Source organism: Sphaeramia orbicularis, chromosome 12 (assembly GCF_902148855.1).
Source record: "Sphaeramia orbicularis chromosome 12, fSphaOr1.1, whole genome shotgun sequence".
Lineage (NCBI taxonomy): Eukaryota > Metazoa > Chordata > Actinopteri > Kurtiformes > Apogonidae > Sphaeramia > Sphaeramia orbicularis.
In genome coordinates this window covers 752,900-882,270 of record NC_043968.1, presented here as the reverse complement: position 1 = coordinate 882,270, position 129,371 = coordinate 752,900, and the positions used below count along the sequence as shown (strand labels likewise).

The 129,371-nt window shown below is 38.4% G+C and overlaps 2 protein-coding genes and 2 pseudogenes across 2 annotated transcripts in view; 3 read left to right on the top strand and 1 right to left on the bottom strand.

Moving 5' to 3' along the window:
- Positions 1 to 12,405: 12,405 nt before the first annotated feature.
- vldlr (very low density lipoprotein receptor) lies at positions 12,406 to 87,039 on the top strand. The gene is made up of 21 exons (XM_030149781.1): positions 12,406 to 12,490; positions 19,382 to 19,501; positions 27,066 to 27,188; positions 39,849 to 39,971; positions 41,961 to 42,169; positions 43,866 to 44,028; positions 45,257 to 45,379; positions 46,891 to 47,013; positions 50,180 to 50,299; positions 56,477 to 56,602; positions 57,861 to 58,032; positions 58,387 to 58,620; positions 59,519 to 59,637; positions 61,214 to 61,353; positions 67,127 to 67,268; positions 71,539 to 71,688; positions 76,294 to 76,461; positions 82,711 to 82,770; positions 84,657 to 84,734; positions 85,238 to 85,407; positions 86,810 to 87,039. The coding sequence occupies exons 1-21, from the start codon at positions 12,406 to 12,408 to the stop codon at positions 86,843 to 86,845; spliced, it is 2,784 nt and encodes a 927-aa protein (XP_030005641.1). The 3' UTR covers positions 86,846 to 87,039.
- Positions 87,040 to 92,485: 5,446 nt separating this feature from the next.
- LOC115429039 (potassium voltage-gated channel subfamily V member 2-like) lies at positions 92,486 to 102,582 on the top strand (annotated as a pseudogene).
- A 4,901-nt stretch (positions 102,583 to 107,483) lies between these two features.
- On the bottom strand, positions 107,484 to 119,512 carry LOC115429942 (pumilio homolog 3-like; annotated as a pseudogene).
- The window catches only part of LOC115429941 (cilia- and flagella-associated protein 44-like), a 14,167-nt gene continuing 4,306 nt past the window's right edge, over positions 119,511 to 129,371 (top strand). The window contains 11 exon segments of the mRNA XM_030149774.1: positions 119,511 to 119,593; positions 121,307 to 121,469; positions 123,043 to 123,145; positions 124,530 to 124,746; positions 125,747 to 125,861; positions 126,027 to 126,191; positions 127,110 to 127,271; positions 128,141 to 128,188; positions 128,274 to 128,372; positions 129,125 to 129,215; positions 129,330 to 129,371. The exon segment at positions 129,330 to 129,371 is cut by the window's right edge and continues 167 nt beyond it. Coding sequence (XP_030005634.1) covers positions 119,511 to 119,593; positions 121,307 to 121,469; positions 123,043 to 123,145; positions 124,530 to 124,746; positions 125,747 to 125,861; positions 126,027 to 126,191; positions 127,110 to 127,271; positions 128,141 to 128,188; positions 128,274 to 128,372; positions 129,125 to 129,215; positions 129,330 to 129,371 — 1,288 coding nt within the window.

The following is a 129,371-nucleotide window of genomic DNA, read 5'->3' as shown; positions in this document are numbered from 1 at the left end:
AGCAGGACCGGACCCGGTTTGGATCCAAACCGACCGGCGTTAATTCAGTTTCACTCTGTAATTAATGCATCGGTTCATAATGAGGTCACGTGGTCGGATCACTGCCCCCAAAACCCAAACCCAGTTCAACCTGAGCAGAGTCACTGATTCCAGTCAGAGTTCTGCCTCCAAACCAGTCTGTACCAGGGTTTATGTACTGGGTCAGAAGAGCTGGGCTCCACATCCGACAAGATTTGTCTAAAAACTACTCATTTTCACAGAACTTTCACTTTTGAATCCGTTTTCCTAAGTTAATGGAAGGTTTAGAGTAGAATGGTTCTTTATTGTCACAGAACAATGAAAATCTGAGCAGCTCAGTTCTATTAGCAGCACAAACAGGACTGCATAAAAAATATCACACAAATGTTAAGAAAATGTAAGCATGCGTTTAGGTGAGGGGTTTGGGGGACATTGCAAGAATATTTCAAAACTTTCAATTTAAAAAAATCCATAATTTAAAATGATTATTCTGCTATTATTACATTATCTGGGTAAAACACTTGGAAAATAACCGAAAGCTTGTTCCTAATACTCATGAGCTCCACTGATTTGACATAAATTTAGCTTCAGGTTCTTCCACAGCTTCACAACATGCAACACAAAACCTAAACTAAGAACAATACTATCAGCTAAATGTAGGTTAAATACTAAAAATAAAGCCATTGTTCAGTAAAACGTCCCCTTTCGATGCAGACGTGACTTTACAAACTACTGATATTTGCATTCTTGTCCAAATCTGTTGCGCATTTTCACCAGATTTGCAGAAAATGTTGATAATAAAATGCATGTTTATGTGAGTTTTCATCCACTACAGAGTGAGTTCATGGTTTATCAGCTGGATGTTTCAGGAACGTTGAAGCAGATTTTGTCAAAAACCTGAGTCTGCTTTTAGTTTGTGGTTGATCCTCTGGTCCATTTTGTTTCTATAGTTCCTCGTGTGTTGTTGCTGTTAATGCCATATTTGTTTCTTGTATTAATTCAGTAAACATTACAAACTCTTTGACTCCACATATGTAAATATCCTGTAAATCTGTTTCCATTGTGTTTAAGTTTTTCAAACCAACTCCTCTGAATGGTTAAACAAATATCTCAGGTTTTAATATTTGCTGTTTGTACTCTGGAGGTTTTTAATCTGAAAATGCAAATAAAAGCAGTGCAATAGAAAATACTCCTGTAAGACGTTAAACAAGGCAGGCGTGGAGTTGCAAAAAAATACTTGAACTAGATTTAGAACAACTGCATTAAATAATCAACAAATTGAATAAAAATGAACAGAATAATCAACAAATCAAACAAAGGGGCTATAGATATTCTCCTGTAAGAAGTTAAACGGGGAAAGAAAGGTAATTTAGTTATAAAAAATACTAACAGAATTTAAAGCATCTTTATTAAAAATAGATGTATAAAAAGTCACATGGCCAAAACAATCAGTTTATTATTATTAGAAAACTGTATTGGAATTAAATTTGCAAAACACTGATATATGTAACTGTTTCTAAAAGTGTCCTGTCTTTGTCAGTTTTGTAAAGATCAACTTGTACAATTTTGACTAAAATGTAAAAATTTTTTTCACCTTTTTATAAGTGAAGAGAAGCCGATGGTTTAGATTAAAATAAAAGTAAATTAAAAGTCATTATTTTCCTGCTCAGAACTGTCTGTTTCAGTGGAGAGAGTAAAAAAGTAATTAAAGTACTTGTAACACTGTGCAACTATAAATGTAGTTCAACTACAAAATACAGTTAAAAATTAGTTCAGTGTATTTGACAAAACTATAAAGATGAATGTACAATCTTTAAGCTTTAACCCATGTTTTTCCTCCTGTGTTTGAGTCAGTTTGTGAAATTATGCTAAATGTTTCAGTCAAATGTGATGAAATGACTTAAACTGAGGAAAACTTGCTCAAATCCACTGACTGAATCCCTGTTGTTCATGTTCATTTCTTATGGTTTCACTGGTTATTTTTCAGTTTGTTGAAGTGTGGTGTTTAATTCATCACCTGTTGACCCGTGTTTGTGTGGGAAACGTGTTTGAAGTTGTAGATAAGATCTGTTTTTCCTAAATATGCCTTAAATCCTGATGGCTTTGTCTCTTTAATAATTGACTTGTAGTTCAATTGTTACCAGCAGATAACTGCAGTAATCTGATTATAATAAATCAGATTAACACACCTGGATTTGTCCCCAGTACTCCCATGTCTTCATGCATGTGTACAGGTTAATCTGATTTATTTCATTCTGTTACATCTGAACATGTGAACAAAAATTATAGAAAACAGAAGTGATGTAGTTAAACATGAATGGAGACGATAAGATTGATTCTAGCGTCACTATGTACGAATGTACTCCGAAAGAAAAACCAATTGTCTGAAGCCTCTAAACCAGGGTTTATGGATTATTGTATTTCTGAAGTACCTGTAAACACATCAGATCTAATCATTACAATTATCTGATTACAGAGACATGTAAATAATCAACAAATTGAACAAAAATGAACAAAATGGTCAAAAAATAAGCACCAAAATGAAAAAACATCAACAAATTGAACAAAATACTAAAAATTCTAAGAAAAAAAAAATCAACAAATCTATCAAAATAATCACCAAATTGAACAAAAATGGGCAAAATAATCAGGTTTGATTCAACACATGTCGGATGTTTCTATTATTTTTTGCTGCCTCTTGTCGTGGGGTCAGAGGTCAAACTAAATTGTGACTTTAACCTTTAAAACATTTGTTCAGTTTTTTTGTCTCTTGAGACTGTTGACAAATTTGCTGTATGTGAAGAAAAGAGAACAAGAAATAACATGTGTGAACATTTCAACCCTGAAAAACAGTGTTCTTTGTTTTGATATAATAACCTTTAAATTTACTCAGTTTTAATGAACATCTGCATCAGGGGTGTCCAATCCTAGTCCTGGAGAGCTACTGTCCTGCATGTTTTAGATGTATCCCTCTTCCAAGACATCTGATTCAAGTGATAAGCCTATCATCCAGCTCTGCAGAAGGCTGATAACAACCGTCAGGTGTACTAGAAGAGGGAAACATCTAAAACATGCAGGATAGTAGATCTCCAGGAACAGGATTGAACACTCCTGACGTACAAGATCAGTGAATTAAATATATGCCTGATTTTAACCCAAAAACTATGATAATTATATTAAAATAAAATGAAGACAAGTCACTTGGGAATTATTAAATGTGGAGGAAAAATTCATTTGCAAATCACACAAATAATGATTTAAGGATCAATGAGTTGTTGGTTGATGAGCAACTGATTTGACAAGAGGTCGGTGTTGGAAGGTCTGTTGGCGTTGGAGCATCAATTAGTGTTGTTGGCCGGTCTGTGGGCAGCGTCGTTGGAGTGTCCGGTGGCAGCGTTGGATGGTCAATCAGCTGCGTTGCTGGATGGTCTGTTGGTGTTTTTGGGGTCCACTGGCGCCGTTGTTGGATGATCAGTTGAAAGGTCCATTGGTAGCATTGTTGGAGCCACCCAGCAGGTTTTTGGACGCTGTCCTTGGATGATCTGTTGGACGGTCAGTTGGATGGTCCCTTGGTGGCATTGTTGGACAGTCAGTTGGATGGTTGGTCGGCGGCGTTGTTGGACGGTCAGTTGGATGGTCGGTCGGTGGCGTTGTTGGACGGTCAGTTGGATGGTCCGTCGGCAGCGTTGTTGGATGGTCAGTTGGATAGTCTCTCGGTGACATTGTTGGATGGTCAGTTGGATGGTCCATCAGCGGCGTTGTTGGACGGTCAGTTGGATGGTCTGTTGGTGGCATTGTTGGGCGGTTTGTTGGTGTTGTTGGATGGTGTGTTGGTGTTGTTGGACATTGGTGGTGGTGTTGGACGCGGGCTGGTGTTGTTGGACAGTTGCTGGTTGTTGGACATGGGCTGGTGCTGTTGGACAGTGCTTTGGTGGTGGCGTTGCACACCGGCTGGTTGTTGGTGTTGTTGGACAGTTGCTGGTTGCTGGACGTGGGCTGGTTGCAGAGTTGCTGAAGGCTCCTCTGTGTCCACAGGTGCATGAAATGTGTCATAACTTATTCATGCGTTCACGTATTAATCATCCATTCGCTGGTTTGCAGTCAGGTGGTGGTTCAGAGCAGATCTCAGATTGGAGCCCCCACCCACTGTGGACAGCATCCATGGGGGGGGGGGGCAGTGCATCTAAACCGATGGTTGTAATGTGCACACACCTCCTCCTCCTCCACCTCGGTGTGAGCCCCAAACCCAAACATAATGCTTTCACACAGACCGAGACGTTCAGAGGCTGTTGGAAAAAACGTCACGCAAATTAGACGGCAGCGAACGCAGCAGCAGCAGCAGCGAGCCTTGGCCTGATTAAAATGGATGTATTTTCTTTTTCTCCACGGTTACTGTGATACCACGCTAGACCCAGATCCTCAGCTACATGGGGGGGGGTTCTCAGAGTGGGTGGGGCTATAGACTAGGAGGAGGGGGAGGAGCTGTGTGTGTTTCTGTTACTAGGGTGAATTGCTTTACCATGACCTCCAGTGTGACAGCGTTTATTCAAAGCACAATGATCTGTTTGAGGAGGGGGGGGTCGCTCCAGGAACAAACCCACTGCAGGCGCAGAATCATCATCAGGTCCGATAATGGTCATAATTTCACACCCACGCTCTGAAATCACAGCTGGATCAAGATAACGGCCTCTTGAAGTTAACGTGGAGCTCGTTTAAATCATGTTCATTCATTACAGCAGCAGGAGATTCATGAGACGAGCGCAGCGTAAACACAGGAGGAGGATATTCTACAGCAGGATGAGATAATCGAATTAACAAAATATGGGTTTAATGGAATAAATGCACATAAATACGGTTCTGCAGTCTATGTCACAGATTGCTCCTATAATAAATATTTAATGTCTAAATCGTTCGTTAATTCATCTGTAAATGAAGCTCTATACGGGTCAAACCGACAGAACCAGACCAGTAACTAGAACATTTAGGGTTTCATTCTCAAAATCTGGCACAAAACTCTGACTTTTAAGCCGTTCCTTTTAGTATGGACTCATTACTTGCTTATAATTTAAAATGTGTGATTTAAGGGTTGTACTGATGTATAGAAAATTAAAACAAAACAAACAAAAGTCACTACAGCTGTAAAAATGTAAGTATATGATCTGGACGACAGGTTCATAAAGTGTTAAAAGCTTTAATTTTCTGTCAGAGGTTTAACCTTCACTGCAGAATAATATTGAACTATTCAACTGTTTTCACACTTAACACTTCAAGTTGTTTAAGGTCATGTTATTTTTCACAATTTGTTTTAGGTCAGAATTCAGTTTATCTTTACGTGATTTTTAAAATTCTGATCCATCCACTAAAACCATCCCATAATAAACAGTGTTAAATTCCTACACTATCACCCTTCTACCAAGTGAGTATAAAATACATACTGACACATTTAACATTTGACCTGGAACCAAAAATAATAATGTATATGAACCAATGTTGGTGTTAATCACTGACATATGACAGGAGGAAAAAATAAAAACTAATTCAATTTTTATATATGATACTGAAAGGGGAAAAAAACAAACTTTTTTTTTTTTTTTTTGCATCAAAATATGGTTTGTTTACATCAGAAACATGGCATTTAAAGGGTTAAAAATAGTATTTTTGTCTATGCAGGGTGCCTCCTGGATCTTAAAGTCTTGAATTTACAAATCTGCATTTAATACCCTAAAAAGTAATTTAAAAAGTATTAAATTTGATGTGGTAGGTCTTAAGTTACATTGCCATAAATTTGTTCTCTGTATTGTGTTTAAATGCGTCTGTTAAATGTCCAATCTGCAAGAAAGTAATGTTGGTCTACTCTGTTCCACCCGACAATTTATATTGAAATTAGGAACCAGTTATGGCTAACTTTGCAGCCCCCGGTGAGAAATGACTCAGCATAGTGGGAAATCAAGGTGTTTGAGTAAATAAACACTTTTTCCTAAATTTGAGGAGTGACCAAGGTTTGCCAGTGTGACTGTGAAATATGCATTAAATGCTGTTCTTAGTTCTTAAAAAGGTCTTAAAAAGTCTTAAATTAAACTTGTAGAAACCTGTTATGGCTCAAGTTGACAAAAAAATGTAAAACTGACTAGGGCTGGGTGTCATGGCCAATTTCCGTCATCGATTCGATTTTGATTCATAAGGTTCTGAATTGATTAATCACTATTCAATTTCGGTTCAGTATTAATTGATTGATTCAGATTTTTAGTGATACCGAAGTACAATTTTGGGCTGTAATCTGATTGTTTGACTACTGCAGCCATGCGACACAGAATCAATATTAACACTAGAAGGAAATAAATCTGACATTTCATCAGTAAATAGTTGAATCTGCTCTGAAATAATGAACAGGACACAAACAGGACCATGTTTCTACAGTGGCTCAGAACAGACTTCTTCGTCAACTTTGTTCTGTTTTATGGCTGGTGGTTTCTAGCATAACAACTAGGGGTGTGACCATATGAAAATTACATCTCAGTTATTGTGACCAAAATTATCATTATTATCGTGGTATTATTGAAATTGTGCTTAAATGTTCAAAAAGTACTGATATACACACTGAAATAATTTAACCAAATTGTATTTTGGAAAAAAACAACAGCAAAAAAAAAAAAAATAGGCACAATGTACCTTCTGTTGCAGAAACATTCAGATATTAACCCTTAGTGCTCTGAGCCTATTTTGTCTGTTTTTCAGTCCTTTTGATTTTGCCTTCATATACTATAAAACAAATGTGTACTATACCCATGTTTGGGATCTTTGTTTTTCAGCACAACTTCATCTATGTCATCTGTTATTTTTTCCACTTTAACCTACTATAAAAACAAAAGGACAAAAAACACAAAAAATATAAAATCTAATTTTAAAAATTTAAATCATTTATTGCATAGATAACACATAGATGCTTAACGAACCTTTCCAAAGACTTTAAAAGTGATTATTGGTTCCAAATATCAGGTATATAAATTAAAATTGTAATAAATTAAAACTATACTCAATATTTGACATAAAAGCAGATCTTTACATAGGGTTTTTTCCCCTAAAAGTGCGGTAATCAAACACAGTTATCATGATAATTGGAATTTAAATGGTAATACTAACCGTCTGCAATTTTACCACGGTTTATCGTTATACTGGTAATCGTTACATCCCTAATAACAACAGAATCATGTTGGCCCCTTGGTACAAGAAACTCACAGGAGGGGGAGGGTGGGCGGAGCTTCGGGATCACCACTTTACTATTCCTCTAAGTCCGCACTCAGCCATAGGTGATCAGAGTTAATATTTCTAGAATGACCGGCTTCCACAACCTGCCTCCGCCAGCCAGTTCATCCAGTTTGAGGCCGGGAGGACCTCCCGCGGAGGGGGTTTCCCCACCCTTCCTCCGCGTCCCTCCCATGCCAGAACTGTCGCCGGCGAGACCAAGACCCCAAGGGGTTGGCGAGACGGAGCACCTCCGCGTTGGCAGTATCTGGGTCAGGTACTCGCAGTCCTGCTTTGAAAAATTGATCTTATCTACTATTAATCAATTGCACAAAATTAAAATGAAATCGATCTAAAATCTTTTTTTTTACCCAGCCCTAAAACTGAATAATATTTGACATTTCTACTGTCCTGTGCAGATTATCGGCTCTAGATGGTTTGATGGACCTGTGCAGGTGGATACCAGGAGGTTAATCAGACCCAATGATGGAATAAACACCCCAAACTCAGTGTTTTATTTATTTATTTTTATTAGGGTCCCCATTAGCTGATGCAGGGCATCAGCTACTCTTCCTGGAGTCCTCCCATTCCAAACAGACATACAGTATCCATTTACAAGCATAACAATGTGATTCACCCTTCTATCTCCTTCTTAAGAACACTCAACAGTCAAACAAAACAATGTTAACAGTAATAACAAGAAAAGCACTTGGAGAGCACAGACCTCTGCCAAGACAGCCCCCTCCCCATCTGATCACCACCAAAATTTTATCATTTCTTCCTTGTGCCAGTATCAACATTTCCTGAAAATTTCATGAAAATCCGTCCATAACTTTTGAGTTATCTTGCTAACAAACACACAAACAAACAAACATGCAAGCAAACACACAAAGCAAAGCGATCACAATACCTGCTGATGGTAACAGTACTGCAAGATCAGCATTAAAAGCAGAAAAAAAACCAAACAAAAAAACGAAGTAATAATATTCAATAAATAACCTAATTATTAGTGTAGTTAATCTACTCCATGATTTCCTGAACTATATGACATTTCTGAGGTTTTAAACAAACCCCTGCAGCTCCAAAACACTCAGTCCTTTATTATATGTACTGTAGTGTCCGTAATTAAAAACACCAGGTTGAATTTGGCAGCGGTTGCAGTGACGGCCTCGTTAGTCGTCTTTTTTTTCACTTCAGGGTTTTAAGAGTGGTCCTCTGCAGACAAAGTGGAATAAACCTGGTGTGGGTTTGGCTGTTGGAGGTGAATATTGAAGTGTTCGGATCCAAACTGTGGCATGTGCACTTTTCAACCCCAGAGAAAACGGCAGAGTGGAAACACTGCAGCGTGGCCCTTCTGCACCACCACCAAACCATCAATAATGAACGCAGTCACTGGTGGTCCAGTGAACTCTGTAAAGATTTGGAATGTGGTGTGTTCAGACTATTGTACGTGTGATTTTTGAGCTGTGTTTTTACGTCTGTATTCATATTAAATCAGCGTCCACATTAATTTCACTAGTTGTGTTTTAATGTAACTACAATGCAGTGTGTGTTCAGAGCCCTGGTGGGTTTCACTGTTAGTTGGAGGTTTTGATGGAAGTGTAGCTGTTGCAGATTTTGTGGCTCTTCAACACTTGTCCGTAGCTGATTTTACACAGACAATAATTCTAATGTCTAGGATGAAGAAAAATGTCGATCCTCATATCATGACGCTATTATTTTTACCATTGGGAGCTTTGCCTTGTTGATTTAAGGAACTAAAACCCATGATTTCAAAGAAGTTTTTTTATGCACAAACTGTTGTAGAATGGAGAGGAAATGCTGTAACATTTTGTGCAACATTTATGAACAATGTCCTCCATCTGCATTCAGAATAAAAGCTCCTAAGACACAATTACTTTTACTACACTTTTAAAGCAGCGAACGATTTCATCACAAAGCATCACAGCAATGAACCTGTGTCCAGTACTGGGTCAGAAGGAATGGAAGTCTACTGTCATCTTATAATACCTTGCAAGCATATTCAGGCATGGGCGGGCCCTTAGCGCTCACCTCCCTTCTTACAGTAAAATAATAGTTAATCAATCAATTAAAGGTTTATTTATATAGCACTTTAACAAACATAACGAAGCCCAAAGTGCTTTACATCTAAAGCCATGATTAAATTATAAGTTAAAAAAACAGGTTAATCAAGTACCATAAATATGCAATTAAAACAATAGGACACAACACACATAATAAAAGAGGACCACAGATTGGAAACCTAATAGCGTCTCAGTGCTAAGGGTTAAAAGCCAGTCTAAACAGGTGAGTCTTTAACCTGGACGCAAGTCAGGAGGCAACGAGTTCCACAGTTTTGGAGCAAGCAACAGTAAATGAACGATCACCCCATTGTTTATATCGAGACCCTGGGGACATCCAAAACCATCTGGAGGACGATTGGAGGGCTCTGCTGGGGTGGTGAACTGTTAAGTCTCAGACAAACGGGGAGGAGCTAAACCATTTAAAGCTTTAAAAACAAACATGAAATTTTAAAGTAGTTTAAATAAACTAGAAAAGCACTCAGAGGAGCACAGACCTCCGCCAAGGCAGATCAGCCCCCCCCCCCCCCCCGAGCACCACCAAAATTGAATTATTTGTTCCTTGTGCCAGTATCAACATTTCCTGAAAATTTCATCAAAATCCTTCAATAACTTTTTGAGTTATCTTGTGAACAGACAAACAAACCCTGATTGAAAACATAACCTCCTTGGTGGAGGTTAAATTTAAATTACATGACTCTGGTACTGTGCAGATGACACATTTTGGAGTTTAGAAGGAGCTCTGGGGTGGATACCAGAGGGATAATCATATCTAATCAATCAGTTTATTTAGTACCTTGAACTGGACACACATTAAAACTGTCTCTGGTTATGGCCACACACAATAAGGTATAATTTTAGTCTAAACTACACTTCATGTATTATTTAATCCTAGGTCTGTCATGAAAACATTTCTTACTAAAACCTTCAGTTCAGTTTTTTTACACCTCGGCCAACTTCTGGCTGAAGGGGTTTTGTAATCATTTTGCCTGTCTGTCTGTTCATTCAAAGACTAATGTCTTTGTCTATAGAATGCATTGACATATCTGCATAGGGGTGTAGAAATATCGATTCTGCAAATATATCGTGATATTTCATTTCACAATACTGTATTGATATTAAAAAGTACTGTATCAATATTTTTAGGTATTTATTCAACTGCAGATATTGTGGAGGTTCATTTTGTTTTTTCTTTTTTGTTCTATTTTATTAGTAACACTATTTTATTAAATAATGTTAGTTCCTTTATTGGGATTGAACTAAATAATGTTCTGACGTTAGTTCTGAATTAATAGAATATGAACATTTGAACAGGATCTTAAACTGTAATGTCTGTAAAACATCATTTCAGTTTGAACACAGGGACATTTTGTGATGTAACATTTAATCCTGTAGTGATCAAATAAAATGTGTTTAGTATTTGTGCAGAATTCTGGTGTAATCAATTCTGCAAGGAAATAATCATTTTTTAAAAAAGAAAAAACAAACAAATTGCCTTTTTAACAGTATCAGGATACATCATCATATATCGTAGTTGACCCTAGTATTGTGATTTGTATCGTATCACTACATTCTACTAATACACAGCCCCTATATCTGCACCACATTTATACAGTAGAATGGATGCATCTTGTCATGGAGCAGAAGAATATTGAAAACAGGTGACCCTTGACCTACTTTTTTCAGGTCCTTGTCCTTGTGCAGTTCTAATATCTGAGTACTTTCACGTATAAATCTGTATGTAATAGTTTTACACAAAAACAGTCTAATCTAAATTGTAGGGGCAGTAATTTTCAACAGTATCTGACACTATATAGGGCGAGGGGATTAAAAGTACACTGCAGGTTATGTTATTATTCTACGTTCTGCCATGTTTGTCTTTTATTTCACCATTAAACCAAAACTAATGTCGGGTTAAAGAAACAGTTGTATGAAACAAACACTTGTCTATAACTCATCATGTCTTTCATCATTCCTTCGTCTTTCTATTCTGCTTTTCTTTGGCAGAAACAGTATGAGTCATAACTGTAACCACAGCCTCCCATTGGTCTGTTTACAGTGTTTGCACATTTTCAGCGTTTGCTTTATTGACTGAAGACAGTTACTGAAACTGACACATTTTCAGTCAGTTGATGAATGTTTAGTCGTTAAACTGTTGGTCTTCAGTCCGTCGGGGGGGTGGGTATTGAACCTGTTTGGTTTGTTTTGTTTTAACCTCAGCTGATTTGTCCTGTTGGTGTTTTCTTCTATGTACGGTCCACGTGGTCTGGTCATTCCGTGGCTTGTTTTTTTTTTTTTTTTTTTCATTTTATTGCACAAAAGTAAAATTACTTGATGAAAATATTTCTATTTACAAACTACAGAGAAAAATAGTGGAATTTTAACTATACCGTATTTCAGCTTCTCCTTTATGAGCATTACAACTTATATATTGTCGGCTTCCTGATAAAACCTGATATGTGACTTAAAAACTGTTACTGTTACGTAAAAACTGTTTATATAACAGGAAACTGTGAAATATGTTAAAAAAAAAAAATCTGTTCCTTTAATGTTGGTACTTATGATGGAATGGAAACAACTTTCACAGGAGACAGAAATTTGGAGCTATAATAGGGGAGATAGCAGGTTTTTATTCCCAACCAAAATGTCACTTACCAGGTTTTATCAGGAAGCCGACAATATGACAGTGGATCTACAAATACACAACACTTTTTAAAAAATATATATATATTTATTTATTTTTATTAGTGATAGTTAACAAGACAATGTGGACAGAAAAACAACAACAACACATAAAGAAAGGGAAAATCAAACAAACAAACCAAAAACAACAACAATGACAGAGTATTGACAAACAATGACAACATCATATTACAATGAAAAAGATCATAAATGTAAAGAGCAACTAAACAATGTAGCTTGGTTAGGGGAGATGGGGGAAAAGGGGAAGAGGGGAGTGTGAATGAAAGTGAGAGAGAGAGAGGGAGGAGTGAGGGAGAAAATAATTGTTGTAATGGTACAAAATTATATAATAATACTAATACTAGTATTCTAATTTGCTCGTATGATTGTGGCGGCGGTAGCCATGGTCATTCCGTGGCTGATCTGTGTTTGGACTGAAAACCCTCGGTCTGGGGCTCAGTACGATGGTTTGTTTTTAATTCGCAGGAGTTCTGACTCGATCCTCCGTCAGCGTTTAACCCACGTCAGCAGGTCAGTGCAATGTGATGAGTCGGGACTTTTCCAGTCGACGTGAACGTTTCCTCCGTGAAATAACTCATGATGATGATTAGTCTGGGCTTTACTGCTGGCCTCCTCTGTTTTGGTTTTGTGCTCCGAGGGGTAAAAATACTTTGGTTTCCACTGATGTTCAGAGGTTTTCTCAGCAGAATTCTGTAAACACTAATAGATAAGTTTTTAACTCACCGGTGTTTGGACGTGAGCTGTGGAGAAGGAGCTGGACTGATCATGGGCCATGTTTCATGGTTTATAACATGTAAATGGCTACAGATATCAATGTAGTTACTATTGATCACTGATAGGAAGTCATATATGGACTTTAATTTGGTTCTGTGACCTTTGACCTTGAAGGGCCAAACTCAAGGTCACCAACGTGTAGAATGAAACAATCTTCTTCTCTGAAACTACAGGTTGGTTTCCTTGGGATAATGTCTCCAGACTAGGGATGTAATGATTACTGGTATAACGATAACCGACGGTTAGTATTACCGTTTTTAAATTCTAATTATCATGTTAACCGTGTTGATTACTGCACTTTTCCGGAGAAAATGCCCTATGTAAAGATCTGCTTTTATGTCAAATATTTGAGTATAGTTTAATTTTGTTACAATTTTAATTTTCTATACCTAATATTTGGAACCAATATTAACTTTTAAAGTCTTTGAAAAGGTTCATTAAGCATCTGTGTGTTATTTATGCAATAAATTATATACATTTTTCAAATCAGATTTTATATATTTTTTTTGTGTTTTCTGGCTTTTTATGTTTTTATACTAGGTTAAAGTGAAAAAAAAAAAATTAGCAGATATAGATTGAAGTTGTGCTGAAATAAGATACCTGGGGTATAGTAAACATTTGTTTCTATAGTATATAAAGGCAAAATTAAAAGGACTGAAAAACAGACAAAATAGGCTCAGACCACTAAGGGTTAATATTTGAATGTTTCTGCAACAGAAGGTACATTGTACCAATTATTTTGTGGTTTGTTTGTTTGTTTTTTTAAAATACAACTTGGTTAAATTATCTCAGTGTGTGTATTAGTACTACTTGAACATTTTTAACACAATTTCAACAATACCGCGATAATGATAACGTGATAATTTTGGTCACAATAACCGTGATATGAAATTTTCATATTGTTACATCCCTACTCCAAATACTGTAAAAAGTTTTTGGAAATTTAGATTTTTACATGTTTGGCGAATTTTTGAAATATTAATTACTAGTGCGTTGACCTGTGTGGGTCCAGAGGTTCTAGGTGTGGTCGTTCTTATGCTGGTGTGTATTCGTGCATGCTGTACCGCATTTGTCCAGCAGGCACCGCCAAAGCGTTCTGGGCATAGCAATGTGATTGTAAGGATATTGTATTCAAAAGTTACTAATATCCTCCCAAACTATTGGTCCCATCAACTTACTGTTTTCACTGGACTGTTTCTTGACCAAAAATCCTTAAGTATGACAAACTGCAGCAGTCAGCTGTGTACGGATTAGTGTGATTCCAGATGCATGCGTACACACACACACACACACACACACACAGGCCACTTGGCTTTTATAACACAGATTTTATTTTATTATTATTATCATTATTATTATTATTGTTACTATTATTGTTCTCCTTATCAGTGGTTTCCAAACTTTTTTTGGGCTCTTGACCCCATTTTAACATCCCAAATTTCTGGTGACCCAGACATTCAGAACGGAATTTTTTTTTTTGGCTAAAATTAATTAGATTTTGATCATGTAATAGTTTGCTATACTATGTTTCAAATAAAGGTTAATTTTAGAGGACATTTAGTCTATATAATGTATATTATTCTGGACGGAGCAGTGAATCCAGGTGTAGATACTGCACAAAGGGAGAATGTGATTTTCCTTGGTCAGGATATGTACAGTCAGTCCAGCTGTGATTTACAAGGAGGACAATTAATACTGAACAAACAAGAACTGAAACTATGAATTATGAAAGAGCTGCAGCATCTGAAACTGACCACAATGAACATTTGACAGATGAACAGAACCACAGTGCTGCAGTTTCACAACCACAGTTTGTTATGGATTGGAATCGTCTCTGTCAACTCACCATAAATTTTTTTTATTAGAATGTTTTTAATCAATTACTAGAAATTTCAGGGACCCCACGTGGGGTCCCGACCTCAAGGTTGAAAAACACTGGTCCATATTTGATGGTTTATACATGTGAATGGTTAAAAATATCACTCTAGTTCCTATTGATCACTGATAGAGGTCATATATGGACTGTGATTGAAGTAACTGAGTCCAGTGAAAGTCCCACGCACTTCTACAGTTAGATTGATGTGCATCCAGACCGCAGGACTGGAACACAGAACAGAACCAGGACTGGAACATAGAACAGAACCAGGACTGGAACACAGAACAGAACCAGGACTGGAACACAGAACAGAACCAGGACTGGAACACAGAACAGAACCTGACAACCTCACACATTCAGCTGGTTCTGATCCACATAGAACAGACTCTGACTTACAGGGACACTGGAGACTGTTTTTATTTGTAGATTATTGAGTTTAAGATCATCAGGTTTTTCCTGTGACACAAAGAATGATTCATTCTTTAGTTTCAATCCACAGTCAGTCCTCTGTTCACTCAGTGTGCACATTAAATACACAGGCATTTCTGCTTAACTCAACTAAAGGCCATCTTATCCCTCAGAGCTCCGAGGGTATGTTCTCAGTTTTTACATACTTGGTTTAATTCACCTTTGTAAGGTACCTGTAAATAACACAATATCCAGCTATTTTATACTAAAATGTTCAGGACAGTCTCTGTAAACTAAGGCCAGTTTTTGTCCTAAAACACTGTCGAGAGTAGGGGTGTTAGAAAATATTGGTTCTGCAATATATCACGATATTTCTTTTCACAATACGGTATTGATATTAAAAAGTACTGTATGGATATTTTTAGGTATTTATTCAAATGCAGATATGACGGAGGTTCATTTTTTGTTTTTCTTATTGTTCATATTTTATTTATTATTTAACACTATTTTATTAAATAATGGTTATTTGAAGCATCCTAAAAGCACTTTTTACTTTCTGAGACGTAGATGGTAGTTCCTTTTGTTGGGATTGAACTAAAATAATGTTATGATGTTAGTTATGAACTAATAGAATATGAAAATTGAGCAGAATTGAAATGTAATGTCTGTAAAACATGATTTAAGTTTTAACAGAGGAAAATTTTGTGACATGGCATCGGATCCTGTTCTGATCAAATAAAAATGTGTTTAGTATTTGTGCATAATTCGGGTGTAATCCAGTTCTTCAAGGAAATAGTCATTTGAAAAAAAGAAACAAACAAATTGCCTTTTCAACAGTATCATGATATATGTATCATGATCCTAGTATTGTGATTTGTATCGAATTGCCAGATTCTTGCCAATACACAGCCCTACTAATGTTCATATTGAGAAGGGTATTTGGAAGTAGAAGGGATGTGCTCCACATCCAGCTCGAGTCGGACTTCACCACGTCCGTCTCCAGCCAATGACAGTAGAATTCTTTAAGGCAGTCGTCTTCCAATATAACCGCGAGTTATCCGGAAATGTCATTTGAAAATGACAAATGAGCCGTACTGTGGTACACGCTCATACCGAACTGTGAGGGACATGTACTGTTGCACCCCTAGTTCTAAGTAGTCTTAAAGAGGTCTGAAAAAGTCTTAAATTCTACTTGTAGAAACCAAGGTTCTAATAGTTTTGGATTTTTCATTATAGTTTAGTTTCATTTAGTTTTGACTCTTTTTTTTTTTTTTTTTTTTTTTTTTTTTTTCTCTAATTCAGTTAGTTTTAATTGGTCTTTAGAGCAGGTTTGATAGTTTTTATTGGTTTTCATTTTTTTCTAAATGCTTAGTTTTAGTTTAGTTTTAGTATTAATTTTAGTTTAGTCGTCTCTTTTCTCTTCTTCTCTGTCGTCATATTCAAATAAATCCCAGACAGGACTCTGCTGCTTTCTCCCAACTTTAGTCTCCATGTTTCCAGGTAAAGTGGGGACCAGAAGATGACTGGAAACCACAAATGAACACAAGTGACAGACTGTTAAATATCATATGGTGCCGCTAGCTAAAATTGCTAGAGTGAAATAAATTGCTTTCGTATCAATCCAATGTAGACAAAGATGAAAACGAAGGGAATTTTATCCAGAATTTTTATCCGTTTTAGTTAGTTTTGTAAACACACAATACAGTTTCAGTTAGTTATCGTTTTTTCTTTTAATTATAGTTTTTATTTATTTCAGTTAATGAAAGTGTTTTTTCAATTCTAGTTTGGGTCATTTCGTTAGTTTTCGTTAACGATGGTAACCTTGGTAGAAACCTGTAGGAACCCTGACGTATCTGGGATTTCTGATGAATCGGACAGGTCAGAGTTGACGTAATGTCATTGAATCAGCTGTTGGCAGTGGTTTCTTGGTTGAACATGGGTGGTGTTTTGCGTCCTTCCCTTAAGCAGCTGTTGACCCACTTTAAACCCTGTCCTTGGTAAATCCAGTGTAACATGTTAAACACCGGTGTGCGACGTTTCAGCGCAGGTTTAACTGTCGACCTTTGAGAGCGGCGGGGCTCTGCTGTACATTTCGATCATGTTTGCTCCACTTGCCTCGTGAGTAGAGTCGGTCCAGACTAAAGTGAGCTTCAAGGTCAGCCAGTGTTATTTTGGGATGGAACAGGCCGCTCACAGCGCTGCCACACAACTATGTTCACTGCAGATGTTGCAAGATTTAACAGAACAAATGTTGTGGTGGTTGTTTCAGAACTGCACGCTCTGTCAAGTAATGAGATTTTCTGGTGTTGGGAGGATGTTTCCCAGATCAGAAATGTGGAAACATCTGCTCCTCAGATAAAGGAGGTGATTTTGTGAATGGAAGTCCTTGTTTTTTTAATACTAAAATATGAAGGCGTACTATGGTTACATCATGGGAACATTTGTAGTTGTAGTGTTGGGAGATTAACGTCATTTGTGTATTTTTGTATTTCTTTGTAGGTTTGTACGTTTTCAGTGTATATTTTTGTGTGATAGTTATATATACAGTCTTCTTACACTTCAATCTGCTACTAAACCTATTCTCATTGTTCTTGTGACACTGAAAATAAAGATGTATTCATTGTTTTTCCTGAATCTGGTGCATAAAGTTTATTATGAAACTTATAAAAAATCGTAAGTAATAAAATATTTAAACAGCCAGAAATATAGTGGGTGTCCAGTGACATTTAGATGGAAAATTGCAGTAAAAAACATTTGTTAACAAACCTTGCTCTTCAAACAATGACATATAGCCCAGGGGTGTCAAACTCATTTTAGTTCAGTTCCACATTCACCCCAATATGATCTGAAGTGGGCTGGACCAGTAAAAGAATACCAGTGAAAAAAGTAAAATTACATTAAGATAATGTTTACATCTACATCATTTCCTTAACAATCTGGATAACGTGAACAACTTGAAATGTCTTAAGAAAAACAAGTGCAATTTTAACAATATTCTGCCTCAGTTTATCAGTTTATCATTTACACATGGGCATTATAGCTTACATTACAATTACAAATACACATAATATTGATAAAATTGCATTTACTTTTCTCAAGATATTTCACCTTGTTCATATTTCTTCAGGTTATTCACATTTTTTGTGAAAGGATACTTTGTTAATGTAAACATTTTCATGTAATTTTACTTTTATTTTACATTAAAACAAAGATAAAATCTGCAGTTGTCATTTATAGGATATTATGACAGTATTTTTCTGGTCTGACCCAATGGAGATCTAATTGGTTTATATGTGTATGTATGGAACCTGAAATAAAATGATTTTTACAGTGTTGATTGTTAATTTCTTCAGTGTAATTTTTGCACTTCACAAATTCATCCTAGGGGCCAGATTGGAGCCTTTGGCGGGCCGGATTTGGCACTCGGGCCGCATGTTTGACACCTGTGACATAGCCTATACTGAAATCGAAAAAAACAAATGTTTGTAATAATATGGAGACCTTTCATTGATTATGTCCAAAAACTAAACACAAACTTGCAGATGATGAAGGATGTTTGTGGACCATGTACTAGTTACCACATGTGTAATTTATTTGTTTGTTTGTTTTTTTTTTGTTTTTTTTTGTTTTTTTTAATTCATTTTGTCAATGTCATTCCTTAATTGAAAATTTTGATATTTTATTTCATTCTGTGCAATGCCTTCTTTGTAATAGATGATCTATTGTTTTTATATTTACATAAGAGAAGCTGTTTTTTTTTTTTTTTTAATTATTATTTTTCTACCTTAATTTGAATGAAAAATATTGTGCTACACTTGTTGAGTCATACGATTGGATTCAACAGGTATTTGGCAGTTGTACATGAAAATGATTTGCTCTTTTGTAAATATCAAACGTGTACAGTTGATAAACAAAGCATATTAGAATCTGTCCCCTCGGTGATGATTAGGGCTTGAATTAAAATTTTCCCTGTGGCTGTTGTTTTTTTTTTTTTTTAGTGTTACTTCATTTGTCTATAAATATGAAAATACTCACTTGTAACATCTGGCAGTTGAGCGAAAATAGAAAAAAAAAAAAAAAAAACAGGTGTAGTACGATGCCAAATCTACGGTTTTGGTGCTGATCCAACCTGCTCATTCAGCTAAAAACGATTTTATACTGGAATTACAGCACAATGGGGACAAAACAGGAAGGAAATGGCACCTAAACAAAGACTAACCGGTGATTAGGAAGGCGGAGGGATTGGACTCATGCCCTGTGTTGTGTTTTTTCTGTGCAGGTACGAAGACAGAATGTGAAACCAGCCAGTTTCAGTGTGGAAACGGTCGCTGCATCCCGTCCGTCTGGCAGTGCGACGGCGACGAGGACTGCACCGACGGCAGCGATGAGAACTCCTGCGGTAAGACGTTCAGCTCTTTTAAGACCCTGTGTGTCACCGGTGACTAGGGCTGTGTATCGGCAAGAGTCTGGTGATACAATACAAATCACAATACTAGGATCACAATACGATATATATCGCAATATATCATGATACTGTTAAAAAGGCGATTGTTTTGTTTTTTTCTTTTTTAAATGATTATTTCCTTTGAAGAATTTAATTAAGCCAGAAATATGTACAAATACTAAACACATTTTTATTTGATCAGAACAGGGTCTAATGTTATATCACATATGTTTCTGTGTTAAAACCTAAATTATGTTTTACAGACATTACAGTTTAAGATCATGTTCATGTTCAGAACTAACATCAGAACAGTATTTTAGTTCAATCCCAACAAAGGAACAAACATTATTGAATAAAAGAGTGTTAAATAAAATATAAACAAAAATTTAAAAGTGAACATCTATAATATCTGCATTTGAATAAATACCTAAAAATATCGATACAGTACTTTTTAATGTCAATACAGTATTGTGAAATGAAATATCACGATATATTGCAGAACCGATATTTTCTTACACCCCTACCAGTGACACTTTTCTGCATTTGACACCATTCAAATGATGTAACTCTTGAACCGTTGACACTATCGACTAAAACCAAACGTCATCTTTTTTCTGAGGTTGGGTTCTTTCTGTTGGTCTATAACACTTTAGAGTAGAGGTCTGCATCGGCTAAGGGAGAGGGGTGGAAGTGGGCGGAGCAGAGAGCAGCAGAGTGCAGTCTGTGAGGGAGAGGTAGAAGACTTTTTTACTTTTAGCAGCATTTTAGCGGTGTTTTTGACTGTAATTATTAATATTGTAACACCATGAATATACATGCAGTTTCCATCATGATGCAAAGTGTAGACTTTCTCATCAAATATGGCAGCCCAAGCCATCAGAAACCAGAGTAAACCTGTTGTTGTAACTGCTTAAATGTTATAGAAGCGAAAAAAATTAATCAGACCATGATCATTCTTCAAAAGGTCATGAAATATCTCTTAACCACATTGACCAGACCGTCTCCTACTCCACATCTGTGTATTGGAGGTTTGTTCAGCAAAGAAAAGCATTAAACTCATCGTAAGTCACTTTTCCATTGACCCTCAAATTGCGCGAATATAACCTGTGTATTAAAGTTTACCTAATGGGAAACAACAGTTTTGCCAAAACTGTCATTTTTCGATAAAAAGTTTTTGCACTGGCAAGAGGTGTTTTTTGTTTTTTTTTTTTGGGGGGGGCGCAAATGGTATATCATGCAAAGCTGCAATGGAAAGACCTTTTTGTGCAACTAGTCATGTGAATAAAAAAATGAAAATAAAAAAAAGATGTTGACGGATGTTACAACAAGCGAAGAGTGTTAAAAGAAACATGGTGCAGTATATGTGGACACACCAGGAAACCCAATCATTTTTTAATTTAGTTCAAATTAGAAGGGTAATGAATAATAATAATTATAATAATGATAATAATGAATATATCTGTAAATCAACACAATATTTATGTTCATCACCATGTGTATGTAATGACTTCTCAAGCCATCTCATGATAATAAACAAATCATCACATTTGTAATTTAATGGAAAACCCAGCATTACGCACTTCTGGTTTTTTTTTTTTGTTTGTTTTTTTTTTACATTTAGTAAATATCGGTAAAGTTTTGCGCAGATGTCCAACGGAAAAGCAACTTGTGTTTCTCAGTTTCAGCTTCAGGGTAAAGCTGAGAGAGGCTAATAGTTAGCATGAGGACTTAGAAATAACAGGCGACAGCTGCTGTTGAGAGAAGGTCATGTGATCTCCATCACCATTCACTTCTCTGCTGTTAAACATTAGTTCCACTGTTGTGTTTCACACGGACACTTATTGTGATGCACACAGAAGCTTCAATTCAGGAAAACTGCAATAGAATATTTCCCGTCAATCAATTTAAGTCGATTAATCGAATCGTGAATTTTTGCATTGGCTTCAAGCACCTAATTAATTAATCGTTTCAGCTCTAAAATGAATCTGGGCATCCTGTTTATAATGCTAGTCCTTATAGGGTTAACACAGGTATCCTGAGGTGGTCCAGGTCTTACTTGCTCAGGACGTCAGAACTTTTTCTTAGATCCGTCACATGAAGCTGCGTTCATTTGTAAAACTGTAGAATACTGACTTATGTAAATGGAATCTGTGGAGTCGAGTGAATAGTCAGAGCTGAAAACTGAGACAAAGAAAGTGTTATAGTTGACATCTTGTGACTCGCTCTTGTCGGAGCAGCTCTATTAGTTTCCCACAATCCTCTGGGATGGATGTGACCTGGTGATGGGAAGGAGCAGAGCTAAATATGGAGTTATAAGCGTGTATACGTGTCCAATATCTCAGATCTTTCCTTTTTCTTTTGTCCCTCGTCTTATCTGGGTCAGATGCGACCAGAGGGAGGGAGGGAGGGATGAGGAAGAGGAGGAGAGGGAGGGACGACGACGACGATGATGATGATGATATCACTGCAGGCCAATGGGGACACACAAATCCTGATAAAGACCCAATTTAGAGGATCCTGCCCTAAAAGGATGGAACAGATTAATATGTACATTTATTAATGTGAGAGAGGAAATATTTACACCCAACGGTTCTATGATGCTGCACATTCTGACTGAGCTTTAGGTCTGATTCTGTTGAGGTTCAGAAGGTTTTATTTAGCCCTGAATCTGCCTTTTCAGTCTGAATTCTTTTATTATTGATACACTGATCAGCCATAATATTGTGACGCTGACAGAAGTGTTGATATTATTTTGTTAAAATGGGTCCAGATGATACAAGAAGTCATTCTATAAACATGGTGCCAAACGTAAATATTGTGTTGATTTACAGATATTATTATTATTATTATTATTATTATTATTATATATTACCCCTCTATCTCCTACTAAATTAACCCTTTCATGCATTGTGGTCACTACAGTGGACAATTATTCTACTGCTGTTCTCTTGTATATTAATGGATTTTATTGTTTTAGTTCTATATCGGCCAACACAGTGTACAGTTATGTATCATCCCATACACTGTAATTCATAGCATCGCTGTAACTTTGCTGTACTTGATAAACTTGATCTGCAGTAACATGTTTTAGTGTAAATCAATTCCTTGTTATTGTTATGAGACTGTAATTAACAGGGGTTTTTTTTAAAGAAAAGATTTTTTTTTTTTTGCATATCATCTCCATAATATGAGTAATAACTAATATTAGAGTATGTTAAATGTGACAGAACATCAGATTAGCAGCAATAAAAAATGTATTTCATAGTTTTCACACAATATATCAGTAAATGCATGTTTCTTTGCTTCAAAAATCCAACTCATGGTGTCCAGCTGAGTGGATATTTTTGCAGTTCCATGAAAAATAGGTTGATAAAAATAAATAAATAAAAAAATAAATCGCTGTTTTTTTCATGCCTAAAGAGGAATAATAACAGTCGGCGAAAAAAATCTTGATTATGGTTCTCAAAATTCAGGCATGAAAGGGTTAAAAAATGATGTGGTTTCCTAGTGTGTCCACACAGAACGCACCATGTTTCTTGTAAAACTCTTCTTCTTCTCTTGTTGTAACATCCGTCAATGAATTGAATGTCATAAAATACAAAATGTGTCACAGGAGATGCATGTAGTCTTAAAGGGTTCAAATATGACCAGTAAAGCATCAGTAGACCTTGACCTCCAACGATGGAGGTCACATGACTGTCTCTCAACAGCAGCTGTCTCCTGTTATTTCTAAGTCCTCATGCTAACTCTATTAGCCTCTCTCAGCTTTACCCTAAAGCTGAAACCGTGAAACACGATCACTTTTCCATTGGACATCTGCGCAAAACTGTACCGATATTTAGTAAATGTTGAAAAAACAGAAGTACGTAATGTGGGTTTTTCCATTAAATCACAAGTGCAATGATTTGTTTATTTATTATCACGAGATGACACGAGACATCATTCCATAAACATGGTGCCAAACGTAAATATGGTGTTGATTTACAGATATATTCATTATTATTATTATTATTATTATTATTATTATTATTATTATTATTATTATTATTATTATTATTATTATTATTATTATATATTACCCGTCTATCTCCTACTAAGTTAAAAAATGACCGGGCTTCATGGTGTGTCCACACATACTGCACCATGTTTCTTTTAAAACTCTTCTTCTCTTGCTGTAGCGTCCATCAACATCCGTATTTTTTGTTCATGTGACTCTAGTTGCACAAAAAGGTCTTCCCATTGCAGTTTTGTGTGATATACCAATTTCGCTACACCCAAAAAAATACCTCTTGCTAGCGCAAAAACTTTTAATGGAAAAACGAGAGTTGTGGAAGTGAGAATTGTTTTTTTCCATCAGGTAAATTTTTATATGAAGTTAGATTCATGCAATTTGAGGATCAGTGGAAAAGCAGCTATTGTCAGAATGTTATATCTGACTGGTGTATATCTTGGTTTCTGTGTTTGATCTGTTTGACTTGTAATATGTCAGAATATGTTAAACTATCCTCGTTCCCAGTGTCTTGTTTTCAGTTTACCGTTAGGGCTGTGTATCGGCAAGAATCTCGCGACACGATTCAAATCACAGTACTAGGATCATGATACAATATATCATGACACTGTCAAAAAAGGCAATTTTTTATTTGTTTCTTTTTTTTAAGTGATCATTTCCTTGAAGAATTGAATTACACCAGAAATCTGCACAAATACTAAACACATTTTTATTTGATCAGAAAAGGATCTAATGTTATACCACAAAATGTTCCTGTGTTTAAACTGAAATTCTGTTTTAGAGACATTCCAGTTTCAGATCCTGTTCAAACGTTCATATTCTATTAGTTCAGAACTAACATCAGAACAGTATTTTAGTTCAATCCCAACAAATGAACTACCATCTGCCGCTCAGACAGTAAAACGTGCTTTTAGGATGCTTCAAATAACTATTATTTAGTAAAACAGTGTTAAATAATAATAAATAAGATATAAAGAAAAAGAAAAATGAACCTTCGCCATCTCTGCATTTGAATAAATACCTAAAAATATTGATACAGTACTTTTTAATATCGATACAGTATTGTGAAATGAAATATTGCGATATATTGCGGAATGGATATTTTCTAACACCCTTTTTACTGTGGGACATAAAAATGATTTTGCAAAAGGAGACACTTAGAACCATACATGTCATGTGGTGGGAGCTTAAATAGCACCAGAAAAATGCATTTGATACACATATAAAACATGAGTATTCAATGTGTAATAGTCTAAACTTCTGTTTTATGGACGTCAGGTAAAAAAGAGGTTTAAAAAAAAAAAAAAAAAAAAAAAAAAAGAGAGACAAAAGCATGAAAACGATAACACTTTCAGAACCTTTTTTAAACCAAAACATCTTGTCATTAGACCCCATGTATTAGAAACTGGAATGCTGTGGATCTAAACTGACACTTAACCAGTTCACAGGAGGATACAGCTGTAATTTACTTCAGGTTGGGTCCAGGATCCTTTGACCTTTTTCCTGTTTTCTAATGAAGCTGAATGATCAGTCACGCCTCAGGTATCACAAAGATGATGATCGACTCAATCCAGGGTTTTTAGACTCACAGGAAGAGGAAAGATAAAACTATAATTGTGACAGATCCTCTGGAATATGAGTGAGTTTATCCACCGTCAGCGCTCCATATTCAACGCCTGAGTGGCTTTGACTGTCATCACCATGTTCAGATGAATTCTTATGCGTTGTACGGCAGTTTGAGCCTCATTTTAAAGCTCAGCCTTGGCACTGTTCAATAGTCTGGGAGAAAAAAACGGTGTAAAATATAGAAGCAGAATTCATACCTGTGAGAACGCTGACTGGCAAACTGTACAAGGTCAGGGTTTAGTGCTTTAATTAGTATGTGTGAGTTATTATGTCACTGGACGGAGGAAGCCACAGGGTTTAGATGATCTTTTTTAAGTCTATCAGTTTTTATTAGCTCACCGATAGGTCATGAGTTATTGTGACCGGCGGCGTCCTCCTTCAAACACCTTCTTCTCTGAAACTACTGGTTGGATTCAGTTCTATTTTTATATGCATCTTCTTTGGGACAAGATCCACAAAGTTTGTTTTGACAAATTTAGATTTTTGCTTTTTTTTCTATGTTAAAAATGGTCTCTTCCTTCTAATGGTCCATATGTTGATGATTTATGACATGTAAATGGTTACAGATATCAATATAGCTTCTATTGATCACTGATAAAGTCACTTTAATTGAATTAGTTTTGTGTGTGTCTTTCATATCCACATCCTGAAGTCCATGGGATGTTCTAAATCTGGCCCCACGCTGGAGGTTAAATATCCAGATTTTGGGCCTGATTCTTTCCAGACAATTCAAGGCCGGTTTGGTCGATGTTCAGCCCAGATTATCTGTAAAGTTTAAACCGGTTCATAGATCGAGTCTGGACTTGAAACACTTCGACTGATCAGGACCTAAAATTCTCGGATTGCATCTTCGTTGGTTGAACATTCTTGGTTTCTCTTCTCCTCTGAGGGTAAACTTAATGTTTTGGTAATGGATCAGACAGTTATTTTGGGCTTTGGCAAACACTTAGACCAGTGTTTATCAACCGTGGGGTCGCCTGGAATCCAAATGGGGTTACCTGAAATTTCTAGTAATGGATAAAAATAAAAAAATTACTAATAAAAAATATATGTTGAGTTGACAGAGACAATCCCAATCCATAGCAGACAAACTGTGGTTGTGAAACTGCAGCACTGTGGTTCTGTTTCTGTGTCAAATGTTCATTGTGGTCAGTTTCAGATGCTGCAGCTCTTCCATAATTCATAGTTTGAGTTCTTGTTTGTTCAGTATTAATTGTCCTCCTTGTAAATCACAGCTGGACTGACTGGACAGATCCTGACAAAGGAAAATCCAATTCTCCCTTTGTGCAGTAATCTACACCTGGATTTTCTGTGTCCATCCACAATAATATACATTATATAGACTAAATTCCATATAAAATTAACGATTATTTGCAACATTGCATAGCAAACTATTACATGATCGAAAACAAATTAATTTTAACAAAAAAATTTCTCTCCATTTTGAATGTCTGGGGTCACCAGAAATTTGTGACATTAAAATGGGGTCATGAGCCAAAAAAGGTTGGAACCAGTGACTTAGACCATTTTATTGAGTGAATAACTGTTAATCAACAGTAAAAGCATCAGTCGTCGAACCTGAATAAAATCATTGGAATAGTTCTTTAAAAGCACCTTCACCTGTTGTCTCTGTCTTCAACTCCAAGTTCAAATAACTGAGTTCTCCACAGGGAAGTTGTGACTTTGTTTTCAGGCTGTTCTTGGTTTAATCAGGACGCAGCTCGATGCAAAGCCGTGACCTTTTCACCACAGAAAGAAGAAATGTTCAGAGCTGTATTTCATATTCATGAGCTGAGTTAACATGGCCCTGTTCTTTATGTGACATGGTTTATTAATGGACATGAAGCTGCGTTTCCTCACGTAATGATCCGTGTCTTTCTGCAGTGAAAAAGACGTGTGCGGAGGTGGACTTCGTGTGTCGTAATGGACAGTGTGTCCCCAAGAGGTGGCACTGCGACGGCGAACCCGACTGCGAGGACGGATCCGACGAGAGCATGGAGATCTGCCGTGAGTAAACGCCAAAATAAAGTCAAGAAGGAACAAAACAAGAACCAAAGTGAACAGATAATCAGCAAAATAATCCATGATAAGGACAAAAATTAACAAAATAAGCACCAAAATCAACAAAATTCCATGTTAAATGGGAGAATAATGAACAAAATATAGATGCAGTGACAAAATTGGTAACAAAATACGCAAAATAATCTATGAAAAGGACAAAATAAGCACTAAAATCAAAAAAATACCATGTTAAATGGGAGAATAATGAACAAAATATAGATGCAGTGACAAAATATGTAACAAAATGTGTAAAATAATTCATGAAAAGACAAAAATGGACAAAACAAGCACCAAAATCAACAAAATACCATGTTAAATGGGAGGATAATGAACAAAATATTGATGCAGTGACAAAATATGTAACAAAAGGTGCAAAATAATTCATGAAAAGGACAAAAATGGAAAATAACAAGAACCAAAATCAACAAAATGCCATGTTAAATGGGAGAATAATGAACATAATCTAGATGAGGTTACAAAATGAATAACAAAATGTGTGAAATAATTCATGAAAAAGACAAAAATGAACAAAACAAACGCCAAAATCAACAAAATACCACGTTAAATGGGAGAATAATGAACAAAATATAGATGCAGTGACAAAATGAGTCTCAAAATATGTGAAATAATTCATGAAAAGAACAAAAATAAACAAAACAAACACCAAAATCAACAAAATAGCATATTGGATGAAGGATTAATGATCAAAATAAATAATGAAAATTCTCTAAATTAAATAAAGAATGAACAAAATGCTACAGTTGCAATAAAACAAGCAAATTAATCTATACAGTGGCAACATAAATGACAAAATTAATAACAAAATAATAAATTAAAAGAACAAAAGTGAACAAAACAAGCACCAATATTAACAGAACAGCGTATTAAATGGAAGAATAATGAACCAAATATCTATGCAATGACAAAATAAGTAACAAAATAATCCATGAAAAGGATAAAATGAACAAAAAAAGCACCAAATGAAACAAAATCGCATTTTAAATGAAGGATTAATGAATGAAATGAACTAATTGAAATAGTGAACAAAACTCTACAACATTAGCATCAAAATGAACTAAAAATGGGTAAAAGAATGAACAGTGTGTACAGTTCATTCTGTTCAGTTTGTCAGGAAATAAACATTTGAGACATTTTGGGCAAAAGTGTTGATTTCATCCCCTGCAGAACAAGTAGAACACATACTGTACATGTAGAGTTTTACTTTCAGGGCTGTGACCTTTAACAGTTTTACATTTTTGTTTCCTGACAATGAGTTCAATGTTTGCACAGAAACTTAACTCCAGAAACATTTAGACTGATGTGTTTTTCTGAAAAATGCAAGGTTTCTCTGGTTTTGATGTAAAAACTGTTGAATTTACTTTAAGCTTAAGTGAACATCTACAGGATCAGTGAATTAAATATAGAAAATTAGATGATTTATGCTGAAAAATGGAAAAAATGCAGTGGATAATATTGTAATGAATGGTGATAAATCACATTTAAAGGTAGAGAAAAAATAATTTGAAAGTTGTCACAATAAATAAAATGGACAAATTAATGGACAAACAAAATTATCAGCAAAATAAACTAAATTATCAACAAAATAAACCAAAGAATGAACATAAAATTATCTAAGTAATAAATTAAGTAAGAAGATGAACAAAATATAGATGCAGTGACAAAATGAGTAACAAAATGTGTAAAATAATTCATGAAAAGGACAAAAGTGAACAAAACAAACACCAAAATCAACAAAATACCATGTTAAATGAGAGAATAATGAACAAAATATAGATGCAGTGACAAACATTAATATAATATTGTAATAAATGGTGATAAATTCACATTAAAGGTAGAGAAAAAATGATTTTGAAGTTGTCACAATAAATAAAGTGGACAAATTAATGGACAAATACAATTATCAACAAAATAAACTAAATTATCAACAAAATGAACCAAAGAATGAACATAAAATAATCTAAATAATAAATTAAAGTAAGAAGATGAACACAATAATGCACAAAACTAACAAAAAACTGATCAAATTTACACAGAAAAATGTATAAAACACAGGATAATGTTAGAATAAATGGTGATAAATCACTTATAAAAGGTTTAATGTAGAGAAAAAATAATTTGGAAGCCACTGCAAAATAGTTGTTGGCATGACGGTGGTTGGAAACGATTGATTTATGTTCAGTTAATGATTTACATTTTTAGTCAAGTCACTTTTCTCTATTCTGATTTAAGATACACAATATGGACAAAAGTATGTGGACATGTTGAATCCAGGTGTTTCTTTTCCAACTGGGGTCTGGGATACAAAACAATAAGGACTAATGTCAGAATATAGTTTTATATTATGGGATAAATATCAGTGCCTTCATTAGTTTGGTTTAAATTATTACCTTTGTTTCCAAAACGACTCAGAGATGGTTTTGATTGAATTTATATCAACATTGATCTTTATATATTTATTTATTTTTTATCCACGACTGATTTTGAATGTTCGTCCTCTAAACTTCTAAAATATTTTTCCTGCTCTGGCCGTCAATAATAATTCTCTACCAGAACTAACCATCTACTTTGATCACATCTGACTGAGGAAGAAAAATCTACCATTAAACTGTAAGGAAATATTGATGTTTATAAACTATATGCACATAAATATTGGGACACATCAGCTGTCAGATGTTCCTGTTCATGATGATTTGAAATAAAAACATCAATATTTCCTTAAAGTTTAATGGTAGATTTTTCTTCCTCAGTGAGCTGTGAAGAAAGTAGATGGTTAGATGTGAAAGAAAATTATTTTGTCAGAGCAAGAAAAACATTTTAGAAATTCAAAAATTTAACTTTGACCTACTTTTCCCAAAATGTAACCACATCTATTCTGGGTCACTGGTAATCTATAAACCCAATCTGGTATGTATTTAACCAGTAGTTTTGCTGCTGAAGTGTTAACAAACAAAGAAACCGAACCAAAATCAGTACCTCTTGCCTCCCCTTCAGGGGGCGGGGTCATAATTAAAACCAGATGAACCAATGCTTTGAGAGTTATCCCATAATATAAAACTATATTCTGACACTAATCATTATTGTTTTGTATCCCAGACCCCTGTTAGAAAAGAAACACATAAATTCAACGTGTCCATATAGATCACAGGTGTCAAACATGCGGCCCGAGAGCCAAAATCATGCCCACCAAAGGGTCCAGTCCGGCCCTGGGGATGAATTTGTGAAATGCGAAAATAACACTAAGATATTAATTATCCTTTTAGTTCAGGTTCCACATTCAGACCAATTCAATCTCAAGTGGGTCAGACCAGTAAAATACTATCATAATAATCTATAAATAATGACAACTCCAAATGTTTCTTTTTGTAAATGTAAATATTTTCATGTATTTACACTGAAATAAAGTATAATTTTGCAAAAAATGCGAATAACCTGAAATGTCTTAAGAGAAGTAAGTACAGTTTTAACAGTATTCTGTCTGTTATTAAATGTTTTGTGTATTTGTAGATCCACTGTGATCTGTAAGTTATAATGAACATGTGTAAATGATAAAATGAGGCAGAATATTGTTAAAATTGCACTTATTTTTTTCAGTTTCTTCATGTTATTCACATTGTTTAAAAGGATAGTTTGTAGATATAAACCTTTTTATAATGTACAGTTACTTTTTCGCTCTAAAACAGAGAAAAGTTTGGAGTTGGCATTATTTATATATTATTATATTATTGTGTTATTATTTTACTAGTTCGGCCCACTTCAGATCAAATTTAGGTGAATCTGGCCCCTGAACTAAAATGAGTTTGACACCCCTGACATACAGGGTGGGGAAGCAAAATGTACAATATTTTGAGGCAGGGATTGAAAGACAGTGTATGACCAATTAGTTTATTGAAAGTCATGAGAATTTATTTGCCACAAGAAAATGTCCATAATAGAAAATGTTTTTATTCTATGTGTCCTCCTTCTTTCTCAATAACTGCCTTCACACGCTTCCTGAAACTTGCGCAAGTGTTCCTCAAATATTGGGGTGACAACTTCTCCCATTCTTCTTTAATAGTATCTTCCAGACTTTCTGGTAATAGTTTTGCTCATAGTCATTCTCTTCTTTCCATTATAAACAGTCTTTATGGACACTCCAACTATTTTTGAATTCTCCTTTGGTGTGACGAGTGCATTCAGCAAATCACACACTCTTTGACGTTTGCTTTCCTGATTACTCATATGGGCAAAAGTTTCTGAAAAGGTATGGATAATAGTGTTAGGTGTGATTATGACATCAATATGTGTTTGGTTTCGAAACAATTGACGTAGTGCCTGCTGAGAAAAAACAAATGTTCATTGTAAATTTTGCTTCCCCACCCTGTAGAGAATAATAATCTTTGAATTTACATGATCAGTGAATTAAATAAAGGAAAATACTGGTGACTCACTGAAAAGTGTGGATAAAATAATAAATGGTGATAAATCCCTTCAGACAAATGAATGTGGAGGTCGTGTCAATAATAGTTCTAGGTCTTCAGGAGTTAATGAAAGTGTAAAATAAAAACGGGAAGGGCTGTTCGTGGAGGTCAACGGTCCTGGAGTCTTTCCGTTTGCGTCAGTTTTCCAGTCGTAGTGAATCCGTGGCCGTCGGCGTGTTTTTATATCCGTATTTGATGCTGATGCAGAGACACTTAAAAGCATCGCAGGGCCGTCCCCTGTGGGCGTCGCTGTCAAATCAATAACAGACTGAAACGGGACTAAAGGAAGACGCTGAGCTCAGACTGGTGGAAGTCGACAAGGTGCCTCTGAATCAAACACACCAAGGGCTTTCATCCTAAAGTCGCTTTTTTAATGAGACAAACCCGTCCTCTGCGCCGTCGGGAAGACAAACGGACTGTGGCGTCTCCTCAGGTGGAGACGAACATCAGAGCGACGACGAAGGCGTGTCCTCAAACACTGACTGGTGCCGAAAGATTTTTAAGTGGACTGACACTCAGTACACGCTGTAACCAAACTGTCAATCCACAGAAGTTTATTATAGTTTCTATGGAAGTCAATCTGTCTCATCAGATTTTGAATTATAATAGCCATTGAATTTCTTGTGCTGAATGTTTTTGCACTGAAATTAAGTATCTGAATTTTTTGTCTCTAAATTCAACTATGTTCATAAATTTAGAATTTAAAAAAATTCTGATGCAAAAAATTCTGAAGCAAAAAATTCAGATCGCTCATCCGGGACACCAAGGACAAGCAATCGATTCTATCTCAAGTCGAACTGACAGCCAGCCAATCGAGTTATGTTCGGGTGGTCATGTGACACCGATGCAGGAAGATGGTCAGCACGGATGTGTGATCTGAATTTTTTTGCTTTTGAAGGCTTTGCATCTGATTTTTTGGCATCTGATTTTTTTTTTTTTTTTTTTGTCTTTTTTTGCTTTCGAATTTTTTGCTTTTGAATGTTTTGCATCTGATTTTTTTGCATCTGAATTTTTTTTAATTCTAAATTTATGAACATAGTTGAATTCAGAGACAAAAAATCTGGTAATTTCAGTGCAAAAAACAAATTCAGATACTTAATTTCAGTGCATCTGGATTTTTTTGCTTTTGAATTTTTTGCATCTGAATTTTTTGCTTTTGAATGTTTTGCATCTGAATTTTTTTTGCTCTAAATTTATGAACATAGTTGAATTCAGAGACAAAAAATCAGATAATTTCAGTGCAAAAAAAATTTCAGACACTTAATTTCAGTGCAAAAAAATAAAATAAAAAAATTCGAATGGTAATACTAACCATTAGCAATTTTACCGCGGTTTATCGTTATACCGGTAATCGTTACATCCCTACTTGAGCCATAAACAAAAAATACCAAATACTCATTAACTCATTAAATGCTGTGTTTGTGATTGTAAACAAACCATATATTTTATATAAACTTTTTTCTTCAATATTCTACATAAAAATTGGATTTCTTACGTTTTTTTTTATGTTTACCTCCACCAAGGAGGTTATGTTTTTGCCAGGGTTTGTTTGTTTGTCTGTTTGTTTGTTTTTTGTTTGTTTGTTTGTTTGTCTGTCCGTTAGTGTGCAACATAACTCAAAAAGTTATGGACAGATTTGGATGAAATTTTCAGGGTTTGTTGGAAATGGGATAAGGAAGAAATGATTAAATTTTGGTGGTGATCGGGGGTGGGGGGGCCCATGGGGGGGGGGACTGATCAGCCTTGGCGGAGGTCTGCGCTCTCCGAGTGCTTCTAGTTTAATTCTGGCATCTGTCAGTGATTAACACTAACATTGGTTCATATCTGTTATTATTTTTGATTCTAGGTCCAATGTTAAATATTAAATGTTTCAGTGTGTATTTTGTACTCACTTGGTAGAAGGGTGTTAGTGTAGGAATTTAACACTGTTTATTATGGGATGGTTGTAGTGGATGGATCAGAATAAAAAAAAAACTTACAAAAAATGAACACCTTTTGAATTCTGACCTAAGACAAATTGTGTGGAATATGATTTTTTTTTTTTTTTTTTGATAACCTGAAGTGCTAGTGTGCATAATGCGCACACCTGGATACTGGAAGGTTATAGTAAATGTCAGTGTGTAAATATGTGGCTGTAAATGTGATGCAGTTGGAGTTTCCATGTGAACTTGGACTGGAGCGGTCACCTGAAGGTCTCCACGTCCACTCGTTGCGTTGCCGTCTTGGCTGCTGGAGCGTACATGCCGTCCGTCTCGGCCTGTATCTGTTACGTCACTGCTGTGTTTGACCAGCTGTTACACATGACTTGGCAGCCGCAGTGGAATTTAAAGTGCGTGTGTGTGGACACGTATGGAACGGCCACTGTTAATCTGCTTTAAGGACAGAATGCAAGTGTTTTATCATGTGAACTGGATGTTTGGAGTTGAGTTAAGGTTTTGTGGGTTCAAGCGTCCACACTCTTTCATTTATTTATTTATTTATTTATTTTTTTAATGTTTGGGTCTGTTTTGGTTGAGCCTCAGTCTGGTCGGTCCAGATGACACATTCTTCAGTTTATTCTCCTTAAATCCAGGCTTTAACTCAACCATCTGTGGTTTGTTTACATGGATCAGGTGATGGTCAGTGGTCACTCTCAGCTGTTTATTGACCATGAAACCATCTGTGGAGCAAAACTGACCAATGTATGCATCAAACCTAGTGAATCCCACAAGGACGTGAGGGTACACTTTAATCCTCCATAATGAAGGAAATCTCGGCTTGTCATTAGGGCTGTGTACTGGCAAGAATCTGGCAATACGATACAAATCACAATACCGGGATCACCATTAAGAGTGTTAGAAAATGTCGGTTCTGCAATATATTGCGATATTTCAATTCACAATATTGTATTGATATTTTTAGGTATTTATTCAAATGCAGATATTGTTGTGGTTCATTTTTGTTTTTTGGATTTCTTTTTGTGTATACCTTATTATTATTTAACACTGTTTTATTAAATAATGGTTATTTGAAGCATCCTAAAATCACTTTGTACTGTCTGAGAGGCAGATGGTAGTTCCTTTGGAAACTAGGAGAATTAGAAAAATTTTGTGATATAGCATTAGATCCTGTTGTGATCAAATAAAAATGTGTTTAGTATTTGTACATATTTCTGGTGTAATTAAATTCTTCCAGGAAATAATCTTTAAAAAAAAAAAAAAAGAAACAAACATTCTTGCCAATACTCACCCCAAATCACCATACGTTTTATCACGATACTGTTAAAAAGGCCATTTTTATTAGTTTTGTTTCTTTTTTAAATGATTATTTCCTTGAAGAATTGAATTACACCAGAAATCTGCACAAATACTAAACACATTTTTATTTGATCACAACAGGATCTAATGCTGTATCACAAAATGTTCCTGTGTTTGAACTGAAATGATGTTTTACAGACATTACAGTTTCAGATCCTGTTCAAATGTTCATATTCTATTAGTTCAGAACTAACATCAGAACAGTATTTTAGTTCAATCTCAACAAAGGAACGAACATTACTGAATAAAACAGTGTATCTGCATTTCAATAAATACCTAAAAATATCGATACAGTCCTTTTTAATATCGATACAGTATTGTGAAACGAAATATTGCAATATATAGTAGAACCGATATTTTCTTACATCCCTACTCATCATTCATTTTGTGGTTCATAAATGTTTGATTATTTTTACTTTGAGTTCAGTGTGCTCTTTTAGTTGTTATGTTTGGGAAACTGTTTTGTTTCATTTTGTTTTGTTTTGTTTTTTTCAGCGTAGCCTAAATATTGGGGCTGATATTTTAGAGAATGCTGACAGACAGAAGCTCGGCTGTACGGAAGATAAAATTTGCTTGAATATCGTGTAGAATAATTGTGAGTAACAGAGGACAACATAAAGAAATTCTGAAAAACTTTGGGAAGAATACTGTGCCAGTATCAACATTTCCTGAAAATGTAATGAAAATCTGTCCATAACTTTTTGAGTTATCTTGCTAACAAACAAACAAACAAACACGCACGCACGCAAACACACAAAGCAAAGTGATCACAATACCTCCTGGCGGAGGTAATAAGCAACAAAAATGAGTAAAAATAACCAAAATAATAAACAAAATTAACAAAAATTAACTAACAAACTGTGGATGATGATCAAAAATGAGCAGTGATCAACAAAATGACCAAAATAATCAGGTTTTATTCAACATCTGTCAGATGTTTGTTTGTGCTACTTCTTCTCATGGGGTCAGAGGTCAAACTTAATGGTGATTTATTTATTTTTTTAACCTGTAAAATCCATGAATTGATTGTCACGTATGAAGGATAACAGCCGTGTTGGAGTTTTGAGGATTAACCCTATGAGTATAAATAAATAAATATATTATATATTCAGAAGGATGACGATGATCCAAACCCTGAGGGAAACCTCAGAGCAGCGATGCAGTAAACTGGATTAAGAGTAATGGTCTGTCAGTGAATAATTCACATCTATAGGAGCTTCTTTTCACTCCGGCTTTATCTGCAGTCGCCAACGCCTCGTTATCTGGTCCAGGCTGAAGATGGTGAGGATAAGAGTGTGCATAATGAAAACCCTCTGCTCAGGGTCATGTTTGAGATGACGCTGCACAAACTTCCACCGGATATTAGACTTAAAACACAGACGGGCTGGTTTATTCAATGAGAATTTACCAAATAGAAGCAGATTCCAGCTTCTCAATTCATCTGGTCTTTTGTGATCACCAGTGGAATATTGATTTTTGCATTTTAATGATACAGGATCTGTATCATTTTGGTTTTTCCTTTAGTAGGTTTGGTTATATATGGTCCAGATCCAGCAGAACCACAGGGACACATGTCCTGTTCAGTAGTGTCTGTGTTTAAACTAAATAACTGATCTACGTGTTTAATACATGTATGAACAGGTGTGAGTAAGTACTGTCACATGACACATGGTGCAATTGACAGAAATTAAATATGGGCTAAAAATACTTAAATTTCTGCTGCGTGACATAGGGACTGAAAATGTACATCATTTTATTGACTTTATCCAAATGTCCAAAACATGCAGTTCTCATCATAAATGGATCGAAATGAAACATAGGGCTTTAGCTCTGATTAAAGTTAATTGTCCATTTACATATGAGTCTGAACAAATATTATTAAAGTGAATAGTGCATTTACATACATGAGTCTAGAACAAATATTATTATTAAATAGTGCATTTACATATGAGTCTCAACAAATATTATTAAAGTAAATGGTGTATTTGCATATATGTCAGAAGTATAACTTTACATAATCAGTTATATCTTCTTTTTCTACAAGTGATACAGAACTTTTGTAAACAGTTCCATAAAACAGAGTTCTGAAGCTAAAAAATGAGCCTATTTGAGAAATGACAGGAGAAACTGTAATTTATGACACTGACGGTCCCTTTGGCTGGATCTGGTCCATATGGAATTCACTTGAAGTGTCAAGTGTAGTAGTTTCCCATTGTTTACAGTGTGCTGTTTTTAGTGGATGAGTCAGAATTTTAAAAATCACGCAAAAATAAACGTTTGAATTTTGACCAAATATAAATTGTGAAAAATAAAAATATGACCTTTTCTAATATTAAGTGCAAAGTGTGTATAATCTGCTCACACAGATACTGGAAGGCTAATAAAAACAGATTTTAGCTCAAAGCAAATAAAATGAGGAGTAAAGAAATAAATTCCTTGTCTTTCTGTTGGAGGGAGGTTTTTCTGGTTTTTTTTAATTTATTTATTTATTTTTATTTTTATTTTTTTTTGGGTTGTTGGGAGTTTGATGTTTGTTTCCTCTATTAAAAAACATTGTCTTCAGTTGAACTAGTATTGTATATTTTCCTTCACACCAGAAAAATCAATAAATATTTTAGATTAAAAAAAAAAAAATGCTTTCATAAAACAAATACAGAACAAATGGTTCTGGATACAACAAACCCCGCTCCTCGCACGTGTTGTAGCTTATTTGGCATTGATCCAGCTGATGTCATCATATCAATTGCCTCACATATGTGCCAAGTTTGAAGTAAATTGAAACAAAATTGATCTTTTTATAGACATTTGAAATTTTGCCCATTATAAGTAAATGAGAGAAAAAAAGATTTTAAGAATTCATTTAAAAAAAACTGAACTTTGACCTAATTTTCCCAATATGTAATGAGATCTATTTTTTAATTTAATTAAATTTAATTAAATTTAATGTTGTGTCACTTGCAATCTATAAACCCAATTTGGTATGAATTCAACTTATAGCTTTGCTGCTAAAGTGTAAACAAAGTGAACCAAAAACAATAGCCCTTGCCTCCCCTTCGGGGGGGGGGGGGGGGGGGGTAATAATGCAGAAGCTGATTACCATCAGTAATAGGAGTGTGTATCGGCAAGAATCTGGCAATATGATACACATCACAATATTAGGATCACGATTCGATGTATCATGATTCTGTTAAAAAGGCAATTTTTTTGTTTGTTTTTTTTTAAAGATTATTTCCTGGAATAATTGAATTACACCAGAAATATGTACAAATACTAAATACATTTATATTTGATCAGAACAGGATCTAATGTTATATCATAAAATTTTTCTAATTCTTCTAGTTTCCAAAGGAACTACCATCTGCTTCTCAGACAGTAAAAAGGGGCTTTTAGGATGATTCAAATAACCAATATTTAATAAAACAGCATTAATTAATAATAAGTAAGATATAAATGATAAAGAAAAACAAAAATGAAAATCTGCCATATCTGCATTTGAATAAATACCTAAAATGTCGTTATAGTACTTTTTAATATCCATACAGTATTGTGAAAGGAAATATCGTGATATATCGTAGAACCAATATTTTCGAACACCCTTGGTCAGTAATGATTAAAATGATGGTCACTATATGTCAGAAAATAGAAATAAAGTCCATGTTTACAGTTAAAATAGCACATTTAATCCAACTGGTCAGATAAAATGTTGACCATATTCGGTTTATTTTCTGTGCATCTATAAAGCTCTGGTTTGTGTCATTGAACTCCTTTAGTCGTCAATAACTGTTTTTCTGGCTCTTGTGGTATTTTCAGATTTATCTCACGTCTCTTAGGGTTGAATTAAAACCTTTTATGAGTCCAGAATCACATTAAAACCTGAACAGTGGAGCCTGTTTTCTGTGTGAATAAAACATTTGCAGAGCTCAGCTGTTGGTTACGTAACGGCTCTGCAGACTGGGCTTGAACAGGACGGAGGTCGCATCACACCTCCAGAAAACACACAGTTTAGGGAAATGAGTCTGACTTCAGCTGTTCACCATGTTCGGCTTTATTCAGCCCTGTGGTGTTTGGGGAAAAGGCCTCCGAAGGCGCAAACAGACGGCTTCACAACGGCCTTTAAACCTGAAAAAAGTCAGAAAAACATAAATGCAGCTTCATCAGACCTACACATGAACCGGTTCTGCATTTACTGGCTAATGTGTGGTTTAGCATATATTTCTGTGCATTTTAGTGTATTTTTGCTTACTTTTGTATCGTTTAGTGCAGCTTATGTATTTTAGCATATTTTTTGTATAGTTTAGTGTATTTTTTGTGTATCTTTGTGTATTTTTTGTGCATGTTACTTCCATCCATCCATCCATTATCTGCCACTTATCCGGGGGCAGGTCGCAGGGGCAACAGTATAAGCAGGGATGATATTTTTTGTATACTTTAGTGTATTTTTTGCATATCTTTGTTTATTTTTTGTGCATCTTATGTATTTTAGCGTATTTTTGTATACTTTCGTGTATTTTTTGTGCATCTTGTATGTTTTAGCATATTTTTTGTATACTTAAGTGTATTTTTTGTGTATCTTAGTGTATTTTTTATGCCGCTTATGTATTTTAGCATATTTTTTTGTATACTTTAGTGTATTTTTTGCATATCTTAGTGTATTTTTTGTGCATCTTGTATGTTTTAGCATATTCTTGTATACTTTAGTGTATTTGTTGTGTATCTTAGTGTATTTTTGTGCATCTTCTATGTTTTAGCATATTTTTTGTAATATAAATAATGTTAAGGATTGTATAAACATGTTAAGGATTGTGTTAATGTTTGTGTGTTTTGGGCTGCAGACATGAGGACGTGTCGTATGAATGAGTTCAGCTGTGGCGCCGGCTCCACCCAGTGCATCCCCGTTTTCTGGAAATGCGACGGAGAAAAGGACTGCGACAGCGGCGAAGACGAGCTCAACTGTGGTAGGTGGACGCTGGGGGGGCGGGGCCAGTATTGGACCATTTTCATCAGATCAGACTCTAATCAGTGGTTGAATTTGTTCCAACAAGCGTAAACTTGAATGGTTGTGTGTCAGATTCATTGTGTCGTGTTTGTGCTGTTTTGGTCACTTATCCATCTGTAAACTCAAGATTCCCCTGGTCGTCTCCATCCATGATAACATCTGTTAGGCTTATGTAGAGATCCATACCCACATCGGCCTTTAACCCCTTCCACTCGTGTCATGGATCCATGCTGCAGGTGCATCATGGGTAAACTGCTGTGGGAATAATATCCAACTCCTTATATGGACATCCTGGGGGTGTGTTTATAGGTCACAGCTTCAGGTTTTACACATTTTTCATCTTTAAACCTGAGATTTGTTTGTTTTAGAAACCCTCTAAGGCACAGGTGTCACACATGCGGCCCGGGGGCCAAACCTGGCCCGCTAGAGGGTTCAGTCTGGCCCCTGGGATGAATTTGTGAAATGCAAAAATTTCACTGAAGATATTAACAATCAAGGATGTTAAAATCATTTTAATTCAGGTTCCACATACAGACCAATTAGATCTCAGTTGGGTCAGAACAGTAAAATACTATCATAATAACCTATAAATAATGACAACTGCAGAGTTCATCTTTGTTTTAGTGTAAAAAAGTACAATTACATTAAAATGTTTATATCAACAAACTATCCTTTTACAAAAAAATGTGAATAACCTGAACAAATATGAACAACCTGAAAGTCTTAAAAGAAGTAAATGCAATTTTACCAATATTCTGCCTGTTATTAAATGTTTTTTGTATTTGTAATTGTAATATCAGTTGTAATGCACATGTGTAAATGATAAACTGAGGCAGAATATTGTTAAAATTGCACTTGTTTTTCTTAAGACATTTCAAGTTGTTCATGTTATTCAGATTTTTAAGGAAACGTTGTAGATATAAACATTATCATAATGTCCTTTTTCTTTTTTCTCTGTTATTCTTTTACTGGTCCGGCCCACCTTAGATCATATTGGGGTGAGTGTGGCCCCTGAACTAAAATGAGTTTGACAGCCCTGCTCTAAGGCCTGTTTACAACATGTTTTTTTTTAATTTTCATATATTTCACTACTTTTGGGACATTCAGTCGTTGTTAAACCTGTTTTAACGCCAAAACACTTCGTCCACATTAGTGTTTTTATCAGAGACTTCAACAGTTTCACAAATCCAACTTCAAATGTTCAGCATTTGGGCTGAATTATCTGTTTCTACAGTGATCTAGGACAAAAATGGGTCTCAGTTACATAAAGCTGAGATTGTCCTGAAAATTTTGATATAAAACGTTTGGGGTTTGTGTTATTTACAAGTACTTTAACCCTCAGACGGATAGGTGGGTCAAAATGACCCCGTGAGGTCGTTTTATTCCAATGTCTTTGTAGTGAGAAGTTATTATTTCATACTCCAGGTATTCCTCAAAAACATGTTACTGACATCATGACGTTTACATTTTTAACTTACATTTTATAGATGTTTATGCAATTGTAGTTTTTGTTTGACTACCCCAAGCTTCCATATTGGGGTCAAAATGACCTGTATTTATTTACAATGAAATTCCATCTGAACCTTTGATTCATTCAACAGTAAAACTAAAGGACTCACTCACCAAATGGATGTTGACATTGTTCAGTTGATGTTAAATATTATATACTATATATACACTTTCCTTTTCAAATTTTCCAAATATTAAAAAAAATATTTTAACATTGTTAAATGTTTGAAATATTTTATATTTTTCTTTTTTTTTTTTTTTTAAGAGGAAATCATTCTTTTGTGAACCGAAATATAATCAAATTATTATTTTAACATGACAAAATGAGAAGTGTCTCTTTTATGTTAGAGCGGAGGGTCCAGACACTCATACGTCAAAGGCTTAAATAAAGTTGTGCTTTGTTTTCGCTCTGCATGTTAACCATCTTCTTCCATTTAAGGTAACATCACATGTGCTCCCAATGAGTTCACGTGCGCCAGCGGCCGTTGCATCTCCCGTAACTTCGTGTGTAACGGCGAGGACGACTGCGGTGACGGTTCTGATGAAGTGGAGTGTGCGCCGTCGTCCTGCGGTCCCAGCGAGTTCCAGTGTGGAAACTCCACCTGCATCCCAGCCAGCTGGGTGTGTGACGACGACGTGGACTGTCAGGTAAAAGAACACAACAAATAACCCCTGTCTTTTTTTTAGTGTGTTGGTGTGTCTGTGTGTCACAGTGGGTCCAGATCCTTAACTTTGGGCAAATGTGAGACACACAAACGTTGACGCTGAACTGATAGAACAGCTGGTGTTGAGTCACAGTGTGTCCGGGCTCTGGTTCTGTGTCTGCCTTCAGGACCAGGTCTTCATGGACCTGGGTTAGTCAGCCCCAGTGTGTTTCCAGTCCAGTGGCACCCCGGCTGACTCAGCTGTGTCTGATAATTGCTGTTGTGGTTATCGGTGGAACGGCCCGGTGGCGTTGTGACCCACACTTTCACACACTCCGTTAATCCACTCCCATGTGACGCACTGAATTTCAGATGATGAAAGTCTGTGAAATGAGTCGACTTAAAGTTTCAGCGGGTGTTTCAGCGTCAGTCAGAGCAGAGGTTTGGTTTTACTGTTGGTGTTTGAAAGCACAGTTTAGACTTTAGATTTTTATTTATGGTTTACTAGTCATCCTCATTAGCAATTTTTTCAAACATATTTACTTTACTACACTTACTTTTTGATTGAATCAGGTTCTGCTTTGAGATGTTTTTAAGGAACATTGTTGTTTAGGGCTGTTACAAAATATCGGTTCTGCAATATATCGTGATATCTCATTTCACAAACTGTATCGCTATTAAAAAGTACTGAATCAATATTTTTAGGTTTTTATTCAAATGCAGATATTGTGGAGGTTCATTTTTGTTCATCTTTATTGTTTATATCTTATTATTATTATTATTATTATTTAACACTGTTTTATTACCTCCGTCAGGAGGTATTGTGATCACTTTGCTTTGTGTGTGTGCGTGCGTGTCTGTTCCTTTTTGTGCAAGATAACTCAAAAAGTTATGGACGGATTTTCATGAAATTTTCAGGAAATGTTGATACTGGCACAAGGAGGAAATGATTAAATTTCGGTGGTGTTCGGGGGTGGGGGGCACGGGGGCCCACTGATCTGCCTTGGCGGAGGTCTTCGCTCTGAGTGCTTTTCTTGTTAAATAATGTTTATTTGAATCATCCTAAAAGCACTTTTCACTGTCTGAGAGGCAGATGGGAGTTCCTTTGGAAACTAGGAGAGTTAGAAAAATGTTGTGATATGACATTAGATCCTGTTCTGATCAAATGAAAATGTGTTTAGTATTTGTGCAGATTTCTGGTGTAATTACATTCTTCCAGGAAATAATCTTTTTTTTTTTTTTTTTTTTTTTTTTTAAAGAAACAAACAAAAAATTGCCTTTTTAACAGTATCATGATATATCGTATCGTGATCCTAGTATTGTGATTTGTATCGTAGCACCAGACTCTTGCCAATACACACCCCTATTGTTATACTTTTCATACCTTTTGACATAATGGTGACGTTTTATATGTATGTTCTTATTTTAGTGTTTTATGTGTGGTTTTAGTACTGATTTTTAATGTGTTTTATGTATATTTTTAGTGTGGAGGTTTGGCTGTGATTTCTATTTTGTGTAACTTCTGCTGCTGTCTGAGCCAAAACACTCTGGAAAAAAGAGATTTTTAATCTCAATGAGCTAATTTCTGCTTAAATTAAGGTTGTAATAATAATAATAATAATAATAGTAATAATAATATATGAACTACAGTCCACAGTGACACATTAAACCTCTTAAACCCCTCCCCCACGTCTTTCCAGGACCAATCAGATGAGTCTCCGTCTCGTTGCGGCCGCCACCCGACACCACCGGCTAAATGTTCGTCCAGTGAGATGCAGTGTCTGTCAGGAGAATGTATTCACAAGAAGTGGAGATGTGACGGAGACCCTGACTGTAAGGACGGCAGCGACGAAGCCAACTGTCGTAAGTCAAACACAGACCCGTGAACGACGGGGTTTTAATCTGGGATTAGAAACATTGTGATGCAAAATGTACAAATCTTTTTTTTTTCAATACACTACGAAAAAATTGGATTAGCATATATCAGTGGTTAATGGCAACATTAGTTAATGAATGTTAAATGGTAAAATGTGTCAGTGTGCATTTTTACTCACTTCGGAGAAGGGTGTTAGTTTGGTTTCTATTGTTGACCTAGTTGTTAATTTTACTGTGTGTATATATTATTTGATTACCTGTATATATTCTTATTTATTACATATTATCTGTAGTATAGTTGGCTTTTTGTATATTTTAGTATTATTTGTCTATTTAATATTTTATCTCTGTAGTTTTTGTATATTGCCAATATTTATCAGTATATTGTGATTAATTTTTCTTTTTTTTTTTTTTTTTTTTTTCACAGTCGTTTTTGCACTTTTAAGTGTTTGCTGCTAAATGGATTTTCACTGTTCCTGTAACAATAGTCTCTTTTCCACTGGACATCTGCGCAAAACTTTACCAATATTTACTAAATGTCAAAAAACAGTAGTGCGTAATGTCGGTTTTTCCATTAAATCACAAATGCAATGATTTGTTTATTTATTATCACGAGATGACACGAAAAATCATTCCATAAACATGACGAACATAAATATGGTGTTGATTTACAGATATATTCATTTTTATTTTTATATTACCCCTCTATCGAGTACTAAATTCTAAAATGATGTGGTTTCCTGGTGTGTCCACACATTCTGCACCATGTTTCTTTTAAAACTCTTCTTCTCTTGTTGTAACGTCCGCCAACATAGTTTTTTTCTTATTCATGTGACTCTAGTTGCAGAAAAAGGTCTTTCCCTTACAGTTTTGTGTGATATACCATTTGCGCAAAGCCTGAAAAACCACCTCTTGCCAGTGCAAAAACTTTTCATCGAAAAACAAGAGTTTTGGTGAAATTGTCATTTTTCCATTGGGTAAATTTTTATGTGCAAGTTATATATAGTTATTCACACAATTTGAGGATCAATGGAAAAGTAACTAATTACTATATAGTTCTATTCTACTTTGGGTCAGAATTTGAAAAATCATTCAAGAATGAACAACTGTTGAATTCTGATCTAAAATAATAAGACCTTTTTTAACATGAAGTGTAAATAATATGCTGACCTGGATACTGGGGGGTTCATTGGCGGTGTGCGTTTGTTTTCCTCAGCTGTTCGTACCTGTGGACCGGACCAGTTTAAGTGTGAAGATGGAAACTGTATCCTGGGCAGCAGACAGTGCAACGGCATCCGAGACTGCACCGACGGCTCCGACGAAGTCAACTGTAAAAACTGTACGAGCTCAGAGCGCAGTGGTGGTGGTTGGGTCGAAGATGGAGGAAGTCTGTGGGGAATTAAGGATTTAGAGCTGAAACGATTAATCAATTAGGTGCTTGAAGCGAATGCAAAAATTCCTGATTCGATTAATCGACTCAAATTGATTGAAGGGAAATATTCTGTTGCAGTTTTCCTGAATTGAAGCTTCTTTGTGCGTCACAATAAGCGTCTGTGTGAAATACAACAGTGGAACCAATGTTTAACAGCAGAGAAATGAAGGATAATGTCGTGTAAAATTTATGACCGCAAGTGGGAGAGCATCTCTGGTCTCTTTGACGGTCTTCCTCAGTTGTATTTATGTCTCTGTACTCCCATCTATGTAGTGGAACTTTGTCCAGTAACAGTCACACAGAGCCAAAGACAAACTCAGAGATCGAGCAGAATTCGAGCCGCATAAAGTGTTTATTCATACACAAAATAAACACTGAGTCGACATCTGCAGAAACAACTGACTTTTCGCTCTGGGAGACCGCTTTTATTGGATCAAAAGTAGGTTGGGTTTTAGGTATAAACCATCCCCCTACATTCCCTTTTCATCATATTTTGAACATTATCTAGTCATGTCAGAAGCCCTCCTTTTTTAGCTTGTCTCTGATAAGGTAAGGTCTTAATGGTGTCTGTCAGGATTGGTCAGAACATATACATATGCAACTAATTTCCAGTATTTGATTATCATATATAAATATGTAACTTTTTCCCGGAAAATGTAAGGTACTTCCCAAAATGTTCAAAAATTTCCACTTGCATGCACTTCTTTTGTACACCACGTTTTCCGGAACTTTCCATGAGCTCACATGTTCTTTCTGCCTGCCCCGTTTGTAACTTCGCATAAATTCATGTATTCTTTCGATGGCTACACCTGTTCATTCTTTCCTGGGTCTTCCAGGAAAAAAAGTCAACTACTCTGTTACAACCATCACATTACACTGAAATTAACTTCTGGCATGCAAATGAATACTTTTGAATATAAAAAGAATACTTTTGATTATAAAATTATTACTTAGATTAAAATACTGGTTTCTAATGCTTTTGATTAAAATACTGATTTCTGACACCACAAAACTAAGCTTTGATTCAGGAGAATTGTGGTTGAATGATTTTTTTTTTTTTTTTTTTTTTTTTGGATGACTTTGAGTTGATTATTCATTTCAGCTCTAAAATGATTAATTAATTTGTTGTAATCAGGGTGTGAAGGGGATTTTAAGCAATATAGTAAAAAATGCTCCAGGAAAACATCTCCTACCCCACCTTTAAGTTGTTTTTAAGTTGCACAACAAATTATTCAAACAAAAGCAAAAAGAAAGGTTTGTAATATTGATGTTTCTTTGATTTGGGGGGGAGGCTTATTGATGCCTCCACTGACGTCTTTCAACCCGTTGCTTCCTGTTATGGGTGTGCAGGGGTTAATGGAGTGGATCTGGTTCTGTAGAAGTGTTGTCTAAGGGCAGTGCTGTGGTTGTGTCTGCAGTGACCCAGTGTAACGGACCAGACAAGTTCAAGTGTCGCAGCGGGGAATGCATCGAGATGAGCAAAGTGTGCAACAAGGCCCGGGACTGTCCCGACTGGAGCGACGAGCCCATCAAGGAATGCAGTGAGTGTTGGCCCGCTTCATGGAGACAAGGACTGTCAGATCCAGTTTAGTCCGGGGGGGGGGGGCACATGTTACCCACTGTGATCTAAAGTGGACTGGACTGGTAAAATAATCTGAGGCAAAATAACAGAGAAATAATCATCCATTTTTCTTTAAGTGTGAAAAAAAGTAAAATTACGTTATGAAAATGTAAATAATGTGAATAACAGTGGTCATGTACCTGAAATGTATTATGAAAAATGAGTTTAATTTCAACAATATTTTGGCTCAGCATAGTACTAATTCAATATCCAGATCACAGTGGATCTAAAACACAAAACATTTAATAACAGGCAGAATATTGGTACAATTACACTGATTTATATTAAGACATTTCAGGTTGTTAATATTTCTCCATGTTCACATTTTATTGTGAAAAGACAGTTTTTAAATGCAAATATTTTCATAATATAATTTTATTTTTCCTCCACTTTAAACCAAGTACAACATTTGGAGTCTTTATTTGTAGGTTATAGTGATATTGTTTTACTTGAGATCATATTGAACTAATGAACTAAAACCAGTTTAACACCATTGATTGTTAATTGCCTTCAGTGGAATACTTACATTTCACATTCACATGCTGGGCCAGACTGGACCCTCTGGGGGGGCCGGTTTTGGCCCACAGGCCTTATGTTTGACACCCCTGATTAGGGGTGTAAGAAAATATCGATTCTGCTATATATCGCAATATTTTATTTGACAGTACTGTATCGATATTAAAAAGTACTGTAACGATATTTTTAGGTGTTTATTCAAATGCAGATATGGTGGGGGTTCCTTTTTTTTTAATTTTTGTTTTTCTTTTATGTATTATTTAACACTCTTTTATTAAATAATGTTCGTTCCTTTGTTGGGATTGAACTAAAATACTGTTCTGATGTTAGTTGTGAACTAATAGAATATGAACATTTGAACAGGATCTTAAACTGTAATGTCTGTAAAACAGAATTTCAGTTGTAACACAGAAACATTTTGTGATATAGCATTAGATCCTGTTCTGATCAAATAAAAATGTGTTTAGTATTTGTGCAGATTTCTTCTGTGATTCAATTCTTCCAGGAAATAATCTTTAAAAAAAAACAAACAAAGAATTGCCTTTTTAACAGTGTCATGATATATCGTATTGTGATCCTAGTATTGTGATTTGTATCGTATCGTCAGATTCTTGCCAATAAACAGCCCTACCCCTGATGTAGACCATAGTGGGACTTTCAGATGAACCCATAAAGACCCAGGGTGACTTCTGTGGCAGTTCCCAAATTATTTTTTCTCTTGATTTAACCTTTCCTCAGTGATTTATCACCATTTCTTCTAATATTATCCTCTGAATTTAGCATTTTTCCAGTAAAAATCATTTATTTTCTTATGTTTAATTGACTGATCATGAAGCTGTTCATAAACGCTCAGCGTAAAGGCAAAGGTTATTGCATCAAAACAGAAAAAAATTGAAGGAAAAGGTGACTTTTTCTGTAAAATATAGCATTAACTGAACAAAGCCTTGAAATGCAACTGTTATTCTATCAGAACAGCGAAAACTGAAGAAAAAGGGACTTTTTTTTTCCCCAGCAAAATATATCTATTTTTTCTACATGAATTCTTTCCTAAGTGATTGATTGCAGTTTATTATTTTATCCTCCACATTTTCAGTGAAAATCATGTGTTTTCCTATAGTTAATTCAATGATCATATACATGTTGATAAAAGCTCGAAGTAAATTCAAAAGTTATTCTATCAAAAAGTGAAGAAAGTCACTTTTTCAGTAAAATCTCTCATTAACTGAACATAAACCCAGTGTGTCCATCCACTGTCACTGATCCAACTCCATGGGTTTTACTGGTGAATCAATGTTGGAGAAGATAACGGTGTTTCCACGGTAACTACGGAGCCTCTGAGCATCCAAATATGGTCATATCTGATGACCATGAAAAGATGAAGAACTGTATTTTACACCAGTTATTTAAATTATTTAAAGTGTTTTTGGTATTTTTTCCCCCTCATTTTACATTTCTGTTTCGTTTTCTATGTTCTGTTGTGAAAAAAACATGCGACCATGAAAAGATGAAGAACTGTATTTTACACCAGTTATTTAAATTATTTAAAGTGTTTTTGGTATTTTTTCCCCCTCATTTTACATTTCTGTTTCGTTTTCTATGTTCTGTTGTGAAAAAAACATGCGACCATGAAAAGATGAAGAACTGTATTTTACACCAGTTATTTAAATTATTTAAAGTGTTTTTGGTATTTTTTCCCCCTCATTTTACATTTCTGTTTCAACATGTTTTCTGTGTTCTGTTGTGAAAAAAACATGCGACCATGAAAAGATGAAGAACTGTATTTTACACCAGTTATTGACATAGCTCGATTAGGATTAGTGGATCAACAGGTATTAAACAGTTTAGATCAGTAGATGGTTTTGGTTGATCCTCCTGAGACTCAGGAAAGTCAAAGTTGTGACTTTTTTAATTAAATAGTTGACAGGATTAGTGGATTAACAGGTATTTTTAGTTCAGTCAGTGACTAAACGCAGGTTCTGAATGTTGTGAAATGAATTCTGCTCATTTTTTCGAGTGTATTATTCATTTTATCCTCATTTTAAAAGTATTTGTTTTTTCTACCAAATTTTAAGTTTTTTTGGTAATTTTCTTTCCTCATTTTACATTTCTGTTTCAACATGTTCTCTATGTTCTGTTGTGAATAAAACGTGACCATGAGAAGATGAATAACTGTATTTTACACCAGTTATTTACATGTATTAATAGGATTATTGGATCAATAGGTATTAAACAGTTTAGATCAGTAGATGGTTTAGGTTGATGTTGATCCTCCTGAGACCCAGAAAAGTCAAAGTTGTGGCTTTTTTAAATTAAATAATAGTCTTGATTGGAAACGGCCCAATGCAACAGTTTTATTAGATACATTTAATTTTTTTATGGATTGTCTTTAACAGTGGTCAGGTTTTTTTGTTTTGTTTTTTGTTTTTTTAAACCCCTCCAGTGAATTGAAATGCTGGGTCTGAGGTTAAATAATAAACAGGTGATGTGTCAGAGGTGGTTCTTAGTCCATTTACCTCCAGCGCTGTGACGTGAACACCAGTCTCTTCATCTGTGTCCTCCATTCTCCTCAGATCTGAACGAGTGTTTGCTGAACAACGGCGGCTGCTCCCACATCTGCAGAGACATGGTGATCGGCTTCGAGTGCGACTGTACGCCTGGTCTGCAGCTCATCGACCACAAGACCTGTGGAGGTAAAACACCACAGCCTTTACCCACAAAACCTGGACATGACTCCATTGGGTTCAGTCTGTGACCCACATAGTGACCCAGATCACCACAGGCCTGGTCTGGAAACCCTGAATGAACACACAGTAGGACATCACAGTACCAGTGCACCATCCTAACAGTCATTTTCTGTACCAGCCGCGGTTTGTGAGTGTTTTTTTTTTCTTGAAATAAGAGTGTAAATCTACTGTATGAATGAGCTTCAGTCTAGAGAAAACGCCAGAAACTGTTTTAATGAACGGAGATTCTAATTCCGAACAAGTGTTCAGAGAACACAAACCTCCGCCAAGCACACTGAACAGTATGCATGTGTGGATCCACTATTTCTGTTTAAATTCAACAGTTTCCAGGTTGTTCCATACAGCAGAAAAAGTTGAAGCTTGGTATCAGTCATCTGTATGTCAAATGAGGTTCAATTCACATCAATATTTGTTGAGTTCTAATTTTAAATGTGTGTTAAATGGGATTTTCAATGTTAAATGTAAATGTCCACAGAGTCCACATTCCAGTGGATGTGGACAATTTAGTTCCAGATACAAGATATTGTTCTAAGCTACAGGTGGATCAAATTGGAGGCTAATCGGAGTCATTTTGAATTTTTAATGTATTTTCGAAAATTGCTCAAGTTGTGACCTTGCTGTGACCTTGAACTTTGGCCTACTTGGCCCAAAATTTAATGGGTTGGTCCCAGGGCCTAGGCCTATCTGTGGGGAAGATTTGGGAAAGATGAGTGGAAGAGTTTTCCCGTAAAGTTGCTAACAAACTAACAAACACACAAAGCAAAGTAATCACAGTACCTCCTGGCGGAGGTAAAAATAATTTTCCTCTTCCTCGCTCCACCTTCGTCATCTTCCTCACACACATTGTTTTTTTTCCACTGTTTTTCTCTGTATTTTTGTGGTTATTTTAGTAGTTTTGAGCAGGGGGGGAAGTTGAAGAGATTTATCAAAAAAATGCAAGATAAAATATTTTTTATCGTAGTTTTTTGTGAGTGTACATTTTTGTCCACGAGGGTCACCAGAGGGTGCAAAAGGCATCATGGGAAAATAAAGCACATCTAAGAGTAAAAGACCCTGGATTTCGAAAATATAACTAAATAGAAACATTTCTGCCAAATTTCATGTCAAAAGCTGCAACACAGCCAAAATGATGAAGAAATGGGAAGAAAAAAAAAAAACACAGAAAACTGGACATAAATGCCCGAGGGGGGCTTAAGGGTCAAGGGACAGACATTGAAAGTCAAGGTCTTCCTGAAAAAAGGTGCAAAAGAATTAGCAAAAAAGACGAGTGACAAAGACATCTTGGTGGCCTATTGTAATGGTTAAAATTAAAATGGTGAAAAGAGATGGGGAGGGGGTCTGCAAGGCTCAACAAAAAACACAGCAAAACATGTTAGTAGAACACTGTCAAACAGCACTATCACTGTTGGACTGTCCTGCACCAACACCTGGCCAGGGACAGCAGTTGGTTAACTCGTGTCCAATAAACCACCCGGACGACAAGTTCCAGTCCACTCTTTATGGTGACTGAAGTAAGGTAAAACTGGGAAATGAAAACACCATTCCATTCAGAACACAGTTTCACAGAAGGCCTAGCTTAGAAGCTAAATTAGCTTAGCCAGCTCATTAACATACATAGGTATGGTCTTGTACTGTAGCTTCAAAGCTGTAGGGTACAAGAATTCAAGTTAAACTCATATAGTCACATTCATTACTATATCATTATGTAAACATACCGACTAGGGCTGCTCAATTATAGAAAAAAACAATCATGATATTTTATCAATAATTCAAATCACGATTATTAAACGACTATTTGTTAACCTTAAAAGTTGTTTATTTTTTTCTTGCAAAACAAAGTAAAATACTCTTTAAACATAAATAAAGCTTTTAAACACTAAAACAAAGTATATTCACTTTTGTACAAAACAAAAAATATCTTTGAATGCAAATAAGTACACTGTAAATTCAAGTATGTTTCCTTTTGTAAACAAACAGTGCACTGGAATTAAACTGCTATAGACTTGCCATAGAACTGTAGCAATAAAAAAAAAAAAAAAAAACATGTAAAGTGCAAATTATAAATTCAAGTATGTTCAGTGTAGTATGAAACATAGTACATTTTTTATATATATATATATATATATATAATTTATTTATTTTTTTCCAGTGGCATGAGGTTTCAGTTAAGGCCTTCTGTATGCATCAGCCTTCTTTAGAATACGTGCATTGTGCACTACAATGCAACGACCATGTGCCACACAGAAAACCAACATTAAGCCACAGTGTCACACCATGCATCCAACAATACGCAACATGAAGTAAATACTAAAAAAGGCTACTCTGAGCAAGTGATTCTATACAATTGAATTTGACTTGCCTTTTTTGTTTACCAAGTGCTTCTGCTGTGATTCTCCTGCCATTTTTCCAGACTGCTAGGTACAACTTTCCTGGTGGGGTGGTCCTGCCGGCTAGCTGGCAGCTGTAGCTTAGAGGGGGGCGGGGTGGAGCAGCTCATGGTAGCCCGTGTGCACGTGAATTAAAACAACTCAAAATTAATTATCGTTTTTTTCTCAATTACATAATTTTTGTAATCATTGAGTGTAATAATCGAAATTGTAATTGAATTTCGATTAATTTCACAGCCCTAATACCGACGATGCCTTCAAAGGCCAACTTGAAGGTCAGGAACGAACAGAGATAAACCAGACACGTGTCAACACCATGTCTTTCTTCCAAACAGAATAATGTCCAATGTTTATGACATCATCGGTAGATTCCGTTAACACAAAACACTACCAACATTGGCCAGTAGATGGCAGATAAGGACTATGAAAACCTTACAACACCAAATTTCACAGTGCTGGAAACAAAATAAGTGAATTAAACAGAACAACTATTATATGCAATTTACAAGAATTCACCGCTATAACATTGTTAAAACGCTGCTAAAAATAATAAAAACCTTCCATCTCTCGCTCACCGACTGCACTCTGCTGCTCTAAGCCCTGCCCACTTCCACCCCTCCCCCTCAGCCAATGCAGACCTCTACCCTAATATGTTCTAGACCAACAGAAGGAACCCAACCTCAGATAAAAGGTGACATTTGGATTTAGCCGACAGTGTAAATGTTTCATGATGAGTTCTGATCATTTGAATGACTGTGGATGAAAAAAACTGTTTAATATCAGTTTAATATTGTGGATTTTCTGGAGCGGTGCAGTCTCATTTACAGCCGTAGACGTTCATAGTATTGTTTTTTGTTCCAGCTTTAACACTGGGATCATTCATAACACCAGTATGACGGTCTGGACTCAAACACACTGGTGGTTGTTCTCTGTTTCTGTCTCTGTTTATTCGATGCAGATCTGAAGGCGTCGGCCCGTTTATGTTCGTTTCACTCGTTCGTTTTAGCTTCAGTTTATATTCGATTATCCATCATCATTGTCGAGGAACTGCCCCTCCTTCTGTGACTCATGCATGTGACGGGTTTAGTGCAGATGTTTGCGTTAAAATCTCTGTTATTGTGGAGCCTTCAGTGTGTAATGTGATCATCTTTGACTTAAAGCTCAAATCCTTTCAGTTCCGTTCAGGAGGCCGCAATCCGACACAGTTTGGTTAGCGACCTAATCTTAGCCTCCGAAGCCAGACTGAGGATGGAGAAAGAAATGTGGATAATCCCATCTGGAATGAACACCGCTGCTTTTAGAGTTCATTTAACCCTGTTTGAGCCCACGTCAACTACAGTTTAAAGAACAGGAACGAAAGATCCGTTTACAGAAGGCATCAAAACACAAAATGAGCACAATCTGAATACTTTAATCTGAATACTTTATTAATCTGAATAATTCATTAATCAGGACATTTTTTTTAGTCAGAGTACTTTATTAATCTGAATGCTTTTTAATCACAACACTTTTTTAATCAATACTTTTTTAATCAGAACACATTTTTAATCAGAATACCTCATAAATCTAAATACTTTATTAATCAGAACACTTTTTGAATAAATACTTTATTAATCTGAATAGTTTATCCCAGGTGAAATTGTTGTTTTACAGTTGCTTAATTCAAGTATAATTTAAAAAGTACCATACCATACCAACTTTATTCATAATGCACTTTAAGAACTTTACAGCTGGCCAAAGTGCAGTACACCAAACATAAAACAGGGGATTAAATATGTAAATGAGTAAATAAAAACAGTGATAACACAGGGTGTAAAGTGGGCTAAAAATAACAAAATACAACCATCATAAAAACAAAGACAAATTGAAATCTGATTAAAAAAAAACAGTATAAAAATATAAATACAAAAAAAGAAACATGTCACTCATTGATTAAAAGCCAATGAGAAAAAATGTGTTTTTAGACGTGATTTAAAGTTAGACAGAGAGACTGACCCTGTCTAACATCTAAGGGCACCTGGTTCCAGAGCTTTGGGCCAACAACAGAAAAGGCACGATCCACACCAAGGGGTGGATCAGGTCAGACAGGTAGGAGGGGCCAAGGCCATTCCAACACTTAAAAGCAAATAGAAGAATTTTAAAATCAACTCTAAAACGCACTGGCAACCAGTGGAGTGAAGCTAAAACTGGTGAAATATTTTCATGTTTTCATGTTCCTGTTAAAAGCCGAGCTGCAGCGTTTTGAACAAGCTGCAGTTGGTAAAGTGCATTTTCACTCAGCCTGGCAAAAATGGCATTACAATAGTCAAGTCTAGCAGTTACAAATGCATGGATCACAGTTTCAAACAGATCCCAGGGCAGAATTGATTTTACTTTTGCAAGCTGTTGTAAGTGAAAAAAGTAGCAGCAAAGAAAGTATCGGATGGATGGATGGATGGAATTGTCACAGGAACATAAAAGTATCACACAACATACTGAAATGTAGGCATGTGTGAAAAGCTGCAGGAAAAAATATTAAATATACATAAAAGTACTAAAACCACTGGAATATACAAAAGCTAACTCTGTACTGCAGATGACAAATATGTACAACAAATAAGGATATATACAGGTAATATGGGATGGAGATATATATATATATATATATATATATATATATATATATATATATATATATACACACACACACACACAGGTTAAATAAATAAATTTTTTTGTGTGTTTGTATACAGTCACAGAAAAAAATTATTAGACCATCCAAAACAATGGTTATGCAATGAAGTACAAACTCCTGTGTGTATCGTGACTAAAACAGACAGAAAAGAAAACATGGAATGTCTAAAAGCACTGTTTTTGTCAGTACGACATAGATATTGATGGAAGAACTGAAGTGATTTTGGTTTTTATCAAGAAAACATGTTAAACGGATCGATATCAGCTCTGAAATTAAACTACTATGAGCTATTTTTGTTGGTATCATTATATTTGTCCAAACAAATGGACCTTTAGTTGGACCAGGAATTAAAATGAACAAGAAACTGAAGAAAATGAGGGTGGGCGAAGAATTTTTTTCCACAACTGTATTTGTGTATATGTAAATTTAGATATCAGTCTAGTTCCTATTGATCACTGATAGAAGTCATATATGGACTGTGATTGGATGAGTTCAGTTCTCCTCCAGTGAAAGTCCCGCCCACTTCAATAGTTAGATTGTTGTGCATCCAGACCACAGGACTGGAACATAGAACAGAACCAGGACTGGAACATAGAACAGAACCAGGACCGGAACGTAGAACAGAACCAGGACCGGAACGTAGAACAGAACCAGGACCGGAACGTAGAACAGAACCAGGACCGGAATGAAGAACAGAACCAGACAACCTCACACATTCACCTGGTTCTGATCCACATAGAACAGACGCTGCCGTACAGGGACACTGGGGACTGTTTTATTTGCTGAATATCTTTGGGGGTTTTGAGTTTGTCATGTTAACTTTGGAAAACACTGACCTTTTTAGACCAAACGGTTAATCATCAGTGAACGTAATAATCGTTAGTTGCAGCCTTTGTCGTCTGTATAATTTGATGTGGTTTGTCATAAATTTTGCGTCTTAACAGGTTTTAATGGGTTGTTTTTGCAGCAGAGCCGTGTGTGATTAACCCCATTGAAACGTTAACGCACACGTGATGAATCAAACCTGACGTAAACAGCTGGTTGTGTTCCGTCTTCTCTCAGATATCAACGAGTGTCTGAACCCCGGCATCTGCAGCCAGATCTGCATCAACCTGAAGGGAGGCTACAAATGTGAATGTCACAACGGCTACCAGATGGACCCCACCACAGGAGTCTGCAAAGCTGTGGGTGAGTCTGAGCCCAGGTTATTAGTGTTAATGAAAACTAACGAAATAACCAAAACTAGAACTGAAAAAACATTTTCGTTTACTGAAATAAATAAAAACTCTAATTAAAAGAAAAAATGCTAACTAACTGAAACTTTGTGTGTTTACGAAACTAACTTAAACGGATAAATATTATGGATAAAATTCCCTTCATTTTCGTCTTTGTCAATGTCGGATTGATATGAAATTGATTTATTTAGCTTGAGCAATTTTAGCTAGCGGCACCATTTGACACTTGACGGTCCGTCACTTGTGTTCACTTGTGGTTTCCAGTTGTCTTCTGGTCCCCACTCTACCTGGAAACATGGAGACTAAAGTTGGGAGAAAGCAGCAGAGTCCTGTCTGGGATTTATTTGAATACGACGACAGAGAAGAAGAGAAAAGAGACGACTAAACTAAAATTAATACTAAAACAAAACTAAGCATTTAGAAAAAAATTAAAACTAATAAAAACTATCAAACCTGCTCTAAAAATGAATTAAAACGAACTGAATCAGGGAAAAAAAAGTCAAAACTAAATGAAACTAAACTATAATGAAAAATCCAAAACTATTAGAACCTTGCTCTGCACACACACAGAGTAAAGTGGGAAAAAAAATCAGTTTTAAAAATTTGAATGTTTGTGTATTTTTTTTTTTTTTTGTATTTCATCCATTTGAGCCTGAAACAAAATACCAAAAACTCTCGTACTACAGTTTAGTACGAGATAGAGGGGTAATATATAATAATAATGAATATATCTGTAAATCAACATATTTATGTTCATTGCCATGTTTATGGAATAACTCTTCGTGTCATCTCGCAATAATAAATAAACAAATCATCGCATTTGTGATTTAATGGAAAAAACGACTTAACGCACTTCTGTATTTTTCAACATTTAGTAAATATCTGTAAAGTTTTGCACAGATGTCCAATGGAAAAGGGACTAATATGGTGATTGTAGTGGATGGATCAGAATTTTAAAAACCATGCAAAAGTGAACAACCTTTGAATTCTGACCTTTAAATACCTTTAAACTTTTTAATAACTGAAGTACAACGTGTGCATAATAAGCTCACTCATACACCGAAAGGTTAAAGCCATAATTCCTTGAACTAAACTATATTTGGTGTTAAACAGCGTCCGTCCACACCACTCTAGTATGTTAGCCTATCTGGAGCATCGTCTTCCTTGGACGTGTCGATTCTTATCTTGTCGTTTGTCGTGGCCTCCTGCAGGTAAAGAACCCTGTCTGATCTTCACCAATCGGCGGGACATCCGTCGTCTGGGTCTGGAGAGGAAGGAGTACACTCAGATCGTGGAACAGCAAAGGAACACGGTGGCTCTGGACGCAGACTTTAACCAGCAGCTGGTGTTCTGGGCCGACCTGGGTCAAAAAGCCATTTACAGGTAGGTTTACATTAACGAGCTTCACTCACAGCAGCCTCCTTCACCTGGGCTTTAGAATGCTGGTTCCATTTTCTGTTCAGTTTGTTCCTTTTGCCAAGAAAACAGACTTTGTCATTATATTCCCATACGACAAAATATAGGTGCACCTCCAAAATGATACAAATACAAAAATAAGTACATGTGACAAACAAAACACAATTGGTTTTAAGAGTTGGTCACTTACAAAATCTAAAAAACTTGCGTGTTTAAGTTAATAAGTTAACCCTTTATGGACGACTGTGTCTCTGAAATGCTAATGCGAATGCTAACGCTAATGTGAATGCTAATGCTAATGTGAGTCCTCTGTCCTCTCAGCACCGTTCTGGACAAACGAGGCGACGGCGGAGACACGGGCACGTACAGCAAAGTGATTGACAACGTCCAGACCCCTGTGGGCATCGCTGTGGACTGGATCTATAAGAACCTGTACTGGTCCGACCTGGCCACCAAAACCATCTCTGTGTCCAACTTCAACGGCACCAAACAGAAGGTTCTGTTCAACCGAGGCCTCAAAGAACCCGCCTCCATCGCTGTGGATCCGTTGTCAGGGTGAGTCTGTGACTTTTTTGAACATCAGGTTGGTTGGACCAGGGGTGTCAAACATACGGCCTGTGGACCAAAACCAGCCCACCAACAAAGGGTCCAGTCCGGTCCTGCCTGTGGGAGGAATTTATGAATTTGAAAAATTACACTGAAGATATGAACCATCAGTGATGTAAAAACCATTTTAGTTCAGGTTCCACATGCAGACCAATATAATCTAAAGTGGATCAGAACCTGTCAAATACTATCATAATAACCTAGAAATAATGACAAGTACAAACTTTTCTTTTTTTTAGTGTAAAGTAAAATTACATGGCACATTTAGAAACTAACCTTTCACCAAAAATGTGAATAATCTGTACAAATATGAACCTGAAATGAAAAGAGAAATAAGTGTCCGTTTAACAATGGATGAATGGATAGATGGATGGATGTTTCTCAAGTTTTTGTTCATTTTTGTGCAGGTTTGGTTTTGGTTATTTTTGTTCACATATTTATTTTTTCTATATTTCGTGTTTCTCAAAATAACTAAATGTTTTGTGTATTTGTAGATCCACTGTGATCTGTTAGTGTTAATGTACATGTGGAAATGATAAAACTGAGGCAGAATGCTGATAAAATTGCACTTATTTTCCTTATGAAATTTCAGGTTCGCATTTTTTAAGGATGGTCTGTAAACGTAAATGTTTTCATCATGTATTTTTTTTTTTTCACTCTAAAACATAAAAGTTTGGAGTTGACATTATTTACGGGCTATCGTTCTATTTTTATTCTGTTTTATGTTCTAGGTCCAGCCCACTTCAGGTCCCATTGGGCTGAATGTGCCCCCCCCTCTGGGTTAGACCACGTTTTTTTTTTTTTTTAGTTGTAAAATAAAGCGGTGCTGACAGATGTTTGTCCTCAGGTTCCTGTACTGGTCCGACTGGGGCGAACCGGCCAAAATAGAGAAATCTGGAATGAACGGAGTGGACAGACAGGTTCTGGTGGCGACCGACATCCAGTGGCCCAACGGAATCACTCTAGGTAAAAAAAAAAACAACAAAAAAAAAAACCTATAAACATAGACTCTAATTAACTAGTAAGTGAATACATTTGAGCCTCATGGTGGCGCTGCAGGACAAACCAGGCATCACCGAAGTAAATAAATACAAGATATGTAACTGATAATTGAGCATTGACCTTATTTTTGTCTGTTAAAAGTATTTGTAAAATCATGAGTTCAGTTCTTGCAGCACAAACACAGAACTGTTGGTTGAATTCATACCAAATTTGTTTATAGATTGCCAGTGATCCAGAATAGATGGCATTGCATTTTAGGAAAAGTCGGTCAAAGTTAAAATTTTTTAGGAATTTAAAAAAAAAAAAATGTTTCCTCCCATTTACTTATAATGGATGAAATTTCACATGTCTATAAAAACATCAATTTTGTTTCAATTTACTTCAAACTTGGCCCATATATAGAGGCAATTGATATGACATCAGCACACACATAGGCATAATGACATCAGCTGGATCGATGACAAAATAAGAATTTGTAGCTAGGGGTGTAAGAAAATATCGGTTTCATATTTCATTTCACAATACTGTATCGATATTTTTAGGTATTTTTTCAAATGCAGATATTGTGGAGGTTGATTTATGTTTTTTTTTTTTTGTTTTTTTCACACTCTTATTAAATAATGTTCATTCCTTTGTTGGGATTGAACTAAAATACTGTTCTGGTGTTAGTTCTGAACTAATAGAATATGAACATTTGAACAGGATCTTAAACTGTAATGTCTGTAAAACAGAATTTCAGTTTGAACACAGGAACATTTTGTGATACAACATTAGATCCTGTTGTGATCAAATAAAGGTGTTTAGTATTTGTGCAGATTTCTGGTATAATGTAATTCTTCAAGGAAATAATCATTTTAAAAAAACAAAATATTTCCCTTTTAACAGTATCATGATATATCATGATATATCGTATTGTGATCCTAGTATTGTGATTTGTGTCGTATCGGCAGATACTTGCCGATACACAGCCCTACTTGTAGACCAGTGTAATCAGTACTGGCGTCCCACAGGGCTGCGTGTTGGCACCTTTGCTGTTTTCTCTATTTAAATGATTTGCAGATTTGCTTTTATTCTGGCAGTTTTAAAGTCTAATCAGCGTACTTAAATCATTCTCCTCCGTCAGATGTCATGGTGTCTTCACTTCCTGTTTCCATTTCAAGTTAAAAGTCTCTGCAGAGTCGCTGTGACCTCAGGATACAAACTCTTCTGTTTGTGAAGCTGCTGCTTTTGGTGATGGATGATCTGTACTTTTTCAGTTGCAGTCGAACCCAGGTTACATCCAGGCTTTTATTTCCTCGCGCTGTAAACCCACAGTAGTTATCGTCTCGGTGTAAAACTCCCGTGAGACAAAGCCATCGATTTGTCCCCGCTAATGAAATGTTTTATTGATTTTTATATTCTTCTCTCCCACTTATCTTCGCCCTCCACATCTCCTGCTCGTCCTTTCACCCTCCTCTACCCTGATCTTCTGTCCAGCCTTTTATTTAATGCTCATGTGTCCCCTCCAGTCATCTAATTCCCCTCCTCTTCCTCTCCTCAGATCTGATCAAAGGGAGGCTGTACTGGGTCGACTCCAAACTGCACATGCTCTGTAGCGTCGACCTGAACGGAGACAACAGGAAGAAGGTGCTCCAGTCTTCGGATTACCTGGCTCATCCCTTCGCTCTCACCGTTTTTGAGGTACAGCTGGTGTTGAACTCCCACAGCTGCCATCACGAATCGAATATTGTGAGCGTCATTAGTCCCTTTTCCATTGGATATCTGCGCAAAACTTTACCGATATTTACTAAATGTCGAAAAAACAGAAGTGCGTAATGTCGGGTTTTTCCATTAAATCACAAATGCAATGATTTGTTTATTTATTATCGCGAGATGACACGAGAAGTCATTCCATAAACATGGCGACGAACGTAAATATGGTGTTGATTTACAAATATATTCATTATTATTATATATTACCCCTCTATTGCATACTAAATTAAAAAATAGGACCAATGGCCCTGCAGCTTACTGACCAAATTAAAAGCTTTGGGAAATGTATCCAGATGCCATTTATTATCACCCAGTTCTGTGTATTTATTAGATTACAGAAATAGTCCATGTTTTGGTCATATTCCAATCAGATCTGTAAAAAATTCAAATTCCAACTTGATATCATTGATACTGATTTATTGGATCAATCCACTTCCTATCTGTTACAATGGGAAAATTTTTCAAAGTCGCACCAAATCCAGAATCAGATCCGGATCGAAATAATTTCAATACCTTGTGTTGACATCATCATACAGAAGCTGTATACCAAGTTGGAAGTCAATCAGAACTGTAGTTTCGGAGAAGAAGACGAAATGATTGAAATGTTTTCCCCATAAGAGCCCATGTTAAATTTTCCGTTAGTTTCCAGATCCAGAAGAAGATCCTGATCAGCATGTGGACATTATGTTTGGGTCATCTCCCCATCAGGGCTGGACTGTAGAAATTTACACTGGATATCATTTGTATTTACTGAGTTATTACATCCATCCACTTCCTATCTCTTATAATGAGGAAGTTTTTCAAAGTCGCACCAAATCCAGAATCGGATCCGAATCCAAATAATTTCACTAACTTTTGCTGACATCATCATAAAGAAGCTGTATACCAAGTTTTAAGTCAATCGGAATTGTAGTTTTGGAGAAGAAGACAATTGAAATTTTTGTAACGGACGACAGACGACGCCAACGGACGCCGCGTGACAACAGTAGCTTACGGCCTGTCGGCCGTAAGCTAAAAATGATTGGGTTTCCTGGTGTGTCCCCACACACCGCAACATGTTTCTTCTTCTTCACTTGTTGTAACCAAGGTGATAATAGCTTTGGATTTTTATTTATAGTTTAGTTTTATTTAGTTCTGACTTTTTTTTTTCTCTAATTCAGTTAGTTTTAATTAGTTTGTCGAGCAGGTTTGCTAGTTTTTATTAGTTGTCGTTTTTTTCTGAATGCTTAGTTTTAGTTTAGTTTGGGTTTAGTTTAGTTTTAGTATTAGTTTCAGTTTTTTCATATATTTTATCTTCCATCGTATTCAAAGAAATTAGTTAGGTTACCCTGGACACTTTATTTGGGGGTGGGGTCTGACTGAGTACAGACACAAACATATGTACAGTACCATAGATACATTCCCTATAGCAGGTTTGGGGCGGGGGAAAGGTAGGTGGGGGTGTGATCCATACACAATGTCACTTATGTGAAAGCGAAACTGAAACTTTCCACACGTTCACCGTTGTTTCACGTTCTATCCCATATCAACATTGACAAAGACGAAAACTAAGGGAATTTTATACATAATTTATATCCATTTTAGTTAGTTTTGTAAGCACACAATACAGTTTCAGTTATCGTTTTTTTCTTTTAATTTGAATTTTTATTTATTTCAGTTAACGACAATGTTTTTTCAATTCTAGTTTTGGTCATTTCGTTTGTTTTCGTTAACGATAATAACCTTAGTTGGAACGTCTATCAACATCCGTTTTTTTAATTCACCTGACTAGTTGTGAAAAAAGGTCTTTCCATTGCAGGTTTGCGGGATATACTATTTGCGCTACGCCCAAAAAACCACCTCTTGCCAGCACAAAAACTTTTGATTGAAAAATGAGACTTTTGGCGAAATTGTCGTTTTTTTCATTCGGTAAATTTTTATGTGCAAGTTATATTTGCGCAATTTGAGGGTCAATGGAAAGAGACTATTGAGAAACATTGAATAGAGGATGAGTCACTGGCTTTGCAGGAGGTGTTAAAACTCCAGTAAAGGAGTTGGAAAAGTCACCAAAAACAAGACGGTGTAGACTTCAAATAGTGCTGTTAGTTCCCCTAATGGCCACATGCTGTACTGCAGCTTTATATCAGGGTCTTCATGGATAATTACCTCCACCAAGTGTAATGGCGGAGGTAATGTTTTCATTAGGGTTTGTTTGTCTGTTAGCAGGAGAACTCAAAAAGTTATGGATGGATTTGAAGTAAATTTTCAGGAAATGTTGATACTGGCACAAGGAACAAATGATTTAAATTTTGGTGGTGATTTGGGGGGGGGGGGGCTGATCTGCCTTGGTGGAGGTCTGCGCTCTCTGGGTGCTTTTCAAGTTTTCTTTGTAAATCTTTGTGCAGAATTACTCAAATGTCTAATTGGTGTTGATCATTTTATTTTTAACGGAGATGGGGTGAGTGGAGCTTCCAACTAGGGGTGTAAGAAAATATTGGTTCTGCAATATATCGCAATATTTCATTTCACAATACTGTATCGATATTAAAAAGTACTGTATCGATATTTTTAGGTATTTATTCAAATGCAGATATCGTTGAGATTCATTTTTGTTTTTGTTTTTCTTTTTTGTTTATATTTTATGTATTATTATTTAACACCCTTTTATTCAGTAATGTTCATTCCTTTGTTAGGATTGAACTCAAATAATGTTCTGATGTTAGTTCTGATCTAATAGAATATGAACATTTGAACAGGATCGTAAACTGCATTGTCTGTAAAACAGAATTTAAGTTTTAATACAGGAACATTTTGTGATATAACATTAGATCCTGTTGGGATCAAATAAAAATGTGTTTAGTATTTGTGCAGATTTCTGGTGTAATTAATTTCTTCAAGGAAATAATCATTTAAAAAAAGAAACAAACAAAAATTGCTTTTTCATCAGTATCATGATATATCGTATTGTGATCATAGTGTTGTGATTTGTATCGTATCACCAGATTCTTGCCGATACACAGCCCTACTTCCGACCATCATTGGAGGGGAGGGGTTCAGGTGTGACCTTTAGCAGCTTGAACATCAGTGACACAAACTTTCATGAACAAATGTTTGGTCAGTGGATGGAAACATGTTCAGACTGGTTCCACACATTAACTATGAGGCCTGTTGAACTGTTTAGTGATACTTATGTGAATGAAAATTGGACTTATTCTGGAGGTTTGTACTTGTTGATCAATGTTAACGGTACTGGTATCCCCCAGGGCTGTGTGTTGTCCCTACTCCTGTTTACTCTGTATTTAAATAATTTGCAAATTTACTTTTACCTGTAGACCAGTGTAATCAGTACCAACTTCCACCAGTGTTGATCGCTATTAAAACGTCGTATCAGCGCAGGTGAATCCTCCAGCTCAAGGTTCATAGTTTATATCAAACACTTGGACGTCGTCAGTTCTGCTTCCACTCCTCAGACTAAACCTCGTCTCTATGTCGTGCTGTCGTCTGGGTTGAGGTTAATCCAGTTCAATCCTGTGAATAAATAAATCATGTGTGAGTGGGATCCAGACCGGGACAAACGCCTCTGGTTAATGTTTGACCTGGTGTTGGTCCTTAGTGTTCTGGTGACTTTAACTAAAGGGGACACTTATGGTAGATGTGGTCACCATTGACAGTGGGGCGGGGTCGAGGGCGTGGTCCCAGATGGACCGACCACTACTGGAGTTTCTTTACATTCATAGAAGTCCATGTAATTCTACTGCCCATCTGAATGTGGTGACAGACACCACTGCATGTGTGCACAGGTTTCTTATTAACAATTTACAAAAACAAATTTACACAAACAATTACATGGACTCATATAAAGAAACTCGATTAATATGTGTTTATATATGTATGAGTATAAAGCAGTTGGATCACTAAAATTATTTGTGGACATTTGAAACATTTGACTTGACTATTGATGACTGATTAAATGTCTGAAAAATGTTTTAAAAATGTTTTGCTGACCTTCCTTTATTTTTTTTCATTAGTGTGTATATATATTCACTATATATTTTTGTGCATTTTATAATTTTTTTCGTGTATGTAGTTTTTATATAGTTTGGTGCATTCTACTGTGTTTTGTGTATATTAGTGTACTTAAGCATATTTTTTTTGTATATTTAGCATATTGTTAGCCTCTTAGTATAATTGCCTAATGGAGATGGGAATTAAATTATAGTGTGTGTGTGTATATATTCACTATATATTTTTGTGCATTTTAGATTTTTTTTTGTGTCTTTTTGCATAGTTTTTATATATTTTGGTGCATTCTACTGTATTTTGTGTATATTAATTCACTTGAGCATATTTTTTTGTATATTTTATCATATCGTTAGCCTCTTGGTATAATTGCCTAATGGAGATGGGAGTTATATTAGTGTGTATATATTCGCTATATATTTTTGTGCATTTTAGAATTTTTTAGTCTATTTTTGCATAGTTTTTGTATATATTTTGATGCATTTTACTGTTTTTTGTGTGTATTAGTGTACTTGAGCATATTTTTTTTGTATTTTTAGTATTTTAGCATATCGTTAGCCTCTTAGTATAATTGTCTAACGTAGATAGCAATTATATTAGTGTGTATATATTCACTATATATTTTTGTGCATTTTAGAATTTTTTTGTGTATTTTTGCATAGTGTTCATATATTTTGGTGTATTTTACTGTATTTTGTGTATATTAGTGTACTTGAGCATATTTTTTTTATATTTTAATGCGTTTTTAGTGTATTTTAGCATATTTTAGCATATTGTTTGTCTCTTAGTATAATTACCTAACGTTGATGGGAATCATATTAATGTGTGTATATATTCATTATATATATTTGTGCATTTTATAATTTTTTTTGTGTATTTTGCATAGTTTTTATATATTTTTGTGCATTCTCCTGTGTTTTGTGTATATTAGTGTACTTAAGCTTTTTTTTTTTTGTATATTTTGTGTATTTTAGCATATCGTTAGCCTCTTAGTATAATTGCCTATGCCATGTTTTTGGCTAAATTGTGAAATCTGCATAACTTTACTCTCCTAACACTGCTGCTTCATTTTATGCAGATATCACAATTTGGCCAAAAATATGACTTGGGCAGTTATGCTAATGAGGCTAATGATATTTACACAAACAGCTCGATGACCCGAGGCAGCTCTAGAGACCATGTGGATGGAAGTCCTGTAACCTGGTGCAGTTTAGGGGAAAGAGTCCAGATACTTTGTCAGAATATACGCTTGTATTTTCTGTTTTTTATTTTTTATTTTTTTAAAACTGTAAAAACCAGAACATGTGTGGTTCAGACTGGTATTTGGCCCAGGTGTTCCAGTCTGACGGTCTCCATTATTTGTCGCTCTGTGTTTCCGCTGCTCTTCACATGTATTTGTTCTGTATGTATTCTCTCTAACTCACACCCACTCATGTTAAACCAGTGACTCATTAATTCAGAGTTTCAGTCTGAGCTGGCAGAGGCCGATCCTCCTACACAGCCCTCATCATCATCATCACGTCCATCTGATGGACAGGTGGTCTGGGCACCACAGACAGATGGTCCGATCTGTCATGTTTAATCCTACAGTAGTTTGTCCAGTGTCATATCATCTGAAGCCTTGGATTTCATTCATTGTCTTAAATTCAGTGATATTAAGTTTGATTCCATTCGCTGATCTACTGGGTTTTTGTTCGTCCAGGATCGAGTCTTCTGGACCGACGGCGAGAACGAGGCCATTTACGGGGCAAATAAATTCACAGGCTCCGACGTGGTGACGCTGGCCAGTAACCTGAACGACCCCCAGGACATCATCGTGTACCACGAGCTCATCCAGCTGTCAGGTACAAACCTTTAACCCTGTATCTGCCTGTCTGTCCCAAGGTTATTATTGTTGATAAAAACTAACGAAATGACCAAAACTAGAATTGACAAAACATTTTCGTTAACTGAAATAAATGAAAACTATAATTAATTGAAAAAAAAATGATAACTAATTGAAACTGTATTGTGTGCTTATTAAACTAACTAAAACAGATAAAACTTATGGATAATATTTCCTTCGTTTTCATTTTTGTCAATGTCAGATTGACACGAAATAGATTTATTTCACTCCAGCAATTTTAGCTGTTGGCACCATACGACACTTTACGGTCCGTCAATTGGTTTAGAGTCGTCTTCTAGTCCCCACTCTAACTGGAAACATGGAGACTAAAGCAGCAGAGTCCTGTCTGGGATTTATGTGAATACGACGGCGAAGAAGATAAAAGATATGAAAAAACTAAACTAAAATTAAGCATTTAGAAAAAAACAAAAACTAATAAAAACTACCAAACCTGCTCTAAAAACTAATTAAAACTAACTGAATTAGAGAAAAACAAGTCAAAACTAAGTAAAACTAAACTATAATGAAAAATCCAAAACCTTTATAACCTTGGTCTGTACGCCATCCTGATCTGACCTGTGATCATGAATCTGGTTTCAGACGTTTAAAACAATATTTTGACTGAAAGCTGATGTCGATGTTACTTTGTCATTATTTTCTTTTTAGTATTTATTCCCAGTTTTAACAAATATCCTCTAACCATAACCTGATGTCTGGCTGCATAGTCGTAAGTTCAGAAGTGTACGAGCTTTTCACAAAAACTTACCACAGAGTTTAGCAACAAGAAGCGAATCATCAGTGTGTTTTGTGATGATTTGATTTGATATTTATTCTTGATATTTTCTGGTGGACAAGTAAGGTCTCTAAATGGCACTTATATGGAAAACTGTTTCTGCCGCTGTTTAAAAAGTGAGGTCCCGTTGGTCCCTAAACCAGAGTAATCAGGACTGGTGTCCCACAGGGGTGCGTGTCGTCACCATTGCTGTTTTCTTTGTATTTGATTGATTTGCAAATTTACACATTTTATTTGTAGACCAGAGTTATCAGTGCAAACTTCCACCAATATTGATCACTAATAAAACATTGTATAAATTCAGTTCGTATTAATTCAGAATTGGATGGGCTTTTCACAAAAACTAAGCAGTTTAGCAACAAGAAGCGAAAACATCAGCGTGTTTTGTGATGATTTGATTTGATATTTATTCTTTATCTTTTCTGGTGCACAAGCAAGGTTTCTAAATGGCACTTATATGGAAAACTGTTTCTGCTGCTGTTTGAAAAGCGAGGTCCCGTTGGTCTGTAAACCAGAGTAACCAGGACTGGTGTCCCACAGGGCTGCATGTTGTCACCATTGCTGTTTTCTCTGTATTTAAATGATTTGCAAATTCACTTTTATTCCTTTTTTTTGGGGGGTGGGGCGTTGTTTTACTCGTAGACCACTATAATCACTACTGGTGTCCCACAGGGCTGCGTGTTGTCACCACTAGTGTTTTCTCTGTATTTAAATGATTTGCAAATTCGTTTTTATTCTGGAGGTTTTTACTTATAGTCCAGTGTAATGGATGCCGACTTCCACTAATGCTGATCGTAAATAAAACATCGTATCAGCACAGATTGATCATCCAGCTTGAGGTGGACGTCACCATTGTGTCAGTCTTTTATGATGCAGATAAACTGTTGATAAAGGATACAAACATTAAATGCAGATTTAATTGTTGTCATGTGTATATAGTTGAACTTTCCTTCATGCTGTTCCAATAAATGCATGAGCTTTCACTCCATTTTGGGATTTGTCTTCAGAAAACTCAGTTCAGTTCACAGGAAATTAGTCCGTTTAGTCATCGAGTCAGTTTTCAGTTGCAGAAATAAAAAACGCCATGGCTGCCAACGGCCGACTGTTCTGACAGCACATGAGTTTCTATTAGATCTCAAGTGGCTGAAATAATCAGTCTGAAATCCTTTAATATTAATGTAAAGTGTAATCCAGCGTGTCATTTAAGATTAAAATATTAAAAATCACTTAATGGCTTCACATAAGTCAGATTTATGTCTGAAACCCTGCGCTTCATCTGCTGCCGTCACATCTTCGAGGTTTAATGTAAAGCTCAAATTACTGTAATTGCACATGATTGAGACTCTGCGCTAATGATAATCGCTGACAAGCTGCTCAGATCCTGTTCTTAACATTTATGGAGCCAAAGCGCCATCACAGCTGCAACTAAAGCTCATTTTAGGCACTTATATCTACGGTGGCCAACAAGGGCCAAACACATTGCAATGGCCCAATGCGTCTCAGTGAGAAAAAACAGCTACAAGTACAGAAACATTGCAAATTCACAAACTCAAACAAAAGTCTAAACAAGGTACAAAACGAGGAACCGTGGTGCAAATGAAAAAATGCACTGCAAGAAACACAAAGAAATGCATAATCATAAAATGCTCTGCAAATAAAGAAACAATGCAAACCAAAAAAACGTCTGCAGACAAAAAACGCTGCATAACCAGTCAGTATAACGGAAGTGCTCCAAACCTGCAGCCAGCCAGTGTTTATAGACAACAGACTAGTGTCAAATAGAATCAAATAAAAGTCACATTACCGCTACGCCATAACTTCAATTTGTTCCCACTGTAGTTTGAAACCCTGTCAGTCAGCTGTTCTCCGTGTCTCTCTCCATCCTGTGTGTCTGTGCGTTGAACTGTTCTGCTGACGGCGCCCCCTACAAGTTTGGAGCTCTTCTGTTGTACCGACAGATGCTTTCTTGGTTTGAATCGTTTTGTGCTTTGCATTGTTTCTCTATTTGCAGAGCACTTGATGACTATCCATGTGTTTTTGTTTCTTGCAGCACATTTTTTCATTTGCATCACGTTCCTCTTTTTATGCGTCGTTTAGACTTGTGTTTGAGTTTGTGAATTTGCATTATTCCTGTACTTGAAGGTGCTTTCTCTTAACTGAGATGCGTTGGGCCATTGCAATGTGTTTGGCCCTTGTTGGCTACCGTATATATTTAAGGGTGGAAGAAAATATCAGTCCAGCAATGTATCGCAATATTTAATTTCACAATACTGTATCAATATCAAAAAGTACCGTATCGATATTTTTAGATGTGTCCAATAATGAAAGACAGGAAATAAAGGACCAACCTGAAGTTCAGGCTGTAGTGTGGCTGTGCATAGAGCCCACTTCTTATATTTAATTTAAATGTTCATGAAAACTCAGAGTAAATTTAAAGAATATTATATTGAAACAGAAAATTGAAGAAAAAGTGACTTTTTCAGCCAATCTCTCATGAACTGAACATAAACCCAGTGTGTCCATCCACTGTCATTGATCCAACTCATTGGGTTTGACTGGAGAATCAATGTTGTAGAAGACGGCAGTGTTTCCATGGTAACTATGAAACCTCTGAACGTCCAAATATGGTCATATCTGATGACCATGAAAAGATGAAAAACTGTATTTTACACCAATTATTTCAACATATTTCTTCAATATTGTTCAGTTTGTGGCTTTTTTTCCTACTTTTTATTCATTTGGTTCATTTTATTGATTACTTTGGCTGTTCTGGTTCATTTTATTGGCTACCTTATACATTTTTCTTCTTTTTTGTAAATGTTTTTGATTATTTTGTGTATTTTTTCAACATGTTCTTGCCTATTTCACTATTTTTTTCTTCTATTTTGTTTGGTTTGTGGCTTATGGAGTTAATATTGCTTATTATTTTGTTGATTTATTGTTCATTTTTATTCTTTTTATTCATTACTTTGGCTGTTTTTGTTCATTTTGTTGCTTATTTTATTATTTTCTGCTTTATTTTGCTCTGTTTTTTTTGCTTGTTTTTTCACATTATTTATCATTTTGAACAATTTTTTTCTTCATTTTTGTTTATTTTATCCATTGTCATTGATCCAACTCCATGGGTTTTACTAGTGAATCAATGTTGTAGAAGATAACTGTGTTTCCACGGTAACTACGGAGCCTCTGAACGTCCAAATATGGTCATATCTGATGACCATGAAAAGATGATAAACTGTATTTTACACCAATTATTGACATGGATTAATAGGATTAGTGGATCAACAGGTATTACACAGTTTTGGTTAAAGGTGGATGTTTGGGTGTTTAAGGGTTCATTTTGGGCTGATGGGATTTGCTTTGTACATGAATTAAACACACAATTGTATCCCTGAGTGTAGTTTGTGTGTAAATGTGTGTGTGTGTTTTGGTGCAGGTACTAACTGGTGCGCAGAGAAAGGTCCAAACGGAGGCTGCAGCTACATGTGTTTACCTGCACCGCAGATCAACAAACACTCGCCCAAATACACCTGTGTGTGTCCGGACGGGCTGGAGCTGGCGGCCGACGGCCTGCGCTGCCGACCAGGTGAGTCCAGTAGGGTCAGGGTCTGGGTCTGGGTCCACAGTGACCTTCCACCTGGAAAAACACTTCCTGTCATGAGTTTCTGTTTGTAACATAAAAGTATCGTGTATGTGTCGACGCAACAGACTCGAGAAATTTCCAGAGGATTTTTACTTCTTTAATTTAAAAAAGAAAACAATCGTGAAAGTATGGACCAGATCTCAGACCAAACCTGCTGATCTGAGGTTGTCCCATCTGTGACGTCAGTGTGTGTTTGACATATTTATATCAGTTCCAGTATTTTAACCCTTTATAGTTCACTCATAAAAATACTCTGAAATTCAACATTTCAACCTTAGGGTGTTATTGGAGGACAGAACAAGACTTTTTTTGTGATATTAAAAAAAAAAAAAAAACTATTATGTAGAAAGTCAAGGTCAATGAAGTTACCATATTTGGTTCCTTATCTGTAAGTGGCAAAAATTTTTTAAAAAAATCCAAAAAGTGTATATGTAAAACAATATAAGTAAAACACATGGAAGGTGAAAGGAACCTGTATTTGGTCCCATTAGACCCGCATCCGTGCTGGTCCAGACCCCTGTCCCATTAGACCCCCATGCATGCTGGTCCAGACCCCTGTCCCATTAGACCTCCGTGCATGCTGGTGCATTGTGGTATTTTTCTTTTTACTGTAACAATAGTTTCTTTTCCATTGCCCCTCAAATTGTGCAAATATAACTTGCCCATAACAATTTACCTAATGGAAAAACAACAATTTCGCCTAAACTCTTGTTTTTCAATTAAGTTTTTGCACCGGCTAGAGGTGGTTTTCCGAGCGTAGCACAAATGGTATATCACACAAAATTGCAATAGAAAAACCTTTTCCCGCAACTAGTCAGGTGAATTAAAATAAAACGGATGTTGACGAACGTTACAAGAGAAGAACATCATAGAAAATGTTTTCAAAAGAAATTAAAACTTTTCTTGTTTACACATTAGACATGACATGGAAAGAGTATTGATAATATTGAAAGATGTCTTATGATTTGGATCAGACAGCTATTGCTTAGTGAATGAGTATAAATATATAGCTGTATAGTACTTTTTCTGTTTATTTATTTTTATTGCATTGGGCTGTTGTATATGTCCCGTTTGTGTGCGTGTGTGTGTGGGGGGGTGAATGGTGTAAAGTTAATGTAAATAATTAAAATTGTAATGTAAGGTAGAGGAGACCCCAGGAAGAATAGCAACTGATGTTTCAGTGGCTAATGAGGATCTGAGTAAATGAAATGAAACGAGTTTTGTGGACACACCAGGAAACCCAATCATTTTAGAATTTAGTACGGGATGGAGGGGTAATGTATAATAATAATAATAATAATAATAATAATAATAATAATAAGGCAAGGCAAGTTCATTTGTGTAGCACATTTTAGCAACAAGGCAGTTCGAGGTGCTTCACACTGGACATTGAACTGCAACAAGGGAAAAAGAAACACATTTAAAACATTATAAAAGAAACGTGTAAAAGGGGATCAAAAACAGCAAGTCAGAAAACAACACAGAAACCCAAAAATATAAAACACACACATATTAAAGTAAGAGTTGTAGTGCAGAGTTTCGAAGGACGGAAGGAGGAATAATAATAATAATGAATATATCTGTAAATCAACACGATATTTACGTTTGTGTTTATGGAATGACTTCTTGTGTCATCTAACGATAATAAATAAACAAATCATTGCATTTGTGATTTAATGAAAAAACCAACATTACACCCTTCTGTTTTTTGGTTTTTTTTTCACGTTTAGTAAATATCAGTAAAGTTTTGCGCAGATGTCCAGTGGAAAAGACACTAGTGTAGTTGTGCAGTATTCGTACTGTTCCTGCTATAGGCACAGGATAAATACTACCAAAACAGTCCTTCCAGTGTTTTTCTGCTGCAGTTTTCATACGTTCTCTGTATGTTGTATGAACAGGATCAGAGCAGAGCTGGAATGGCTTTGGCTCTTTGTACTCGCCTGTGTTGTTTTGTTTCTTATTGGTGCCTCTTCTTCTTCTAGTACTGCATAAAGGCTGGGCTTCCCCTGTGCACCCCCCAAACACACACCCGGTCCTATCAAACACCACACTTCTTCTTCAGTCTGTCTCATCCTCTGTGCTCTTCCTGTGGTTTCCTCTGTTTTCTGACGTTGTCGGACTCAGCTGTCTGTTAGCGTTAGCGCTGTGACAGCTGAACACTGGCTGGTTTTGATCCTGTTTTTCACCCAGTCTCAACACACTCATCCTTTTCATCTGGATGGATGGATGCTGCGTCTCCTCCTCCTCCTCTGTTGTTTTCTGGTTGTTCTGGTCTCATCTTTAAGTCGTTAGTGATCCTACAACAGGAGGTGGTTTTATCCCACCGGCCCATGGGTCATGAACGTTTGTGAAGGAGCTGTGTCCGATGTCATCGTCTTCATTCGCAATTTCTTCAAACATCTCCAACGAAACTACTGGTTTAATTCATCTCAGTTTTGAGAAATTTAGATTTTGGATGAATTTCTGTTCCTTTCCTTCTACTGGTCCAAATTTTGATGGTTTAGAACATGCAAATGGTTCCAGATATCAGTCTAGTTCCTATTGGTCACAGATAGAAGTCAGATATGGACTGTGATTGGATGAGTTGAGTTCTCCTCCAGTGAAAGTCCCGCCCACTTCTATAGTTAGATTGATGTGCGTCCAGACCACAGGACTGGAACATAGAACAGAACCAGGACTGGAACATAGAACAGAACCAGGACTGGAACATAGAACAGAACCAGAACACCTCACACATTCAGCTGGTTCTGATCTGCATAGAAAAGACGCTGACGTACTGGGACACTGGAGACTGTTTTTAATCATTTGGTCTCTAGGTCTTTTAATTCCAGGTTTCCAAACCCCTCCTCTTTTTTGTGAGACTCCACCTCCTCGTCTCCTCTGATTGGCTAGACTCCACCTCAGTCTCCTCTTTTTCGTTTCAACTCTGCCTCCTCATCGCCTCTTTTTTTGCTCGACTCCACCTCCTTTACTCTTTTTTGTTTTTGCTCAACTCCGCCTCCTCGTCTCCTCTTATTGGCTAGACTCCGCCTCCTTGTCTCTTATTGGCTAGACTCCGCCTCCTGGACTCTTTTTCACTAGACTCCACCTCCTTGTCTCCTCTTATTGACTAGACTCCGGCTCCTTGACGCTCTTTTTCACTCAACTCCACCTCCTTGTCTCCTCTTATTGGCTAGACTCCGCCTCCTCGACTCTCTTTTTTTGCTCAATTCCACCTCGACTCTTTTTCGCTCGACTCCACCTACTTTACTCCTTTTTATTTTTTTATTTATTTCTTTTTTTGCACAACTCCACCTCCTCGTTTCCTCTTATTGGCTAGACTACGCCTCCTTGACTCTCGTTTTTGCTTGACTCCACCTCCTAAACTCCTTTTTTCACTCAACTCTGCCTCCTCGTCGCTTTTTTTTTGGCTAGACTCCGCCTCCTGGACTCTCTTTTTTTTTTGCTCTACTCCACCTCCTCAATGCCTTTTTTCACTCGACTCCACATCGACCTCGACTCTTTTTCGTTCGACTCCGCCTCCTTAACACCTTTTTCTGCTCAACTCCACCTCCTTGTCTCCTCTTTTTTGGCTAGACTCCATCTTCTTGTCTCTTCTTATTGGCTAGACTCTGCCTCTTTAACTCTTTCGCTAGATTCTGCCTCAACTCTTTTTCACTCAACTCCGCATCTTTAACTCCTTTTTTCGCTAGACTCCGCCTCCTCATTTCCTTTCATTGGCTAGACTCCGCCTCCTTGTTTCCTTTTATTGGCTTGACTCCGTTTCCTCAACTTCTTTTTCACTCAACTCCGCTCTTTAACATCCTTTTTTGCAAGACTCCGCCCCCTCGTTTCCTTTTATTGGTTAGACTCTGCTTCCTTGACTCCTTTTCACTCAGCTCCGCCTCTTTAACTCCTTTTTTCGCTAGACTCTGCCTCCTCGTTTCCTTCTATTGGCTGGACTCCGCTTCCACGACTCCTTTTTCACTCAACTCTGCCTCTTCAACTCCTTTTTTCACTCAGTTCCACCTCTTTAACTCATTTTTTTTCGCTTGATTCTGCCTCCTCGTTGCATCTTTTGACGTCTTTCTCCTCTACATGGTCAGTACTGAAAAACACTGCCCCAGATCATCCATTTCATCTGTTTCAACTATGAAATGTAGATGTTTTGTTTTATTGTCACGTTTTATTCTGACTTAGTGGTGAAAACACCCTGGTGTCTCCCTCATGCATCAGAGTTCTTTAAAACTCCAAACTGATCCAATTTATTCCCATTAAATCTGAGAAAAGCTGCAGATGCACATTTCATATCAGTTAATTATGTGGAAGTGAGTACTTGGAGTATTTTACCCTGAGAGATGACTCTAAGCTCTGCGTTGTCATCATGGTGTGGTTTGGGTCGATGGTAGCTTTAGGCTGCAGTGATTGAGTCGATCCTAAATGTTGAAATCAATAACCACAGGCCTGTCTTGGCTTATCGTCAGCCGTCTGTGGTGTGAAAAGGCTGCTGGGAAACGCTGTCCTCTTCTTTTTTTTTTTTTTTTTTTTTTTTTGTCTGCGCTCCCACAGATGAGTCTTTTCATGCTGCAGTGTGGACTGGGAACCTGACAGCTGAATTCACTGCTCTTACTCTCCTAATTGGACTCAAACTGTACAGCCAGACACTTCTGTTTGCAAAGTCCTGGAACATCTCCCTGACAACTCCGGGCTCCACCGTCCTCAATGAAACGCTGCCTCGTAAGACTCTTCAGCCTCCTTTTTTTGTTTAAAGACTCGTCCTCTTTACCCTCCCCTGTCCACAGCGCCGTCTGTTCGCTGACACTCCTTTGTTACATCTCTTCTCCACACTCGGGTTCTGCTGTTTTTTTGTTTCTTTGGTTGATTCTGGGCCTCTTGCACATTTTGACAAATCTTTGAAGTATAACAAATGTTCCTTTCCTTCTACTGGTCCATATTTTGATGGTTTAGAACATGCAAATGGTTCCAGATATCAGTCTAGTTCAGGGGTTCTTAAACTCATTTTCTTTCAGGTTCCACATTCAGCCCGATTTGATCTGCAGTGGGCCGGACCAGTAAAATAATAGCATAATGACCTTTGAATAATGACAACTGCAAATTTTTGTCTTTGTTTTAGTGGAAAAAAAAAAACATTAAATTGTGAAAATACTTACTTTTATAAACTATTCAAACAAAAAACATGCGAATAACCTGAAAAAACTGAAATTTCTTAAGAAAAATAACTGCAATTTTAACGATATTCTGCCTCAACTGCTCATTTCTCCATGTGCATTATGGATCAGATCTACAAAGACACTAAACACTGAGGAACAGGCAGAAAAGAGTTCAAATTGAGCTTAAATTTTCTTTAGACATTTCAGGTTGTTCATATTTGTTCAGTTTATTGACATTTTATTGTTACAGGATAGTTTGTAAATGTGAATATTTTCATAATTTAATGTTATTTTTTGCACTAAAACAAAGAAAAAAATTTGAAGTTGTCATTATTTATAGGCATAATGGAATATTTTTTTTCACATCAAACCAAGAAGAAAATCTGCAGTCATTCGTTTTTGTGGGTTCTTCTGCTGTTATTATTTGACTGTAGATCATATTGGTCTGAATGTGGAACCGCAACTAAAATGAGTTTTTACACTTTGCAAATTCATCCCACGGGCCGGATTGGAACCTTTGGTGGGACACATTTGGGCCCCGGGACGCATGTTGGAGACCCCTGATCTAGTTCCTATTGATCACTGATAGAAGTCATATATGGACTGTGATTGGATGAGTTGAGTTCTCCTCCAGTGAAAGTCCCGCCCACTCCTATTGGGAGATGGATCTCTTGCGTCCAGACCACAGGACTGGAACATAGAACAGAACCAGGACTGGAACATACCACCACCACATTCACACACATTCATACACCAGTGTGAGCAGCAGCACTGGAGGCAAGGAGGGTGAAGTGTCTTGCCCAGGGACACAACAGCACATGGACAGAGCAGGATTCGAACCGCCAACCCTTCGGTTATTGGACAACCCGCTCTACCAACTGAGCCATGGCCGCCCCATAGAACAGAACCAGGACTGGAACATAGAACAGAACCTGACAACCTCACACATTCAACTGGTTCTGATCCACATAGAACAGACGACACACAGGGACACTGGAACTGTTTTTAAAGGTGCTGTATGTAAGAATTCTTTTCCCAGTAATCATAAAATGGCCCTGAATGTCAAAAGACATTAAGGAATCCTGTTCAGCTGAAATACTGACATCACTGACAGTAGGAGTCCAGACACAATATTTGCATTTGAAAAGCCAAGTGTCAGACTCTAAATAAAGTTTATGTTGTTTTGGTCTGATGCTCCGCCCATCACCACGTCAGTAGTGTTTCAGCATCCAGGTTGGCAGTTCCCACTGAGCTACAGCTGGAACATTTCTGATCATAAATGTCTGACATTACAAAACCTCAATCAATCAATCGAATTTTATTTATATAGCACCAAATCATAACAAAAGTTACCTCATGACACTTTACATATTGAGTCAGTCGAAACCAGACTCTAATGCTGCGTTTCCGCTACATGGACTCAACTCGGCTCGACTCGACTTGGGTACCAGGTCCTTTTCCTGGAGACCGTTTCCATTACAGGATGCTACCCACTTTACAGTACCTGGACGTCATAGCAATGCGGCGCGATACTTCCGTTTTTTTACCTGACTCCGCCTCCTCCACTCTGCCTGTAATAAGACAGTGTCTTCTTTTTACTTTTGAGGACTTTTACTCAAATATCTACTTCTGCCTGTTCCTTTTTTCATAAAACTGTGAATCTTTTACCCTCGGCCACATCGTCCAAACCTAAATCTGTGTGATGGGCAGGAGGAGATGAGCTCTGTGCACCAGTAAAAGCATCAGCAGCAGGTTTTCCAGGCTGACGCGTACGGGCGTTGACGTGCTGAAGCAGACTGCCTCTCCTCCTCACGGGCTGTTTGAGAATCTGGTGCTGCCTTCAGGCTCTGTGCGACCGCTCAGACTGAACCAAACAGCCAAGATATATATGTGTGTGTGTGTCAAGGTTATTATCCCAAAATGTAATGAAATCTATTGTGGGTCACTGGTAATCTATAAACCCAATTAGGTATGAATTCAACCAATAGTTTTGCTGCTAAAGTGTTAAACAAACTGAACTAAAACAATACCCCTTGCCTCCCTGAATTACTACTTCACATCTCATTGACGAAGAAAAATCTACCAAAAACTTTCAGTAAATATTGGTGTTTTTTAGCTCAAGTCCTCATCAACAGGAACATCTGACCGCTGTAGACATGATGTGTTCCAGTCAAGGTTATTATCATTAACGAAAACTAACGAAAAGACAAAAACTAGAATTGAAAAAACATTTTCGTGAACTGAAATAAATAAAAACTATAATTAAAGGAAAAATTATAACTAACTGAAACTGTATTGTGTGTTTACAAAACTAACTAAAACAGATAAAAATTATGGATAAAATTCCCTTCGTTTTCGTATTTGTCAATGTCTGATTGATACGGAAGTGATTTATTTCACTCTAGCAATTTTATCTGCTGTCACCATACGACACTTGACGGTCCATCACTTGTGGTTTCCAGTCGTCTTCTGGTCCTCACTCTACCTGGAAACATGGAGACTAAAGTTGGAAGAAAGCAGCAGAGTCCTGTCTGGGATTTATTTGAATACAATGACAGAGAAGAAGAGAAAAGAGACGACTAAACAAAAATTAATACTAAAACTAAGCATTCAGAAAAAAATGAAAACTAATAAAAACTAGCAAACCTGCTCTAAAAACGAATTTAAACGAACTGAATTAGAGAAAAAGAGTCAAAACTAAATAAAACTAAAGTAGAATGAAAAATCCAAAACTGTTGCAACCTTGGAAGGGGATTTTAAGCAATATAGTAAAAAATGCTTCAGAAAAGCCTCTCCTACTCCACCTTTAAGTTGTTTTTAAGTTGCACTACAAATTATTCAAAGAAAAGTAAAAAGAATGGTTTATAATATTGATTTTTCTTTCATTATTACACTTTGGTTGGGAGGGGGGTTATTAACGCCTCCGTTGACATCTTTCAACACGTTGCTTCCTGCTGGGAGAAAGTCCTGTCTGGGATTTATTTGAACATGACGACGAAGAAGATAAAAGATATGACATAACTAAAATTAATACTAGAACAAAACTAAAACTAAGCATTTAGAGAAAAAATGAAAACTAATAAAAACTCTCAAACCTGCTCTAAAAACTAATTTAAACTAATTGAATTACAGAAAAAAAGTCAAAACTAAATAAAACTAAACTAGAATGAAAAATCCAAAACTGTGTGTGTGTGGGGTTTGTTCGACTGTGGACTGCTCAAAGCCTCAGTGTTTACAGGACTGGTACTATTTTAGAAGTGAGAATGGGGTGGGCGGGGCTACAGTGGACGCCTGGCGCTGGCTCAGTGCCCCTCCACCTTCCTCCCAGTTGGGCTGAAGCCAAAGGCCTCGTTACTCTTTGCTAAACCTCCGACGAACATATTTATCCCATTTCACAGCCGTGGCAGCTGCACCCGCTACGAACTGTAGAGCATTGTGTGTCCGCTGCCTCTACTGGCTTTAATCTGGTTAGTTAAAGTAATAAGCGCTGCTCTTCACATTATGGTTCAACCTGAAAATACCACCAGAGGAATTGGAATAACGTCCTTTAGAGGCGACCGGGGAGCGTTTGGCTTCCAGCTGAACAACCTCAGGTTGAAATACAGTCTGATGGAGCCTCTGCTTACCACCAGAGTTTATGAGGTCTTGTTTTATGGCTCCTCTGTGAAACCACGACTGTTTCAGTTGTTTTTTATCGTCATGATCAGGGATTTATTAAGCCTTGATGTTCAGAAATGGAAACCACACCTAGAGAAACGGGGATAATATGCAGTATATAGACAAAAGTATGTGGACACGTTGAATTCAGGTGTTTCTTTTCTAATGGATACAAAACAATAATGACTAATGACAAAATATAGTTTTATATTGGGGAATATCGATGTTTATAAACTTTATGGACATAAATATGTGGACACATCATGTCTCCAGCTGTCAGATGTCCTGTTCATAAGGATCAGACATAAAAACATCAATATTAATAATCAATATGATATTTATCCCATAATATAAAACTATATTCTGACATTAGTCCTTATTGTTTTGGTTCCCAGACCCCTGTTAGAAAACAAACACCTGGATTCAAAGTGTCCACATACTTTCGTCCACACAGTGTATTTTGTCATTTTCTTCTGCATCTGCTGTGACTGACTTGGATTTTCCAACTCCACCTGAGGACGATAAACAATACTGAAATGTTTTTATTGTATTAAACGTCAGAGCTCATCATCATCAGAGGTTTCTCTCAACATTGTTTTTTTTTTCTGTATCATGACTATGATTTTAAATATTCTGCCTCTAAAACTTAAAGAAAGTATTTATGTTTACAAACTATATGGACAAAAGTAATGGGACATATGTCTACAGCTATCAGAAGTCCTGTTCATGATGATTTGACATAAAAACATCAATATTTCCTTAAAGTTTAATGTTAGATTTTTCTTCCTCAGATGTGAAGTAGATGGTTAATTGTACGGTCAAATTAGATGATCATCATTAAATGTCCAGCAAATTAAGGCTCATTTTGTCTTCTGTTTATGTAATTACACTTTTCTTTTTTTCTTTTTTTCAGACAAGGTATAGTTTTTAGATGATACCTGCTTGACAGTTTCGACTGTGACTCCAGTCTTCCTCAGAAGCGTCTCGACAGGCTCTGATTGGTCAGTTGAGCAGACCAGCTGATTAATGACACATCAGCAGTACGTCGGATGACGCTTCTAAGGAAGACTGGAGTCACAGTCGAAACTGTCAAGCAGGTAACATCTAAAAACTAGACCTTGTCTGAACAAAAGAAAAAAAAAGTATGTCCTGCAAATTATTTTCATCCATGGATCTTTTATTTTTTGACTTCCTTACCTGGTACTCACCCACATTTCGTTTAATTTTACCCGTGCCCGTATCCGCGGAAATTCTTTTTTTTTCTTGTTTTTTTTTAACCCATCTCTGTATGCTTTTGCGGGTTACCCAGTTACCTGACCCAGTGCAGGACTGTGGTTCACAATGAGGGAAGTGATTCAGGTGTGTAAGCACGGAAAGACTAATGGATTAGTCATAATTAGGATTTCACTGGGGTTTAACACAGTTGGAAAAAAATTTGCCATGAAAGTCCTACGCTGCTTTAAGGGGTGATAGTGGGTCCTGAACCAGACCAGTTCAGAACCACTGGTGTAAATTATGTCACTAAAAAACCCAAACTACTCAGCTGACGTTCATTGTAATGGTCATATTTACCAGTGTAATCAGGGTTTCGTTGGTTTATTTTGTGTGGTTTGTGTAAAAGCAGGGCTCTCAAACTCAATTTCTTTCAGGTTCCATGTTCTGCCTGATTTGATCTCCAGTGGGCCGGACCTGTCAAATAATAACAGAATAACCTAGAAATAATGACCACTCCAAATTTTGTCTTTGTTTTAGTGCAAAAAAAAAAACCCCATTAAATTATGAAAATACTTACTTTATAAACTATCCAAACAAACATGTGAATAACCTGGAAAAACTGAAATTTCTGAAGAAAAATAAATGCAATTTTAACAATATCTGCCTCCACTTTTCATTTCTACACGTCGGTAGAGCAGTCGCGATGCCGGTGGAGCGGTGGTGACGCTGCTGTTGTTTGTGAACGTAGTCGTCCATTTTCTGCCTGTTCTCGTCAGACGGTGCTTTCATGGACTGTTTATTTACTCGTTTTTTTTCCTCCTGAGACCTGGTCTATTTCTGATGAAGACCCAGTTGAATGTTCAGTGTAAAAATAGGCCTGGGCTTCAGATTCAGGTTTTGTGTTTTTTGACGTTGCTTTGACTCTTGGCTCTTTCTGTGACAGAGCCCATTACCAAAGGTCCCTCAAAGGATGATGGGAAAGCTGTCAAACAGCCGCCCACAGGTAAAAGCATACCCGAGTCCTCAGCCGTGGGTTTTCTGCTGGTTTCAGTCTGTGCTTTGAAATGCGGCTGTGGATTGAGGAGGTGCTTTTAAATGGTTTAAGTGTTCAACATCTGCTTCTGAACTGCTTCTGTCTGCTGGTTCTCTGGGCTTACGTTGGTTTATTTTCCTCCTGATACTCGTCAATCGACCTCTTTTGTTCATCTGATAAACACTAACATGCCCTCATGTGTCTGTAACAGTCTGATCCTGGGGTAAATGTCTGTAATAATGCCTTCTGTGTCTGTTTCACACTAATTACATTTAGATACAAACTGTTTCCAGCCCTAAACTCATTTGAAGGTCATTTTCAACTAATTCTTATCACATGCTTTAACAGACGTCTTTCCTTCTGGTGTCTGGGTGAGCAGGTTATGCACACTGTGGATGAACGTCTGCACACTGGATGAACGTCTGCAAACTTATATGCACTATTTTTAATTCTACGACTGTGAAATAGAGTAAAAATACAACTGAAAAAATTAAAAATTAACTAGATACTCGCAACTAGATGCCCGCAACTAGATGCCCTCAGCTAGACTGGGCAACTAGATGCTGGTGACTGTATCTCCAGTAAAATTGGACAGGAGTGGTTCCAGATCCAGATCAGGGACTGTGTCCACTCTGAGGAACCACACAGGTCTGATCCAAGGGTCCACTAACGAGGCTCCTTAGATTAAAAATGAAACGGTCTTTTCTCCTCAGACACTGAAACGTTGAGTTTGTTTGGTATCTAAACTCTGACCTTCATAAATCCTCTGTTTTCATTGGTTCGTTGTGATTATGGAAACAGCTCACATGTGCAGATATTTCAGTTTTCCATCAAACTCAAACGGCTCCAGTTTAGTTTGTGTTTGTTGTCGTGGCTCTTCCAGTGTAAACACTTTTAAGGTGGACTGTCCCAGTTCAGTTTGTGGTCCTGTACTGTTTTTTTTTGTGCTCCTGTACTGGCTTTATGTGGTCCTGTACTGGTTTTATGTGGTCCTGTACTGGTTTTATGTGGTCCTGTACTGGTTTTCTTTGTGGTCCTGTACTGGTTTTCTTCGTGGTTTTATTTAACGTGTTTGTTCAGATGTCGTCTTCAGTTGGACATTCTTGTTCCAGTTTGGCTTGAATTCAGTCACTTGTTCTCTTTGTTCACTTAGCGTCGCCCTGGAGTTTGTTTAGTTGGTAGAAACCGTCCTGATCTGGTTCATTAATTAAACCTGGTTCTGTTCCTCTGATCCCGTTCATTAAACCTGGTTCTTTCTGTTACTGTTGTCATCAGTGTTAAACTCAGCTCAACAGCACCATCTAGTGTTGAAAAACAGGAACTGACCAGAGTAAAGTCAGCTGGAATCAAACTACAGACCAGAGATTGACAAGAAAGAATGGATTAAAAAGACAGAATAGAACCTAGAAAAAAAATAAAAACAAGACCGAAGGAAAAAATGACTATTAGTGAATTCAGTCAATGTTTAGAATATAAAAATACTCAAATGTACTTAAATCTGTAGTAAAAGTATTCAGACAGATACAACTACTGCAGACATCTGACTCCTCTTCTTCCCAGTCTGTCCTTCCTTTGTCAGTGTCCAACCATCTCTCTCCAGCCTCTGTCTCTTTGTGTCCAAACGTCCTTCTGATGTCTCCTTCATAATCCTGTCTGTCCTTCTCCACTCGTCTTCTCCACCTTTCCTTTAACTCCTCAGATGCTTCTTCTGTCTCTTCTCCTCCCTTCCTGAATCTCCTTCACCTCCAACCCTCCATTAATCTGAACAGTTGACCTTAAATCCTGCCGTCTGGCGTCATGGTGCGTTCAGGTACCTCAGTGTTAATTCATTTTTTTTGTGTGTTTATGTGTTTCAGAAGCCAATGTGAGCACGTCCATCCAGGTGGATTCCACGGCCAGAGGTTCTGTCGCTGCCTGGGCCATTTTACCAGTGTGTAAGTGAAGGACAACACCATAAAAACACACTGAACAGCCTCACATTCGCCATCACTGAGACACTGAACCTGCCGGCATTTGGACCTGGAACCGAAAAGAAGAATAAACATGACCAATGACATATGACAGTAGGACAAATAAATAATAATAATAATCAGATTTTATGTAGAATATGGGAAGGGTGTTTTTTGGATCAAAAATATGGTGTGTTTATAGGGACGCACCGATACTGATACCAGTATCAGGTGTCAGGTCTGATACTCAGTGTGTGTACTTGTACTCGTAAAAGTACTCTGATACAAACGCACCAACACCACTTACAGCAGCATGACATTCACAGTTTCTTCTTCTCCTTCTTTTTCTCCTCCTTCTTTTTCTCCTTCTTGTTCTCCCTCCTCCTCCTTCTTCTTCTTCTGCTCCTTTTTCTTCTTCTCATCCTCCTTTTTCTTTTTCTTCCTCTCCTCCTCTCTAACCCCTCCTGTGTTTGTATTTTTATTTCCAGTGTTGTTGGCCATGGCTGCTGCTGGTTCTTACCTGATGTGGAGGAACTGGCAGCTGAAGAACCAGAAGAGCATGAACTTCGACAACCCCGTCTACCTGAAAACCACAGAAGAAGACCTGAACATCGACATCACCCGGCACGGCGCCAACGTGGGACACACCTACCCGGCGGTGAGTAGACCCGCTAGCCCCGCCCCTCGCCACTGCAGCCGCAGCGGCCGCTCTGAGCATCTGTGCAGATTTAATCCCGTCGCCCCCGGCAACGACCTCCGCTCCCAGCCCGACTCCGGGACCTTGTGTAATCCCGGCGGTGGCGTTGTCGTGCATCCACAGATTAAACAGATTAAGTGGAACGTGGTGGTCTATGGTCCAACAGCGGACACATGTAGGACAGATGGGTTCAGACACACACATGGTTCCAGTATCAGCACAAAAACAAATGGGTTCATACTGTATATCAAAAAAAAATAGAAGAAAATACTATGACAAGAATTAGGTTATACAAACACTAGCGGAAAAAAACAGGCAATAACACATTAGAAAGGACAAGTAGGAACAATAATGACAAATTAGTAATAATAATAATAATAAATAACTAATTATGTACAATGCAATTAGTTATAATATACACTGTGTGTATGTGTGTGTGTGTGTATGTCTGTGTGTGTGTGTGTACATATATATATATATATATATATAATATATATATAGATATATATATAGATATATATATATATATAGTGTGTGTATAGAGAGAGATAAATAACAGTAATAGTATTGATAACAATATGTTTTAAATCGTATGATTTTTTTCTTCTTTTATCTTTTTCTTTTTTCTTCATCTTTTTCCTTTTTCTTTTCTTCTTTTTCTATTTTCTTCTTCTTTTTCTTTTTTCTTTTCTCCTTGCTGTTGTTGTTGTTGTTGTTGTTGTTATTATTATTATTAGTATTATTATTATTATTAGTATTATTATTATTATTTATTATTATTATTATTATTATTATAGTTGTATCGAACTCCCAGAGCCTAAAACTGGACAAAAGTGACGTTCAACAGCTGCGACTATTGATTATCTTTGAAACCGATTAGTCAAATTGATGAAATGATCGAGAGGTTAAATGATTATTGCATGAGATACGACTGAAGATGACCATCCATTAGTTTACAGTGTGTTGCTATGATGATTGATACAGTATTTACACCTTTATGGACATAAATATCATGTCTCCAGCTGTCAGATGTTCTGTCATGAGGATCAGACATAAAAACATCAATATTATAATCGATACGATGTTTATCCCATAATAATAAACTCTATTCAGACATTAGTTCTTATTGTTTTGGATCCCAGACCCCTGTTAGAAAACAAACACCTAATTCAGTGTGTCCACAGACTTTTGTCCACATATTGGTGTACTTTGTCTGTTTTTCTTCTGCGTCTGCTGTGACTGACTTGGATTTTCCAACTCCACCTGAGACGATAAACGATACTGAACTGTTTTTATGGTATTAAAGGTCAGAGCTCATCTTCGTCTAATAAACCCTCTCTCCTTCTTTCTTCTCTCTCTCCAGATTTCGATAGTGAGCACAGATGACGATTTATCCTGATCGTACTCGCTGCTTTTTTTGTTTTGTTTTTTCTTCTTCCCCGTACGGCAGCCCGTAGAGCGGCGTGGTGTGGCCCCTGGTTTCCATGCCGACGGTTGCCGTAGCAGCAGCAGCCCTTACAGTCCAACCTACATGCCTTCTGAAGTGCATTACCTGTGGCCGGGACCGACCGGAGGAAGTCTTATTTATTATGATTATTCTGTGCATATTCCAAGTATTTCACACACTGCATCCAAAGGGTTTCCATGAATTCTTTTTTTTTTTTTTTTTCTTAAACTTTCGGACCCTGGCTTCCCTCTGTCCTGACGGTGTCTAACTTGAGAGGAACGCTGTGATTTCTTTTTTTTTCTTTTTTGCTTCCTGACGTGGCGTTTCTCTCTCTCTGCGAACCACTCGGACTCTGCCGGACAGGATTTACGCCGAAAAGTCAGAGTCCGAAAAACGGTGGATTATTCTAATTTAAAGACGAGCCGAGGGGAGGCGTCCAGATTTGAGCGCTGGCCGCAGTCCCATCTGAGTATTTGAGGTCGAATCATGTGACCTGTGCAGTTTTCTTCCTTTCTCGTCCGTCTGTGTGTTTTTCCTCTTTTCTTCCTCTTCTTCCTGTGGTGTTTGGGTCCCAGCCTTTGTAACCGTGTACATATCCGTCCACATCCCTGACACCGGACCTCCAATCAGGACTCTTTAATGCACTTTGATCAACTGTCGCTACTGTAAATAAGATTGTATACATTTGACTTGAAGTCGTTTTTTTTTTTTTTGCTACGTTTGGGCAGCGTCACCAGGGTTTACCGCTCAGATGTATTTAACTAGACGAATTATGAGGAATTATGAATCCACAACTGAATTTGGTAAATACTATTTTGTATGTTTGTGTGCGGTTGCTGTGGACTTTTTCTAGCCTTGTACAGTCACGTGAACGGGGGGAAAGGGGGCTGGGGGGGGGGGGTCGACGCTGTTCAACTCCGAGCTCTGTATCTGTGAACAACTGCTTGGAGATCACGTCCAAATTAAAGTCTAATCCACAAAGTTGTTGGAAAAAAAAGGCGCTGTTCGGACTCTTCTGTTCCGGTTCAAACCTCCGTCCTCTGAGTCTCAAATATGCAACAAAACAATAATAATCCGCCCTCGAAATAAAATGGATTTACAGAAAACATAAAACACATACTGGAAAAGCAGTGGGAGGAAGTGGGTGCTTATTTAATCCCACCCTTTTTCCACACGGACAGCCAATCATTTAGTGTCCTATTAGCATAAGGACTGTATGAAACAATCTACTATTAAACTGTAAAGAAATATGAGGGTTTTTCCATTGATTTATTTCGAATATGGAAAATAGTACAAGCTTCCTGATTGTTACTAATTGACTTCTTTGCAACAACATAATATAGAAATGAAAATTAAAGGAAGCAAAAATAATACACAAAAAAAGGCATATTTGAAAAGAAGTGAGAAGAACCATTGTTTATTAGCTCTCACCCCTTTGTCTAAACCAGCAAATATATTATATATATATATATATATATATAATATATATATATATATATTCATTCAAATAATGATGCTGGCACAAGGACAAATGATTACATTTTGGTGTTGATCGGGGGGGGGGGGCACTGACCTGCCTTGGCGGAGGTCTGCAGTCTCCAAGTGCTTTTGTATTATCAAATGTAACTGCTAAACTAAACATTTCAGTACATTTTCTTAACTGGTTCATATTTGGACTTTGCTTGAGTTCCTCACTTAGATTGTTCCATAACTTCACACCAGAAATAGATAAACAAAAACTTTTAAGGTGTTGTACTCTTATGGATTTTGAAGTTCTGTTCCCCTCTTAACTGCTAACCTCCCTCCTGATTTCTAAAATGTTTGGATATTTTCTGGTAATTGTCTGTTTTTTTGCCTCGTACATGATTGTTGCTGTTTGGTCAGATACGATGTCAGTTAGTTTCAGGTAGTTCGGATCGTCTAAACAGTGATTTGTATGTTTCCAAGTGCTGAACCTTGTGAACGGTCCTTGTTGCTCTTTTCCTGCAGGATGGTAAGTGATTGGAATGACATTCCTAAACTATATGGACAAAAGTATTGGACACATCATGTCTGCAGCGGTCAGATGTTCCTGTTCATGAGGATCTGAGATAAAAACATCATATTTCCTTAAAGTTTAACGGTAGATTTTCGTCCTCGGTACATGTGATGAAAGTAGATGATTAGATGTGGAAGAAAATTATTACTACCTACCCCCCCCCCCCCCCCAAGGGGAGGTAAGGGGTACAGTTTTGGTTCAGCTTGTTTCTTTTACACTTCAGCAGCAAAACTATTGGTTTAATTCATACCTAACTGGGTTTACAGATTACCAGTGACCTACAGTAGATTTCATTACATTTTGGAAAAAGTAGGTCAAAGTTCAAATGTATGATTGTTCTTTTCCTCCCATTTACTTAGAATGGGTGAAATACATGCAAGGGGCGGGGCTTGTGCCTGGCACCACTTGTTTACAATCAAAGCACAGAAAATATTTCAGAATTTAGAGGTAGAATATTTTAAATATTGTACTTTTAATTTAACTTAGTTTGGTTCAAACGGACCTAATTTACTGATAAACTTACTGATATTTATCGTGGCCCCCTGCTGGTCACTTTGGCTTATCCTTAAACTTACCTAACATCAGGCTGACAAATATTAGCGTTCGAAGGTGTTCAGGTTCCACAGACAGACACATGTGACACCAAATAAAATAACCTGTAAATAATGACACTGCACATTTTCTTCTTTGGTTTAATGTGAAAAAAAAGTTGAATTACATAATGAAAATATATGTGAACAACCTGAACAGATGATAGTAGTATACACAGCAGCATTAAAAACACACACGGGTCAGAATAATCTGTATATTTGGTAGATAAATTAATTGGTTTGGGGGTTCCTTCATATTAAAGAGGGAAGCGTTGGGGGGGGGGGGGGGTCATATCTGGTGCTGAAAACCCCATCCCTGGAGTTTTCAGCAGTATCTGTTTTTATTGTTATATACAGGGTGGGGAAGCAAAATGTACAATGAACATTTAGTTGTTTTTCTCAGCAGACACTACGTCAGTTGTTTTGAACCCAAACATATACTGATGTCATAATCATACCTAACACTATTATCCATACCTTTTCACAAACTTTTGCCCATATGAGTAATCAGGAAAGCAAACGTCAGAGTGTGATTTGCTGAATGCACTCGTCACACCAAAGGAGATTTCAAAAATAGTTGGAGTGTCCATAAAGACTGTTTATAATGGAAAGAAGAGAATGACTATGAGCAAAACTATTACCGAAAGTCTGGAAGATACTATTGAAGAAGAATGGGAGAAGTTGTCAGCCCAATATTTGAGGAACACTTGCACAAGTTTCAGGAAGTGTGTGAAGGCAGTTATTGAGAAAGAAGGAGGACACATAGAATAAAAACATTTTCTATTATGGACATTTTCTTGTGGCAAATAAATTCTCATGACTTTCAATAAACTAATTGGTCATACACTGTCTTTCAATCCCTGCCTCAAAATATTGTACATTTTGCTTCCCCACCCTGTAGTTTATGTGTTTTATATCTAAGATTTAACTTTAGAACATTTCCTATACTTTACAGCAGGGGTGTAGCATAGCAATTTTATTTATTTATTTTCTTAATTTTTTTTTTTTTTTTTTTTTTTTTTTTTTTTTTGCTTAATTAAAGTAAAAAAACATCTGCCAGTGGAACAAGTGTAAATGATCTGTTCAGATTAGTTGAACTCCTGTTTCCAGATCCCTTGTCTGTAAATCGGTTCTTCTGTCTGCCTGAACAGTTCCTCTGTAGGTGAACTCTGTCTGGTTTTCAGTGTGATCACATATTTGGACAGAAATGAGAAAAGTACACACTTGGACAGATTTAGATTTTTAAAGGCCTGTTGTTCAGACTTTTTTCAGTAACGTGGTTCTCACAGGACAGGTGACTATCCTATAGAAATATATCCAGTTGTAAAACAGATGTACTGTTGAACCGTGAACAGTTAACCCCTGAACAGGAGGACCCTCCTCTGAACTGAAACAGCCCATCTGGGATTTAATCCGTGGTTTTAACGCTGATGTGATTAAAGCTCAGATAACCAACCAAGGACTGGTTCCAAATACGACACTTAGAGCGGGGGGTCCAACATACGGCCCAGGGGCCCAAAGTTGACCGCTAAAGGTCCGGCCTGGACATAACAGTTAAAGGTCATTTTAGTTCTGGTTCCACACTCAGACCAGTTAAAGTGGATCAGAACTAAACAGAATACCACAGACTCGATCACTGTCATAGTTTGAACCCTTTAAATACTTTGTCATGTAAATCCTATAATTTTGATGCAAAAACTAACTTTTTTTTCCAATATTCTACATAAAATGTGATTTTTATTTTTTCCTCCTGTCAATCTGTCAGTGATTCACACCAACACTGGTTCATATTATGAGGAGTTTTGGTTCTAGGTCAATATTAAATGTTGAATGTGTCAGTGTGCAGTAGAAGGTGGTTAGTGTAGGAATTTAACACTGCTTATTATGGGATGGATTTAGTGGATGGATCAGAATTTTTTTTTTGAAATCAGGCAAAAAGGAACGTTTGAATTCTGACCAAAAACAACTGTAAAAATAATCTGACCTTTAATAACAGGAAGTTTGAAGTGTGTATAATACGCCTCACGCCAGATACCAATGATTTTTTATTTTTGTTTTTTACTTAAATCAGTTTTTACTTCATTCTTCAGGAGTTCAGCCTGATATTTTGAGACTTTAACTCTTTTTTGTTTTTTTTTTTTTTTTTTTTGCAGTTTTATATCAACATAAATGTGATTCCATACCTGATTTAAGAATTGTAAAGATGCTAAAATGTCTGAAGATTCATGTTTTTTTTTTTAAATTTTTTGTCTTTTGTCTTTTTTGTCATTTTTTGGTCATTTTCTTGTGGTTTTCTTGTCGTTTTCCTCGTGGTTTTGTGTCTTTTCTTGTCGTTTTTTTTGTAATTTGTCTTTTTTTTTTTCATTTTTTTCTTTTTGTTATTTTTTGTCTTTTTTGTCTTTTCCTTGTGTTTTTTGTCGTTTTTTTGTTTTTTGTTCTTGTTCTTTGTCTTTTTTTGTCATTTTCTTGTGGGGGTTTTTTGTCTTTTTTGTCATTTTCTTGTTTCTATTTTTTGTCGTTTTTTTGTCAGGGTTTTTTGTCTTTTTTTGTTGTTGTTTTTGTCATTTTCTTGTCCTTTTTTGTCCTTTTTTGTTGTTTTTGTAGTTTTTTGTCGTTTTCCTTGTGGTTTTTATGTCGTCTTGTGGGTTTTTTTGTCTTTTTCATGTGGGTTTGTTGTTTTTTTGTCATTTTCTTGTCAGTTTTTTTGTCATTTCTGGTCCTTTTTTGTCCTTTTGTTGTTTTTTTTTTGTAGTTTTGTCGTTTTCTTGTGTTTTCATGGGTCCGTGCTGCAGAGGCCCGTCCCCCTGGCTGCTGTGGGTTTGACTGGATAAAACACTGCTGTTGTCATTAAGGCAGATGCAGATCCAGATCCCAGAGGATCAGAGTATTTAAACCTTTAAGCAGCCGGATCGGATCATGTGAGTCCGCTGCATCAGACCAGGACAGACCACCCAGTGCTGGTCTGACACCCGCTGGTCTGAGGGTTTTTTGGGTTTGGTCGTCGGTGGTGGGTTTGTGGGGATGCGTCTGTCTGCAGGTTGAAGTCTGAGTCCATCTTCATCCTCATCTTCATCTTCATCATCGTCAGTGGACCATGTTGACCCACCTCAGAACCCGGAGCAGGAGTCTGTTCCACAACTACAAACTGAACCACCAGAACCAGGATCACACAGAACCTGTGGACTACGTGGACCTGACCAAGACCAGCCTGAAACCATGGAACTCCATGCAGGTGGGCTCACACATTTAGAATTATTATTATTATTATTTTATTTTATTTATTATTATTATTATATTTATTTAGTGTAAAAAAAAAAAAAAAAAGTAAATTGCATCAAAATGTTTACATTTACAGACTAGTCTACTACAAAAATGTGAATAACCTGAACAAATATGAACAACCTGAAATGTCTGAAGAGAAGTCTGTGGAACTGGACCAGTATTCTGCCTGGTATTAAATGTTTGGTGTATTTAGATCCACTGTGATCGGTATGTTTGATGCACATGTAGAAATGATAAACTGAGGCAGGGCTGTCAAACTCATTTTAGTTCAGTTCCACATACAGTTACATTTGATCTGCAGTGGGCTGAACCAGTAATAACAACATAATTATATATATCAGTGTCGGCTGCTGGTCTTTCAGACAGGGGAAGCTCATTGTCGGCTTACATCAAAAAAATTGTCAAGTTATTTAAACATAAATTCGTCCCTCCGTTCCTTTTTCAGAAAATGCTCAGTGACCTTATCGTACAAGCAGGCGTCTTTTCCAGGGACTTGGTCGTTAGTTCACTCCGACCTAGCCGACAGTATGACTGATTTAACTATGTACAAAATGATATTAACTGAAACAGAAAATGTTGAAATTCTGTTAAATGTAAAACCAGTTAGTCCAGCTGGTTGTGTTTTCTTCCAGTCAGTACATGAACAGTTCATCTGGTTTCCTGTGATTTCCCAGCAGAATGTGTGACGTATTAAACTGAACTGTGTCAGTGAAGGAGCAGATCTGAAAAACAGCTGTCAATCAAACGGGATTCAGCCTTTGGACCCATCCTCCAATCAGCACGCGGACGCTCAGCGTCCGGCCCGGCCGAGCTCCGCCCACAGCTCCATTCACCCCCAGAGACGCCGAGCGTCTGGGGCGGGACAACATGGTGTCATTTATCCAATTAGCGTCCAGTTTAGAGTCAGTTTCCAGCAGTTCCACTCAGTCCCATTGAAGTGCATGGACGCTGAGCGTCTACGCAAATGCACTGAGCAGAGATGGAGGAGAAACACAGACATGAGAATGGAGGAAATGAACAACATCCAGTCCACTGATCTGGGATCAAACTGATTCTGAACCAACTGGTCTGAGAGATGAACGTGTTCTAACACATTTGGAGTCAATGAAATGAAAACAACTGAACAGATTTGAGCATTTATTTGGAATCATTGTAGGAGAAGATGAGCTTCCACTGCAGTCCGACAGAAACACCTCTGATATAAATAATGTCAACTCCAAACTTTCTCTGTTTCCGATCGAAAAAATAATTTACATTATGAACAGGTTTACATCTACAAACTATCCTTTCAAAAGATGTGAATAATATGAACAAACTGAAAGAATAAGTGTAATTTTAACAATATTCTGCCTCAGTTTATCATTTCCACATGTTCATTCTAACTGACAGATCACAGTGGATCTACAAACACACAAAACATTTAATAACAGACAGAATATTGGTAAAATTGTACGTACTTCTCAAGACATTTCAGGTTATTCACATTTATTGCAAAAATTATACTTTGTTTTAGTGTAAATACATGAAAATATTTACATTTACAAAGGGAAACATTTGGAGTTGTCATTATTTCTATGTTATTATGATGGTATTTGACTGGTCCGGCCCACTGGAGATCATATTGGTCAGAATGTGGAACCTGCTCTAGTTCTTTTCATCCTTCATTCTTTCATTCAAAGGTTTTCATGCTATTTCTTTAAACTTCTGAAGGGTTTGGAGTCGAGCTTTGGGGTTGAATTGTCCCAGACTCGTCTTTCCTCCGTTTACACTCTTCTATTCTTTCCTGTTTTTCTGTCATTTCTGTGTTCTCCAGGATCTGACCAGAGACATTTACGATATTTATGCCGAATACGAGCACGAGGAGGACGAGGATCAGTTCCCGGTGTCTCCGTGTCGTCTGTCTGCTCCGACCAAACACTTCATCCTCAACATAAACGTCGGAGGAACGGTGAGTTCAAGGGCATACGGAAGAACTGGTGTCATCTGCGAACAATGATCAAACCCGACGAAACTCCAATAAAATCGCAGGAAAAGAAACGCACAGTTACAAAAAAACGTAACCAAAATATCACCTGCAGAACGCAAATCTGTGCTTATTAACAACTCGGAAGAAGTGAAACCCCTGAAAACAAGGAAGAGAAAAATAATACGAATAAATATTAACACCAAGAGGAAACGATATTAAAAAAGACACGAAACACCTCAAATCAGATCTGAAAGAAGAGTCATTTTCCAGGGTTTTAGACTCGTCTCAACACCGTCTGAAAACACAGATGAGTTTATAAAACCATCATTAATCACATTTAAGTGTTTGAACTGATTTTATACGTAAGGCCCTTACATTTAACTGGATGAAAAAGTGACAGAAATAAAGACTGATTCTGTCGACTCTGCCTTGTTCTGTGTGTTTTTGTTGCTGTTCCCGGTGTTGTGTTGTTGCCGGTGTTGTGTTGTTGCTGGTGTTGTGGTGTTGCTGACGCTGTGGTGTTGCTGGTGTTGTGTTGTTGCCGGTGTTATGTTGTTGCCGTTGTTGTGTCGTGTTGTTGCTTGCAGGTGTATCGCCTGCCCTACAGGTTGGCTGCCCGCTACCCAAAGTCCCGCATTGGTCGCTTGGCCACGTACACGGACCACAGCCGTAAACTGGACCTGTGCGACGACTACATCGTCCACAGCAACGAGTTCTTCTTCGACCGCGACCCAAAGATCTTCCACTTCATCTACGTCTTCTACAGGTGAAAGAACACGACCAGTACGAGGAGATTCAAGCTGATGAACCTTCAGTTGTTGAGTGGACGGTGTCTCTGTCTCTGTCCTCCCTCCAGGACCGGCGTCCTGTGGATCAAGACAACTGTGTCCTCGGAACTTCCTGGAGGAGATCAACTACTGGGGGGTCCGCATCCGCAACAGCAACCGCTGCTGTCGCATCTGCTTCGAGGAGCGCCAGGAGTTGAACGAGCAACTGAAGATCCGACGCAGCTGATGAAGGAGGTGAGCCGCGGAAAAACCACCAGAACCACCAGGTCCACAAAACCCACTAGAACCACCAGGTCCACTGCTACCCCCAGTGGTCTGACTTATCTGGTTTTCGGTCATTGCTGTGGTTGTGTTGTTGGTTTTCGGTCGTCGTTGTAGTCGTGTCGGTGGTTTTCGGTCATCGCTGTGGTCGTGTCGTTGGTTTTCATTTCATTGCTGTGATCATGTCGTTGGTGTTCGGTTGTTGCTGTGATCGTGTTGTTGGTTTTCGGCCGTCACTGTGGTCGTGTCGTTGGTTTTCGGTCGTCGCTGTAGTCGTGTCGGTGGTTTTCGGTCGTCGCTGTGGTCGTTTCGGTGGTTTTTCGGTCATCGTTGTGGTCGTGTCGTTGGTTTTCGGTCATTGCTGTAGCGTGTCGTTGGTTTTCGGTCGTCGCTGTAGTCGTGTCGTTGGTTTTCGGTCGTCGCTGTAGTCGTGTCGGTGGTTTTCGGTCGTCGCTGTGGTCGTTTCGGTGGTTTTCGGTCGTCGTTGTGGTCGTGTCGTCGGTTTTCGGTCGTCGCTGTAGTCGTGTCGGTGGTTTTCGGTCGTCGCTGTGGTCGTTTCGGTGGTTTTCGGTCATCGTTGTGGTCGTGTCGTCGGTTTTCGGTCGTCGCTGTAGTCATGTCGGTGGTTTTTAGTCGTCGCTGTGGTTGTGTCGGTGGTTTTCAGTCGTCGCTGTAGTCGTGTCGTTGGTTTTCGGTCGTCGCTGTAGTCGTGTCGGTGGTTTTCGGTCGTCGCTGTAGTCGTGTCGTTGGTTTTCGGTCGTCGCTGTGGTCGTTTCGGTGGTTTTCGGTCGTCGTTGTGGTCGTGTCGTCGGGTTTTCGGTCGTCGCTGTAGTCGTGTCGGTGGTTTTTAGTCGTCGCTGTGGTCGTGTCGGTGGTTTTCGGTCGTCGCTGTAGTCGTGTCGGTGGTTTTCGGTCGTCGCTGTGGTCGTTTCGGTGGTTTTCGGTCATCGTTGTGGTCGTGTCGTCGGTTTTCGGTCGTCGCTGTGGTCGTGTCGTCGGTTTTCGGTCGTCGCTGTAGTCGTGTCGGTGGTTTTTAGTCGTCGCTGTGGTTGTGTCGGTGGTTTTCAGTCGTCGCTGTAGTCGTGTCGTTGGTTTTCGGTCGTCGCTGTAGTCGTGTCGTTGGTTTTCGGTCGTCGCTGTAGTCGTGTCGGTGGTTTTCGGTCGTCGCTGTAGTCGTGTCGGTGGTTTTCGGTCGTCGCTGTGGTCGTTTCGGTGGTTTTCGGTCGTCGTTGTGGTCGTTTCGGTGGTTTTCGGTCGTCGCTGTAGTCATGTCGGTGGTTTTCGGTCGTCGCTGTGGTCGTATCGGTGGTTTTCGGTCGTCGCTGTGGTCGTTTCGGTGGTTTTCGGTCGTCGTTGTGGTCGTGTCGTCGGTTTTCGGTCGTCGCTGTAGTCATGTCGGTGGTTTTCGGTCGTCGCTGTGGTCGTGTCGGTGGTTTTCGGTCGTCGCTGTAGTCGTGTCGTTGGTTTTCGGTCGTCGCTGTAGTCGTGTCGGTGGTTTTCGGTCGTCGCTGTGGTCGTTTCGGTGGTTTTTAGTCGTCGCTGTGGTTGTGTCGGTGGTTTTCAGTCGTCGCTGTAGTCGTGTCGTTGGTTTTCGGTCGTCGCTGTAGTCGTGTCGGTGGTTTTCGGTCGTCGCTGTAGTCGTGTCGTCGGTTTTCACTCATCGCTGTGGTCGTGTCGTCGGTTTTCAGTCGTCGCTGTGGTCGTGTCGTCGGTTTTCGGTCATCACCGTGGTCGTGTCGTTGGTTTTCGGTCGTCGCTGTAGTCGTGTCGTTGGTTTTTTGGTCGTCGCTGTAGTCGTGTCGGTGGTTTTCGGTCGTCGCTGTAGTCGTGTCGTCGGTTTTCACTCATCGCTGTGGTCGTGTCGTCGTTTTCGGTCGTCGCTGTGGTCGTGTCGTCGGTTTTCGGTCATCACCGTGGTCGTGTCGTTGGTTTTCGGTCGTCGCTGTAGTCGTGTCGTTGGTTTTTGGTCGTCGCTGTAGTCGTGTCGGTGGTTTTCGGTCGTCGCTGTAGTCGTGTCGTTGGTTTTCGGTCGTCGCTGTAGTCGTGTCGGTGGTTTTCGGTCGTCGCTGTGGTCGTTTCGGTGGTTTTTAGTCGTCGCTGTGGTTGTGTCGGTGGTTTTCAGTCGTCGCTGTGTCGTGTCGTTGGTTTTCGGTCGTCGCTGTAGTCGTGTCGTTGGTTTTTTGGTCGCTGTAGTCTGTCGGTGGTTTTCGGTCGTCGCTGTAGTCGTGTCGTCGGTTTTCACTCGTCGCTGTGGTCGTGTCGTCGGTTTTCAGTCGTCGCTGTGGTCGTTTCGTTGGTTTTCGGTCATCACCGTGGTCGTGTCGTGGTTTTCGGTCGTCGCTGTAGTCGTGTCGTTGGTTTTTGGTCGTCGCTGTAGTCGTGTCGGGTTTTCGGTCGTCGCTGTAGTCGTGTGTCGTCGGTTTTCACTCATCGCTGTGGTCGTGTCGTCGGTTTTCAGTCGTCGCTGTGGTCGTGTCGTCGGTTTTCGGTCATCACCGTGGTCGTGTCGTTGGTTTTCGGTCGTCGCTGTAGTCGTGTCGTTGGTTTTCGGTCGTCGCTGTGGTCGTGTCGTTGGTTTTTGTTTCTTGGCTGTGGTCGTGTCGTTGGTTTTTGTTTCTTTGCTGTGGTCGTGTCGTTGGTTTGCGGTCATTGCTTTGGTCGTTTCGTTGGTTTTCGTTTCATTGCTGTGATCGTGTCGTTGGTGTTCGGTTGTTGCTGTGATCGTGTTGTTGGTTTTCGGCCGTTGCTGTGGTCGTGTCGTTGGTTTTCGGTCGTCGCTGTAGTCGTGTCGTTGGTTTTCGGTCGTCGCTGTAGTCGTGTCGTTGGTTTTCGGTCGTCGCTGTAGTCGTGTCGTTGGTTTTCGGTCGTCGCTGTAGTCGTGTCGTTGGTTTTCGGTCGTCGCTGTGGTCGTGTCGTTGGTTTTCGGTCGTCGCTGTGGTCGTTTCGGTGGTTTTCGGTCGTCGTTGTGGTCGTGTCGTTGGTTTTCGGTCGTCGCTGTAGTCGTGTCGGTGGTTTTCAGTCGTCACTGTGGTCGTGTCGGTGGTTTTCGGTCGTCGCTGTAGTCGTGTCGTGGGTTTTCGGTCGTCGCTGTGGTCGTGTCGGTGGTTTTCGGTCGTCGCTGTAGTCGTGTCGTTGGTTTTCGGTCGTCGCTGTAGTCGTGTCGTTGGTTTTCGGTCGTCGCTGTGGTCGTGTCGTTGGTTTTCAGTCGTCGCTGTGGTTGTGTCGGTGGTTTTCGGTCGTCGCTGTAGTCGTGTCGGTGGTTTTCGGTCGTCGCTGTAGTCGTGTCGGTGGTTTTCGGTCGTCGCTGTAGTCGTGTCGTCGGTTTTCGGTCGTCACTGTAGTCGTGTCGTCGGTTTTCAGTTGTCGCTGTGGTCGTGTCGTCGGTTTTCAGTCGTCGCTGTGGTCGTGTCATCGGTTCTCAGTCGTTGCTGTGGTCGTGTCATTATTTTTTGGTCCTCGCTGTAGTCGTGTCGTCGGTTTTCGGTCGTCGCTGTGGTCGTGTCGTTGGTTTTCGGTCGTCGCTGTGGTCGTGTCATTATTTTCAGTCCTCGCTGTAGTCGTGTCGTCGGTTTTCGGTCGTCGCTGTGGTCGTGTCGTCGGTTTTCACTCATCGCTGTGGTCGTGTCGTCGGTTTTCAGTCGTCGCTGTGGTCGTGTCGTCGGTTTTCGGTCGTCACCGTGGTCCTGTCGTTGGTTTTCGGTCGTCGCTGTGGTCGTGTCGTTGGTTTGCGGTCGTCGCTGTGGTCGTGTCGTTGGTTTTTGTTTCTTTGCTGTGGTCGTGTCGTTGGTTTGCGGTCATTGCTTTGGTCGTTTCGTTGGTTTTTGGTCGTCGCTGTGGTCGTGTCGTTGGTTTTCAGTCGTCGCTGTGGTCTTGTCGTTGGTTTCTGGCTGTTGCTGTGGTCGTGTCGTTGGTTTTCAGTTGTTGCTGAGATCGTGTCGTTGGTTTTCGGTCGTCGCTGTGGTCGTGTCGTTGGTTTTCATTTCATTGCTGTGATCGTGTCGTTGGTGTTCGGTTGTTGCTGTGATCGTGTTGTTGGTTTTCGGCCGTCGCTGTGGTCGTGTCGTTGGTTTTCGGTCGTCGCTGTAGTCGTGTCGTTGGTTTTTGTCTCGCTGTAGTCGTGTCGTTGGTTTTCGGTCGTTGCTGTAGTCGTGTCGTTGGTTTTCGGTTGTCGCTGTAGTCGTGTCGTTGGTTTTCGGTCGTCGCTGTAGTCGTGTCGTTGGTTTTCAGTCGTCGCTGTAGTTGTCGTTGGTTTTTTGGTCCTTGTTGTGGTCGTGTCATTGGTTTTCAGTCGTCGCTGTAGTTGTGTCGTTGGTTTTTTGGTCCTTGTTGTGGTCGTGTCATTGGTTTTCAGTCGTCGCTGTAGTCGTGTCGTTGGTTTTTTGGTCCTTGTTGTGGTCGTGTCATCAGTTTTCAGTCGTCGCTGTCATCATGTTGTCAGTTTTCAGTCGTCCTGTGCTTGTATCGTTGCTCCAGGTGGACATGGAGGAGAACGACGCCTTGTTCTTGGGCATGGTCTTCGGTCCGACTCGCAGGAGAATGTGGAACCTGATGGAGAAGCCGTTCTCTTCGATCACTGCCAAGCTGATGGCGGTCGCCTCCTCCATGTTCGTGCTGATCTCGCTGGTCGCCATGACGCTCAACACCGTGGACGAGATGCAGTACAAGGTGTGTTTTATGGACTAGACAGATTTATAATGTACTGTTGATCATTTATGGTCGTTTCTCATTTTTTATACCTTGTGTTTATTTGTGTCTTGTTGCATCCATTTGTGGTTGTGATGTCACATGTCCGGTTGTGATGTCACATGTCCGGTTGGTCTCGGTGCAGACGCCGGCGGGCCAGCCCAGCGGTCGTTTCTACGGTGAGAGCGTGGAGACGTTGTGCATCGCCTTCTTCACTCTGGAGTACGTCCTGAGGTTGGTGTCCACGCCCGAGCTGACGCGGTTCGGACGGAGCGTGCTCAACACGGTGGACCTGGTGGCCATCCTGCCGCACTACCTGCAGATGGTCCTGGAGCAGTTCGACGACCAGGACTTCCACCTGCACTCAGGAGACATCGAGACGGTGGGACGAGTGGGGAAGGTAAAGACTGGGACACACAGGGGAAGGAAAAGACTGGGACACCAGGGAAGGAAAGACTGGGACACACAGGGGAAGGTAAAGACTGGGACACACAGGGGAAGGAAAAGACTGGGACACACAGGGGAAGGAAAAGACTGGGACACACAGGGGAAGGAAAAGACTGGGACACACAGGGGAAGGAAAAGACTGGGACACAGCGGGTTACTATGACGACGACGACGATGACTCAACTTCATCCTACTGTGTGTGTGAATGGGTGAATGTGAGTCTTTGGAAAACACTGTGGACTCCATGAAGGAGAAAAGAAGTATGAACCATTTACTATTACCTCCTCCTCCTCTTCTTCTTCCTCCTCTTCTTCTTCCTCCTCCTCCTCTTCTCTTCTTCTCTTCCTCCTCCTCTTCTTCTTCTTCCTCTTCCTCCTCCTCTTCTTCTTCCTCTTCCTCCTCCTCTTCTTCTTCTTCCTCTTCCTCCTCCTCTTCTTCTTCCTCCTCCTCTCCTCCTCTTCCTCCTCCTCCTCTTCTTCTTCTTCCTCTTCCTCCTCCTCTTCCTCCCCCTCCTCTGTTTTCAGTTGGGTCAGGTTCTTAGGCATGCGTCTCAAGCGGATCTTCAGGATTCTGAAGTTGGCTCGTCATTCCACCGGCCTCAGAGCCTTTGGGTTCACCCTCAGACAGTGTTACCAGCAGGTCAGACCCACCCTCAGCTCCTGTGTTTATTTGTTTGTTTGTTTATTTGTTTGCTTGTGTTTCCGTCTGAGCGTGCTCAGTGACAGGCCGTTTGTGTGCAGGTGGGCTGTTTGCTGCTCTTCATCGGCATGGGGATCTTCATGTTTTCAGCCATGGTTTACACTGTGGAACACGACGTCTACAACACCAACTTCACCTCCATCCCACAGGCCTGGTGGTGGGCCGCCGTGAGTCCACTCCCACCCCCCACATCCACCAGAGAACCCCACAGATGAACAACCCAACACAGATGAGGAGAAAGATCAACGCACATTTACCGGGGGGGGTTAAACTGGCTTCAAAGTCCTTCGACTAACGCTAATAGTTGATGGTGGGCGGGGCTAATAGGTTCAGTATTTGGCCTTTGTGCGTAAACCCCAAATGAAAGTAGAACCTCACAGAATGTTGTTGTTTATTTATTTCAAAATTGCAGTAAAATCAAATAACAAAATAATTATATAGAAAAGAACGGAAACCATTCAAAGTTCTCCATTATTTGATGAGCGGGTACGACTTTATTCTCATTTTATTACGTCTTTATTCTCGCAGTGAAACATGTTTTTATTTTCATATGTGGCCTTTATACGCCGTGGTACCATCAGACATTTAATGGGTTTTTAAATGTTCTTCTTCAGGCCAGTATTTCCACCGTTGGCTACGGCGACATGTTTCCTGAAACCAACCTGGGTCGGTTGTTCGCCTTCGGCTGCATCTCCTTCGGTATCATCCTGAACGGAATGCCCATCTCCATCCTCTACAACAAGTTCTCTGACTACTACACCAAACTCAAGTCCCACGAGTACGCCGCCGTCACCAAGGCCCGCGGGAAGCTGCACTTCAGCCGCCGCGCCGCCAAGAGGTTCGCCGAGTGCTGTGACGACACCGCGCCCAAGGGTGGCGTCTGCCAGCACTGATGGACAGCGGCAAAATGGTGGACGATGCTACGCCGCCAAGTAAAGAGCAGATGTGGCAGTGGAACGTCTGGACGTCAGGTACAAGCAGGCGCTATTTTTCAACTTCCAAGATGTCGTCCTGACCAATGGGAGAAGAAGACGATTTACATAGTTTTATACGAACCAATGACATGAGCAGAGACTGTAAATAACAAGATGATGTCATCCAGGACCAGGAAGCAGAAGTGACCATATTTGGACAAAAAGGAGGAGATGTAGGAGCACTAGGGCTAGCTAAATGCTAAATGCTAGCTCACTGACTTGGTCAAACTGACCATCGTTTTATATATATTCTATTGTATTTTATTTGTCTTATTTAGAAGAATAAGAACAGCTGTGTACTGTCGTTGGAGCAGCATCTAGTGGCTGTTGGTGGAATTACACCTGACACTCTAATGCAGACGCTGTGGTTTTCATTCATCTGTAGAAGCCTGTTCTTCTTCAGCTGTTTCCTGTTTGTTTCACGGCTTTAACTGAAGTTTTACCACTCATTTCAGTTCACAAAACAGTGTAAATCAGTGTTTTTCAACCTTTGGGTCGCTCAAATCTCTAATAATTGTTTAAAAAAAATGTAAATAAATGACTAATAAAAATATTTTTAATGATTCAGTATATATGTCATTCTAATTAAAACACCACATATTTTTAATAAAAATCCAGTTAAAAAAATGCAGGATAGAACATCTGAACATGTGTATGTTGATTGACCTGATCATGTGACCACATGCGTTGCTATGGTGCGACCTGCCCGAACACCGAAACTGAGAATGGACAGATTTGTTCACCTGTCTGGTCCCGCTAAGACACTGAAGAGAAAAAAGTGTCTGTTTTGAACGTCTGGGGTCGACGTTAAAATGGTGTCATGAGCAAAAAAAAAGTTGGAACCAGTGTAAATGTTTTCTTTGTACTTTTATGGGTTAAATAATAGTTCAGCTGTGTTAACGACTCAGACTGGAGTTTTTACTGCATTCTCATCAAATATTCACAAAGTTCTGGAGACCGAGTTTGGATTTGGAGTCAGTTTATTTCCTCCACCAGGAGGTACTGTGATCACTTTGTTTGTTTGTTTGTTTGTTTGTTAGCAACTTTAGTGGAAAACTCTTGCCTCCATCTTTCCCAAATCTTCCCCACAGATAGGCCTAGGCCCTGGGACCAGCCCATTAAACTTTGGTCCCAGTAGGACAAAGTTCAAGGTCACAGCAAGGTCACAACATCTACAATTTTCCATCTGTCATCATTGAGACATTTTTGAAAATTCATCAAAAATTCAAAACGACTCTGATTCTCTTCCAGTTGGATCCACCTGTAGCTTAGAACAATATCTTGTATCTGGAACTAAATTGTCCACATCCACTGTGGAATGTGGACTCTGTGGACATTTACACTGAACACTGAAAATCCCATTTACCACACATTTAAAATTAGAACTCAACAAATATTGATGTGAATTGAATCTAATTGGACAGACACATGACTGGGACCAAGATTCAACTTTGTACCAAATATCGTTCCGCTCCATTTCTCTTCCGTCACGCTCTGTTGACTTTTGTTATTTTTTATGCACCATTTTCGAAAACTCATAAAAAAATGCAATTTGTGAAATATCATTCTGAAATTTGTTTTGCACATCCATAGTTTAAACAGAAATAGTCGACCCACACATGCACACCGTTCCAGGTGCTTGGCGGAGGTTAGCATTCTCTGAACACTTAGTTTAAACTAGTGATGGAATCAGTTTGGATCATAAACGCTGCAGATGTGACGTTTGTGCAACATTTTCTGAAAGTGAATCAGAGCAGGTTTAAAACAGACACGTCCTTATGGATGGAGTTTCAGATCTGTGTGTTTCAGACTTCTGTAGCTGGAACATCTTTGTTAACCCACTGGTATCCGCCCACAGACGTCCTTCTAAACACCTGAAGAACATCATCTGCTCTAATGTCAGACTGTTTTTAAGTTGGTTTTTAAGTTTTTACATTTGTTTTATATTTCATCAAATTGAGCCATAAACAAAATACCAAATACTCAATAACTTCATAATTTAACCCTTTAAATGACATGTTTGTCATGGAAACAAACAAACTTTTTCTTCAATATTTTACTTAAAAATTGCTTTAGTTTTTTTTTTTTCATCCTGTCGTCTGTCAATGATTAACACAGTATTTTTCAACCTTGGGCAGGACCCTATGTGGGGTCACCTGGAATTTCTAGTAACTGATTTAAAAAAAAAAAAAGTACTAATAAAAAATATATGGTGAGTTGACAGAGACAGTTCCAGTCCATAAAAGACATGACAAACTGTGGTTGTGAAACTGCAGCACTGTGGTTCTGTTTCTGTGTCAAATGTTCATTGTGGTCAGTTTCAGATGCTGCAGCTCTTTCATAATTCAGTTTCAGTTCCTGTTTGTTCAGTATTAATTGTCAGCCTTGTAAATCCAAGCTGGACTGACTGGACATAAAAAACAAAATAAAAAAAAATCAAATTCCTTTGTGCAGTAATCTACACCTGGCTTTACTGCCGCCGTCCATAATAACATATATTATATAGACTAAATGTCCTCTAAAATTAACGTTTATTTGCAACATAGTATAGAAAACTATGACATGATCAAAAACATAAATTTTTAGCAAAACAAAAAAGTCTGTTGTGAATGTCTGGGGTCACCAGAAATTTTTGATGTTAAAATGGAGTCATGAGTAAAAACAGGTTGAAAACCACTGAATTAACACTAACATTAGTTCATATTCATTATTTTAGTGCTGGGTTTCATGTTAAATGTGTCGATGTGCATTTTTACTCACTTTGAAGAATTGGCCTTAAAGGGTTAAAATAGGACTGAAGTGTTTCTGGTGATTAGAAGGACCTCTGACACCACAGGGTTAATGTGTTAATATGAAGTCTGTTTTTCTAACTGTTCAGTTTATTCACAAACTTTATTTTCTTTACAAAAAACAGAATCACATTTTACAAAATTCTCATTTAAAGGTTAAAGGTCAATCGATCACATCTGATCAATGAAGCTGGAACATAAAAGGATCCGTCTGGTGTTAAAACATGTTTTCTGTTTTTGACTGTATTTAACGTACGTATAAACATCCATGTTTGTGTCACAAACAGATGATCTGAGTCTGAATGTGTCATAAGTGAAAGTGTCCGTCATAAACTAAACTCAGATCTGACCTCAAACATATATTTAATAATCAATAATCTTATACCGTAGAACCATGTTACTGTCACACGTTCTTTACTCATCCACACCTTTTCCACAAATCAAACCTCAGACTTTAGTTACTGACATGAAATCCTCAGGTTTATCCTCTGGTCTGAACCAGTAAAACCATTAAACCCATTAAACTCACTTCACTGAGCCTCATCAAACTGAGGAAACTGATGAAAAATTAGTTATAACTCAACACTTCAACAAAAAGTACAGAAACGTCAGCAGACATTTACTGGAAGAACAAAAAACCAGTAAGTATGACCTGACCCCGTTTACACGACCATAAAAATCTGATCATTAGAAAAATCAGATCTGATGCGTTTACATGCACGTCAGAAATGCAGTAATCCATAAACTCTGGTTTAGACGTTTCAGTTCATTATCGGATTTATTTCGAAGTTCGTACGTACATTGTGATGGAATCAAAGTTAGGGATGCACTGATCCGATACCAGTATTGGGCATTGGCTCTGATACTCAGTGTGTGTACTCATACTCGTAAAAGTAATCCAATACAAATGCACTGATACCACTTATGGCTGTGTGACATTCCCAGTTCAGTGCAGCAGGTACGAGGAGGAGAAAAATGTGTGCGAGTGTGAAGAGTGTGGAGATTTAATGAAATAAATGACGGTGATAAAAGTAACACTGACTGACAGTAACGTTCCAGACACAGACGGATACAGACGCAGCGTTCTGTCCGTCCTCTGCGTACATTCCATCTGTTTTCCAGGTGATGGAGGATGAGTATGCAGACGGAGAATACCAGCGGAACCGTGGAGGTAGAGGATCTGTTCAAAGAGAAAAACTACTGACACATTTAGGACAACTACCCAGGGCTGGACCGCTTTACATCCTATTGATACTATGGAGGTACGGAGCGTGCGGAGCGCCACCAGTGGAAGTGAAAACCAAACTTATGACTCATTTATTTTTTCTCTTCCTGCTGAAGCTAAACTTTTAAACTTTACCAGAGAAAACCTGCAACATGAGTATCACATTAGTGTTTCCTCTGTCGTCTACATGTTTATTACTTTCTTCTCTCATTAAACTTTCCTCTTCTTCGTGGTATTTGTCCAGTATGGTTCATTCAGAGCGGCGCCCCCTGGTGGATTAACTGACAAACGCTCATTCCAACAATTAAATGTCAGTAGCAGCACTTTGTTCCAGTCAGACTAATGACAACGACAATAAAGCACATTTACAAAAGGAACTAACAACTGGAATGGAATTAAGTACTCGTATCGGTACTCAGTATCGGCAAGTACTCAAATGGAAGTACTCGTACTTTGTCTGGAAAAAAGTGGTATCAGTGCATCCCTAATAAAAGTTGCTGTTATTGACTAAACTCGGGTTTAATTTTGCTCATTTATTCTGTACTGAAGTCATTTTGGTTCAGTCTTTCATCATTTTGTTCATTCTTTTATTCAGTTTTTGTTTAGTTTTGTTTGACTCATGTTCAGATGTGACAGAACTAAATAAATCACATTAATCTGTATTTATATGTGTGTGTGTGTTAATGTGATCTGTTGTAATCAGATTATCCTGTTGATGATCAATAATAATCAGATACTGATCAGATTTCTGGTGCAGGTGTAAACGGCCTCAGTCTGCAGCGTCTGTTCGTTCCACTTTTATTGAACTCATTCAGTCCTTATAAACTACTGTCCATGTCCCCTCCGTGTGTGGGCTGGCCTGTACGTGTCACAGGCGTCACTTGCTCAGGTTCTCCAATAGGATTTCGGATCCTTTGCTGCTGCAGCATCGGCGCAGATCCGGGACGACGGGCTCCAGCGCCGCCTTCACCTCCTCCGACACCGACTTATCGCAGCTGTTCAGGAGGCTGCGGACAAAACCAGGGAGGTCAACGCCACGCCAGGCCTGGCCCCGCCCACATCCCCACACCTGACCCGTGCCGTGCAGTTTTTGTCCAGACCTGCACAGAACCATGGCGCCTCTGTTGACCCGGATCCACGTCTGCAGGTTCTGCTTCCCCACCGTGTCCACCAGGATCCGCCCGAAGCGCTCTGAGAGAGACCACAGCGGACCGGGTCATGAACGCAACACACTTAGAGACAAAACTGCCGTCTGCATCACCATGGTGACACTACACAGCGCTTGTTTACAATAAACTCTATACACTCATTCAATACGACCACGAAAGCAGAAGAAGAAGATCAGATGAAAACAACAAAATAAACAGAGATGACCTTTGACCTTTAAGACGAGTGTGAGTCATTTAAAGAACTGAAGGAACCACCAAGAGTCCAGGTCTGATCCAGTCCTGGTCTACTCCCAGTCTGGTCCCAGTCCATTCCCGCTCCAGTCCTAGTCTAGTCTACTCCGGTCCTGGTCTACTCTGATCCCGGTTTTGTCCATTCCAGGTCCAGTCCAAATCTAGTCTAATCCCAGTCTGGTTCAGTTTAGTCTAGTCCAGTCTGGTCCCGGTCCTGTCCTGGTCCACTTCTAATCAGGTCCTAGTTTAGTCTAGTCCAGGTCCTGGTCCTAGCCCAGTCCAGTCCTGGTCCAGGGTCCACAGATTGGGTTTGGGTCTCACCTTCCTTGCCGGCCTCTGCCAGACCAGGTCCTGTTCTATGAGCCACTTCAGGACCAGGTGTCCTGCTGGATGTTCTGCCATGTGCAGCTGTGGACCAACAACAGCCGTTAGTCCACGTGAACCCAGAACCCTGCACCCAGACCCCATATGGCCCAGACCCCGGACGGCCCAGACCCGGTCTCACCTGCCCGTTGGTTCCTCCTGGTAACAGCTCCTGATTGGCCAGCTGAGCTACGGCAGTCATGGCGGGTCGAAGGTCGCCGCAGGCCGACGCCAGGATGTCGCTGACGGTGACGCTGGTGGCCTTGTCTGTTACCATGCCGGCGGCGTTGTCACGGAGATAGTCCAGCAGCGGAGGAGACACCCCTCCAGCACTCCTTCCTCCGGACGGATGTGTCCTTTTTACTGAGAACAATCAGGTAATCAATAACTGATCAGGTAATAAATACTGATCAGGTAATCGATAAACAATCAGGTAATCAATACTTCTATTTTCTACTAGTCATTTCATTCAGTTTGTTGTTTGGTTTGAACCTCAGTTTAAATCAGATTTGGCTGAATCCACGCATGAGGTCATGGCAGTGGGGTAAACCCAGCTGTGTAATCTGATTACTCATAATCAGATTATTCTGTTTCTGTGATGGGGGTGTTGTCGGGTTGTAAAGTGGTTGGTGGGTGGTGTAAGGTGGGCGTGGCCTCACCTGTGGGCGTTCCCGTCTCCTTTCTCCAGGACCTTGATGATCTCTGGGACCAGGTGGGCGGGGTCTCGTGGACTCAGCAGGTACAGCAGGACCTTTTCCCATATTTATTACTGATGACCTCATCCAGAGACGACAGCACCTCCTACAGGTCAGACAGAACGGGGTCAAAGGTCAGGAGTTAAAAACCCTTTAAGGACCAACAGTAGAACAGGACTAAAGCTGCACACGGTGTTCTACTGTGGTTCTACTGGACCTGTTCTGTGGTTCTACTGTGGTTCTACTGGACCTGTGGTTCTACTGGACCTGTTCTGTGGTTCTACTGTGGTTCTACTGGACCTGCAGACTGTGGTTCTACTGGACCTGTTCTGTGGTTCTACTGGACCTGTTCTGTGGTTCTACTGGACCTGCAGACTGTGGTTCTACTGTGGTTCTACTGGACCTGTCCTGTGGTTCTACTGGACCTTTGGACGTACCGACAGCACAGCCTGTTTGACCAGTTTGGTGTCGTCCACGCAGTCGAAGGCGGCCAGCAGAACCAGGTGACTGAACTCCCCTGAGGAAGAACAACAGTTAGACCAGAACAAAACAGAACCAGGACCTTTGACCTCTGAGCGTCTACTCACTGTGGCGAACTTCACCATGTACGTCTTCATGGTTTTGATGATGACTTTTCTGTCCTGAAACACAAACGCACACATTGTGTTTTTGCTGAAGGCAATAAATGAAGACGATCACCAGGCTGGTAGAAATACCAGTTCTGCAAAATATCACAATATTTCATTTTATGATACTGTATGGATATTTTCAGGTATTTATTCAAATGCAGATATTGCAGAGGTTCTTTTTTTGTATTTTTTTGTTTATATTTGATGCTGACATTAGTTGTGAACTAATAGAATCTGAACATTTGAACAGGATCTGAAACTGGAATGTCTGTAAAATAGAATTTCAGTTTGAACACAGGAACATTTTGTGATAGAACATTAGATCCTGTTGGGATCAAATAAAAATGTGTTATTTGTACAGATTTCTGCTGTAATTCAATTCTTCAAGGAAATAATCATTTAAAAAAAGAAAACAAAAAATTGCCTTTTTAACAGTATCGTGATATATCATACTGTGATCCTAGTATTGTATAATAATAATAATAATATAATAATAATAATAATAATAGTACTATTGTGTTCTTGCTCATACACACCCCTAACAGGAACACTGGTTTTATTTCTTATGTTTAGTCTCCTGTGTCGTTTTCTTCATAAACTCTTCCACAGAACCCTCTCATATTTCAAACGCTGTCATGTTCGGTCCTAACTGTTCTCGTACCTTTGCCGTTCCGTGCCACAGACAGTTCATGGCCACGCGGGCGCCGTCGTGCGTGTGCGCCATGTAGACGACGGCCTCCCTGATGGACTCGATCAACTCCTGGAACCACAACGACAACACACAGAACAGACGGAACATCAGCTGGGAGAACATCAGCTAACACTTTTCCATACTTTCTACACTTTCCATAATTTTCCATACATTTCTATACTTTTCCATACTTTCTATACTTTTCTATACTTTCCTATACTTCTCCATACTTCTCCATACTTTCTATACTTTTCCATACTTGCGTAGGAACCCTGTGTTTAGTTAAAATAATCAGTGCCATGAACAGGTCGGACGGCGCTCACCGCTCTCATTTTTTCGGGTGCAAACTGGAAAAAGTCCAGGAAGACTTTATGGACCAGTGAATGTTTGATGACCTGCTCCCTGAACAAACAAACAAACACAAACAGAGGCTGATCAGTGTCTGAATATGAACATCTTCTTCTTTTGTTTTTCTCCTCCTCTTACTTCTGAGCCATGGGGGTGAGGATCTGCTTCATCTCGTCCAGGATGCTGTTCCTTTTGTCTGGATTGGCCTCCAACACCTTCTCGATGGTGTTACACACTGAAGACTGTGGACGCACACAGACAGCCAATCACAGCGCGTCGTCATGGAAACAACTAACAGTCACTGTCCTGGTGTGGAAGCCAAGGCTGATCTACACGGTGGAGTTTGTTTTCATTTAACCAACAGTTTTTAATTGTCTTTTAGTTCAGCTTTAGTCAACACCAACTCCTGACAAATACTTTTAACTCCGACTGTTTTTTTTTTTCCACCAATAGGAAACCAGTTCAGAGCAGATGACCATGTTTAACCCTCTGGTGTCCCGCCCACACAGGGATTTCTAACCAATGGAAGTGCAGAATCTACACAGTCGTAGTAACAGAATTATTTTTTCATAGCTTGTTTTTAACACTTTTTTTTTGTTGTTTTTCGACAACTTGAGGTTTAAACAAAAGTACTCAATACCTGTCATATTTTAACACTTTAAATGCCATGTTTGTGACAGAAACAAACCAGATTTTTTGAAGCAAAAAAACAAAAAAATCTTTTTTTCAGTATCGTTAGCCTCATAGCATAATTACTCATCTTTTTTTTTTCCTTTTTGCCAGTGTTATCTGCATAATTCCACTCCTCTAACACTGCTGATTCATTTCCCATCTTTGGCTTTGACTTGAAAAAAATGTGACTTAGGCAGTTATGCTACAAGGCTAACGATATCCTACATAAAAATTTTATTAGTTTTTCTTTTTTTTTTTCCTCCTGTCATGTCAGAAAAAAAAAATGCTTGTCATTGCAAGAATGAAGTCATAATATTTCAAGAATTTCAAGTAAAAATATAAAGAGAATAAAGTCGTGGTTAAAAAAAAAAAAAAAACACTCATTATTTAACAAGAATAAAGTCATACTTTTATGAGTTGTAATATTTCAAGAATAAAGTTATAATATAACTAGAAGCACTCGGAGAGCGCAGACCTCCACCAAGGCTGATCAGTGGGCCCCCCGTGGGCCCCCCACCCCCGATCACCACCAAAATTTAATCATTTCTTCCTTATCCCATTTCCAACAAACCCTGAAAATTTCATCCAAATCTGTCCATAACTTTTTGAGTTATGTTGCACACTACGGACAGACAAAAAACAAACAAACAAACAAACCCTGGCAAAAACATAACCTCCTTGGCGGAGGTAATGAGAATAAAGTCATAGTTAAAAAAAAATAAATCATTATTTAACAAGAATAAATTCGTAATATTTTGACAATAAGTTATAATATATTGAGAATAAAGTCGTAGTTTAAAAAAAAACTCATTATTTAACAAGAATGAAGTCGTACTTTTATGAGATTAAAGTCGTAATTTTGAAAATTCGACAGTTTCCTGTTTTACAGCGAATGCAACAAGTGAAGCAGCAACTTTCACTTGTATTGGACTCCAAAACTAACAGCCCCCCCCCCCCAAAACCGTCCTTATACTAGGGCTGGGTATCGTGGCCAATTTCCACAATCAATTCGATTTCGATTCATAAGGTTCTGAATTGATAAATCACGATTCAATTCAATATTGATTCGATTCAGTATTAATTGACTGATTCAGAGTAATTTAGTAATACCAAAGTACAGTTTTGAGTTGTAACCTGATTATTTGAGTACTGTAGTCATGCAACACATCAATACTGGGATCAATATGATTAGAAAGAAAAAAATATTATTCTGTTTTATTGCTGGAGGCTTCTACTCATGGGGGGGCGCGCGCTCCGTGAATGTTGGTCGGGGAGCGGGGGGTGGGAGGGTGGGCGTAGCGTAGCGGTCGGACATTGCCGCTCTACTCTTCCTCTAACTCCATACTCATCCATAGGTGAAAGTATGGATCAGAGTTAATATTCCAAGAACGACCGGCTTCTGCGACTCGCCGGGCGGCTCGTTCCTTCACACTGCAGGTTCCAGTTTGAGCCGCCCTTCCTCTGCGTCAGAGCTAAGACTTCCACAGGGGTTCGCAAGACGGAGCCGCCCGCGGTTCCACGTACTCAAGGTCTGCTCTGAAAAATTGATCTCATCCACTATTAATCGATTACGCAAAATTGAAATGAGATCGATCTAAATCGATTAAATCGATGTTTTTACCCAGCCCTACCGTACACCTCCTGCTTTAAAGGGCTTTTACTCCTCCACCGTTTTTAAACTGACTCCACTGGGATGGTTGTTCTACTGAGCGCATGCGTACCTTACAGAAGGTGAAGGTGTTTCCGTACAGCTCCTCCGTCAGCATCAGCCTCTGGGCGAGCACCGCCTTGTCGTTGTAGGCGTATTCGATGATGGAGGAGGCGGCGGCGTGGCGGAGCATGGGCCGAACGTGGCCTTTAAAGGCCTGCATCAGCGCCGCCAGCACCTCCTTGTTCCTGTGGAGACAACAGTCCTGTTCGTCAGCGTCTGCGCGGAGCCGTGAAACCGAACGGCGTGCGTCCGAAGGCCCGGACGGCGGCGCCCACTCCCGTACATCAGCAGCTTCTTCACCACGTGTCGACCGTACTGAGATTTACACAGAGCGATGACGTCGTCTGAAACGAACACAAGGACACAGTGAACCAACGGCGTCGGCTTCACCGCAAACCCAGAGAACCGACAACGACCTCTGACCTTTGAGCTCTTCCAACACCTCCTGTCGCTGCTCGTTGCTGCCGAACTGGATGAAACACTGGAGGACGCGGACGGAGTCATGAGCAAACGCCATCTGCAGGACGGAGGAATTACAGCAGCAGCGGAAGGATCCAGGGCAAAGAAAAGCATCAAAACAAACAAACAAAAATAAAGACATTAATTCAAGTTACAGATCCAAGTTAAAACAAACAATGTACCACTCCTCCCCTTCTCCTTCCCCTCCTTTTCCTCCCTCCTCTTCTCTTCTCTCTTCTTCTTCCCTTCCCCCTCTTCCTCCCCCGCCTCCTTCCTCCTCTCCCTCCTCACCTGTCTGATCTTCCCTCTGATCAGATCATCTCCTTCATCAGTTTCTTCTTCACTTCTTCTTTACAGTTTTTCCTGTAGATTCAGAAACACATGGACCCATGGTTCACCTCCTGTTTGTCTGTTTTGTCCATTTGTTTGTCTGTTTGTTTGTCTGTTTATTTGTCTGTTTGTTTGTTTGTTTGTGTGCCTCCTGCTCCTCCTGTGTGTTCGTACCTCCTCAGTTCTCCCCACACCTTCTTGGCCTTACAGATGATGTCGAACATGTCCTTCCTCTCCGCCTGCTGCCTGGTCCTCTTCAGCTCCTTCTTCTTCCGCAGACGCTCCTTCTTCATCTCTCCTTCGTCTGTTCTGACGATCCTTTCTTCATCTTTTTAGACGCTGGACCTGCAACAAAACAAAACCAGCTTCAGCTACAATGGACCAAACACATGGAAAACGGACGAAAGGTTCTTTATATAAACTCAGAAAGTTTCATGAAGAACATTTAAAATAAATGATAAAACATTTAGTCAGTTTTACACTGTTTTTAGCATTTATTTCTGAAAAAAGACGTAAAAGTATTGGTAAAAAATACATTTTCTGACACTTTTATTGTAAAACCTACATAAGTAAATCTAGTCCTGTTCTAATGGAAGTCCTTCAAAGTTCTATAAATAAAATTTAAAAAAAAAAAAAAAGGATCCAGTCCAGTTTGAGTCAAACTGACATAAGAATTCAGATTTTTACGAGTTGGAAACGTCCTGAAGGAATCTGATCTGAGTCTGAGCACAGACCTTCCCTCACCTCCTCCCTCCTTTCTTTCTTCACCTCCTCCTCACCTCCTCCCTCCTTTCCTCCCCTCACCTCCTCCCTCTTTAACTTTGCCGTGTGGTAGTTTTCTCTTCTTCGTTCCTTTGTCTGTTTTGGTGAACTTGCGTTCCCTGTTGTTTCCGTCGCGGTTCTTCTTCTCTGTGCTGTTGTAGGCTTTGAAAGGCTTTTTCCCGCCGGGTTTCCTCCCAGTTTGGTCCCGATAGAATCTGAACACAAACACAAACAGACATGAAGGACGGACATGAACCCTCTGGTCGTCATGGTGAAGTTCATGTTTCCAGGACTCCATCTTTTCTCCATTTATAACCAATGGATAATTATTAGTATTTACTGAGATCAATAAAAAGTGAAACTGTCACCTTTTCCTTTGTGTGTCAGCTTCTTCCCATCTTTGGGTGTGAAGGGTTTTTTGGGTTTGGCTTCCTCCTGTTGTGAGAAGCACAAACAGATACAAACATACAACATTTCCAAAAACCACTGCAGTAAAAACTGGATTTAAGATGAGCAGCTGAAACTGACACTGACAGTAAAACTAGAAAACACAGATCACATATTCAACACTTCATCTTCATATTTGCACCTTCGGTCTATTTTTATTGAATCATCAAAGAAGCATTTTGAAAAAATCCACCCTGTTAATGTCGGGGGGGGGGGGGGGTACAGTTTTTCATCAACTTAGGGGTGTTCAGTTACAGTCATTCAGTTTGATAAAAGGGTACATATAAAAAAAAAATTTGAAAAATAAAAAGTATTGATGGAATTGTCCTCCAAAAATGTTACAGATGAATGTGCTTGAACTGACACAAATCAACACCATCCAGTGTTTTTGATTTTTTCCATTCAGTGACACAAAACCTGAGACAAGGCATCATGGAAAATGTGCAAAAAAATGTTTTTACTGTTAATATGTTTTGTGCTCCAAATGTGTGTAGATTTCATCCAAACTATTAGTAACGTGTGCATCTTAAATGAAAAATAAGAACACGAGCTGCGCAGCATCAACAACAATCACATTTGACTAAAGTCCTGACATAAAAAAAATCCTTTGTATTGAAGATGAAGCTGTTTTTGTAAATGTTAGAAAATTCACAAAATATAAGTTAAATTTGAGGAATTTGACTTTGTGCTTTTAATTCCTGACCCACTACCACCATTTACACTGAGATTCTTAACATTTAAGGCATTTACTTATTTTTTATTATTGTTTTATTCTTTTTTTTTTCTTTTTTTTTTTTTACTTTATTTTTATTGTTTGATTTCTGTACAATACAAAACAAACATAAGGGACATTTGGGATACATGACCATAAAAAACCTTTAGGACTAACAATTGGTTTGAATAATGTGATGTTGAAATGAAAATGGTCCATTTCTTTCATTTATCATAAGAACTCTGTTCTTCTTTAGTTTCAGTCTGTGGGTCAGAATCTCCATCTTAAATATTCCATTCAGTTTGTATCCATTTGTTAGTTGTAGGTGGTTCTAATCTGCACCTTTTTTTTTTTTTTGGTAATACCCTTTTTATAGTATTTTAAACAAATATCTATCATTTTTTCTTACATTATTACCAATAATACATCCAAAATACATCACCAAACATGTTTAGGGATAGCATAACTCAGTATTTTTAAATTGTTGAATATACATGATCCCAAACTGATACAAGTTTAGGACAAAACCAAAAGACATGTGCACTATTTACATTCACATCTGCACATGCTCTAAACCAAGGCTGACCTCAGGACACACATATATAGCTCAAATTTTAGGTGTTATGAAAATTTTTACTATTTTTCCAGCAATGTTCCATTTTTATTACTTATTTTTATGGATTATCGCATCTATCACATCTTATTGGTGCTTTTTGTTCATTGTCCACATTTTCCTGCTCATAATGTTTAGTTTAATGGTGAAACGCTGCTTCGTTACTCGTTACATCCCAACTTTAGCTTATATTGTTATGTTTTCGTGGCTAAATGTCGGTTTGTAAAGACATAAATTACACTTACGTACGCGTCACGTGGCTTGACGTAAATTCTATATCAGTAATTTCCAAATAACCGCGATTTCTAACCATGTTATTGCAATAACTTACTTTTCTGATGCTTTCTGATGTTCTCACGCGTTGCTTCTACTCTGTCCCATGTTTTGTCCTGAAACAGTCGCGCTTTACGGTGGAGTACGTCGGGTCGTAAAGTGTTGGTTGTTACGACACCTCTTTATCACCCACGATTTCAACCTAATTTAATCAATCTTTAACGTCTTTATCGTGGACAAAGTCATTTAAACCCACGTCTGTGAGCACGGTGTGTTGTTCTTTTTTTGTTTGTTTGATTTTTTTTTCGGTGTGTTGTTTTTCACACGGAAGCGAGCACGCGCATTTACGTGTCTCATTTAAAGAGACAGACGTTGTTACTATGGTTACAGGAAATGTCCACAGTGGGTCAAGAAAAATATAACGTGGCGTGTTTCGCGTGTGATTTTATTGAAAGCGATGTTTATCGAAATATTCATATTTTTGTGCTATTTTTCGACCAAAAAAATCCTACTGAAAAGCAATAAACGTAAAACTCAGTGAGTTAATTGGACTAAATAAATAAATAAATACTGTAACTTTCGTCTTTTTTTTTTTCTAAATTTATTTATACCTAAAAAATATAGATCAGTTTTTAAATTAAAATGGTTAGAAAAAACAAAAACAAAACTTAAAAATGTCCATGAGTGCGGAAGACATCTGTAAGAACGTCATTTTCCGGCATGCTTTGCTGTGACTGTTGTCGCCTAGCAACGGCTCCTAACTGAAACGGTGTCAGGAAAGTCCATCGTTAAGGTAGTGTTTCTGTTCAGGTTAAAGTTGACTTAAATCGTTTGTTTAAGTGTTAGCTTGACTACAAAAACCTTAAAGTGTCATTTTTTAACACTGTGTTCTTTTCATTTTAATAACATCTGCTGTTTTTAATGAAGCTTAAAGTCTGTTAAATAGTCAGTTATGTCGGATTTTATTTTATTTTTTCACCCTTGTTTTGTTTGACAGGTTCGACAGTTTAAAAGTAAAAATGTCAGATGAAAATGAACCTGCTGCCGTTGAAAAAGGTGACAACACAGAGACACTTTCAGCAGGAACCGGAGAAGGTAATGAAAAGAACAGAAATACATTCAGTAGAAACACAATGGAACACAGTAGACACAATGGAACATAATAGAACATAATAGAACACAATGGAACATAATAGAAAATAATGGAACATAATAGAACACAATGGAACATAATAGAAAATAATGGAACATAATAGAACACAATGGAACACAATAGAACGCAATGGAACACAATAGAACACAATGGAACATAGAAAATAATGGAACATAATAGAACACAATGGAACATAATAGAAAATAATGGAACATAATAGAACACAATGGAACATAATCGAAAATAATGGAACATAATAGAACACAATGGAACACAATAGAACGCAATGGAACACAATAGAACACAGTGGAACACAGTAGACACAATAGAACACAATGGAACATAATCGAACACAATGGAACACAGTAGAACACAATGGAACACAGTAGAACACAATGGAACATAATAGAACACAATGGAATATTCTACATACTTCTCTAAAGACATTTCAGGTTGTTTGTATTTGTTCAGGTTATTCACATTATTACCTCCGCCAAGGAGGTTATGTTTTTGCCAGGGTTTGTTTGTTTGTTTGTTTGTTTGTTTGTTTGTTTGTTTGTTTGTTTGTCTGTCCGTTAGTGTGCAACATAACTCAAAAAGTTATGGACAGATTTTGATGAAATTTTCAGGGTTTGTTGGAAATGGGATAAGGAAGAAATGATTACATTTTGGTGGTGATCGGGGTGGGGGGGGCGCAGACCAGAAAATTTCATCAAATCTGTCCATAACTTTTTGAGTTATGTTGCACACTAACGGACAGAAAACAGACAGACAGACAAACAAACAAACCCTGGCAAAACATAACCTCCTTGGCGTGGGGGGGGGCCACGGGGGGGGCCACTGATCAGCCTTGGCGGAGGTCTGCGCTCTCCGAGTGCTTCTAGTTCTAAATAAGTTTGAGAATTTATTTATTTGGTTCAAATCCTATTGGTTTGATAACTTTACTATTCACACACAGCTTCAAAAACATCTAATAGTCAGATATTTAAGTCCATAAACTCCACTAAAATATGTGATATTTAAGAGCTGAGTCACTGCTTTATTAATTATTATTAATTAGATCATCAATTGTTATTTGAGTTAAATAGATATAATTTCTGAAAACAGTTGAAGTTTTTGGTTGCAACATAGTTTTTCTATACAAATGTGAAAAGTATACATGTTTAATTTTTAGCCTGAATAATTTTATCTGTTTATTTTTTTTGACCTTTATTATTTTACCAGGTAAATCAGTTGAAAACCAAATGTCATTTCCAATGACAACACAGTCACAAGGCAGCAAATTATAGACCAAACAATGACTGTAAAATAATTAAAAACATGAAGGCTACTCACAAATATTATATACAACAAGAAAGAAAAGAAAGAAAGAAAGAAAGAAAAGTAGGTAGATAGGTAGCCTACCTACATAAACAATTTAGGACCTAAAACTGATCCTTGAGGAACCCCACATGTCTACATTTATCCTGTTTTATTTGTACATATTGTCGTCTGTCACGTCTATAATTAGAACCATACGTCTGAACAGAAGCTACAGTTGGTCCTGGTGGTTTTTTGGTCTTTATCAGACGCTGAACAGGAAGTTGCAGAGGGACGGGGAGGCGACTTCCTCCCGACATGTTCTACGATTACAAAGAGCTTTACTCCAGACCGACCGTCACCGCTGACTCCCAGATCCCAGAAAACCTCCTGAACCTGTCGTATCCTTCAGGACTGACATGTTCGACTGGTGTTTGATCTAAAACCACCACATAACACAACGGTTTACACATTCTTATGTCTGTGAGGGTTTGTTTTGTTACATTTGTTCCATCTGTCCGTCTGTCTGTCCATCCAATAGTTCCCCTTTGTTGAAGGACTTTGATTCCACACATTATCTGGTTTTTGATCCAGTGTTATAAAACTCAAACAGTTACAGGTCATTTATTTAGTTCAAACCAAGGTTATATTAGTTTTGGATTTTTCATTATAGTTTAGTTTTGTTTAGTTTTGACTTTTTTTCTCTAATTCAGTCAGTTTTAATTAGTTTTTAGAGCAGGTTTGCTAGTTTTTCTTAGTTGTCGTTTTTTCTGAATGCTTCGTTTTAGTTTAGTTTAGTTTAGTTTAGTTTAGTTTAGTTTAGCTTAGTTTTAGTTTCATTTTTTTCATATATTTTATCTTCCATCTATTCAAAGAAATAAGTGCGGTTACCCTGGACACTTATTTGGGGGTAGGGTTAGGGCGGCTCTGACTGAGCACAGACACAAACATATGTACAGTACCATGTTTAAATTCTCTATAGCAGGTTGGAGGGGGGTAATGTGAGGGGGTGTGATCCATACACAATGTCACTTACGTGAAAGTGAAAGTGAAACTTTCCATACTTTCACCTTTGGCCTCCTGACTTCTATACCTCTGTTATACCGCTGATTTTAGACAAAATTTTCACATGTTCTATCCTGTATCAACATTGACAAAGATGAAAACTAAGGGAATTTTATTCACAATTTTTATACGTTTTAGTTAGTTTTATAAGCACACAATACAGTTTCAGTTAGTTATCTTTTTTTTTTTTTTTTGAGTTTTTATTTATTTCAGTTAATGAAAATGTTTTTTCAATTTCAGTTTTGGTATTTCATTCGTTTTCGTTAATGATAATAACTTTGGTTCAAACATGAGTCTGTATTTTTTTATATTCAGAATCATCTTCTACTTTATTCTTGATAAAACTCTGGAAACATTGAATTTCAGCTGTACTGTCTTTAAGCACCAGTGGTTTAACCTTCTGGTGTCCAGGTGAGCATATTACGCACACTTTACACTTCATGTTATTTAAGTTATTTTTTTCACAATCTGTTTTAGGTCAGAATTCAAAAGTTGTTAATTTTTACATGATTTTTAAAAAAAATTCTGATCCATCTACTAAAATCATATGACGTCATTGACTTTGAACTGAAATCACTCAAACTGATCCTCATTCAAAAGGCCAGACCATAAGCTCTGCTTCTAAGGTTCAAACGAAGCAAGTTCAATGAACATTTGCAAGCAGAAACAGGATTAATTTGGGTTTTCAAATTATTTGTCACTGAAAAAGGGTCACTTTTGCCCACTTTTCAGCAAACATCATGCAAAAAGTCACACAAGGGCAAGTGAAGCACATTTTTTGATGTTATATTCTGAAACTACACAACTTTTCCAATAAATTCAACACAAGACACTGCATGAAAGGTTTACATTTATTCCACAATATTTTTTTCACAATAATGATAATCAAAGTTTCAACCTTGTCTTAAGGGAATGCACTGAAACAGTTCAGAGAAACTCATATGTGACAGTCAACTCAAGGCATTTGTCAATCTACCTTTAATAGTTACGTCATTTATTTCTGGGACTTTGAACCACAGAACTTGAATCCTTAACGTTCTGCTGCTCAGTCACTGTTTCGGCTACGACTGTGGACGCAGGGCCAACCTGCTGCTGCTGGACGAACACACCCTGGCCTTCGTGGCTGGAAACCTGCTGGTCCTGCTGGACATTCCCTCCAAAACGCAGAGGTACCTCCGGTCCTGCAGCGGCCGAGGAATCGGAGCTATCACGGTAAAACTGCACACAGACGCATACAACTGAGGTTGTCGTCTGAGTCCAAAATAAATACGACCACTGAGGTTTAGAGACGCTGTTTTTACCCTGAAACTGTACGGTTTCCTGTTTTAATAGAGCAGAGGTGTCAAACTCATTTCAGTTCAGGGGCCACGTTCCCACTAATATGATCTGAAGTGGGCCGGACCAGTCAAATAATAACAGCAAAAAACCTACATTTACATTATAATAATAATAATGTTTACATCCACAAAGTTTCTGTCAAAATCAGAATAATATGAACAACTGGAAATGTCTTAAGAAAAACAAGTGCAATTTCAATAATATTCTGCCTCAGTTTATGAGTTTATCATTTACACGTGAGCATTATAACTTACATTACTATTACAAATGCACAAAATATTTAGGAACAGGCAGAATATTGGTAAAATTCTACATACTTCTCTAAAGACATTTCAGGTTGTTTGTATTTGTTCAGGTTATTCACATTATTACTCCGCCAAGGAGGTTATGTTTTTGCCAGGGTTTGTTTGTTTGTTTGTTTGTTTGTTTGTCTGTCTGTTAGTGTGCAACATAACTCAAAAAGTTATGGACAGATTTGGATGAAATTTTCAGGGTTTGTTAGAAATGGGATAAGGAAGAAATGATTAAATTTTGGTGGTGATCGGGGGTGGGGGGCCCACGGGGGGGGGCCACTGATCAGCCTTGGCGGAGGTCTGCGCTCTCCGAGTGCTTCTAGTTTTGTAATAGGCTAGTCTGTAAATGTAAACATTTTGATGCCACATGTTTGACACTTGTTTTAACCCACACAGACCCAGGGCTACTGTTGTGGCAGTTCGCAAATGAATTTTTCCTCTAAATTTACACTTTCTCAAGTGATTTATTACCGTTTATTGTAATATTATACTCTTTATTTTGTATTTCTTCAGTAAAAATCTGGTATTTTTCTATAGTTATTTCACTGGTCATGTGGATGTTCATTAAAGCTCAGAGTAAATTCAAAGGTTATTATATAAAACAGAGAAAACTGAAGTAAAAGTGACTTTTCCAGTAAAATCTCTCATTTCCTGAACATAACCCCAGTGTGTCCATCCACTGTCATTGATCCAACTCCATAGGTTTTAATGGTGAATCAGTGTTGTAGAAGATGACGGTGTTTCCACGGTAACTACGGGGCCTCTGAACGTCCAAATATGGTCATATCTGATGAACATGAAAAGATGAAGAACTATATTTTACACCAATTATTGACATGGATTGATCGGATTAGTGGATCAACAGGTATTAAACAGTTTAGATCAGTAGATGGTTTAGGTTAAAGGAGGACGTTTGGGTCTGTAAGGGTTAATATTTCTATTTGATATCTATGTTTCTTTTTTTGCATTGGTCATTTGCTTTTATCCAACTCAAGCACAATCATTTCCCCTGGGGTTCATAAAGGGTTCTGCTTCGGATCCACATCTGTCCAGGTTGGATCTGCGCACAGAGGACGCAGACGTGTGGACATTAGAACATGTTGGAGGAGGACTTTTGTCCACCTGTGTGTGATGTGTGTTTGGTTTGTGTCCAGACTCCTCCCAGTAGGCGGTACTTGGCAGTAGCAGAGAAGGGGAACCGACCCAACATCATCATCTACCAGTATCCGTCATTACGTCCGTACCGCATCCTCAGAGGTAAGCCCCGCCCACACCGTCATACACCACTTATGTGTCACATGTTTGTGTCTTTGTTCAGTTGTTTATTGTGTGAGATCATGTGTCCACACAGTGAAGTGTGTGTGTCCAGGTGGGACACACACATTAACGTTTATAGTTTATAGTTTTAGTTAGTATATAGTTCACACTTTGCACTTCATGTTATTAAGGCTCATATTATTTTTCACAATTTGTATTAAGTGAGAATTTAAAAGCTGAAAAGAGAAGACTGAAGTCCTTCAAAATATTTGACCCCAAAAAGCAGAAACAAAATATATGAATCAAATCAGTTTTTGTGTTTAGACGTTGGTACTGAAGTGACTCCAGGCACATCGGAAAAAATCTGACTCTGACCAAGTGTATTTGTGTCATTTCTGTCCAAATATCGGATCCCACTGAAAATCAGACAGAATCACCTACAGAGGAACTGTACAGTCAGACAGAAGAACTGATTTATAGACAATAGATCTGGAAAATCTGATTTACACTAATCTGAACAAGATATTTTTCATTTGTTCCATTGGCAGATTTTTCTGCTTAATTCAAGATTTTTTTTTTTTTTGCTTATTTCAAGATTTTTTTTTTTTCCCTAATGAAAGATTTTTTTTTACTTAATTCAAGAATTTTTGCTCAATTCAAGATTTTTTTTGCCAAATTCCAATTTTTTTTTTCTTAATTCAAGATTTTTTTTTTTTGCTTAATTCAAGATTTTTTGCTTAATTCAAGATTTTTTTTGCTTAATTCAAGATTTGTTTTTTCGTAATTCAAGATTTTTTTTGTTAAAGATTTTTTGCTTAATTCAAGATTTCTTTTTTTTGCTTAATTGTTTTTTCTGAATTCAAGATTTTTTTTCCACTTAATTCAAATTTTTTTTGCTTAATTCAAGATTTCTTTTGCTTAATTGAAGACTTTTTTGCAGTCGCTGTTTCTGCTCTGGATTCTATTTTTACAAGCTAAAACCAATCACTCCACACACTCTTTTATCATTCTGTTTTGCTTGAATTGAGCAAAAAAATCTTGAATTAAGCAAAAACAAAAATCTTGAATTAAGCGAAAAAAAAAAAAAAATATCTGCCAGTGGAACAAGTGTAAATGATCTTGGTCAGATTTGTTGAACTCAGATTTTCCAGATCTATTGTCTATAAATCAGTTCTTCTATCTGACTGTACAGTTCCTCTGTAGGTGATTCTGTCTGATTTTCAGTGTGATCAGACACTTGGACAGAAATGAGACAAATCCATTTGGTCAGATTCAGATTTTTTCCAGTGCAGTGGATTCTCCTGAGGGTTCGTGAACCTGACCTGAGCTCAGCCTCTTCCTCCGTGGCTGTGGTTTATTTCTGACCTGGGTTGTATTTGCGTAGGCGGGACGCAGCGGGCCTACAGCTGCCTGGACTTCAGCGGTGACGGCGGGCTCCTGGCCAGTGTGGGCGGAGCTCCAGACTACATGTTGACCCTGTGGGACTGGAGGCAGGAGGAGGTGAACCTGAGCTGTAAGGCCGTCTCCCAGGAGGTGTTCAGGGTCACCTTCTCCCCACACGACCCCGGGACGCTCACGTCGTCTGGATCTGGACACATCAAGTAAAACTTTTAAAGTTACATCCAAACTGTGGTTTAGTGTTGAAACATCTGCACCGGCCCCGAGCTGAGGGTCAGGAATGAAAACGAACCATGGTGATGGGGATGATGATGATGGGGATGATGAGGTAGATTAGGGGTTAGTGTTGGTCCTTCAGAATCAGTTCAGAGGAGTTTTAGACCCGTTCCACCAGACAGAGGAGGGGCGGGGCCACAGGAGCGGGTGGAGACGCCAAACACTGACTTCTGTGACTCAGATCAGAATAGAAACCAGAAGAATGAAATAAAGACAGAGCCAAAACCACCGAGACCCCTTTACAGACTATATAAGACCAAATATGACCATTTAAGACCAAGTAAGACCACAAAAGACCAAATAAAACCATATAAGACCACATAGGACCAAATAAGACCATATAAGACCACATAGGACCAAATAAGACCACAAAAGACCAAATAAAACCATATAAGACCACATAGGACCAAATAAGACCATATAAGACCACATAGGACCAAATAAACCATATAAGACCACATAGGACCAAATAAGACCACAAAAGACCAAATAAAACCATATAAGACCACATAGGACCAAATAAGACCATATAAGACCACATAAGACCAAATAAGACCACATAAGACCAAATAAAACCATATAAGACCACATAGGACCAAATAAGACCACAAAAGACCAAATAAAACCATATAAGACCACATAGGACCAAATAAGACCACAAAAGACCAAATAAAACCATATAAGACCACATAGGACCAAATAAGACCACATAAGACCAAATAAGACCAAATAAAACCATATAAGGTCATATAAGACCAGATAGATAGATAGATAGATAGATAGATACTTTATGATCCCGAGGGAAATTCAACAGAAGACCATATACAACTATATAAGACCACATAAAATAATTAAGACCATATAAGACCATATGAGTAAAATACCCTAATCATTTAATAAAACATGTCCTTTTCGTCTCTCCGTCAGGTTCTGGAAAATGGCCAGTTCCTTCACAGGACTCAAACTGCAAGGCCTCATGGGACATTTTGGGAAAACCACAGCCACAGATATTGAAGGCTACGTGGAGCTCCCAGATGGAAAGGCAAGTTCTGTTATCAGCAAAGAAGAATCAAACTGAAGTGTAGAGTAAAAACCAGTGGTCCTGCTGGACTTTTACTGGATCAGGTTTAAAACACACGTCATTAACGTCTAAAACAAAATAATAAATGAAAGTGTGAAAGTGTGACGGGTGGATTGTGTGGGTCAGGTGGTCTCCGGCTCCGACTGGGGAAACCTGCTGCTGTGGGAGGGAAACGCCATCAAAGTGGAGATCTGCCGCAAGGAGGGGCGGAGCTGCCACGCTGGGACCGCCCTGCCCTTCGCCCTGGAGGAGGGTCAGCTGATGAGCATGGGCTCGGACGGCGCCGTCCGGGTAAGAACCGAACATCTGACTGCCGCAGGTCGCAAGCAAAGTTCTAATAGTTTTGGATTTTTCATTCTAGTTTAGTTTTATTTAGTTTTAACTTTTTTTTCTCTAATTCAGTTAGTTTGAATTTGTTTCTAGAGCAGGTTTGCTAGTTTTATTAGTTTTGTTATTTTCTAAATGCTTAGTTTCAGTTCAGTTTAGTTAGTTTTTTAGTTTTGTCGTCTTTTCTCTTCTTCTCTGTCGTCGTATTCAAATAAATCCCAGACAGGACTCTGCTGCTTTCTCCCAACTTTAGTCTCCATGTTTCCAGGTAGAGTGGGGACCAGAAGACGACTGGAAACCACAAGTGAACACAAGTGACGGACCCTTAAATATCATATGGTGCCAGCAGATAAATTGCTTGAGGGAAATAAATCGATTTCATATCAATCTGACATTGACAAAGATGAAAATGAAGGGAATTTATCCAGAATTTTTATACGTTTTAGTTAGTTTTGTAAACACACAATACAGTTTCAGTTAGTTATTGTTTTTTTTTTTTTATAGTTTTTATTTATTTCAATTACTGAAATTGTTTTTACAATTCTAGTTTTCGTCATTTCGTTAGTTTTCGTTAACGATAATAACCTTGGTTGCAAGAACCGAAGTGCAAATACTATAAGTACAGCGAGTATTGACCTGTGACACAGCGGCAGACGTTTGAACACAAATCCACTGTATGGACAAAAGTATGTGGACACATCAGGTCTACAGCTGTAAGATGTCCTGTTCATGAGGATCGCACAGAAAATACATGTTACTGTTGATTCTATGTGTTAATCCTGCAGTTGACATTTAATTACCACATAAAGTCACCTTTCAGTCAGACATGTAGTCCTGTCTGTGTCGTTGTTGTTCTGAAAACCCTGATCTGGACCTGTTCAGGGCTGGGACCTGGACGACATCGACGCTGCTGACGTCCAGAACAGCAGCAGCAGCGGCAGGTTTGAGATGGAGCCCATGAACGAGCTGATCATTGGACACAACGTCAGCCTGGTGTCGGCGGTGAAGAGCTGCCTGGCCGACACCTTCATCTGGTTCGCTCAGGTCGACACCCACACAGACGCAGACAAACACAGACGCAGACACAGATGCAGACACAGATGCAGACGCAGACACAAACACAGACACAGATGCAGACGCAGACACAGATGCAGACGCAGACACAAACACAGACACAGATGCAGACACAGATGCAGACACAGACACAAACACAGACACAGATGCAGACGCAGACACAGATGCAGACGCAGACACAAACACTGACGCAGACACAAACACAGATGCAGACGCAGACACAAACACAGACACAGATGCAGACGCAGACACAAACACAGACACAGTCGCAGACACGATGCATCATTTCCATCTGGTTCTCTGCAGATAGAACAACTCTAATAACGTTATGAGATGAACCTGATCCATGTCAGTGTCCTGATTCATCTGACACAAGTTCAGTCACACCTGATATTTTATTCCATTTGGTGACTGTTTGTTTGTTCATTATGTATTCATGTTGTATTTATTTTGTTGATATTTACTTCCTTTTTGTTCATTTTATTGATTATTTTGTACATTTTTATTCAGTTTTTGGCGTTTGTTCATTTTGTTGATTATTTATGTTGGTTTTGTTCATTTTGTTCATTTTTTTTCTGTTCAATTCTGCTTCATGTTGTTTATTTTCTTCATTTGTTATTGGTATAAACCTCATAAAGCTCTATTATCTGAACCAAAGGGTTAAAGACACGTGGACACACTAAATACAACCACTGTGGTTTACAGAAGCAGTTTCTTCCTGAACCTTTTTTTCATGTTATTCAGTTTTGTAAAGAACAGTTTGTAGATGAGTTCTGTTTCCATACAGAATAAATGTGAGTGTAATAGTCATGGAACCCTCCTGGTCTGTGTGTCTGCAGGATTCCAGTGGAGGCATCTGGAAACTGGATCTGTCCTTCACCAACACTGTGGGTGTTTCTGCTGTAGTTTAATGACCCACATGTACAAACACTGAGAAAACTGAAGCTGGCTTTGAATTGGACGTGTGTTCAGTCTGCAGATCCACAGTGTCTGTTCTCCTTCCACTCTGGAGCTGTTCAGGGCATGGACGTGTCCAGGAGGAGCCACCTGATGGCCACCACGCCCTGGACCGTAAGCCCCGCCCACTGGACAACCACACACCTGATTCTGAACAAACAAACCCCACCCCCTGACCCCCTAAACCCTGACCTCTAAGCCCTGACCCTCCACCTCCTGACCCTCCACATCTTGACCCTTCACCCCCTGACCCTCCGCCTCCTGACCCTCCACCCCCTGACCCTCCACCTCCTGACCTCCACCCCTGACCCTCCGCCTCCTGACCCTCCACCTCCTGACCCTTCACCCCCTGACCCTCCACCCCCTGACCCTTCACCCCCTGACCCTCCACCTCCTGACCCTCCACCCCTGACCCTCCACCTCCTGACCCTCCACGTCTTGACCCTCCGCCTCCTGACCCTCCACCCCCTGACCCTCCGCCTCCTGACCCTCCACCTCCTGACCCTCCACCCCTGACCCTCCACCTCCTTACCCTCCGCCTCCTGACCCTCCGCCTCCTGACCCTCCACCCCTGACCCTCCGCCTCCTGACCCTCCGCCTCCTGACCCTCCACCCCTGACCCTCCACCTCCTGACCCTCCGCCTCCTGACCCTCCACCCCCTGACCCTCCACCTCCTGACCCTCCCCGTCTTGACTCCACCCCCTGACCCTCCACCCCTGACCCTCCGCCTCCTGACCCTCCACCTCCTGACCCTCCATATCCTGACCCTCCACCCCTGACCCTCCGCCTCCTGACCCTCCACCCCTGACCCTCCACCTCCTGACCTCCACCCCTGACCTACCACCTCCATCTGTTTCTGCTCCAGGTTCAGTCAGAGTCTTTGACTTTCTGGCAAAAAAAGAGACTGCAGCCGCTTCAACCAGGGAGGGACCACTCTGAGATGGGCCCCGCCTCCGGTGAGCAGTGCAAAAGAGTACCATCCATCCATCCATCCATCCATACCTCCATCCATCCATACCTCCATCCATCCATACATCCACCCCCCGTCATCTTCCATATGTTCTGTTCAGGTGAACCCAGTGGGGGTTTACTGGTGGCCGGTTTCGAGGACG

What these genes read in the sequence shown, in the direction of transcription:
- vldlr (XM_030149781.1), top strand. Translation starts at nt 12,406, where the DNA reads ATGATTGTGGCGGCGGTAGCCATGGTCATTCCGTGGCTGATCTGTGTT. An exon ending in CGAGCTCATCCAGCTGTCAG is followed by an intron (nt 67,269 to 71,538) that starts GTACAAACCTTT and finishes GTTTTGGTGCAG; the next exon opens with GTACTAACTGGTGCGCAGAG. An exon ending in TGTCAAACAGCCGCCCACAG is followed by an intron (nt 82,771 to 84,656) that starts GTAAAAGCATAC and finishes TATGTGTTTCAG; the next exon opens with AAGCCAATGTGAGCACGTCC.